The sequence below is a fragment of the Quercus lobata genome, chromosome 5 (genome assembly GCF_001633185.2).
Source record: "Quercus lobata isolate SW786 chromosome 5, ValleyOak3.0 Primary Assembly, whole genome shotgun sequence".
Lineage (NCBI taxonomy): Eukaryota > Viridiplantae > Streptophyta > Magnoliopsida > Fagales > Fagaceae > Quercus > Quercus lobata.
In genome coordinates, this window is record NC_044908.1 from 78,371,976 (window position 1) to 78,497,626 (window position 125,651).

General features: G+C 35.0%; 4 protein-coding genes, 1 long non-coding RNA gene and 2 pseudogenes across 5 annotated transcripts; 6 read left to right on the top strand and 1 right to left on the bottom strand.

Annotated features, from left to right (window-relative positions):
- Nucleotides 1-17,761: 17,761 nt before the first annotated feature.
- On the top strand, nt 17,762-21,035 carry LOC115989800. The gene is made up of 3 exons (XR_004092125.1): nt 17,762-18,036; nt 20,799-20,910; nt 21,015-21,035. It is a non-coding gene; the product is annotated as an uncharacterized LOC115989800 (long non-coding RNA).
- A 531-nt stretch (nt 21,036-21,566) lies between these two features.
- LOC115991206 (serine/threonine-protein phosphatase 7 long form homolog) lies at nt 21,567-25,774 on the top strand. Its single transcript, XM_031114949.1, has 5 exons — nt 21,567-21,778; nt 24,310-24,400; nt 24,514-24,906; nt 25,119-25,683; nt 25,770-25,774. The coding sequence occupies exons 2-5, from the start codon at nt 24,386-24,388 to the stop codon at nt 25,772-25,774; spliced, it is 978 nt and encodes a 325-aa protein (XP_030970809.1). The 5' UTR covers nt 21,567-21,778; nt 24,310-24,385.
- Nucleotides 25,775-26,967: 1,193 nt separating this feature from the next.
- On the top strand, nt 26,968-30,541 carry LOC115991207 (cell division cycle protein 48 homolog). Its single transcript, XM_031114950.1, has 8 exons — nt 26,968-27,128; nt 27,221-27,449; nt 27,562-28,328; nt 28,427-28,648; nt 28,764-28,835; nt 28,959-29,130; nt 29,338-29,461; nt 30,484-30,541. Exons 1-8 carry the CDS (start codon nt 27,069-27,071, stop codon nt 30,539-30,541), a joined length of 1,704 nt encoding a protein of 567 aa, XP_030970810.1. The 5' UTR covers nt 26,968-27,068.
- A 260-nt stretch (nt 30,542-30,801) lies between these two features.
- On the top strand, nt 30,802-31,810 carry LOC115989799 (serine hydroxymethyltransferase 3, chloroplastic-like). Its single transcript, XM_031113677.1, has 3 exons — nt 30,802-30,872; nt 31,252-31,324; nt 31,436-31,810. Exons 1-3 carry the CDS (start codon nt 30,810-30,812, stop codon nt 31,711-31,713), a joined length of 414 nt encoding a protein of 137 aa, XP_030969537.1. The 5' UTR covers nt 30,802-30,809; the 3' UTR covers nt 31,714-31,810.
- A 10,754-nt stretch (nt 31,811-42,564) lies between these two features.
- Nucleotides 42,565-86,605, bottom strand: LOC115991208 (annotated as a pseudogene).
- Nucleotides 66,300-71,686, top strand: LOC115991788 (annotated as a pseudogene).
- Nucleotides 72,128-72,653, top strand: LOC115989798 (G-type lectin S-receptor-like serine/threonine-protein kinase RKS1). Its single transcript, XM_031113676.1, has 2 exons — nt 72,128-72,272; nt 72,351-72,653. The coding sequence occupies exons 1-2, from the start codon at nt 72,129-72,131 to the stop codon at nt 72,651-72,653; spliced, it is 447 nt and encodes a 148-aa protein (XP_030969536.1). The 5' UTR covers nt 72,128.
- Nucleotides 86,606-125,651: the final 39,046 nt, after the last annotated feature.

Genomic DNA, 125,651 nt, shown 5'->3' on the forward strand with positions numbered 1-125,651 from the left:
AAAGTGAAGCTTCAATGATCAATTCAATCAAGTTATACACAACTGATACGAAATCAAGTAGTCAATCTCAATTATAGAAATGAATATATATGACCTCCCATAAGAGAATGATTACAAAACTTAGAAGCGTTTCATTTGGCTTCTACATAAATCATAACAATTGATCCTTTTTGGATTATACGTCTCTTTTTGAGATCAGTGCTTGAAATTTTTGATATTTCAACATGTAGAGTTAGCCTTTGGCTTTTTGAGCACCATACATTTTAATACAAAAATCGCTTTCCCTTTTTCCTAGTCAAATACTAGTATGTGCGACAAGCTTTTGTAGGTCAATATCTCTTTTCATTTGGAGATTTACATTCGGAGAGCTTTATAGCAAAAACATAAAAATAAAGTGGGAAGAGATATAGGCATAAGTCTATGCAAGTATCAAGACCATCAAGACTATTGACCAATCATTCATGACAAGTTTGAAGATCTATTTACAACAGTCACACATAGATTTCAAGATTTCTCCCAAAAAGATAAATGTGCATACAGAATAAGCTAGGCTCGTAAATGCACAATGCCATTAGTACGAAGGTACTAGGCCAAACTCACCTGTGATACAAACAAAAAAAAGTGATCAAACTTTTTGGAGATTTTTCAATTTTTATGGGTTTTTGAATTTTTTGAACACACTTAAAAACATAACAAGAAAATTAAGATCAACAACAACAAGGAAAAGCAAAACTGGTAAAAGAAACATGCGGTAAACAGAAAGCAATGCATGATATGATGCATGAACTTATGATCCTAAGCATTGGAAGTATTGATGCATGGACATAGGAGATAATCATGCTTGAGTACCCCTCTTCACTCATACATCACGTGCATTTGGGGTGATATCCCTATAGGATTGAGTATGTGAATTGTGACCTTCAAACCTGCTGTTGAAGTTTGCCAAACATGTGGTGAAGGCCTCAATCATCTTCATTACATCCATCACACCAAAATCTCCATTTTGACTTCTTGATTGCCCAACGGCCCAATTTCTCTTGTCATCTCTTGGTCCTCTTAACCTTTGATCCCTAGAATTATTCAATGCTCTCAGCTTATGACAATTAGGTCTGGTGTGTCCTTAAAGTCCATAATGGTGGCATACGTGGTTCATTCTCGGACCTCTTTGTGATTTTGGAGGTGATCTCCCTTTGGCTTCAAACTTGACTGTTGATTGGTTGCGAGGCTTACTCAACACTCGTTGGTCGGCCATATTCTTCTTCTTCTCCACATTTGTTTTCTCAACAGTAGGGACAACTTCTTTTGGTTCTTTAGCCTTCACAAAATTTACTTCCTTGGTTACCTTGACATCCGAACTACTTTCTCCAGTATATCCCAACCCAATTTTGTCGAAGAAAGTTTTTTGAGAAGAGATGACATCATCAAGCTTCTTGGTAGAGACTCGGTCTACTTTGGCATTTGCTTGTATCACCTCAAGTTCAAAAAATTTCACCTTTGAGTAAGCCTCGATTAACTCACCATTCAACGTCTCAATTTCACACTTGGCCTCCTTATATCTTACTAGGAGACTTCTATAGTCCTCCTCTGCTTTCTTCATCTTCTTTACAGCCGCCTTGGCCACCCTTGCATACTCTCCTAACTTCTCAAGGAGAGAGCTGTAGTTCTCTCGAAGACCGGCTGTATCTTCATCTACTTCAGCATCCGATTCTTCTACAATTCCCATGGATTCGTCATCACTATGCTCCCCAAGTTCTTGCACAAGAAAATTCAAGTCCTCTAAAGATTCAACATGAGCAATAGTCATAAATGCTAAAAAATTCCCTTCTTCATCACAGCTATCCTCTGAATCTAAATTGGAAGAATCCAAATCACTGAGAGTTGTGACATATGCCTTGCCCTTCATTCTCAAATAATTAGGACATTCTTTCTTGACATGCCCATGTCCATTACACTCGAAGCAAGTGATTCCTTGATTAGATTGAGGCTCCTTCTCATCTTTCTTCCTGAATTCCTTCTTATCACCCTTGTAAGATGAAAACTTCCCTTTATAAAGGCTTCCTATCACCCTTGTAAGATGAAAACTTCCCTTTGTTACTACGCTCCCATTGCACCACATCAGCAGCCACATCTCTCTTCTTCTTCTTTTTTAACTCTTTGTTTTTTTCTCTTATTAATTTCTCAACTTAATGTTATACTTTCACCAGCTTTTCCCCTCCTTTTATCTTTTCATCTCTCTACTACTATCTATCTTAATATCACTTTTCCTCAATCCTTTTATCTTCCTTTATTTTTGGCTTTTATTATTCCCGCTCTTACTATAAATTTACGATTCTCAATTTCATTCTATAAATTTCCTACACACATAAGGTTATTTCTCTCTCTCTCTCTCTCTCTCTCAAATGTTTTTTTGGTGGATTTTTTCTATTATTTTTCTTGCATCTCTACTTTAAGTTGATAAGATTTTGTATTATTTGAAACTCTACTTTAGATTGATGTGATTAAATTATGTTTTTACATTGTTATTTTTTTTTCTTCTCTTTGATTTCATAAATATTATCATATTGCATTATATATAAAGGTAGTATATAAGAATATAATGTTATTTTATTACATAATATAACATGATTTGGATAATTTGGTGTTTATTACAATATTTTTTATTTTTACTTTTTTTTTCTCATATTATTTTCTATATATTTCTTATTCTCTTTCTCTCTCTCTCTCTCTTCATTTTTTTTTCTTTCTTACAACTCTTCTTTATATTGATGAATCATTGTAATTTTTTAAACTTTATTTTGGTTTCATATGTTTTGGTGTTGTATTTTTAGTTTCCCATTAAAAGTAGAATATTTTTCTCTCTTATAGTTTTGGTTTGATTTTATTTTGAGTTAATACTTGATTATTTTGGAAGTAAAACTTCAAATTTATATCAAAACACAATCTTAGCTATGCTAATAATAGATCGGCATTCAGTCCACTTCATCAATTTGGTCTACTTTAGTCCACTTTGGTCAATTTTGGTCCAATTCGGTCTACTTCAATCCACTTCAACTCAATTAGGTCCATTCAGTCTACTTCAGTCAATTCAGTCCAGTTCGGTTCATTCAATCCCATTTGGTCCATTTGGTCTACTTTGGTCAATTTGGTCTTATTCGGTCCAATGCAATCCATACGGTCCATTCAATCCACTTCGATCTACTTGGTCCAATTTGGTCCATACGGTCAACCTAGGTCAATTCAATCTAATTTGGCCAATTTGGTCCAGTTAGGTCTATTAGGTCCAATTATATCTATACGGTCCACTAAGCTCTAATCGGTACAATTTGGTCCATTCCATCTATTTAGGTCTATTCGGTCCATTCAGTCCACCTAGGTCTATTCAGTCTAGTTTGGCCAATTCAATTCAATTAGGTCTATTCCATCCAATTTGGTCCATACGGTCCACTTGGCCAATTTGGTCCAATTAGGTCTATTTGGTCCAATCTGTACCATTCTGTCCATTTCGACCTATTCAATCCAATTTGGTCCATACGATCCACCTAGGTCTATTCAGTCTAATTTGGCTAATTCGGTCCAATTAGGTCTATTCAGTCCAATTTGGTCCATACAGTCCACTTAGGTCTATTCGGTCCAATTTGGTCCATACAGTCCACTTGGCCAATTCGGTCCTGTTAGGTCTATTCGGTCCATTTAGTCCAATTTGGTCCATTTGGTCTACTTTTGGATAAATTAGTCCTATTTGATCCTTTAGATCCAATCTGGTCCTTACGATCCATTTAGTCCACTTCGATCGATTCAGTCCAATTTGGTCAATTCGATCTAGTTAGGTTTATTCGATCCTATTTGGTCCATACGGTCAATTTGGTTCGATTACACACACACACACACATTTGTTTATTTATTTATTTTATAATTTTTTGCTTGAATGTATAATCAACTACATGCAATTCATTTAAAGTAATGATGCTAAAATAAATGAGTAACTGCCATAAATATTAGATTTGTATATTTAAAGTAATCAACCTCATGCAATTCATTTAGAAAGACTTTCACTTAAATTTAGTCAAACTAAAGTGGACTGAAATGCTATGTTAATGTGGCTCAACAAAAGTGTAGCAACAATAAATGCTATGCTTAAGATTTTAGAAATTATGAGTTTGAGATACACACACACACACACACACATATATATATATATAATAAATTTGGATTTAGAATAGGTACTATCAACCTAAACATGTTTTTTCCCTGTATGAAAGTGTACAAAAATGGACCGAAGTGAACACAAATGGACCAAATGGAACAAAGTGGACCAAATGAACAAAAATATAGGATAGAATGGGAACAAGGAGGACCGAATTGGACCAAAGTGAACTGAATAGAACAGAGTGGACCAATGTGGACCGAGTAGGAACAGATAGGACCGAATAGTACCATAGTGGACCGAATAGGACAAATGTCGACTAAACAGGACCAAGTGGACAAATAGGACCGAATAGGACCAATGTAGACCGAATAGAACCAAAGTGGGCAAAATGGACCAATGTGGACTGAATAGGAATAATGTGGACCAAATAATAATTTTGAATATTTATCATTTTTATTGCATTTTAAGAGATCATATTTCTAATTTCTAATGTTTATTTTGTTTGTATTTTTTAATTCAAAACTAAAGAGTTTAGTCTAGATAAAATAAAACCTCATACTTTTCAACTAAAAAATTAAGAGAAAAATGAATTTTTGAGCAAAACTTGAAAAGGAAACCTATAAAAAGAATCAATTTAAGTCTCAATTTGTCCAAAATGGATCGAAAATTACCGGAATTGATAGAGTGGACCAAATTGGACCAGATGGGACCAAAGTAGATTGAAGTAGACCTAAAGCAATTGTTTAATTTTTAGGGAGAAAAATTATACATTATATTACAATTACAAAATAAGTATTATTCCCACACATCGCGTAGGTCTGCGACTGGTGTTGTTATAAAAGTGATGTTGCGAAAACCTTAAGAAAGCACACACAATGCTCTCTTGATGGGGCAGAAACCAAACTGTTAGTTTTTCGTAGTAAACCTTAAATCCACGAGGGGTTTTCCTGAATCCACAAAGAGATAAAAACTAGAATCCACCAGAAGAGAATTTGACAAAATGTCTATGTTTATGGATGATAGTTAAATCTACCTCTAACGGCTACAAAATATATAAATACTGGAAAAAAAAAATGTCTAAAACCCTAATTCACACTAATTAAGCGATTAGTTGACAAAATACCGAAATTTACCAAAAATGGCAAGATTGAGTTAATTACAAAATCATAAACTACTGACCCTAAGGGTTGGCCCAAAATAGATGAGGTCTCATTCTGACTTTTAAACTAAAAGTTATTGAGGAAAAACAAATATTAATACAAATAGAAAAAACACTGTTTTCGGGGCCTTAACGATGGAATTCGCCTAAATTTTGGCGATGCTCATGTTTTAATAAGCCTAGATCAAAACGTCGTTTCCCTTCAACCTGCCAAATTTCATGTAATTCTGACATTGTCACTCCAATGGCCTCTACTTGCACCCCCGTTTGAGCTTGTGTTGTGACTTCCTACACCCCTGCTGGTCCATAAAGGCATGTGCTATCTGTTCAACATCAAAATTTTATGCACTTAATTGTCCAAGTATTGTTGCATATCTAATATGACAATGTTTTTTGGGTGGAGTAATATGTGCAATATAATTGATTGGTTGTGTCATAGGCTATGTGTAGGTCTTCTTGTGCCTAGATGCTTAGTGAATATACTACAACTTATTAATTGTGTGGCAATTATTCATGACTACGTGCATACTAAAGTTTTCAAATTTAATGTTGATAGTTTCTATGGATTAAGGGGGCCAAAATGGGGTTTTACTCCTTTCTCACAAACTTTCCAGCAAAATGCCTCCTGTTTGAAACTATTTAAGGATATGCCCTTGTTTTGAAACCTGATTTTTAGAAAATCGAGTTTCAATGTAAAACTCGATTTTTGGACAATCGAGTTGTATCAAAATTAAACTTATAAAAAAAAAAAAAAAAATTTGTGGAACTTGAGTTCCATTCAAAGAACTCAAGTTCATGGAACTCGAGTTCCACTTGAATATTTTCAAGGAACTTGAGTTCCACAAATTTTTTTTTTTTTTTTTTGTAAAATTTAATTCCGCTATAACTCAATTTTCTATAAATCGAGTTTTACATTGAAACTCGAATTTTAGAAAATCGAGTTTCAAAATAGGGGCATATCCTTAAATAGTTTCAAACATGGGGCATTTTCCTAAAAGGTTTGGTTGAAATGGGTATTTTGTCATTTTGGCCAGATTAAGGGTGTAAGTAATAATTATAGTTAGGAAACAACCAGTGGCGAAGATGGGGGGGGGGGGGGCCATGGCCCCTGACTTTTTCAAAATTTTTGAACATTACCATAAATTTATTTACCAAATTATAGATAATCTTAAATTTAACCTACCATCCCCCTCGTCCAACACCCCCCCCCTCGATTTGTGTAAGAAAAAAAAAAAAAAAAAAAAAAAACCCTATCTTAATCCCTCCTAAGACTGAATTTGACTGCCCTTAAAATTGAAAAATGGCTCAAAAATAACCCCCCAATTTTTTTTTTTTTAATACAAATACCAAATCAGAAATAACAAACCTGGACTACTCTTCAATTACGGGAAAAAAGTTTTCTTTAAGGAAAGATGGAAAAAATTAAGGTTTTGAGTTCAAATTAATGTATCAAAATTTTTTCATTAATTCTTTTGTACATGGCGAAAACACCATTTTGGTCCCTACATTTTGGGGTTACAGTCAATTTGGTCCCTACATTTTGAGAGTAATCAATTTGGTCCCTGCTATTTTCAAGTCACAATTAATTTGGTCCCTACCATTAAATGACTAACGAAATCTGCTTAGGTGGCAAACGGAATACACACATGACATAAATTAAATTAGAATATAAATAATGCTTCCACGTCAGCCTTCCACATCAGCTTTCTCTAATGTTAAAATCGCACGTGAGTCCCACATGTTCTGCCCATTGATTGGCTCTATCATTGGCTCATAGCATGCCTTATATGCATTGACTTTGTAGCAGTCATTTACATATTTTTCGGCATCTTTTCTGTTGAAAAAAATACATGAAATGGCATGGCAGCAAGGTATTCTAGTGATCTCCCATTTCCTACAACTGCATTTGTATTCAGCCAAGTCCACAATGAAGCTATTAACCCCATTTTTGACCTCAAACTTGGTATGACCAGCCCAACAAGCTAGCCACTTGCCACTTCCAAGCTTCTCCTTATACAACCTCTTCTTAACCTTAGTACACAACTTGGACTCAAATTTCAAGATTGTTTCCTTGTTTAGTTGAAATCGTCCCATTAAATACAATCTAATGTCCTCAAGCTGAATACACAAACAAATGGAGAAATGAATTATCACACAATTAAATTACAATTAAAGTGAAAATTTACAAAAAAGAATGTAGATAAATTACCATGCTAATTATGGGCTTCCCTCTAAATTTCAAGATCCTGCTATTGAAACTCTCACACATATTGTTCAATATCGTATCACTCATTGCATCCCCACGAAACATATGTCTAGACCAGATTATTGTTGAATGGTCTTGCAACCAGTTGTATGCCCCTTCATCAATTTCTTTTAGTTCATTCATGACCCTCTCATATTCTTGGAGATATGTTGCTTTTGCAGCTTTCCAGAAAAACTCCCTAATAAGAACACCAGGGTGATTCTTCCTCAAGTTATTGTACAAATGTCTACAACAAATCCTATGTTCATATTGTGGCCAATTGTCAGCAAATGTTTGCACCAAGCCCTACCAAGACAAGGGTAAAGTCAGTAACTCTAACAGAATAATGTAGCTTGCTTTAAAACTCTCAAACATTAACCATGAAAAATAAAGTTGTAATACATACCTTTTGCTGGTTTGATATGAATGTCCACCTCCTGGCTTCACCTATGTCTGCGCAAGCAACAAATTTAGAAACCAAGTCCATGAATCCTTGGTTTCGGCTTCTACAACTGCAATTGCTAGAGGGAAATATTCTTCATTGGGATCTCTAGCAACTGCAGCAATCAAGTGTCCACCTAACTTGGTCTTCAAATGGCAAGCATCCAAACCAATAATTGGCCTGCATGCAGCCAAGAATCCCCTTTTACAAGCTTCTAGACACATATACAACCTTTGGAAATAAGGCATCCCAGGCAGCAAATCCATCTCAGCTGCTAAATCACCTTCATTGAAGGTTTGTACCTTCATAAGTATTGTACTACCAGGACTAGACCTCCTTAACTCTGCACAATAGTCCCATAGCTTGTTATATTGTTCCGTGTAAGACCCATCAACAAATTCATGAGCTTGACCCCTAGCCCTACTTGCTTTGCTGGCACTTATCTGGACCATATATTTTTCATACACAACATCTTGAATTTCTACAACCTTAAGCTCAGGATGATACCTCACTTTTTTCACCAACTTCTTGGCAAGGAATTTAGCAGTACACCTAGGATTTTTATAACTCCTGCTACATGTATGTTCCAAGTTTAGTGTTTTGAGTTGGTAGCTCATCTCCCTTGAAATCTTTGCCAGGTAAGCTACAAACTTGCACCCTTCTTGGCAAATAGCTCTAACCCTTTTCTTATCATTTTTTTTAAACCTGATCCCCCATCCTCCATGAACTGCATACTCAGTGATAGCATCCTTGAATTGCTTAGGTGAGATAAAAAGCATATCCTTCTCAAACCTAATATTTTCAACTTTCAATACTGGCTTAAAAACTGGATAATTGCTTAACCTAATAGAATTATCAACACAATCATCATCATCATCATCATCATCATCATCATTTGATGAAGATGATTCATCAAGACTTAATAACTCTTCAGTCTCATAATCAGAGTTCATTATCTCAGCACTCATTTGCTCCACTTGTTCAACCACATCATCATCACTATCCCAACTGTCACCACCATCAGAATTTTGATTGAGGTGCATTAATGCTGCATCTTCCTCTTCCCTATCACTTTCACCACTATCGGTGACAATAACAGGTTCTTTACCTAGCTCTAAACTCCTAGAATGGATCTCTTCAACTTCTACCTCGATAGGCTCATCAATTGGATGCTCTACAAATAAATCAATCTCTCCATAACCTGCAACCAAGTCTGCCATGACCATTGCATCATTATTATTCACAATCATGTGGAACGATGCATTCTCAAGGTTCACACTAGGCATCCTATACCACAACTTGCTAAGAGAAGTATACCCAAACTGCTTACATATAGACTCAATCTCACATTTCGAACACATCTCAGCATTACAATTATCCACTATTCCCACTGCACCTCCCATGTACTGACGAGGATTAACAGTGAAATAACCACCATGATGCACATTCATGGTAAAATATTGGGCGTCCATTCTGCATGCAAAAATACACACAAGATTAAACAATAAAAAAAACCAAATAGTATAAATTCTACACTGTTACAAAAAACAATAATAAAAAACAAACAATAATTTCATTTTCCATTTAATTTTCAATCTTAAGATTAAATAGCAGCCAACTCTAGAATAGTTACATTATTCTTTATGCAGTTGATTGCAAAGTAATTTAGAGATTGGTATCTTTATTGAGTACATGTAAAAGCCATTGACTGTGCCTACCCATGTGACAAAACCTGCCACGGTCTAGTTTTCAAGTGATTGCAAATTTATTCAATGTCACCTCATGTGGCTTCCTTATTTGTCATGTTGCTATTGCCAATTAGTGGAGAAAACAAATACTATTAATTCTATATTTTTTCACAAACAAAAATATATATATATATAATGGAATTATGCAATGAATTTTTTTTATTTTTTTATTTTTTTTGGGATAAGGATGCAAGAAATTTTTTAATGACTGACACTTTCACATGCTAACAAGCTTACACATTGACTACCTTGACCCAAGAAGATAAAATAGAAAAGCACCAACAAACAGTCAATGACAAAGCTAAATAACAGTCAAACAATAGTTATAAAAATAGCAAAAGTGTAAAAGCATAACCAAAGACACGACAAAAAAAGGTGTCAATGTTGAGGTTTTGTGGTCCCCAAAAGGTGTAAAACACAAACCCATTATAAGTGGAATAACATTCTAAAATACTTATTATTAAAATTCTCAAAGAAAGTACACATAACAACTCACCTCTGTTTGGGTTCTCTGTTTCTTCGTTTCTTTGAGGGTCGAGAGCTCAATTGGGAATCGGCAATGGAATCAACGATATGAGAGTGGGATAAGGATGCAAGAAATTTTTTAATGACTGACACTTTCACATGCTAACAAGCTTACACATTGACTACCTTGACCCAAGAAGATAAAATAGAAAAGCACCAACAAACAGTCAATGACAAAGCTAAATAACAGTCAAACAATAGTTATAAAAATAGCAAAAGTGTAAAAGCATAACCAAAGACACGACAAAAAAAGGTGTCAATGTTGAGGTTTTGTGGTCCCCAAAAGGTGTAAAACACAAACCCATTATAAGTGGAATAACATTCTAAAATACTTATTATTAAAATTCTCAAAGAAAGTACACATAACAACTCACCTCTGTTTGGGTTCTCTGTTTCTTCGTTTCTTTGAGGGTCGAGAGCTCAATTGGGAATCGGCAATGGAATCAACGATATGAGAGTGGAATCGGCGAGATGAGAGGAGCTTTGATCTTGGGGATTAGGTGAGAAGAGATGTGGCTATGAAGAAGAAGGAGTTCATGTTCATTGAGGAGCTTTGTTCATCATGGCTGTGAGACTGTGATAATGGCTGTGAAGAAGAAGGGGTTAGGGTTCAAAATTTCATTTTGGGATTAAGTATTCAATCATGTTTGTGTTGTTGCCCAGTGAAGATGATGTTGCTGATAAGTGAGTCATGTGGGACTCACGTGCGATTTTAACAGTAGAGAAAGCTAACGTGGAAGGCTAACATTGAAGCATTATTTATATTTTAATTTAATTTATGCCATGTGTGTATTCCGTTTGTCACCTAAGTAGATTCCGTTAGTCATTTAACGGTAGGGACCAAATTAATTGTGACTTGAAAATAGCAGAGACCAAATTGATTGCTCTCAAAATGTAGGGACCAAAATGGTGTTTTCGCCTTTGTACATTGGCAGAGTTATTAGCTTGTATATAAGCTCTATTCTTTTTTGACAATTTGATTATATATTTTTCTATATGCATATGAGGACCCTAGTAATGAATGATAAAAACTGTATCCACATTTTGATAAAATTTTCTGGCTAAACAAGAGGAGCTACAACAATGTCCAAGGTAGTCATTCTGTTTAGTCACATGCCTGCACTGGGTAGTCATTTCCTACAACAGTGTCTTGAGCCACGTATTATAACAATGAATAATAGGGCATGAAGAGATGGTTAGTTCTCTTAGTTCTTAAACAAATAATAATTGTGTCAAGAATTTGTCCACATACCACATCCAATTGAGTGCTCTGGTGTTGATCTTGATGGAGACTTGTTCTTTATAAGCTGAGATAGAGATCTCATCCCCCATTAAATTGATGCCCCAATTGACCATACAGGGAGAAGACCTCGTATAATTGATCATGATGTGACCTTGGAGGTATATTTTGGTAATTTTTTAGGTTTAATGAGTATTTTGGTATTTTTAGTGGTTTTGGGGTATTTTACAGTTGGGTGATTTGTAGAAATGATACTTAAGTTATAATTGGGTTTGATTGGGTACCTAGTTAAAACCCAATAAACATTAATGATAATTGGGTTAATACCCATTTAACCCAATTAATCATTGAGTGGGTTTTGATCTTATTTAAGTGGATGGGTTTAGGTGGGCAAATGAGTTTGTGTTGATTTTGTCACCTCTAGCTGAGACTAAGGATGATATGCTGATAGGTAATTTGCGGAAACTGCATGTTTGCTGCTTGATAATAGGAAATTTGGTGATTTTAGGGATCAAATTTTGCTAACAATGAAGAGGCTACAAAATGTAGCCAAAGAATGGTTGGTTTGAAATGAGCTGCCAACTGCATGAATGTTAGCAGATGACCTCTGCATGGTATCATGTTACTTATCACCCTACTTATTATCGAGAAGACTTTAATTGGGCCAAAATTGGCTTTTACCCCTTTCTCACAAACTTTCCAGCAAATTGCCCTATGTCTGAAACTAATTAGGGAAATACCCCTATTTTGAAACTCGATTTTCTAAAAATCGAGTTTCAAATGTAAAACTCGATTTTTGGAATATCGACTTATAGCGAACGTGGACTTCGGAATTTTTTTTTTTGGAACTCGAGTTCCATGAATTTGAGTTCCATGTAAAGTACTTGAGTTCATGGAACTCGAGTTCCACTTGAATTTTTTCAAGGAACTCGAGTTCCATAAATTTTTTTTTTTTTTTTTAAATTTTCAGTTCGTTATAACTTGATTGTCCAAAAATTGAGTTTTAAATTGAAACTTGATTTCTAGAAAATCTAGTTTCAAAACAGGAGCATTTTCCTAAATATTTCAAATATGGAGCATTTTGCTGCAAAATTTTGGTGAAAGGTGCAAATGCCCATTTTCTCCCTTTAATTGCTTGAACTTTCCATGGATTGAAGGTGATATTTGTTGAACATTATAGAATTGAATAGAGGAAAAGTTCGCATAAAAACAAATCACAAGTAGCCAATTTGTGTTCAGGAAGAATTTAAGTTTATTACATTCGGGGCCTTATCATTGACAGGAATTTCGTTTGGTTCACTTTTTATTAAGTTCTAACTAGTAAAAAAGCACTATTCTAAGATATAAGTAGTGATGGGACTACCTTTTTTTTTTTTTCTTATAAAAAAAAATAGTGATGGGACTAGAGAAAAATCATAAATGTTCGGAATTTGACTAAGTACCCTTTTGTTTCAACTTTTTCAGTCCAAAAGTCATATTTGGAAAAAAGCCAGCCCAAAAATAGCGTTTGGTTAGTATAAAACGCAACTTTTTGGAAAAAGTTGCGTTTTATACTTGTGAAGAGAACGCGCATCCTTGATTTGGAGATCTTCAGGTCCATTTTGCCAAAAGTTCATGCGCGTTTTGATATATCCATTGGGGTGAGTTGGGCAATTACCAAATTGTCCTTCAATAAAGGATGCTCATCAGTGCCTTATTTCTCTCAAACATCTCTAAACTCAAGCATAATCAAAATACAAACTCAAAAACATAATCTTAAAATTAATCAAACCACAACAATAAAAGCAAAAAATTCTTGTCTCATAAAACTGATATAATTTAAACAACAAATCTAAAATCAAAACAACAACAACAACAGATCAAGAACAGAAAAAAAAATTAGAACAACAATAAATGATCAAGAAAAAAAAAAGCCGATCTTACAAATCTAAAATTAGAAACAACAACTAATCAAGAACAAGGAAAAAAAAATAGAAGCTGATATGACCCCTGGTTGCATGCACTCCGTAGTGGTGGGGCAAAGGCAATTTCTCCTTTCTCTCCATGCGTGTCTATGTGTGTCTGAAGATAATGAAACCAAAAGGCAAGCAAGATTATGTGAGACATATCACAGAGAGAGCTAGAGAACTTATGGAATCAAGTAGAAGAAGAAAAAAAAAAAAGAGTAGAAAATGAGAGAGCTGGAGAAATAAAGAGAGAGGGAGGTTCTGGAATAAGTGGAAAGTAAAGAAAAAAAAAAAAGGAGAGGATGGAATCCTATGGGTATACGTGTGTGGTGGACAAAATGCAAGAATTAAAAAAAAAAAAACAAAACAAAACAAACGTATGGATGAAAGAAAGGCAAAGAATAAGAAATCACAATTTAAAAATACTACCACAATATTTTCACAATAAATTTTAATTAATTAACTAATATTGGTGAGTAAAAATATAATTTCAGTGGTGGGTTCAAATTAGAACTAGTAACAACTTTCCATATAAGATTTTGTTATGATTCTTGTGAAAGTATTGCAAAAAATATTGTGGATGTAACACTTTTTTTTGAAAGTATAATTGTTGAGAATGAATAGAAAAAGAAAAAATAAAGATTAAAAAAGAATAAATTTGATTAAAAAATAAAGATTAAAAAAATGGGTAGGTAAAAGGTAAATGTCACTGTTGATTGTCCAAATAGTACAAAAATTTGCCTAACTTACTGGAGATGCTCTTATATATACATTGTCCTTTTTGGTAATTTATAACTCAAACTGCAACTTTTATAAGTTCTAGCCAAACACTTAGCTTTTTCAAAAAGTATTTTTTAACAGTTTTTACCAAACACTCAGTTTTTTGAAAAAACACTTTTTCATACTGCACTTTTTGAAAACTCCACTTTTTCAAAAGGCCCAACTTCAAAAAGTTGAACCAAACTCACCCTAAGTCATTCATCAAGTTTTTAGTTGATAGGGGTAAAAAATATTCCTGTAGGTGTTTGATCCCCAATTTTGGCAATAGGGTGAGGCATGATACTGCAAGTTCTGTGTTTGTAAAATTAAGTTTTTAGAAAAAAAGGGTAGTGGCCTTGAAAACCTATTGGATTAAGAGCATTCTCATCAAGTGTGTCAAATGCCAAATATGCCAATTTGGCATTTGACACACCAAACACTACTATTTAGGCCTCATCAGGTGTTCTAAATGTTTCAAAATTTTGAAACATGCTACAGTACCATCTCAAATATGAGACGGTACGGACAGCAATGCCAAATTTTTTTATTATTTGTTTATTCACTCCGACTTTCTCTCTCTCTCTCTCTCTCTTTTATCTCATCTTTTCTCTCTGCATCTGAGCTCGCTCTTTTCTCTCTGCATCTGAGTTCTTCTCTCTTGTCGATCTCGCCGAAGCTGCCAATCTCGCCGCTGATCTCGCCGAAGCCACTGATCTCGCTGGAGCCATAGTCGTCCTCCACAGCTCCCTCTTCACTCTCATTCTCTTCTTCTCTCATCCTCAAGCCGCCTAAAGCCGATCTCGCCTAAAGCCACCTCAAGCCGCTGAAACTGATCTTACCTGAAGTTGCTTGAAGCCAATCTCGCCACTGACGTCTCCCGCCTAAAGCCGATCTCGCCGCCTGAGCTGTGGGTTTGTTTAATTTAGGATGGGTTTTGAGGTTTATGAATGTGGTGGGTTGTGGGTTAGTTGTGGCAGTGGTACTGTGGTTGTGGCGGCAATTTGGTGGTTGTGGTGGTGATTATTGGGTAGTTGTAGTGGTTTTTTTGGGTTGTGGTTTTTTTTTTTTTTTTTTTTTTTTTTTTAAGGTGCCGTTGGTGGATGTGGGTTTGTGCAGGTGGTGGCTGTTGGTGTTGTTGCGGCAGTGGTTGTTGGTGGCCATTGGTTGCCGTTTTTGCTGCAGTGGTAGAGGAGTTGTTGTTATTATTGTTGTTGGAGGAGTTTAATATATTATTTTAATGTGGTGTAAATATTATTTTAATGTATAGAAGGGAAGAATAAAACATCTGATGAATGGGATATTGTAAAATGATGTGTTAAAATGATAAAGTAGGTTTTTGGTGTGTCAAAATGACATTTTTTATGAGAGAGCTGATGAGAATGCTCTTAGAAGATTGTTGAGGACACTTTTGCACATCTATGGGCCATGAAAATAATTATCTTTGATTCAGGGGAAAAAAAAAATACCATAACCTATTACTCCATCCATAAAATTGAGCTAGTCAGCCCACAACCCATAAATGTTGCCCATGTGCTTGGCAAAATCAATAGAGCCCAGTAGCTTGCCAGAGAACAAATGGGGTTTTGGTTTAGGCTTCAAGCCTACTCAGAAAGATCGAGCCGAAGCAAAGGAGACCATGAAAGAAAGGAGGATAGCAGACTAAGTGGTATTGAGATAAGTTCAAGCAAGATGATCTGCTGCACAGCCAAGTCACTTTTCCAGCAAAATCCAAGCTAGAGTCTTTGAAGGTATCAGACACCGAGGAGCGAAAATGCTCAAAGCCCTCTAAGAACTGCACTTGTAGCTCGTTGAAGTATTTAGAGGATGTCTAGAACCCAAAAATAGCCTCAACCCTGAACACTTCTGTTTCTCACATGGTTTTAAAAAATGAACTGGACTGGCCGGTTCGACTAATTCAACCGTGAACCAGCCATTAATCTGGTTTGGTTATGACAAATAATTGAAAAAGAGATAAAAATCAGAAATAGTTGGAAATTGTTCGGTTCAACCGTAAAACCGAAAACCGGTATGATTGAACCGGTTTTATAAAATTGCTGAAAGGGATCTGTAATCGAATTTTTTTTTGCAATAAAAATCTTCTTTTTTCTCGTATCTGTTGATGGTGATGACAGATTGTTGCAATAAAGTCTTTTTTTCTTAAGATTGGCTATGCTTGAGAGAGAGAAAATGACCGAGTATTTATGCTTGGCGTTGAAATTAGCATTTTGGAGTGGTATCTACAAATCTTCAGTGAGAAAGAGAGAAATAAGAGGAACCGATGATGGTATTGCAGAGATAGATAATAGATCTAACTTCCTGAGATAAAGAGGAAGATATAGATTCTGTGGAGGACGAAAGACTGGAAAAATAAAGTCTTTGATGGTAAGTAAAGTGGAGAGTGCCGGAGTAGAGTGCTAGATTTACGAGGTGTATTAGAAAAATAAATAAATAAAGAATAAACTTGTGGCTAAGAGCGGCGGAGTGGGAAAGTAGATTGGTAAAGGAGTCATTACTCGTAAGTCAGTGACTTGTCTAGTCATCTGACTTTGGTTTTTTTTTTTTTTTTTTTTTTTTTTTTTTTTTTTTATATACATTATACTATTATTTATATAAACTAAAAGATGAAACTTAAATACTAAATAGTTTATTCTTTGTCAACCTTTACTGACAAGAAAAGAAAGGTGGTATGGAAAAAAAAAACACTTTTAACATACATATATATTTTCTTAATATAAGTTATTAAAATTCAAATTTTAAACAAAAATTATTTTAATATTTTAATTATATTAATTATAACATCATCAGTTTGACCATCAGTTTGACCCTGGTCAGATCATAAAATCAATAATCAGTCACTTTTTCGATTCTTTGTCCGTTCCGGTTTTTAAAACTATGGTTTCTCATCTCTATTGAAATTACATGGTATTTATATATCACAATTTGGGATTTATTTACTAGAAATGATATATCTACAATATTTTTACAATAAATTTTAAATAGTAGGTTGTTACTAGTTGTTATTGTTGAGGCAAAAATATAATCTTAGTATTAAATTCAAATTTGAACCAATAACCACCTATAATTTCTCGTAAAAATGTTATAAAAATATTATGGACGTAGCACCTCTCTTTATTCACTCCTAGATTTTTGTGCCCACATAATTAGTTCAATTTTTGAAAGGAAAATGCATATTATATTTTAGATCTCTCTTGTTGATGGGTTTAAGGCGAAAATGGGTAATTACCCATAAAACCCGAACTATTTAGTTAGTAGGGTCAGTTTGGAAACATATTGGCAAACTAGCAACTCGAGCCTCAGAGGCTCGATTTTGGGCCCCTAAATCGAGCCTCTGAGGCTCGGTTTACGTGCTTTGACATGGCGTTGATGTGGCAGGAGTGTACGTGGAACTCGAGTTTTTAAGTCTCGAGTTCCACGTAGGTGCCACCTAAACTCGAGTCTTTGAGACTCGGTTTACGTAAAAAGGTAAACCGAGTCTCAAAGACTCGAGTTTCAAATAATACATTTCAAAAATAACGCCTCTCACCTCACACAAATCACTCTCCACTGTCACTCACCCTCACCCTCACCCTCACCCTCTCTCTCACACAGAGCAAACGCTTAAGGTGACGCTCTCACTCACTGTCTCACCCTCTCAGATCAGCACTGACTTTCTCCACTCACGCTCTCACTCACCGGCTTCTCCATCTCATTGTTCTCACTCTCAGTCAATCTCACTCTCAGTCTCAGTCAGCCTTCGCCAAAAGCTTCGATCAAGCGACAGCAACCTTTTTCTTTCTACGCGGTCTCTCAAAACTAAAGAAAAAGGTGAGTTGCTTTGTACCCACCGTTTACTGTTTGGTTGCCGAGAAACATGCATGAAAAATTAAAGAAAGTCATCAGTCACGAATTTGTTTTCTATTTTGGGTTCTGTATTGAATTTGTAATAAAACTGTTAAACCTGCTAAAAAAGAGCGAAAGTTTATTGTGTTTTGAGATTGAATTGGTTTGTGGGTTTGATTTTTTTTTTTTTTGTTTTGTTTTGTGCTTTGTTCTGTTCGTGGGTTGATGTGTTGATATGAGGGAAATTTCATACTCATTTGCTAATACTATGCATTGTTTTGCAGTGATGATGTTAGGGTTAGTTAACTGGGTCTTTGTTAAATTAAATTGTTGATGTTAGGGTTTGTTAAAGTTGATGATAGGGTTTGTTAAAGTTGATGATAGGGTTTGTTAAAGTTGATGATTTAGTGTTTAATTTGATCCATGTTACTGAAAGTTTGATGACTTTCTTCTTGGTAAATTTGATAATGTCTTAAACCCCTTTTTATTTTTCTAATTTTGTGAATTCTGCATCTGTGCTCCTTTAAATTTTATTTACATTTAAATATTTCAATTGGGTTGTCGTTTTAAATTTTTTTTGCATTTAGTAATTTTAAATTTTCCATATGAAGCGTATGCTTAGTGTAATTGTAATTGGATAATGATCAAAATATACTTATAATAGATTGATTGAAAGATTTAGGAGATATTGGAATGGGCTTGGTTGCTTCTCTTAGGATTATTTATGTTCCTTCTTTTTTAAAACAGAGGAGCCCTGTGGCTAATAGCTTCTGTTGAGCTTGTATTAGTTATGGGTTGAGAGCAGGAATTTAACTCTATGAGATATAATCTTTTGTTGTTCCTGTTTTTGGTGATCGTAGCCCCCATACCTATATTTTCTTGATTCAAAATTCTAAGCTAGAGTGTATTATTCACCTGCTAAAGGCCAGCTATGATCTTTGACGATATTTCTGGGATATAAAAACAATGAAACCATATATTTTACACTGATAAAAAGATGTCTGCAACCTAGCCAGTGAATTTTGTTGGAGTCGTGTGCAAGTTTCGAAGTTAGGATGCAATCTTTCTTTTCTTCTTTCTTTCTTTCTTTTTAAGTAAGTTTTGGCCCTAAGGTGAGGGAGAAGGAGAGATTCAAACTAGTGGCCTCCAGTTTTCATGAGGCGTGGTCCCCAACATAGATCATAGCTGGCCTTTAGAAACTGTATAATAATTAATACATTCTAGCTTAAACAGTGTCCAATCTTTAACTTCTATAAACATTAGCTTTAAACAGAATGTTGAGATGTTTAGAAACAATTGCAAAACTTAAATAGAGAACAAGTGCCATATAATTAGCAAGTTAAACCATATGAGCAGCTATACATGCATGCATACACATGCTCGAGAACAACTAAAGAGACAAATTGACATAGAAGATGCCCAACAACATTAAATCAACAAAATATTGCCTGTTCGATAGACCATTTTCCTTCAAATAGTTGAAAGTCTCCTTCAATCATCTTAAACTCAATATCACGCTTTTGACCAAAAGGAAGGCTTTCAAGTTCTCTTTCATAACAATCAACAATTCCTTTCGCATTAAATTTCAGCCCAAATGCCAAGTTTTGCTGTCCAATCTGTTTTAAAGGTTGTAATTGCACAGTAAGTAGGATCAAAGGCAAAAGGTCAGAACTAAACTTAGTGGAAAACTTGTTTCAAGATGAGGTCTGCAGTCTATGTCACATAACAATATCAATGTGTGGTAAAACAAGAGGCATAGGGTGATTTAGGAAAAAACATCGAGTGCATTGCACTTGAAATAACCCATGCTGACACAAAGAGGTAAACAATGGAAAACTTGTTTCAAGATAAGGTCTTCAGTCTATGTCACATAACAATATCAATGTGTGGTAAAAAATGAGACAGAGGGTGAATTAGGAGAAAATAATGAGTGCATTGCACTCAAAATAACCCATGCGAACACAAGGAGCTAGCACACCAATGTGTTTAACATTGACTTGAGAATGAGAGCTACAATCAAGGACCTCAATCCTGAAACTTCAAATTTCAAACTCTTGGTTGGATCTAAAATTGCATACAGCCCCAAACATTCTCATTCCTCAGTAACCAATCATATGTGTCATAACTCAATAGTATCATCTTGCATACATTTAAACATTCATTAGATGAACTTATTGAAACAATTACATAATAGGCATCTATGTATTAAACTTCCCCAATATCGGAGCCCGAACAAACTTTCATACTTGCTGACAACCTTATGGCCAATGGTCAAAGTGCTTTATGATGTAGATTGTTCCCCCAAACCTTCATGCGTTCCATTGAAGACTAGTACTTTATTTAGTTGTTGATATGAAATCAATCAATAGTATTTAATACATTAGTTTCTTTTTTCTTTTTCTTTTTTTATGTTCCTCAATTACCCTTTAATCTCATGTTTGATAGTAAGTTTATCAAAGCCCTTCATTGTCTTGTGGTATTTGTAACTAAGCATTATTCTGTGTGTGATCTTCTTTTAAAAAATAAAAATAAATACAAAAACTGTGTGTGTTCAAAACTGTAACCTTAAAAATAAAATCCTAAGTCTAAAAAGCTTTGTGTTCATATTGGCCTCTTTTGGTTTAGTCTTTCATCTTTTACTGAATTCTCATTGTACAAAGTGGCTTTAGTTGCTCTAACTCATACCTATATATTTAAGCATATTGTGTGTTCAATTTTGAAATTAACTGCTTATCATTCTTCTTCAGTATGGCTGCTGCAAATGCTGGACGCATTGACTATACACAGCCTGGACCCATTGACGACTCAGTGTTGACACAGCAGGCGACGCATCGGTCTGAAGCTATTTGGAATGGGCGGGTAAAACACTCAACTCTAACAGTAACTTGTGCACATGCATTTAATCCATACAATGTACACATATTTGCATATACTATATTAATCCATGATTTTGTTATGTGCAGGATCCAGGGTCCATTACCTGCCATAGTCGTAGTTCAGAGTTCTCCAAGCAACCTCCAATGGTGGACAACCGAGTGAGGAACATCATCACCACAGTTGGTTTGGAGGGACTCCTGTGGGTCCCGGGTAGAGAGATTGACAATGGCCTGATAACGGCCTTAGTGGAGCGATGGCGGCCCGAGACTCACACCTTTCACATGCCATATGGTGAGGTGACCATCACATTGCAGGATGTGGAGGTTCTTCTCGGGCTTCCTGTTGATGGTGACGCTATAACAGGGAGCACACAAAAAACTTGGGTGAATGTGTGCCGGGACTTCCTTGGTTTTCAACCTGTAACTCAAAATAACCATAAGCAACTTGATGGGCAGAGGATTCTCATCAACCGCCTTTTGGAGGAAGTTGCTAACCCATTGCCGCCTGATGCTGAAGAGGATCAGCTGCATAAGTACGCACAATGCTACATCCTAGCGCTATTGGGGGACACAATATTCATGGACAAATCCGGCGATAGGGTGCATCTAATGTGGGTGCAGTAGTTGGAAGACCTTCACAATCCACGGAGGTACAGTTGGGGAAGTGCTTGCCTTGCATGGTTGTATCGAGAGCTATGCAGGGCAAGCGAGGACACCAGTCAGATTGGTGGGTGCTTGCTGTTGCTCCAGTACTGGGCATGGGCCAGGTTCCCCTATTTGTGCCCGACAGTTGAGCGAGGCCCGCCAGTGGGTGCTTACGGTCCTCCAGTACGTGGTCCACTATCCCTGAAGTAAGTCTCTACCTCATACTGCTATAACATACTGTCTTCACCAAAGCACGAGTCTTATATTATGTTTTGAGTTCTTTTTCTATTTGGTTCTAACTTCTTCTTGAGGAATTTTATTTGCTATTTGAAGTCGTAGTCTCTTTAGGTTTTTTATAAAGGCTTTATTGTAATCAGTAACACTCATAGAGAGAGTCTCTTTAGGTTATTTATAAAGAATGTAAAAGACACTACATATAATGAGTAAGAGGTGAATCAGCATAAATGCTTTAATTTTATTATATATGTATAATTATTATATGAATTATAGTATTATATAAATTTTCAAAATGTCTGCACATTATGATGCACAATACCAAAAAAAGAATATAATAATAATAATTGATTCCCAATATGATTCTATATTTGACAACTACAATGCATTACACACACACACACACAAATGCATCTATATGTGGAAATTTGTTTTACCATCTTTATTTGCATATTTCCACTAGGATTGAGCCTGTCAACAATGCAGCCACAATCCCACCAATGATTTGTCTATTCAAGATGAAAGCCATTTCAAACAATATAAATCTAAATATTCCTTTTCAGTTTGGAACTTGGGGATTGTGCCTATAAGAAGCAAGAGAAGATATCGAAAAAACGTAATGATTAAAAGAAGTAGAGAAAACTCAGTTGGAAGGCCAATCAAAAAGGAATATAATATGTTACTTATATAGTTGGATGTTTTCATGTAAAGAGAGTTAGCATTATGACTGAGAATATAAAGTTCAACAGAAACCCCTAGAACAAAGAAATATATAATTGAGAATATATGTGGCCCATCCTGATTCATTAGGACTCTATTTAAGAAAGATCAAAATAAAACACTAGTGTGAAAGCTATTAGCAATATGAGCTTTTCAGTCAAGTTGTGTGGAACAATTTAATGGATGGGACTATAAAACATTCAATGCCCTTCACGTTCAGCACCAAACCTTATCTCTTTGTTAAAGTTTCAAAGTGAATTATATTGAAGTAAGAAGCAAATTTAAACAGCTATGTATTCCAGCTCACACCATGCTATTGGGGCTTTGGAGTATACAGTAAACATTTATAAATGTTCACAGCTGCCAATTAAGCTAGAAGATGGTTTGGGTTTCAAACCAATGTGATGACGTACCTTGGAAATTAACTGCAATTGTTAGGTTCTCTTAAAATGGTTACTCTGACTAGGAAAAAAAGAAAAAAAAGAAAACTACGAAGCACACACATTGACATAGATATCATTTTTGTTTGCGTGCCTCACAAGGAAGAAGACACTATTACTGGATAGCGAACCAACCAGAATTTATGGCTTTTACAACACATGCTTATGGGTTTGGTAAGTTGGTTCATAATTTGTTGCCTCTAAATTAGGGACGGACCCAAGTGAGGGCCTAAGGGAGCCTGGGCCCCCTTGGGCCCCAAAAAACAAAAACAAAAAAAAAATTAATTAGTAGCTTAAATTTTTTTTTTTAAAAAAAAAAAAAAAGCTTGCCCCACCTTAGTTTTTAGCTTAGGCCCCCCTCGTGAATTCCTAGCCCAGCCAGCCCCCCTTATGAAGTACATTTACAGCCCATATATTTACACATATGTTGAAAAATTAAGCCCATGACCCATGTAAATCAAGAAGAAGAAGAAGAAAACTCAGAAAAACCTAACAGAGAAAGTGAAAGTCTGAAAGATGAAGGAAAAAAGAAAAAAAGAAAAAAGTAAGGAAATTTAGGAGAGGCGAGACAGTCACAGAGAGATAGAGAGGCTGAGGCGAGGCAGTTGCTATTGCTACTTCATCTTCTTTTTCTTCTTTCTTCTTTTTCTTCTTCTTCTTCTTTCTCTTCGTTCGCTAGTCCTTCTTCAATTCTATTTTGAATTTTCATTGCCTTGTTTTGTGTTTTCTTTCTTGTTTTGTGAACCTAGCATGTGACTAGTTGTTGGAAATGAGAAAGAGACTTGAAAAAAAAAGTTTTAGGCTTTGTTTATGTGGGTCCACACGTAATATATAAGTAATAAAACTAGTACTGCAATATTTAACTTGAGCTTTTATATTTCTGTTTTTTAATTGTAATTTTTTTAGAATATTTTAATAGAAAAATTGTTTTAATAGTTTTGTTTTTTTTTTTTTTTGAGAATCAATAGTATTATTATAATTATTGGGTAGAGTTTTAGACTTGAAATTGATATATTAGTTGAAATATGGACTTATAGTTTTAAGACTCAATAAATTATATGGATTTTGACTCATAATATATAAAGAAATATAAGCATATAAAATTATAAATAAATAAAAAGTATAAAAAAGCTAACTTTGAATTAATTACTATTGCAATTCACATGACCTCACCCTCCACCTTACTTTCAATTTCCTTTTATTTCTTCATTTCTTCATCTTAAGTGATTACATTATTTCTTCAAATTTCAATTTCCTTTTATTTCCTTTTATTTCATATATGTGATTACATTATAGTTTTAACATTATCTCAGTACTTATTGATCCATTCTTCTTGATTGTAGGTGGTTGTGGGTCCCAAACAAGAAAAATAGGCCCGCCCACATCTTCAGGGACAGGTATCGCGAGCAACTAGCTTCCATGTTGCCAGACCAGGTATGAAAATGCCTTATTTTACGCTTTTACGAACGTCCATATAGGTTTCGTGAACTTTGAAATATAAACATTGTTCCCTAATGTGTTGTGTACTTCTTTTTTGGCTATTGTAGGTGGTGTGGCAGCCATATGAAGCTCATTTTGACGACCTCCCGCCCTGGTGTGTTGCAGGGAGGGCCGTATGGACGGCAACGGTGCCGCTTGTATGTTTCCACCTAGTAGAGAAACATACACCGGATCGTGTTGTTCGTCAATTCGGGATGATCCAAGAAATTCCCCGCGCTGTTAACACTGACAGAGTGCTTCATGGCATTGATTTGAGGGGGAAGATCGGTGTTAATTGGATGCAGAAGCATGCTGCGCATATCCTTGAGTGGGGTTATCGCTTTGATCGGCGTTGTGAAGCTGTGCTTGGTGATATGCCTCCAGAGCACGAGTACCATGACTGGTTCAAAAGGGTGACTCGGAGGTTCATCGATAGGCCTGGTGCTGTAGTGACTCTGCTGGTAACTTCTCAATCTCTTCTACATGTTACCGTGTTTCTTACCATGAAACCACTGTTTAGAGAGCATGATGTTTGTTACTACATTTTTTGCTTACCACTTCATCTCCCTTTAATTTGCAATTATTAGTAGCAGAACCAACATTTATTTTATTATCAATTGGCATTGTTGATTTCGTATTGCAGGTCTAATATGTGTGGTTTTTCCATGTGCAGATTGAAGGATACGTCCGTTTATTGAGGCGTCATCCAGTGGGCACGGAGGACCACAACGACATTACTGAGGTGTTGACGGCAGTACAGGCGATGACACGTGTCCAACCTCCTATCCCTGAGGCCCTGATTGAGGAGGCAGCTATGCCTACCGGCCCAAGCACGAGCACAGCTCCGGCCGGATGTCAATCCCGTCCGCCTGTTGCTACCCCTCAGCTTCTTCCTACCCCCGATCCCTCTGCATCCACCCCACATGCATCCGCCAACCCCACCATCCCTTCATCCACCCCACATCCATCCCCTACCGTCACCATCCCTTCACCCAACCCATATTCAGCTCCTACTGCCACCATCCCTTCACCTAGCCCACATCCAGCCCCTACGCCCACCATCCCTTCACCTAACCCACATCTAGCCCCTACGCCCACCATCCCTTCACCCGCCCACCATCCGTCTCCTTGCCCCACCATCCCTCCACCCACCCCACTTCCTTGTTCTGGGTGTGACGTCCGTCCACCCACCCCACAGTCATTTCTTCAGCTGTCACCGATTCCATCCTTTGACCTGGGTACCCCACCTGACATGCAGCAGGAGCCACCCTCCCATAGTTCGTTTAGTACCCCTTCTTCAGCCATTGACCCACCCCATGTTCAGGCTGAGCAGCCGGTTGGGTTACCTACAGCGGCTGAAGGTCGGCCTAAACGCATATCAAAGGCACCACCGTGTGGGACAGGGGGGCACAAACATGGACACAATGTTGGGCCCGAGGCATCTGACGAAGGACATGCAAGACCTCTTCCGCATTATACGAGACGGCGTAAGATTCAAAAAAGGTATCTGAAAGCTTAATGTGAAACAACACACTGTATTCCATTATTAATTCTCTTTTCACATTTCCATAAGATTATTTTTGTTTTCAATATGGTTTGAACCTACATTATTGGAACTAGATGAATGCCTCAAATAAGGATATTTGTTGCAATTTTATTCCTTGCATCATTTGTTATTTTAATCTAGATATATTTTTATGATACCACAGTCTATTAATAGAACTTCTATTAATTTGACAGGTGATTGGTGTACCTGTTACACTGAATGGAGATCTGAAGAACCAGTTCGTGGAGACCAATGTTGGTTTTGATACAATATGTAAGGTATTAGTCATCGTAACTTGCCTTGTTTCCCTGTTCATTGCTACTTTTATTTGGACCATGTAGTTCTGCCAAAGGGTATCATTTGATTGTCTTTTTGATTGATGGTTTCAGATGCTTGTTGATGATAAAGATCATAAAATTATGTAGTATTACATGCTCTGCTTAGGGGGGGGGGGGGGGAACTCTTTTTGTGTTAAGTAATAGATATTTTAGAAAAGAAAAAAAATACAAAGTACACGAAGGAGATCAACGTCATCAAAAGTGTGATTACAATAATGTGTTTGAAAGGATAAAACTTAAATTTGTGGGAGTATTTATTACCCACAAACTTACACACGCAACTCCTTTAATCATTTTCCTAATTAATTTATGACAATAATGTGTTTGAACTTAATTGATAGCCCAATATACATAAGCTCCATCCTTAAAAAATGATGCATATGTAGCATGTACCCCTTTATTAGATACTAAGATTTTTGCACGTACTATATGAAGGGCAGCCAGGAATATGTTGCTTTGAAAACTTCTGTTCATTGTGTATATTTCATGTATCTCATAACTATTCAATGTCCTCTCTCTCTCCTGTGCATGTTCACCTTGTCACTTTCCCCAAAGTTACTGGAATTCTTTATTAATTAGTTCATACTCCTTTAACCTTTCTGCCAGTATAATTGATTTGTATGTTCAAAACAGGAAAAGTAATAAGAAGGATTATTCCACTGCAATTCTGGAACGCAAGAAGTCTCCTAATCGTCTTGTTGTTGATGAAGCTGTAACTGATGATAACTCTGTGGTTTCCATGCACCCTAATACAATGGAAAAGCTTCAGTTTTTCCGTGGGGACACTGTTTTACTTAAGGTGATTTTACATTCTATATAGGTACTTAAGAGGTGAATTTGATTTTGAGAATGTGATTCATTTCCTTTTTTTCCTTTCTTGGTGGTGTACAGGGAAAGAAGCGAAGAGACACAGTCTGTATTGTTCTTGCTGATGAACAATGTGAAGAACCAAAAATCAGAATGAACAAAGTTGTTCGATCAAATCTTAGAGTTCGTCTTGGAGATGTTATATCCATCCATCAGTGCCCTGATGTGAAGTATGGGAAACGAGTTCATATCCTTCCGATTGATGATACAATTGAGGGTGTCAGTGGCAACTTGTTTGATGTATTTTTGAAGCGTGAGTTTTCTATTTTAACTTCATCTTGGCTCATTTATTGCTTATTTTAATTAGTAATTAAGTAGTTATATAGTTTTGTGATTTTGTCTGATTCTTTTTCCTGGTTCAACAGCATATTTCTTGGAATCTTACCGACCTGTTAGGAAGGGTGACCTTTTTCTAGTCAGGGGTGGAATGAGAAGTGTTGAATTCAAGGTTATAGAGACAGACCCTGGTGAGTATTGTGTTGTTGCACCAGATACTGAAATCTTCTGTGAGGGAGATCCTATCAAACGTGAAGATGAGGAGCGATTGAATGAAGTGGGATATGATGATGTTGGTGGTGTTAGGAAGCAAATGGCTCAGATCCGGGAGCTAGTAGAACTTCCTCTTAGACACCCACAGCTCTTCAAATCAATTGGTGTGAAACCCCCAAAAGGTATCTTGCTTTATGGGCCACCTGGGTCTGGAAAAACTCTGATTGCAAGAGCTATAGCTAATGAGACAGGTGCATTCTTCTTTTTGATTAATGGACCTGAAATAATGTCAAAACTAGCTGGTGAGTCTGAAAGCAACTTGAGAAAGGCATTTGAGGAAGCGGAAAAGAATGCCCCGTCTATTATATTTATTGATGAGATAGATTCAATTGCCCCAAAGAGGGAAAAGACGAATGGTGAAGTGGAGAGGCGTATTGTTTCCCAACTCCTGACATTAATGGATGGCCTCAAGTCCCGAGCACATGTGATTGTCATGGGAGCTACCAATAGGCCTAATAGTATTGATCCTGCACTGAGGAGATTTGGGAGATTTGATCGTGAAATTGACATTGGTGTACCAGATGAGGTTGGAAGATTGGAAGTTCTTAGAATCCACACAAAGAATATGAAACTTGCAGATGATGTGAGATTCTGTCTACTGTTTTCTCTAATGTTATTTAAAACATCATTTTCTTTATGGTGATAACATTATCTTATGTTTTAATTGGTATTATGTTTCAGGTTGATCTTGAAAGAGTTTCAAAAGATACCCATGGTTATGTTGGTGCGGATCTTGCTGCTCTTTGCACAGAGGCTGCTCTTCAGTGTATTCGGGAGAAAATGGATGTCATTGACTTAGAGGATGAAACTATTGATGCTGAGGTGTTAAATTCAATGGCTGTGACTAATGAACACTTCCAATCTGCATTGGGGACTTCAAATCCGTCAGCACTACGTGAAACAGTGAGTTTTGAAAAGAAGTCTTGTTTTACTTCATATGGAAATTGTTTCTCTATGGCCTATTTTAGATGCCATATGCATTTACAGGAGATAACAATCATGATTTCTTGTTTGGTAGGTTGTGGAGGTTCCTAATGTTTCCTGGGAAGATGTGGGAGGTTTGGACAACGTTAAAAGAGAGCTTCAGGAGGTTTGTACTTTGTTCCATCTTGATTTTTCCCTTCTGAAAAATGCGTTTTAAAGCATTCTCCTGTCTCTGTTAGATTTCATTTATGTACACTAAATTTCATATCAATTTTTTGGCATCTTGCAGACTGTCCAATACCCAGTGGAGCATCCTGAGAAGTTTGAGAAATTTGGCATGTCACCTTCTAAAGGTGTTCTCTTTTATGGGCCTCCTGGCTGTGGTAAAACACTACTTGCAAAGGTAATTGCCAATGAATGCCAGGCAGTTGCTTCTGCTGTAAATGCTAAACCAAATTCATGTAATTTCAAATCCCCCTTCTGTAGATAGAAAACCAAATACTAGTGGTGTTATTAGGCCTAAACAGCAAGAGTTGGGACTGAACATGTCAATTGTACATTTCTGTCATTTACCATAATCCCAATGTATTGTTACACAATGCAGCAATATGCTTGATAAGTTGCACGAAGACCTTGATTATACAATTAACTAATGCATATTTATGTAGGTGGTACCCTTTCCACAGGTGCTGCTCCCAGTAATCTTGAGATTCAAGAAAGAAATTCACCAATGATTATGTCAAACTATTGGAAATATCCTCCAAATGGACCTTCTTTAGAAATTGTTTGGAAGTGAGTATCTATTCCCTCATGCTGTGATATCCTTATCTTTTTTTCTAAAATATTTTTGTTTATTTATATCTATTAAATGAATACTGAGAATAAGGGGATAGTTGTTTCTTCATCATAATTGACTAGTATCAAATTAGAAGAGTCTACAAAATTAATGCTCCTTTTACATTGGCTAGTGGTGCTATATATCGTAGTTTAATCATCACTCAATCATTCATTCTTTTTTTTTTAATCTGATAAATCACAGTCCATAGTTCTTGTCCTTAAAGTTCTCAGAAGGATGGAATCCATTCGATACTGTTCACTGAAGCCTTGACAATATGGAGTCATCAGAGTGAATTTCTATCTTGTCTCACACACACTTTTACTTAGAATGCATTTATTTATGTCTGTGTTGTGCAGCAGCAACCCATTTTGCCACTTTGTAGTTGAAAGGAAGCTAAACCATTTTATGGCCTGGAGACATACACTACCACACACTTTTTTTGTCTTTAGAATTTATTTTGATTCTTATTTAGAATCTATTTATTGAGACTGCCTCGATTATCTTGTTGCTAGCAAATGCCACTATTTTTGGTTTTGGATCTGAGTTGAAAAAAAGGATATGTTTGAATGCAGTGATTCTCTCCATGTAATCAATATACTCAACTTTGTGCTGTGGTGCATAATTTATAAGATGAGTTGAATGTAGAACATCTTGGAAATTGATAGGATTTGGACCTTAAAATTTATGGATTAATTCAAATTATCTACATTTTTACACTCTCAGTTAGTGCTGGGAAGTGTGGCTGATGTTATATACCTTTGCTCAACCAAAAAAGAAAAAGCTTGTTTGACTGATAGTTTATAGACTTAAAATAAGAATAAAAAGACGGATACTGGAAACAACAACAACATAATGCCTTTTTCTGCAATTATTTATTTGAATGGGTATGAACTCTCAGTTGAAAGCAGCCCCCACTTAGCTTCTGCAATTCAGGATCTTTTTCTAGATTCACAGACTACTGTCTGACTCTTTGTAGGTGGGGATTCAATCAGATGCAGTGGATATTAGTGCAGCAACTTGAACGTGAGAGGTAGGGTCCAAGGAAATTGATGAAAAGGCTGATGAGGTCCTAAAGTGGGATATTTTGGATTGTTGGACGCCAGAAAATCACTACGGATGGACTGAATCTGAGTGTTAAACATGTTGGGTTTAGACCATCGGTAATGATTTTCTGGAGTCCAACAATCCAGAATATCCCACTTTTGAACCTCATCAGCCTTTTCATCAGTTTCCTTGGATCCTACCAATCATGGTGTACCTGATGCTTATCCCATTACTTTCCTTAAAGTATTTTCAAAGTTCATGATTATTTATGAAGCATCTGATGTGATGGAAGTATCTAAAGAAATTCCATATCATTGCCTGGTAAGAAACATTTAGAAGTATTGACGCGATGTAGTTGTTAACTAATCATGGAAATCTGACTGAAGTGGGTGCTATGCTGATTTGCTAGTACTGCAATGATTGTTGTGATGATTATTTGGGATGGGGGTATTTTGCCTATCAGGGTGGTGTGGTTTTTTCTTTTTTTGGTGTGTGTGTTATCTTTGAAAGGGAGAAAGGTATCGACACGTCAATATTATTATATGTGAAAATTTGTTCTGCATTGCTAGGCATTGAATCGAAAGACAACCTGTTGAATTTCCTAGTACTACAACGATTGTTGTGATGATTATTTGGGATGGGGGTGTTTTGCCTACCATTTACCTTTACTAACAGCAGTTAACATTGCTTCCCTTAACAGGGTATTGATGGAGCTCGGGTGGAGAAAATTCTTGACTTCGCCTCTATTACCCTCAACAAAAAGTCAGTTCCGGGTGAGTCCTTTCTTTGGCAGGTTTATCCCATTTTAATTGATTTCATCTGTTTTTTTGTTTGTTTCTCCCTTTCTTCTCAAAACTTACACACAATAATATTCCCTTGTAAAGGTGACAAGAGTGCCTTAGTGCCTGGAGGTATCCGCATTGGATCACCTGCTATGACAACTAGAGGATTCACAGAGAAAGAATTTGTACCAATTGCAGACTTTATTCATGAGGGCGTACAGATAACCCTTGAAGCTAAGCGGCTAGTCTCAGGATCCAAGCTTCAAGATTTTTTGAAGTTTGTAGCAGCCGCTGATTTTCCTTTACTGGATAACATGTTGAACATGTTGAACTTGTTCTCGATTAATAACATTTTTCTTTTTGGTAGAATGCATGATTGAATTTGTTAGAACATATTACAAATTTTGTAACCATCCAAATAACTAGATAAAAGAAAAAGGTATAAAAATAGATGAACAAGTTATTTAGTTCATTACAAAATTTGTAATCTAGCAGCTAAAGCTCTTACATTGTCCTTCGTGTCTACCCTCACTTTTTTATATTAACATTGTTTTTGGGGGGTTTGACAGAAGTTGAGGCTCAACAAAGTAGCAAAAATCAAAATATAAATTGATTTCTTTTTGTCATAAAATAGGAATAGATCAAGAAATTAAAGTAAAAAATAACATGCTTCAAAACGCAAAAAAATTCAAAGTTTTGTACTACCATAACAAAGAATACCATTAGTTGCATTGATATCTAAGTAACAAAAACATTGAAAGTCACCCGAGAGTGAATTTCAAATTGCTTAAGAGCATTAGCATTGACAAATGCTAATGTCATATCTAAAGGAAATTTAGCATTTGCAACCTTAAAATCATCTATTTCTATCAATTTAATCACTTAACTTTCAAAATCTAGCCAATGTCATCATTAGGTGTGAATTTTTTTAGTAAATTTAATAAAATGGCGACCCTCCACAAAAAAAAAAATAATAATAATACTAAAATGGCCAAACTACAATTTTTTGGTTTTTATAAATTTGTCGCAGTTTTACTTTTAGTTAGGTCTTGTTAACAGATGCCCTTAGATTATTTGTTACCAAATCATTTTGAATGCCTCAAAAGTATCTCCCATTTTTTTTATCAAATGCTTTTAAAAATAGTTCCTAAACCTTAGCTATTTAGAGCATCGTTATCTACACACACACATATTATAGTATCAATTTTGTCCCTCGACTTTCAAATCAATTTCCCCAACTATTAGTTGTATCAATTTTGTTCATACACTTTTAAAACCAATTTCTAAGAATAAAATTAACTTCATTTAAATGTTGAAAGTCGAAATTAGCACATTTATATTAACATTGACGCCATTTTAGCAAGGGAATAGACTATTACATGCACAAGGAGTGCGTTAGGAGTGCCTTTTTGTTAATAAGAGATGGTTTGAAAACAGTTTGAATACATTTTTATCTAAACAATCTCATCTTGTTTCCCAGGTTCATCTTGAACGGAAATATGTTGTTGACATTGATAAAAATATCGATATCACCAAGATAACTCCATCAACAAGAGTTGCTCTCCGTAATGACAGTTATGTGCTTCATTTAATCTTGCAAAGCAAAGTTGATCCATTGGTTCATGGCATTGAAAGTTGAAAAGGTTCCAGATTCCACATATGACATGATTGGCGGTCTTGACCAGCAAATTAAAGAGATAAAGGAGGTTTGCCTCGTGTACCCTTTTACTTTCTGCATTTAAACTGGTACTGGCAGTGGTGACAGTGAAGTGCAGCGGACTATGCTGGAGCTTCTCAACCAGCTAGATGGATTTGAAGCATCAAATAAAATAAATGTATCGTGTGTGTTTTCATTATGCAGCTTGGGTTGTTTAGTTTTTGGTACTTTTCTTTATTGTGACCTCAACTATTTAAACATATTCATCTCTTATTGTAAGTATTTGGCAAGCATGTCAAAATAGGCTTCATTCTTGTAAAGATTGCCAGTATTTTATTCAATTTAAACAATCTCAACTCTTTTGGATGGATTTGGATAGAATGATAAGTATAGTCTTGTTAAGTCCATAACGACCTATTGCACTAGGCTATTAAAGTCTTCAGAAGTGAAAGATTGTGTGTTTTCTCTGTGCATAATCATATTGTCACAGATTTTTTTCGTTTTTTTTTGGTTGCAGGCTGTGTGCACAGAATCTGGGATGTTTGCTCTGTGGGAGAGGAGGGTTGATGTAACACAAAAAGATTTTGAGATGGTAGTGGCAAAGGTAATGAAGAAGGAGACTGAGAAAAACATGTCATTGCGAAAGCTATGGAAGTAGTGTGTCTCCATGTTAATGTTTTGTTTCAATCCACCACCCTGAATATAATTGATCCGTGGCTTTGTTCTTCACACACAGCCAACAGCTCTGTTCTTTGTATGGATTATGAAGCACATGGGGGTGCCTACACTTTGTTGAAGTTTTTTAAATACCACTGGCATCTCTGTTTATTTTGTTAAATATTCTTTTGTGATACATTTTTATGTAATATGTGTTTAATTATTGTAAATTTGCAGCTGTGCCTTAATTATTTATTTTTTTGAAACGTAATGATATTTTAGCAAGAGAATAGACTATTACATGCACAAGGAGTGCCTTAGGAGTGCCTTTTTGTTAATAAGAGATGGTTTGAAAACAGTTTGAATACATTTTTATCTAAACAATCTCATCTTGTTTCCCAGGTTCATCTTGAACGGAAATATGTTGTTGACATTGATAAAAATATCGATATCTCCAAGATAACTCCATCAACAAGAGTTGCTCTCCGTAATGACAGTTATGTGCTTCATTTAATCTTGCAAAGCAAAGTTGATCCATTGGTCAACCTCATGAAAGTTGAAAAGGTTCCAGATTCCACATATGACATGATTGGTGGTCTTGACCAGCAAATTAAAGAGATAAAGGAGGTTTGCCTCGTGTACCCTTTTACTTTCTGCATTTAAACTGGTAGTGGCAATGGTGACAGTGAAGTGCAGCGGACTATGCTGGAGCTTCTCAACCAGCTCGATGGATTTGAAGCATCAAATAAAATAAAGGTATCGTGTGTGTTTTCATTATGCAGCTTGGGTTGTTTAGTTTTTGGTACTTTTCTTTATTGTGACCTCAACTATTTAAACAGATTCATCTCTTATTGTAAGTATTTGGCAAGCATGTCAAAATAGGCTTCATTCTTGTAAAGATTGCCAGTATTTTATTCAATTTAAACAATCTCAACTCTTTTGGATGGATTTGGATAGAATGATAAGTATAGTCTTGTTAATTCCATAACGAGATGTTGATTTTCTTTTCTTTTTCTTTTTTTTCTTTTTTTTTTGGATTTACAGGGTTGGGTTACTTAGATGTTGGCAGTTGAAAACTAAAAAACCAGATTGTATAATTTTATTTTGTTCATTTCAGTTATATTTTTGGATTTACAAGGTATTTACTCTTCGATGTTGGTGGTTTAGTAAAAAATTACCTGAAATTAGTTCTCAATGGTAATAAAAAAAAATTGAAAAAAAAATCCCAGTAGAACTCTAGTTTAATGGGTTACCATAAATGGAAATCGAGTCTTAGAGACTAGGTTTCTATTTATAGAAATCGAGTCTTAGAGACTCGATTTCCATAAATAGAAATCGAGTCTCTAAGACTCGATTTCCATTTATGGAAACCGAGTATAAGATACTCGAGTTCCACTGGGAATTTTTTTTTCTTTTTTGGCCGCAGGTCACTAGAATTATTTATCACATTGAATTACGTTTTTTAGTTCTCAAATTGGGGTAAAAAAAAAAAAAGGAAAAAAAATCCCAGTAGAACTCGAGTATCTTATACTCGGTTTCCATAAATGGAAATCGAGTCTTAGATACACGAGTTCCATTTATGGAAACCGAGTATAAGATACTCGAGTTCCACTGGGAATTTTTTTCCCCTTTTTCCACCAGAATGGAAAAAAAGGGGAAAAAATCCCAGTAGAACTCGAGTATTTTATACTCGGTTTCCATAAATGGAAATCGAGTCTTAGAGACTCGATTTCCATTTATGGAAACCGAGTATAAGATACTCGAGTTCCACTGGGAATTTTTTTTTTCTTTTTTGGCCGCAGGTCACCAGAATTATTTATCACATTAATTACGTTTTTTAGTTCTCAAATTGGGGTAAAAAAAAAAAGGAAAAAAAAATCCCAGTAGAACTCGAGTATTTTAGACTCGATTTCCATTTATGGAAACCGAGTATAAGATACTCGAGTTCCACTGGGAATTTTTTTTTCTTTTTTGGCCGCAGGTCACTAGAATTATTTATCACATTGAATTACGTTTTTTAGTTCTCAAATTGGGGTAAAAAAAAAAAAAGGAAAAAAAATCCCAGTAGAACTCGAGTATCTTATACTCGGTTTCCATAAATGGAAATCGAGTCTTAGATACACGAGTTCCACTGGGAATTTTTTTTTTTCTTTTTTGGCCGCAGGTGCATGGACCAGAATTAGTTTTCTCCCCTGCAGCAAATTTTCCAGGGTCCAGAACACATCAAACAACTACATACCAGCATATGATAGGCGAAGGGAGCATACATTAAAGTTCTACAACCAGATTAAAACAGTAACTATTCAATAAAATTATTGTTGGACAAAAGTCTTAGCACACAATGGCAGTTCAATACTAGAAGGGCCTTGTGGTTGAACTTGCCAAAGTAATATCATTGTTCGTATTATAGGAAAAAGCTGCATCACGCAACTAATGTAACGAGTAAAATGGATAGCAAAGAGTTCAATTATTCGTAATTTACAACAATAAACAAAATAACAACTAAGTTAATACAACATAGTCTACATATTCGCCTAGCGGATATAACATATTATACATAGTCACCTAACACTTGTCCATACTGATACAACATACTCTACATAATCACCTAGCTTGTCCATACAGAAGATAACGACAAGTCCCACGTACAATGTCACTTACGAAAATAAAGTCTCCGCTTGCCTGACAAACATGAAATACGGTTATTAGTTTCCAAATGCAAAGAACAAAAACCAAATGACATTCTGAGTATATTATATAAAAACAGTGACGGCACTTGCCTAGTTCATAGCACTACCACTTGTCGAAGCCCCATGGGAATTGGGACAACATCTACGGTTATGCCCCTCTTGATGACACACTGTACATCGTTGCCTCGGTTGAATCTCCCTCAACTCCGGATCTTCCCTCCGGCTTCCCCGTTCTCGCCGTACCCCATCCATTTCATTCCTTATTCTTGACATCGTAGGACGACCTTTGGCCCGCAACAATCGTGGGTCAGGCACCCACCATGGTCCGCGAACGTCTCTCCATAATGACTCTGACTTTGGCACCACAAAATTATGTGAATATGTGAGAATGGCGTTGTTCAGACTGTAACATGGGTCAATATAGCTGGGCGCATCAAGATGCAGAGCTTTAAGAACTTTAATTGCATGCGAACAAGGGATCTTCAAGTTTTGCCACTTTCCACAACCACAGGTTCTATCAAATATGCGCACATCATGACTGTGATTTCCCCCTCCAGCTCTATGGTCGTTATACGGGGTAACCACTTGATATATACCCTCTGCATGATTATAATTCCTCAGAGTGTGTCCTGCAATTTTCTGCTCATTTTTGTTATAGATCTCCATTGCATAATCACTCCACACCTTACCTCGAGAGAGATCAGAAGTAATTTGTTTATGTCGATCGTGGAAATATGCAACAAGTTTAAAATAAGTGAACTCAACCATTGCAGCAATGGGCAAACCGCGGGCACCTTTAAGAACCCCATTAAAGCACTCAGAGATATTGGTTGTCATTGCCCCGTAACGTCTTCCACCATCATGTGACTGGGTCCATTTGTCTACATCCTCACTCATTAGATATGTGTATGGCATATAACGTATAATCCGGCGATCAGTAGGGTCTACACCCCTCAGTAAATTAATCTCGGCCTCCTTAATGGTTTGCATTATGGACACAAATTTAGCATCATGAGTCGCATATCCAGCTTTCAAGGCCAATGCCTTTAGAGTCGGGTTATTAAAATGTGTGTTGAAGTTGCTAGCAACATGTCGAAGGCAATATCGATGATATACCCGTTCTCTTCTGTCTTGCCCTCTAGGCCACTCTCGAATGGCGCATTTGATACCTTTATGTCGGTCAGAAATAATGCAAATGTCCTTATTTTCAATAACACGCTCTATCGAAGTCCTGAAACACTCTAAAAACCACCCCCAACTAGCCCCTGACTCCTTGTCCACAACAGCAAAGGCGATAGGCAAAACCTTTTGATTAGCATCGGTTGCCATTGCAATCATCAATACCCCTTTGTATTTACCATATAAATGAGTTCCATCAATACTGATCACTGGCCTGCAATACTGGAATGCAGCAATGCATGGAGCGAATGCCCAATATACATAGCGCAGTAACGTAGTACCTTCTAATGGCTTAGGTATGGTGTGATAGCTATACTGGGTACCCGAATCCTGATCCAAGTATGCCAACAACAACTTTCGCAACCTTTGGTAAGACTCCTCCCAATCCCCAAAAATCTTAGCAATTGCCTTTTGTTTTGCGTCCCATACTTTATAGTAAGAAAGCTCATGATCATACTTAATACGGATGATCTCCCAAAGCTCATCAACAGTAGCAGTGTGCTTTTTTCGCAATCTTCCCACAATTTCTGATGCAACAAAATTAGAATCCATCATTCTACCATCTCTTCGCAGCCCAAAGGGTATACAACTGTGTGGACCCACATAAGACGTGACCATCCACAGACCATTGAATTTAGGCTTCATGTATGCCCCAACGTACCACTTGCAATTGTCGTCAATGCATGCGGCGCACAATTCAGTTGTGCTCGACCTTTGGATGGAGAAATTTCTATTATCCTTTGCTGCGTATATTATCAATGCACGCTTCACCGCAGCTTTATTTGCAAAAGTCAACCCTTTACAAAAATGCATCCCATCTTGCCAAGTACAAAGATATGGTATCTGAAGACGTGAAGGATCAACCATATTTTCCCAAGTATTTGCGTAGAATGAGTCCGCAGGAGGTCTGTAGCCAGTGGTCGTATCTGTATCATGCTGGACACCAATATCATCATCATCTGCATCACCTTCATCATGGTACTCCATATTTTCCTCTTCAAAATTAGGAACGACTTCATGCTCATCCACATCGTTCTCAAAGTCACCTCGCTCAATCCTCTCTTCGTACTGATCCATATCATCATTATTTTCACCATCATTCACAGCATGATCTTCGTCTTCGTCTTCGTCTTCGTCTTCCTCCTCTAAATGTGTCTCTTGAGAGTAGAGGGTTCCACCAGTATTCGCAACATAATCTTGAGATGAGAGCGTATAACCTCCCATTGTAGTGCATCCATCATCTAGGGTTGTAAATTGTAAAGCCGTAGATGTTTCTTGCACCACCTCAGTACTGTTGTCTACACTCGCCTCCAAACTTACATACAACTCAGCAGCATTTACTTGGGGCATTTTCTGGATCCTACTAAACATCATCTTTACATGTTTATCTTCTTTAATCGCCATATACCCATAATTTATCCGTTCATGAAGAACTTCTTGTGGGCAACGATAAATAATCTTGATGTCATACCAAGCAGGGTTCAATTTCAATTCGTCCATTATTTTCCTCTTCAAATCAGTCAACGTCTTCAACTTACGACGTAACATCATGTAGTAGCATTCGATACCCTCCCCTCTAAATGGGAATCCGTCAATCCCTTCAGGATTGTAAAGGTGTCCACCGAAGTATACATTTATGTCAATATTCTTCAAAGATTGTGCACCTATTAGAGAGCCAACTAAATTTATGTTAGTGACATATTTGATCTCTTTCATTTCACATCAATTACAAAAACTTTTCTATCTACTCAAAGTACAAGAATCACAACTTCTAAAAGTGTAACAATTGCATATACTCACCCCACATCACATACAAACACACTCAATCATTATAATTTCATACTCAAACAAATAAAAAAACTGAAGACAAAACTCACCCCCATTACAAAATTGAAACTCAGCTCTAACAAAAATATAAATAAAAATATCAAACCAAACAACAAAAGTCATGAGGATGTGCAAATGAATGAGTGCAATTATGTAACATCATCATTCAAGTCATTTTAAATTAATGCCATACCCTATTACACTACTATTGATGAAATAACATAGAGCAGGGTTCATCAGACAAAAAAAGAAAAAAAAAAAACACTAATGTGAATATAATCATGATCAATCAAATTAGACATATCATCTAATTTAATATATAAATATAAATATATTTATATATTTAGCCTATTTATACAACTATATAATTAAATATTTATATATTTATATAAATATATTTATATAAGTATTTATATATATAGTTGTATAAATATAAAAATATAATTATATTTATATAAATATTTAATTATTTAATTATATAGTTTTATAAATATATAAATAAAAATATGTATATATAAATATTTAATTATATAGTTGTATAAATATAAATATAAATATATATACGTATTTTTTATAAGGAAACAAATATACATATTTTAATACAAACAAATATCTTATCAGGAAACAAATATATTTGCCTAATACAAACAAATATTTTATTAGGAAATGGCATATACACTAAAACAATGCAAGCAACACTTTTTAAAGCAGCTATATACACTAAACAACTAATTAGAGAGTGAGGAGACCCTTACTTGACATAATGATGTGCAAATGTACTGCTGAGATTGTATGAGAGTGAGAGGAGCAATGTTTTGCTGCTAAATATGTATGAGAGTTTGAGTCTCTGTGAGAGTTCTTAAGAGAGGTTCTGTGATTGAAGTTGCTGAAGGTGAGAGTTGTTGAGGCAAGTTGTTCTTCATGTGAGAGAGTTGTGTTTAGTCAAAATATTCTCTGCATCTGAGAGTAGTGTGAGAGTTTTTTTAGGTTCAACATACTGAGAGAAGTTTTTGGTGCTTGTGCTAGTTTAACATATTTTTTGAATATGTCTCAAAACAGACAAATTATATTCACATGTCCTTCAGCAACGTACTCATCTTACCTGCTGGAGGAAGCAACAAAGACTGTTGACTAGCAAAAGCACCAAAATAGACTAATAGACTAGCACAAGCAACAGACAAAACATGTCATTCAACACAAGCTTTAATAGTAGCACAGAGCACGTATTCAGCTAATAGACTAGCACAGAGCACGTATTCCTAGCACAGAGGACAGCAAAGACACTTGATAAGACTAGACAGGAGGGGAAATAATGGTTTGAAACTCGAGTCTCTAAGACTCGGTTTCAAAATTAAAACCGAGTCTCAAAGACTCGAGTTCAACACGCGTATCTTTTTGGTTAAAACTCGAGTCTTTGAGACTCGGTTTACCTTTTTACGTAAACCGAGTTTCAAAGACTCGAGTTTAGGTGGCACCTACGTGGAACTCGAGACTTAAAAACTCGAGTTCCACGTACACTCCTGCCACATCAACGCCATGTCAAAGCACATAAACCGAGCCTCAGAGGCTCGATTTAGGGGCCCAAAATCGAGCCTCTAAGGCTCGAGTTGCTAGTTTGCCAATATGTTTCCAAACTGACCCTACTAACTAAATAGTTCGGGTTTTATGGGTAATTACCCATTTTCGCCATGGGTTTAATGTTCCTATAGATTTTAGCCCCACCTCAGGTGATCTGTGCACTACTAGTGCAATAAGATGTACCGCTGATATCAACGGCCAGTGCCCAAATGAGTTGAGAGCTCAAGGAAGGGTGTGAAGTCGTCTAAATTTGGCCCACAAAGTCAGCCCAAAACCATTATTATAGTCTATAAAAATCATAAAGCTAGCCTATGAAATTGACCAACACGAGCCCACCGAAAAAAAAAAAAGACCTAGGTGGAGTTTGGATCCACGTTTCTGCATCCATGTTTGCGCGATTGTGCATTTTCTCCTTTTTTTTTTTTTTTTCCTTTTTTTTTTCCTTTTTTTTTTTTTTTTTTTTTTTTTTAAGATCAACGCCTAGTGCATTGTTTATGGGACATGAATAGTGCACCAAGACATATGAACAATAAAAAAAAAAAGTGAACAGTAATTTTTCACACATTTAAAAATTATTTTGCTACAGTGTTTTTAGTTTTCAGTTTTTAGTAAAATAAGTTGTATCCAAACGGACCCCTAGTGTTGGACAACTAAAGGCCCATGGTTGGGCTTAAATTAAGTTCTTATTGTTTATGATATTGACCAAGCCCATGTGTGTGATAGAAAAGACGGGCAAAAGGTAAAATAAGAAGATGTGTACAGAAGAGAAAAAAAGAATTTTCACGCCTATTTGAGCTTAATTAGATAAAATGAAAAAAAAAATAATAATAAAATAATATAAAAAAAAAAAAAAAAAAAAAAAAAAAAAACTCTCAAACATCATTATAAGACCAATAGGGACCCAAGTCCCCAACTCTAGCCCTTGGCCGAAGTGGATCAAAATGAATCAAATTCTATGAGGGAGAGGGAGGTGGGTTTTGAACATAGGTAGATAGTGGAACTGCAACTGAAGTTCTAAAATATCATAGGTTGCCAAGGTGGTGGAGCTATAGAGACCGGCAATTGTTGGATCTGACTTGTGTTGGAGATTTGTAATTGTTGGGTTACAGAGAGTTGGTATGGGAAAATGATTAAATGCAGACCCGATAACCCAACCTAGCCTTAAAATAAATAAATAAATATTAAAAAAAAGTTATAGGAATAACTTGTTTTAGTCCAATAAATTTATGATTTGAATCCGGTTGATCAAACTTATATTTGTACCTAGTTTGACGCGCTGATCAAACATTTATTTTTAAAATTTGACTATATAATTTGGACATCTTATTTGGAAAACGGATGAAGTTATCCACACAAAATTTAACTCTTGGTGTATTAATTTTTAGAAAGCACTTGATTGGAAATTAAGTAGTTAAAGGAGATGGAAGTGGCCAAGATCCTTGTTGTTAAAGCTAAACTAGTTAGCAACTCTTGATGTTTTCAAGACATTCAGGGTTTAAATCTTTCTCTCACCTATTGTAACTTCTTTTTTGTCATAATTTACATTATACATATTAGGTTTCTACAATAAAATAATAGTGTAGAATGTTGACTAGATGCAGAGGAAGTCAATCCTATGATACAATGGCATACTAGTACATTTCTCCAAATAGTGAGGAGCTTTAGCTTTAGCAACCATCCATTTTAGTAATTGTTATTTCATTTATAGAATTAGCTCCTTCATTAGTTGTTTGGTCTTTGGTATTGCTAGTGCTCTTGAAAATGAATGCAGGTTGCTTTGGTGAAGGAAGGGGTGTGACATTACTCAACATGAAAACAACTGCTGACATGATTGGTCGATCTATTGCATGTTCTTGCACGCACAAAAGTCCAATTTGAATACATCTCGATACTTCATTAGCTGAGTATGTATCACCTAGTGATGGATCAACTATTTCCATAGCTTTGCCTTCTATCCATTGGTCCCAAATCTATAAACAACGTATTCATATTAGGCCAAATACAACACAACAAGGCTAGTATTGCAAGTCATTGTTTCCACATGTACTTACATGTTCAATCAAATTTGAGGATGGACCATTATGATAATAGTCGGTGTTTCTTTTGCCAGTAATGATCTCCAATAGCAACACCCCAAAACTAAATACATCGGACTTTATTGAAAATAATCCTTGCATTGTATACTCGGGTGACATAAAACCGCTATTGTAATACAATGAAAATAAAACTATTAAACATTGCATATTATTAAACAAAAATTAAAGAAAACTATTGGGCATAGTTCATGAGTAAACAAAAATTATTCAAAAAAATCCTTTGTTCAATAACATTACACATAACATTTGAACTAATAAAAGATAAAAGTAGTTTTCCAAGAGTCTAGTGATTTAACTAGAGCCTCTTGATTTTTTCAAAGAAGGCATTCAAGTTCAAATCCCCCCTCTACAAGCTATTTAAGTTATCAAAAAAAAAAATAATAATAATAATAATAATAATTTCAAAGAAGTCCATCATTTTTTGCAAAAAGGGGCAGCAATTTGTACACATATGAAATGTAATAATGTTAGTCAAGTAATCAGGTGAAAACTATATATTTTTTTTTCTTTAGTCCACTTACAACTTTCCAACAATACAATTTGAATTGGCTTCAATTTGGTCCCCTCTAAAGATTCTAGCCATACCAAAATCTGAAATTTTTGGATTCAATGCAATGTCAAGTAAAACATTGCTAGCCTTTAAATCTCTATGGATAATTCTTAATCTTGAGTCTTGATGAAGATATAAGATCCCTCGAGCAATTCCACAAATAATCTCAAATCTTTTTCCCCAATCTAACCATGACCTTTTTGTTTCATCTGAATGAAGATATTTGAACTCAGATTAGACTACATTCGTGATTACATATATAATCTTATGCTAGGAATTAAGATGTTTGAATTTGGATTAGACTTCATTCGTGATTACATATATAATCTTGTGCAAGGAATTAAGATGTTTGAATTTGGAGGACCATTTTCATGGTCATGATGATTGAAGTTTATGTGAAAAGAATACGTACCAAAAATAAAAGAGTCCAAACTTTTGTTTGGCAAATACTCATAAATTAATATCTTCTCTTCTCCTTGAACACAATAAGCCAAAATTCTCACCAAGTTTTTGTGTTGGAGTTTAGCAATTAGCACTACTTCATTTTCGAACTGTTCTATTCCTTGTTTTGAGTATTTTGATAGTCTTTTCACAGCTATTTTCATTCCATTTTGTAACAAACCCTGAAATAAAAATCCATAGGTCATTTCATCGTAGTACACAATTGTTGACAGAAATTTAACTCAATTATTTGGGCAAGCCAAATTTCACCTAATGAAGTCTTACACTTAAAACTATGAATGCACCTAAACGTTCATGACGAATTTTCCGATGCATTAACACACATGAACTAAGATAAAGTTATTTATTTGGGTGTTGCCACCTGTGTAAGGAGAATACCTTATAAACCGAGCCAAAGCCACCTTTACCAAGCGTGTTAGCAACAGAGAAATTATCTGTGGCTGCAATAATGTTTTTTAGATCAAATACTGGCAAATTTGAATCTCTTCTAATTCCATCGAGGTACCTTCTAATTGAAGAGTCTTCTAAGTTTGGTAAACTACAGGCACCATATGAATTTGTGCTTTTCCACTTCCCTAATATAAAACAACTAACGAATAATTAGTTAATACGTTCATATTTGATAGATAAATAGAATGTGCAAATGGAAGGAGCCAATGTGTCGGGATATACATAGGCTGAGAGACAAGAAATTAAAGGACAAGCATTTGCGAAATTGTCTGGGTTGTTTCAATTTACCACTATGCAATGAAAATCACTCATTCGAAAGTAAATAATAATAAAAGAAGCCCATTGCATCTCTCTATTAAATTCATTTTTTAGTTTCTAGGCAATTTTTAGTTTATATACCGGTACCTTGGTCGGTACAGAAACAAGGCTGTTTTGTGCCGGAAAATATACCGGCCCATATCGGGTCATTTTGGCCACACCGGAGAAGATTTCGGATTTCGGCCGGTATATGCATACTGGACCGGAATTTAAAAAAAAAAAAAGAAAAAAAAAGAAAGTGTTTCTTTCTCAATGTTATGAATTCCATTACAATCCGATCAGAACAGAGTCAACAGACAGAAAATCTCGTACCAGTCTACAAACTGACATACCCCTTGTTCCACTTCGGAGAAAATTTCGTTCCGGTGCATTTCGGGCATTTCAATCGATTTCGGCAAATTCCTTGATTCGGTTGGTACGCATTTTGCGGTTTTTTTCCCTGTTAATAGAAAAATCACTGCCACTGGATCTTCTATATAGGAGATGAAAAAAAATAAGAACGAGATGAAGGCATGAAGCAAAGCCAGTGTGAGAGAGAAAATACAAAAGAAGAAGAAAAAAAAGATGAGAAAAGAGACTGAAGAGAGCCCCTGTGAGCCATTGAACATTGAAGATATGTTGGAACTTTGGAAATGAAAAGAAGAAGAAAGTGTGGGTAGGTGAGATGAGAAGTAAATATTATAGGCCATGTGAGTAGTTGGAAAATGGGAAAAGTTAGTAAGAGGAAACTTCTTGGAAGTTCCTTCTATATGATTGCCTAAATTGTTTGTTTTATTTACAAAAAGACCATTACTAATGATTTTTTAATAACAATTATAATCATCTACTTACTTTATTTGAGATTTTTTTTTTTATATATAAAATATGTGTGTGTATGTATATATATCAAAACACCTCAATATGGGGTCAAAATGGACATTTGTCCTTTTCATCCAAAAAATATAAATAAATATCTCTATTTTGAAACTATCTAGCAAAATGTCTTTATTTTGAAACTCGATTTAATGAAAATCGAGTTATTTGGAAAAATTCACATGGAACTCGAGTTCCATGTGACCGAAATATTTTGTTTCGTTCGATAAATCGAAACAGTTTTCGGTACGAAATTGACTTCCTATTAAAAATGCTTCTTGTATTTTTTGTCTTGTTTGTTAACTCTATTTTGTAGTAAATTTTAAAAATACATTTTCCTTTAACTTCTATACATTTGAAAATCATCTAAGTTGAGGATTTTTTCTTCTTTTTTCTTTCATCTTTCTCTCATGTCTCCCATGCGAATCAGAGATGCACATTCCGTTTATTTTCTAATAAACATTCTTCCTCATTCCTTTGATGAAATGGAGGTAAATATTGATTTCATCCCTATCTTTAAGAAAGGAAAAATAAAGTGAAATGGTATATTAACACATTTTTATATTTCTTTACTTTCCATTCATTCTTTTATAAACTCCTAAATGCAGTAGAGAAATGAAATCATATTTTATTTCATGTAATTCCATTCTTTTAAAAACTCTTATATTCTAACTTATTAAAAACTATATCTTTTAATAAATGCTATGCAAGCAATTTACCAGAAATAAATAAATATAAAATTATATCTTTGGATAAATACTATGCACATAATCTACCATAAATAAATAAAAGTCAAATGCATTCTTGAGTCACCTTACTATAATTTTTTCACTAGACTTAGCGGCAAAAAATAAATGAAAAAGAAACTGCTTCCATTCAAACAAAAGATTGAGCAAAGACTTGCTTACCCATTTTCTTCCTCATTACTAGCCAATACACAATGGAGACCACAAGAACCATTACAGTAATAGAAACTCCCAGAATTGCTAATATCATTGTTTTCCGAGTAAGACCATTTTTCTTGGCATATTGTGCTAAAGTAAAAAAAGAAAAAAAAAATTATTTATTATTCATAGTAACCTCGTAAATTTGGGAAGGTAATTAAACATAAATAGTTAATATTGATGCAATTTTATAGGGAAAAGAGAGTAAGGAGGAAACAGTGAGCTTAAGGACTAAGGAGAATGTGCGATTCCCTAATTGAGGTCAAAATTCAATTGTTAAAAAAATGCGCAAACTGGTTTCTCAACATCAAACTCAGATAGAACAAGTGTTACATATATAGCCCTGGGACAATAGTGATGAATATAATTGTAGAAATTCTTATGATGTCAGGCGTTTTTTTTTTTTTTTTTAAGATTGCAATAACAAAATTTAAACAATTCCAACTTGTCAAACTGTTTCTTAAAAGTTCGGAAAATTTTAAGGCAAAGAGAAGATAGAAATGCGAAGATTATGATGATGTTTTTGGACGGTTTAACAAAACTGTGTGTACATCTGTTGCAATATGCATAAAATCTGGATGCTCTATATGTGCCATGTGTTAGGAAATGTGAAATGACTATATTATTTCATGTTAGAATAAGAAGATACTAGAAAGAAGTAAAAAGAATATGAGAAGAGAGAAACAAGCAATTAATGTGGTTTAACAAAAGCACCCTACCATTTTCTTCTATTGGTGTTTTTTATTTTTTTTATTTTTTTTTTATTTTTTATGCAAGATAGAATTTCTACTCTAGTATAATCTAAGTGTATATGTGTGTGAAGTTCCCTCTTGGAAACTTAAACTCTGGCTCTTGCCCCCACACCCCACAAGCATTTATACTTGTGGAGTGTCCACTGTACCAAGGATGCACGATGGTTATTGGGTTTATAGTACTATTTTACTAGAGGTAACCTAAGCAATTAATGTGGAAGCAATAATTAAAAAGAAATTTGCAAGTATTAATTAAAGTATTACCTAGTACAACCGCATCCACACGTATGTATAAATCTTGTCCTTCATCAGAAAATGTTCTTACGTCGACCAAGTCCCCGTGCCATGTCAAGCATCCAATCCCTCCCTCACTCTCATCTGGAGTTGTGTAAGCCGTAGAAGAACAATTCCTTAAGCACTCTTGCTCACACTCTTTCAAACTTAAACTCATGTCTACATGTGCTATTAAAGAATCAAGCACCTTCACATGTGCCAACTTGATGAACCCTTCTCCGCTTTTACAAGTAGACACCACTCGGATCCTTACACACCCACTTGATCCATCTCTAATACACCAATCAAGAGATGACTTGGGTTCGAACCCAGGTAAGCATGTGCAATCAAACTCATCCCCATTGTATGGGTCACAATAACTATTTGGACCACACTTTAAATATATATCGCATGACTCTTTTGAGTCAAACCAAAATGCGACCCATTTACTATCTTCCCAAGTACTTCCTCAATGTTCCTGATTCACCTAACACAAACCTAGTTTTAGAGTAAACATTGGGCTCAGCTATACTATACATCATGGTGATTTCATCTTGATTATTCGTAAAACTAACATTCAAGTGGGAAGTATATAACTTAGATTTCATTTCTGGTGCACCGGTCAATCCTTTGCCAATCCAGGATCTAGCCCGCCACAATGGAGTCTGACCCTTGTAAAACAACAACTGGGCGTACCCAATTGGATCAATTTTAAATGTGCACTTGCCTATTTTCGGATCATCTTTGGACTTCTAAGATGTTAAGTATTGACTCAACCCAGTCTGTTGATCCAGCCCAACTTTCATAAAAGGAAGCATAGTATTGGTGGGATAATCAAAGCTTTGCCATAAGACCCTTTGGCTGTGTTGTTGAACCAAAACAAGATTTCCAACATCTAAGAGCTGTGCCATAGAGATAGAATAGTTTGTGGATGAGACTGAAGCAATATTCGTGGACCAAATAGGATACTTTTGGTTTTGGCTGTGGAGGACAAGGTTTCCCTGATTGCTGATGGATAGGATTCCTGAGCTATCACTGAGTGGATTGTCTCTATTTGCAACCCACACAATGGTTTGTTCGGTAATTTGGTAATACAAAATTCCAACGTAGCGGCAGTTGGAATTGTTAGGACTAAAAAATCTAAGTGCAAAAGTTTTTTGGTTTGAGACTAGAGTTTGACCATCCTTGATGGGCTGGTTTGGAGTTATGGTATCAAGGGAAACGCAAATTGGAAAAAAATGGGAGAGAAGTAATAGCAATGCCGATTTCAATAAGGATTTAGCAGGATTCATGGTTTTTCCAATGAAGATTGTAGGACATGAGAGTGCGTAAGAAGAGCATCTGAATGCATGTGTGTTACTTAATACATATTAATACCTCCAGCCGAAGCTCACCATTCACATATTCCCATGTATCCGCATTTATTTTTAGCGTGTTGACCGTCCAAGTTCTTGCATCATTGCTTATTTGCTTTATTGACCTTTATAGAATGAAGCAGATTGAGATATGGTGCATGAAAGCCAGACTGCCGACAGGGTGTACAGTCCAGGTGTTTAAAAGAAGGGTTTAGCTTACCTCTTTTTTAACTTAAATTTTTTTTTTTTTAAAATGAGAAACTGCAATATCATTAATTAATTAAATAAAATGTAGAGATTAAAATTTACTATTATTTGTTATTGTGTATTTAAAACAAAAAGAGATCTTCAGTTAAAAAAGTACTGGAAGTAAGCCAAACTCTAAAAAAAAACCCCTGAGCTAGCAATATATATATATATATATAATATTTTTTTTATTTGAACCCTTAATATAAAAATTTGAACACCATGCTTTTTTTTTTTTTTTTTTTTTTTTTTTTTTAAGTCCAGTTGAAATAAGCTTTGAATATAATCATTTTAATGATATCTAGGCCCTCTAAAAAAAAATAGTAAACCCAAGAACAGAATTAGAAATTTGTTAATCTTAAACCTTAAAAAAAAAAAAAAGATTTTAACAAATTTGAAATAAACTAAGAGATGAAATTATTCAATGCAGTGATGATTAAAGTTTACTTAACATTAATAAATAGCATGTTTATTGTATTTAGAAACAATATATAGATGACTTCCAAGATTTAATCTTAATAACAATAATTAGTATGTTTATTGTATTAAGAAATAATATTTTTAAATGAACTTATAATTTATCTTTTATTCTCTTACTACTACTATGAGAAAATTTGTAACAAGATTCATCTATTACTTAAGATTCATCTTTTTACTGGCTACCCTAGAAAAATCCTGAATCTACCATTTGCAGACGTTTCATTATTTACGTACTTCTACTAGCTTTCTTAACAAAAAAGAGGTTAAACTTGTTGCACACAAGGTTTTTTTTTTTTTTTTTTTTTTTTTTTTTTTTTTTTACACACCCAAAAAGCAACTCTCTTTTAGGGTTTGTGTAAAATTGTGTAAAAATATATATATATATATATATATATATATTTGTGTGTAATAAAAAATACTGCTAAAAAGCTATTTTAGAAAAATTTTGATACTACTTTTATAGAAATATAAAAAATTGCAAAAAAAAAGTTTTTTTTTTTTTTTTTTCCTTTCTTATAAAAAATTTCTAAAATAAATGGCTTAAGGGCATCCATAAAAAAAAATAATAATAAAAGAAAAAGAAGAAGATGAAGAGAACAATAAAAGGTAGAAGAAATAAGAAAGAAGAAGGCATTTCCACTAAGTGCAACTTATGTGGACCAAACCACGTTTTCATATTTAAGTTTCACAAGTATGAACTAAACACTTTTTAATATTCAAGAATTAAAAAATATATATATCTGAAATTGATTGTTTATCATCTACAAAATTTAATAAAAATATATATTTGTCAAGAGTTTTATAATTCAACTAGTAAGCACATTCTGGTTTCAACAAAGATATCTAAAATTCAAATCTTCACTCCCCTAATTACCAAATTATTAAAAAAAAACCTATATATGATTTATTTACTGAAATTATGGATTTATTCTTAAGTCACCTAGTTATTAAGTAAGTACCAAACCTTAAAAGCAGTAAATACGAAAGCAGGAAATACGATATTCAAGATTTGTTAACAAATTAAGTTGAAAACCAAAAATGAACATCTTTGATGGCCACTTTGGAACCTATTCGTGTAAATACAAAGTTTTTTTTATGTGATAATGTAAAGAGAAATGCAATTTCTGAAAAAAAAGGAGAGTATATAATGTATTCCTACCATGATTGGAAGACTAGTGCGTTTGGGAAGTGATGAAAGCTTAAGTATTTATTAGAGTTTTTAGCTTAGTTTTGCTATTATTTATGAGTCTCATTGCATTTTTTTAGTACAATTCATGGATCTTACTATACTATTCAACTAGTTTTTAGCTTTTCTCTACAGTACTTTGAGCAAAAAAATTTTAATTCTTAAATGGAAATATTAGGGCACCTCTCACAGAATTAGTTTTACTTTTATTTATTTTTTATTTTTTACTGCCTTGAATTAACCAAATGGGCACTACGTTATATAGATTATTGCACGTCCCACACGGCTAACAAAGCTGGTGTGAATGAATTTTTGACGAGAGTTGACATAGATTTTGACTTTGCTTCCATATCTGTCAATGGTTACGTAAAATGTAATCATGTAAGGTAAGACCACTGTTAGCCGAATAATAATATCTGAATCCTAAACCCGAGTTATTCTAGAACCACAACATTTGTCACACTCTTCATCACCACTATATATCCTATGTATATATGACATTATTGACCATAATTAATTATTTGTTATTTTTACATAAACTCATCATTTTCATTTTTAATTACTTATAGTTTGCTATGTCAGAGTTAGTAGCGGCTTTAGGATTTGTTTTAGAGGAGTTGGCAAGAAAATGCATTTTAGATAAGAGATTAATCTTGCAGTCAACATGGTTTCCTTATTAAAAATTTGTCTATATATAGTACGTACTAGCAATTAAACTATAAGTTCATTTAACATTTTTTTTTTTAATAAAATGAGCATATTAAATTTTGTTGTTAAGTTAATTTTAATTATTACTGCTTAAAATAATTTTATCTGTTAGTTTAGGACAATTATATATTTACATTATACTATCAATGTAAGATTTATATTATAGGCAATTATATTATACACATTTGTTTAGAATCAATGTAAGATTTACATTGTAAATAATTCTATTGTACACATTTGCAAAAAAATATACAATATTGTACACATTTGTTTAAAAAATAATTATATTATACATGTTTGTTTAAAAGCAATGTAAATCTTACATTGATAGTACAATGTAAACTATGAATTTTCTATTAGTTTATTTCAAATTCGTTAAGATCTAAACCATCCCCCTACCCAGATTTTAGATTAAATTGGTTTGTTGTTAGCTCTTTTGTTGTTGTTGTTGTTGTGTGTGTGCGTGCTTAAAAAGACCAAAAATATTGTTTAGATGATTATATTTAAACTTATTTCAAGTGGGTTTAAAAAAAATTTAGAGTTAAGGTGTTCAAATTTTTATTTTAAGAGTGTCAAATAAAACTATATATATATATATATATATATATATATATAGGGCCGACTCAAGATATTGTGAGACCTAAGGCGACTACTTTATGTAGGGTCTATTCTTATACTTTGAATATTAATAGAATATTTATTTAACTTTTGGTTTTTTTTTTTCATTTAAAATCTATTTTTTTAGAAAAAATTACAAATTAAAACAAACCCATCGCATTACTCAATGACTATACAACTAAAATAAATACTATTTATTGAATGAAGTAACCAAATACTAAAATATTATGATTGAAAATTTTAATAAAGTTATATATTTGATATGTCTAAATAAAATTTGAGTATAATTTATTTACTAGTGTAAGATTAATGAGTTCTTTTAAAATTTATGTGTGAGAGATTAAATGATTGACCCATCCAATGAAAACATTTTTCTTTAACTAGTTTTTCTTTGATAAAAAACAACAATTTTTTATTTATGGATGAATATTTAGGACTTAATTAATACTTCCATTGATACAAGAATATCTCCATTGATAAAAATTTAGGGGTTTTTTTTCATTGGGAGCCTTAGGCAGTTATCTATTTAGCTTACCAATTGAACCAGTACTATATATATATATATATATAAATTACCAGCTCGGGGGTTCACTTGAACCCCTGAACTGTACATGGCGGCGCTACCCATATAAAACAGTGGCCTCAGTATCTTTAAAACTTAGCACGAGTCAGGAAAGTTGTTATTTTTTGAATTTTATTCCAGGTGGAAGTTAAAAAAACAAATATATTTTATATATATAATTTGCCAATTCAGTGGGTTCATTGAACCCCTTGAACCGTACATAGGATATATAAACCTTAATTTCTAGATTGCAATTTTTATTGACTATCATGAGGTTTTAGTGATGAATTTGTGTAAGAACACCGAAGATTGAGAAACACGTGGTTTATTATACTAATAAAACGTGAGAAACAAGTGCTTTAAATAACTATAATATACTATCTATTAAGACTATAATATATATATATATATATATTGCCAGCTCAGGTGGTCCATTTGAACCCCTGAACTGTACATGGCACCGCCCATGGGCATATATAATTGCGGTCCCAGTATCTTGGAAACTCATCACGAGCTAGCTGGAAAGTTGTTGTTTTTCGGATTTTCTACGGGTGGAAGTTTTAAAAATCTAAACCTTTCTAGATTGCAATCTTTATTGACTATCATATCATGAGGTTTTTATGATGAATTTGTGTAAGAGCACCGAAGCTTGCATTATCTTGCACTAAGAACAAATTATTGACAACCATAAAGGTCGCGTGATTGGTGACCTTTATTTAATATTTATGATCATGAGAGTAAAGTCTATGGATGAATCATGAATGAGAGTAAAATCTCAAGAGATAGAAGTGCATAAAGAAGATTGGGAAACACGTGGTTTGTATAATATACTATCTATTAAGACTAAAAGCGACACGGTTTGAAACACAAAACTGATCGTCAAGAGGTAACATATAGAGACAACATTGTTCACGTTACAGGGAACACTTGCTTCAGTGGAAACGACACTATTTGGCGCAACTGAGGTTTTCCATACGACAGCGTTTAAATCAGCAAAATTCAATTCAAGCATCACAAGGGGACAAACCATAGACCAAGTCAAATTTCAATTGAAGGAGGTTGATAACATCATGTTATTTGTTCTTTGTTGAGGGTGGTTTTTTTGACTTCTTGTATCTTAGACATATGTCTTAATGTTATTAGACAAAATTTTGTCTAGGCTTTTTTCTAGAAAGGAAGTTGGGTATGACACTCTCGTGGAATGGACTCTAAGGTCCCGTTATGCCGCTGTCAGTTTGTACACAAATATTGAGTCCAAAGTATAGAGGATGATGCTGCAAACTAGGCTTATTCTCCATTTCTACTGCAGAAGGAACATTTCTCCAGTTTCTGTCGCGGAATTGACTTTTCTTAAGTTTTTGTTATGCAGTAAAGTTTTCTGCACTTTTCTGTAACGTGAGTGACTATTCTCCATTTTCTGCTGCATAAATATTTCTCCACTTTCCGCACATAAACTCCAAAACCCAAAGAAAACCCATCAAGCAAATGTTAATTTACAAGGGTTAGCATACATATTCTTATACATATATATATATATATACACACACACACATATATTCGTATATATACTTATGTGTATTCACATATAAATATATAAAATATGCTCTATAGAATATGAACTACAATGTATGTGTGTGTAAATATATATATATATACACACACGTGTGGCAGAATAATGATTAGTTTGTATTAAAAGTAATGCACGTAATAACAAAGAAATAATAAAAGTTTCAACAAAAATAATCATGGTAAAGAGTATTCATAGTAGGATGTTGACTAAAAAGATCTCAATCCCAATTCACACAACCTTATTACCAAATAAGGCTATAAAGTTATGTGGTTTGAAACATGAGTTAGAGTAGTTATCTTTTGGAGATTGCAAAGAGTCTAATTTAGTGTTTTCAACGGGAGGAAAAGGATTCCTAGTGATGCATGCTAATTCTACCATGTTTTCTCTACTCTCTCTTCTCTCCAATATCACTTTCTTTCTCTTCTCTCTTCTTTTACTTTCAACTCACTATTCAGATTTCCTTCATATAATATTCCTTGATTTATGTGTTCTTGTTCCTCATTCCATATTCATGGGTACTGTTCCTATTTATACCATAACTCAACCCATGCTCTTTTCCATTTTTACCTTTTTTACCAACCATTTTGTCTATTGCAGGCATTCAGTCAACACCCACAGCGTACTGGCCACTACCTTCTGATTGTGTACAAGTGGATTCAATGCCACTAAGGAGTTTCAGCCTATTCCTTATGACAAATAACCTCCCCATTTCAGGTAAAGACTAGTTTGCCATGGAGCCACCTCTCATCTCTTTCCCTAAAACAGTAAAGGCCTCCATTAATTCTCTGTCTTCATCCTCTAGCACGCATCAGATAGTTCCTACTTACCTTCTTCCTATTTTTGGTAAAGATACTTTCCCAGCAAAGCATATTCCCAAAAATGGTCTCAACAGGATACCAAATCTAGGTCATTTCCCCTTCCACCAAACCACACCCTTAGCACCTCATCGGCCTGAGGCCCTACTTCCTTGCCTGACTGGGATGCAAAAGGGCAGAGCCTAGACCTTACCTTACCCACCTACCTTGCTACTTTTGTCTTTTCTCTTGATTTTGGTTTCTTTCTCCTTCACGCATTTTCTGTTGCTGCTACTATTTTTATCATATCTCTTACTAGAGATAAGTTTGGCTTCTTTTCTTCTTTTATAAGGATGTTATGAGCTTTATGGGCTTGCTGCCCTTTGTTAGGTCAAAAAGGCCTTGACCCAATTTGCTTTAATCTACCAAAGTCATTCTACAGAAAATCTGTATTATATAGAAGATCTGTATTTTTTTGCAGGTCACTTTCCTTTGCATTTCTCTCTCAGTCCAAACATAAGTCTAGGCTTTTATTTATTTTTGTTCCTTTGGTCTTCTTAGTGGGTGGGGCCTCGTTTTTTTATTGGGCTTTCCTCCTAATGAGCTTTTAGGTAAGAAGTTGCAAAAATGGGCATCAACATTCTTCAAATGTAATCTAATTTGGACATACCAAAAGTTAACTGCATATACATGTTCCGTGGAGATAATTTCATTGATTTTCTAAACAATATACTAAGTTTAACCATGGAGATTGTTAGGTTCTAAAGTTTAGGATTTTATGTATTTAGAACTCTAATTTGTATTGTTGGCAAACCATGATCAAAACAATGTGTTTAGAAGTGTTTAAGTCTAGCTCAAAGTTGTGTGTCTATGTAAAGTTGGAATCAAGTTTAAAGCAAGAAAGGATTGTGCCTTTCGGCTTGGCTTGATCGATCGAAAGACAGGCTCGATCGATCGAAGCTCGGACAGAATGTTTTTCTACAGATTCGTCCAACTCAGCCCTAAGTGTTTTAAAACATTTTTAGGGTTTCTTATTTATCCTAAGTATAAAAGGCAAATCCTAGCCACATTTTAGTGTTGCTCATATTTGCGGTTTGTGTAAATCTCTTGTGAGATCTAGAGGAGCTTTCCTTTACACAAACTTAGGGTTTTCAAGGAGAAGATTTATCTACGCCTTGATGATCAATTCAGTTGCTGCCATTGAAGGTAAAGAAAACACAAGCGGGTGTGCTTGTAGCTGGTGGTGAATCCAAGAAAGAAGGAGTCCGTGGATTCGGAGCTTGCACGTGGTCGTGTCAGTAAGTTCTACTGGTTGGTAGCAATAAGAAGTCGAGCGTGGGGGCTTGTAAGTCTTATTGTATGAATTTCGATTCTTTCAAGATAGTGGATTCAAGTTTACCTTGAGGATAGCTAGGTCAAATCCTCCCTAGGTTTTTACCGGTTTGGTTTCCTGGGTGATCATATCTTATGTTATTTATTTTCCGCTGTTTTGCATGATATGATCTTTGTTATTGTGATAACCTAGACTTGTTAAATTGGACTAAGTAACAACTTAGCTAATTAACTAGGTTAAATCAATTGTTTTTAAGGGGTCTAAAAACTATCAAAGATTTAAAAGAGGAACGCTAAATGCATTATTATTATTATTATTATTATACTACTGATTAATTTGGATATCAAGGTGTTTTAATCAAAACGGAACAATTTATGCCCATGGAAAGCACACAAGTGAAGCAAGTTCTTAAGACTTCAGCTATAGAATTAATCAAATAATAACTTGACACTTCTGAATCATCCGAAGTTCAACTGTTTGAGTGCCACCTTAATTCAAAAATACATAAACTCTGTATCGATAGTTTCACTTGTCTTGACTCTTGAGGAAATTGAAAAGCGGCACTAGAGAAAGTAGACATTTTGCGGGCAAAGTTTTGAAGGATTAATGAAACCCAATTCATAGGAAGCAATGGTGGAATACTTTGATTCAGGGGGCAACATCAATTTAGTATATGATATAATTAATTTAAAACAAGAGTAATGAATTTTAAAAAGACAACGTATATAAAAAAAAAAATTAAATAAAATGTATTGCTTAGTATTTTTTTTTTTTTTTTTTTTTTATTGTTTATATCAACTTTACAATGTTTGGTTTCAAAATCAGAATTTTTTTTTTTTTTAAGAAAGAAAATCAAAAAAAAAGTTGAAGAACTGCAAAATTGCAGTTTTGCAAATATTCGTTCACTTTGAATTTGATTCAATACATACTTATTTATTTTTTTTGGTAAAAAGCAAGAACTAAATATACAATGCTTTCTTAATGATTTTTTTAAGACATTGTTTTAAACATAGTTATCAATACTGTATCAGAAGTTGACCCAATTCAAGAATTAGTTCATTGGTTCGACTAGTGGTTCATTGGTTGAATTGTAGGTTTAGTAATTAATTAAATTATAAATTATAATTATAAAAAGCAACTAAAATAAGATAAAAAATACTCCATTTAGGTAAATTAATAAATTATAACATTAAAAAAAAATTACATCATATGACATAAAGTTAAAGAATATAAAAAACTAAACACATCATTCACATAAATCATCCAATAATCAAGTTATATAGTCCAAAAATCTTAAAACAACATATCTCATAGAAATTCAAAAAAAAAAATGATAATGGGTCATCACAACAAGATGGGTTGAGAGATCGGTGGGATGGGGAGAGCAGGGACGGCTCAAGGCCTAGGCAAGTTAGGCCTAGGCCTAAGGCCCCACCAAAAAACAAAAAAACTCTTAGGAAAAAAGGCCCCACTTTCCATAGTTAAAGGCCTAAATTTTTATAAAACTATATATATATTTTCTAAAGGTTGTACATTTTTTTTATTAGTGATGTTAAGAATACTACAAATTTTACTATTGGCTTACAAATTGTTATGTTATTAATCACAAAAAAATGATATAAACATTCATTAGTTAAATTGATGAAGTTCATCAATGAGAGACAATGTCACATTATATTTTGAACATTTTATAGTGCTTTTAATTAGCGCATTTTTCTTTTTCATTTCTATTAAGACTCTCAAATTATGAGACCAATAGAGTCTTAACTCAATTGAAACCCTAAAATATTTCAAAAAGATGTTGCAAATGTGTTAAATCATCAATTATAGATTAATCTCCCCTGATAGTTTGAGACTTTGATTTTTTGTAAACTAATATCCTACAAAATCACACACCAAATAATTTATATCTCTCTCTCTTAAAATCAAAATATAAAATTAAAAATTAGATTACAGCTTTATTTAACTATGCATCGTCTTATATCCAAAATAAAGTATCTCTTTCAATCGCAATTTATTTTTATTTTTTTTATTAATATTTATAATTCAACTATGATATTCAATTCTCTATATGAAATTAAAATTAGTCTAGTTGGTATTATTTATGTATTTAATGTATCAAATTAACCTTAATTTGATTAGTATTAAATAATTTTGTTTAATTAATATTTACATATTAAAGGTCCCGCATAAATTTTTCGCCTTAGGCCTCAAATTATGTTGGGCCGCCCCTGGGGGAGAGGAAGAGAGACCAGCGGTACATGGAGAGGCAGAGGGACCGATTGTTTGCTAAATATTTTTAGCAATAGCAACCTAGGTAAACTAGGTTTTTTATGCTTTCGGATCTAAAATTTAATGCTCTAATACTACACAAAATGGCATTGTCCAGACCTTGTGATGAAACAACTACCATCTCCTTTTAGCTTTTTCCATAAAGTGCTTTCTAAATGGTAAATACCAAAAGTTCGTTGCGAAATATATGTTCCATGGGGATTGGGGATAACTTGAAAGTTGAAACTTCATTGGTATTCCAAACTAGATATCCAAATTGACAAAGTTCTTTATTTATTGAGAGAAAATTTACAAAGTTTAACCATAAGGATTTAAAAGAGGAACACTAAATGCATTATACTACTATTTAATTTGGATTTCAGGGTGTTACTATCAAAAGGAAACCATTAATTTTATGAATTGTGCAAAGCCTATTGCTATTTTCTGGTATGGTTGATATATAACTTTTTTAATTTAATAATTTGGGTGAAGAAATTCAAACCTTGGATGTCTCCATTGCAATTGGAAAATACATAAACTCTTTGTCAGTGTTTTCTCGTCTTGACTTTTGAGGAGAAACACAAGCAACAAAAAAGAAAAAACAATTGTCCTGACTCTTGAGGAGGAAAAAAACAAAAGGTTATCAGTTATGGGCTTAGATACCAAGCTCATCACCCAAATACAAATGTAGCCTGCATCCCAAGCTCATCACCAAGAAATGGGCTTAGACACCAAAAATGGCCTTTTTAATCTTTTAAGTTTGACATTATTTTCATTATATTCGTTCCGTCTATTTCCATTTGAAAAACATTGTTCACTTTCTTAAAACAACACCATTTCACTTTTTTTATTATTAAAAAATGGTTTAGAAATTAATTTATTCGTTTATTTAAATCAAAATTTGAAAAACAAAAGTGATTTTTTTTTTTCTCAAGCACTGAAAAACTTCTATTCTATACTCTAAGCCACAAGCTAAGATATTTTTTTTTGGAGCAATTGTTTGAAAATATAAAAACAATTAAAAACCATAATAATTATTTTTTATCGTTTATTTCTTTCTTCTCTCCCTCATAACAAACGAACAAAAATGTTTTGGTGGAAAAAATTGGCTTTTGCCCCTTTCAAAAAAACAATCTAGCATTTTGCCCTCTTTTCCAAATTAATTAGGAAAATGCCCCTCTTTTGAAACTCGATTTACTCAAAATCGAGTTAAGCCCTATAGTGATGTTTTTAAGAATCCTATAGTGACGTTTTAGGGACCTATAGTGGCGTTTTGTAATCCGATTTCCATGAAGTGGAGTTATAGGTAAAAAAAAAAGAAAAAAATTGCATGTAACTCGACTTCATGGAGATCGGATTACAAAATGCCACTATAGGTCCTTAAAACGTCACTATAGGCTCCTTAAAATGCCACTATAGGGCTCCAGAGTTTTTTTTTTTATAACTCGATTTTGAGAAAATCGAGTTTCAAAAAAGGGGCATTTTCCTAATTAGTTTGGCAAATGGGGCAAAATGCTAGATTTTTTTTTTGAAGGGGCATTTGCCCATTTTCTCCCTGTTTTGGTTTCACAAACACACAAATTTAGTTTCATAGAAAATTTTCAAGTTCCAACTTTCATAGACATACAAATCTGAAAACGGGAAAAGCACAAAAAAAAATATATATATGGGTCTATTTGTTTTATGGGGAGGAAAAAAAAAAAAAAAAAGGAGCAAGAAAAGGCAACTGGGATGTGTTCGATACTTAGGAGGAGAAGCTACATGAACTCCACTTGATTTATATTTTTTGAGAATTAGTTGAAGTATGCTCTTATCTATTAATAGGTTTTTAATTCACACGACTTATTGCTAGGAATGCTTGTCAAAAAAATAGATGGCTTTTTCTGGATGAAACAAAAATTGGATTCATATAACAAGAGAAAGGTTTACCATTCCTTAGCTGGAAAGATATGTGGCCATGAAATAGGAATTAAGCAGAACACAATTGACTTGGTGGTAGAGTCGTGGAAATACCTATTTCTTCCATAAATCCAATAGTAGGTAGATCTTATTAGATACCAGAGTCAAGGATATGGTATCTGTGGGGATCATTCGGTTGATAGGCCCATAGGATTCAGAATTGGTTGAGGATCGTTGGGCTAGTGGCCCATACGAGGTCGTGCACTCGTCCGAGGACGCCATGCTCCTCGGCAGTATTCGTCCGAGGACGATCGCGTCCGAAGACGATCAGGACGTGGTCTCACCACGATCAGATCTCAGAAGTAGGTCATCTCAAGGGGTAGAGTAGCCGACTAAAGATGAAAGAGATAAGGCAAACAAATATCTGAAACTATAGCTGCCTCCGCATTAATGACCTCTCAACCAACTCTCTGGCCGCATTAATGTGGAGGTGATACCTGAGCAGTAGGGAAGCAGCCTTACAGCTGCCCGTAGGAAGTTCTAGGAGGCGCCAGATGGGACAGAAAGAAATCCCCCGGACACAATCTACAAGTGTTCGGTGAAGATGGATCGCGAAGGGGAGTATATAAACTAAAAGAGGAACATGAAGAAGGGGATCGAAAAAAAAAGAACACACATAAAACTGAAGAGAAAGAAGTAAGAAGGAGGAGGGAGAGAGTAACATTAGGGACTTAAGAAAAGACGTTGATTATACCAACAAAAAAGAAGGAAAACATGGTATGGGCTTGAGAGAAAATCTTGGAGGTAGATACCACAGTTAGCCTAGCTCTTTACACCCACGCTCTACAAATCATATTGTCTGGGCCTTTTACGTACGAACCCAATACTGTTTAGGTTCGTCACCAAATCGTGTCCTTACAGTATCTAATAAGTCTTTCTACTCATCTTCTTTTATTGATTTTGTATCTTTTCCATCCTACTTTATTTCTCTCTCTCTCTTTTTTAATTTATTTATTTATTGAAATTGGTTTGTTGTTGCATTAGAATTCAATTACACTTGATTATATTTGTTTCTATCCAATTGGCATAATAACCAAAACAAACTAGTTACGAAATCATATGATTGTAAGTTGTGAAGCAATAACAAAAAGAATGTAAATAAATGGAAGGGTGAGAAAGAAGAGAAAAAGAATACCAATATGTAAAGTCTATGAGCAATCTTATAAAGGACGTCATAATAAAGCATTAATACTAATTTGATTGATCTAGAATTAGATGAATTTGTTCATAGAACCAAAAAAAACAAAAAAAAGTCAAGAGCCCTAGGTCCATAAAGACTGAGAAAATTGGCTTAACAATACATTTCATTTTCATTAGGAGCTCTGCTATAGAATTCAAGTCTAACCATTAATCATAAAGCGATGGGCACGACGAAACCCATGGATGCAGAAGAGTCTATTGAAAATGAATCATAATAATTCATTAGGTAGGATGGCAAAACAAACTGGGGACCAATCCACTTTTATATTGAGAGGTCATGTCATAGGATAACCCTACAACTGAAATAGATATGGAAAGAAAAAATTGCTAGGAATGCTTCTCAAAATGCATTTTGTCACCAATTGTGTAGGAGATTTTGGTTTATTATTAGGAATTTTAGGTTTTTATTGGATAACGGGCAGCTATTTACTCGATTTTGAACCTATTTATCCTATAAATCAAAATAAATAATATAGGCTCAATCCTTTTTATTTATGGCCATAAAGGAGCCATATGAAGTGAAAACTATTGGAATTTTTTTTTAAGGAGTTTTAGCCCCAATTCACAAAGGGCCAAAAAAAACTTTCTAGTATGTTTTTTGTCCAACGAAATATGTGGCCTTTATTTATTTTATCTATGGGAGAGACGTGTGGGCCGATGTGGCCTTAAATGATAAAATTTTCTTTTATTAAAATTAATGATAAGTTTTACTAAAGGAGACTAACGCTCTGTTTGTTTTGATATCAACATTTTCAAGAAAATGATAATGTTTTTTAATTAAAAAAATAGAAAGGGATAATGATAAATTAATGAATATTAATAATTAATAATTATTAATTAAAAGATAAAAACTAATGAATTTTTTAGGAAAGAATTAATAAATAAAATCATTCCTAAAATATACATAAATTTGACCAATTTTAAATTACATAAAAATTTTCAAAGGATTTGCACAAGATTAACAAAAATATGATAAAGACAAGCAAATAAATTTGCGTGAAAATTAAAATTACACCGTTAAAAATATAAATTGTTCAAATACAACAATATAGATTGTAGGAACTTGGAGAATTTGAAAATTATAGAGTTGGAAGATTTAAAAAAATATAGCAATTTGGAATTTGGAAAGAATAAAGAATGAATGAAAAACAAATATTAAATAGAATAGAGAGATGATAAAGAGTCTATTGAAAAGTATATTTGAAGAAGTAAATAGATAATATGTAAAAATAACTGTTTACTCTCCAAACAGTACAAAAATTTGAAAAGGCTACTAGTGATGCTCTAAGCAACATTAATTCCGTCTAATTTTAAATCATATCACAACCCATTACTTTCCCTGCATCAAGTTCCTTATCACAAGAGGTTCCAATTTCTTTCAAGATGTTCTTTGTTTAGTTCTATAGAAAATACAAAAAATTGTCTTCTTAATTAAAGCATTGAATCATTTTTTAAATTTTCAATTGTTTTGAGAAAATAAAAATGAACTTAATTCAATTATTGCTACCAAAAAAATGAATAGATTCTTCAAATTCCGCTTGGTAGCATAATACAATTATTATGAAAGTGTTGGTGGATTGATGTTGCTAGTTTTTCGTTTGGATGTCAAGAGAATATAAAAAATAATTGGATTATTTTATTTATACGTTTAACTTAGGGATTTCAATGAGTAGTTTTTTTTTTTTTGGTAAGTTGTTCAGAGTCTACACTCTACAGACTATTTCTTTGACTTGGCACAAAAATTGACATCAAATATTTTGATTAAAACAACTAGCACACCCCTAAAACCAAAAACAAAAGAACAAAAAATCAACTAGCTAGTACACGTGAAAGACTTTTTTTTAAAAAAATGAATGCAAATGATAGACTTAGAAGGCATATCATTAATGTACCAATTTTTTTGGTTAATAAACTGAAATACGAGATCCAAAGTGGTCATCCATAGTTACGTATTAAATAAATTTAAATGGGTGGAAATACCTTTTTCTTTTCTATATTTTGACCCTATTTTCGTTTTGGTCCCAACTTTTTAATTTTATCGCTGTTAGTTCCTAAATGAAAAAAGCGTTCCATTTTGGTCCTTACCATTACTCACTTAATAGAAATATCTTATGTGACAAACGGAGTGTGCTGTTGGCATAGTAAATACTAACCTGCCCATTAAAATAATATTAAAAAAATGTCACGAAGCATCCACATCAATCTCTAACTAAAAAAAAAAAAATTATCAATTAAAAAAACATAATTAAAAACAAAAAAATGGTGGAATTTAGATTCGTGTGTGTTTTTATTTGTACTTGTTTCTTCTTTTTCTTCGTTCGTTCTTTCTTTCTATTCCCAAATCACTATTTCTCCAACCTCCTTTTTTTTTCTTCTTCCAAATTTGGTGTGACATGAGTCCTCGGCTAGTGACGGACCAATGTCAGATTAGTGGTGTTTGCAGGCGGTGGGTCAATATTTTGGCTATGTACGTAGTGTGTGGTGTGAGTTTCTAGGTAGATCTGAAGCCCAACTGAGATTGAATGTGAATCCTCTCCCTCCTCACTTTCTCATCTCACTCTCTCTATCTTGGGGTTGAATCTGAAGCCGATCTTGGGTTTGCTATATTTGTTTTGGATTTTTGACAAATTTGAGAAGGGATATCATGAGTTTGTGAAATGAAATTTTTTGGGTTTGTGAAAGGAAATTTTTTGGGTTTGTGATAGAGAATTTGTTTGGTTTGTGTATAAGGGGATTTGTTGGGTTTGTGAAAAATGTTTAGATCTTAGGATTGACATCAAAAATTTGGTTGTTGTTGATCTGGATTTTTTTTTTTTTTTAGTGAAACTTAAAAAAATTGTTTGGTTGCCAAGAAAATGGATGATAAAATGTTATTTTCTTTTAAATGTTAATGAGTTTAGATGTGTTTAGTTATAAAGAAAGTATAAGAAAGAAAAAGTAAAAAATAAATAAGGATTAATTTACTGAGAATACGAAGAACATGAACATGATTAGTTATACTCTGGGGAAGAACACAAAGAAGATGAACATGTTCTTCCCATAAATAATGGAAGGAATTAAAAAAATCATTTATTATATTTATTTTACTTTAAAAAAAATTGAAATTCAAAATTTTATTTTAATTGTTTTATCTTTTTTTATTATTTTTTTATGAGAAGGTATTGTTTTGTCTAAGTGGCTTTTTTAAAAATTAAGCTGCTGACGCGGCATTTTTAAAAAGCCAAATAATTTTTTTAATATTATTCTAATGGATAGGTTAACATTTACTGTGCCAACAGTGTACTCCATTTGCCATGTAGGATAGTTATGTTAAATGAGCAACGGTAGGGACCAAAATGTAATGCTTTTTTTTTTTTTTTTTTCATTTAGGGAATAAAAGTGATAAAATAAAAAAGTAAGGGCCAAAACAGGAATAGAGTCAAAATATAGGGATGAAAAAGGTATTTCCGCCATTTAAATTTTGAATATATTCATTGAAAAATTTATAATGTATCAATTAAATTACATGACTCTTTTTCTCAAAAAAAAAATAAAATAAAAATATGACTCTTGACCATGCTAATTGAGTTGAACATGTTAATTAAGATGCGCGTTGTGCGTCTTTTTCTTGGCTTTCATCTCTTGAGTTGGACGTGTTAATTATGAAGCGCGTTGTATGACTTTGTCTTGGCTTTCATCTCTTGAGTTGAACTTATCAATTAAAGTTGTGCATTGTGTCTTTGTCATGGCATCATCTCCAATTCTCCTGTGGGACTTTTTAATAATGATGTGCTAAGTGGCACAATTTGTACCCAACTCGCTCATATGGCAAGTTGTGGCACAAAGTTGTATCACATAATGTGGTAAATTGTATATGGTAAAAGGGTGTCCCTATATAGATCCACCATCACCTCTCTATCACTCAACTCACCATGTGGGTGAGTTGTGGTACAAATTGTGCCACATTATGTGACACTAGGTTAACTCTTTAATAACTATAGCTACCTGCCTCGGGAAAATAAAGGACATTCATGGTTATAAATAGTGAAAGTCAATGGAGGAATGATATTCAAAGTCCCTCTGTCAGACCTTACTAAAATCTATAGTTACGTAAGTGTGATCCCTGCTAATGCAATTACGTAAGTTTTTGGTTGTCTTATACTAAAATTCAATAAATAATGCTATGGTACCTTTAGGCTTTAACATTCTCCGAGATGAATTGATATCTTAGACTTGATTATAAAAAAATAATTATAAAGTCCAACTAATAAGTTGAAGTTTTATTATTTATATAAAAAAATTTATAAAATTAAAAAGCATAATAAATAAATAAAAGGAAGCTACCTCCAAGACTTCAGTATATATGGCTATATATCAAGTTCAATACCAGCCACAACCTATACTCTTCATAAGAAAAATCATGAATCCCGCTAAAGAGTTATTGAATACATTATTTCTTCTCTCCCTTGTTTTCCAAAATTGCGTTTCCCTTGACATCATAACACCCAACCAACCCATCAAGGATGGTCAAATTCTAGTCTCAAACAAAAAAACCTTTGCACTTGGGTTTTTCAAACTTGGCAATTCCTACCGCCGCTACGTTGGAATTTGGTATTACCAAATTACCGAACAAACCATTGTGTGGGTTGCAAACAGAGATCATCCTCTCAATGATACCTCTGGGGTCCTCTCCATCAATGGTCAGGGAAATCTTGTACTCCACACCCAAAACCAAACCATTCCCACTTGGTCCACCAATGTTTCTTTTTCTGTCTCATCCACAAATAATTCTATGGCTAAGCTTTTAGATGTAGGAAATCTTGTTTTAATTCAACAAGATAGGCAACATGTTGCATGGCAAAGTTTTGATTATCCCGCCGATACTATGCTTCCGTTTATGAAACTTGGGTTGGATCGGCGAACCGGGTTGAATCGGTTCCTAACATCTTGGAAGTCCAAAGATGACCCAGGAACTGGCAATTGCTCATGTCAAATTATTCCAATTGGGTACCCTCAGATGCACATATATAGGAGTCGAACTCTATTATGGCGTATTGGATCTTGGACTGGCTTAAGATGGAGTGGAATACCAAGAATGTCAGCAGATATAACCTTCAACAATAGCTTTGTGAATAATCAGGATGAAATCACCGTTATGTCCAATCCAATTAACCTTGAGTTTCTCTCTAAAACAGTGCTAGATGAATCAGGAATACTACAGTGGTCCTCCTGGCACGACACTAGATGGGTCGAATACTGGTCTGCCCCGCAAGAGTTTTGCGATAAGTATTTGAGTTGCGGTCCAAATAGTTATTGTAACCCATACAATGGGGTCAAGTTCGAGTGCACATGTTTTCCTGGGTTTGAACCCAAGTCATCTCGTGATTGGTACTTAAGAGATGGGTCGGGTGGTTGCCTAAGGAAGAAGCAAGGAGTGTCCATATGCAATGACGGAGAAGGGTTTGTGAAAGTGGAACGTCTGAAGGTGCCAGATACTTCAATAGCACATGTGAACATAAGTTTGAGTTTGAAAGAGTGTGAGCAGGAGTGTCTTAAGAATTGTTCTTGTACTGCTTATGCAAGTACAGATGAGAGAGAGGAAAAGATTGGATGCTTGACATGGCATGGGGACTTGGTGGATGCAAGAATATATTTGGATGCAGGACAAGATTTATACATACGTGTAGATGCGGTTATACGAGGTACTCTTTCGTCCTTTATAGTGTTTAATCTACTAGTATTTTTTTAACTCAATGTTGATTCTCAAATATATATATTCATGTTATATTTTTTAATTTCCTTTAAAATTAATGCCTAATGCTAGTGATGTAAAATTTTGTGCTCTGGAGTTTTATTCTTTTTTATTTAATGAGGTAAATAGAATATAGATGCTTCCCTTTTTGCCCACCACCTAACAGGAGCAATGAAAGCATTGAAAAGTCCATTCAACCCAAATTGTAAGTTGTCATATGTACTATAAATATAGTTCAAGTCCAAACCTTTTGTGTTATTTAGTCAAAGTTCATGTCTATTTTGTTATTTTAGTCGAAATTGTATTAGGAATAATTCAACATGTATTTTTCACTCTACTACTGTCATGTCAAGGCTGTCAACCATCTGTTTGGACTAATGTAACAGCCGTTCAACCTGAACTTCAACCAATTCAATTACCATGGTGGTCGATGGTGGTTCTGGGAGATGAAGATCTAACAAAGTTGATTTGAGTTCTTCAGCCAATCTGACCAAAACCCCTCTCTTCCACCCTTTTCCGAAGAGTTCTTCATCTAGATCAGGTGGAGATCACGAGATCTCCAATGAAGATCCGCTGGAATCTCGATTTTTACCCCTTATCTTAGTTTCAACTGAAACTGATTTGGCCTGTTGAAAATCCAACTTGATCTGATCCCTTGATGCTTTTGGTTGATGACAGGATCTCTATTCTACAACCAATGGGTATCAAGTCAAGTCAGGTTGAACCCAAACCCAACTCGACCCAACTTGTGTATACCCCTAAGTCATATTGTTGAAAATGATTATTTCTATTTGAAATAGATCCATTTTCTAACTCAAATTAACTATTAAAAACTTAAAGGAGTATTTTGTTTCATATCATTTAAATTATGTGACACTTTGTATCCTATGACTATCGGATGCTAGAAATAAAATTTTATTTGTGAAATAGATTTTGTACCCTTTAATAAATAGGTTCAATGTTGTGTACCCCTAATATTATCTTATTGCTTCTAACATGGTGCCAAGTTTATGTCACAGTACCTTTCCTAACATGGTATGAAAGTTGTGTCTCTACGGCCTTTACTAATCCCTAGCATTCGATGTCAATGCGTTGAGAATTTCAACTAAATCTCCATCGTCAAAATTCATAATAAAAATTTAACAGGATAATTAATGGAGAATTAAATTACAAATATTATTATTTTTATTAAAATACCCCCACACTTAGTTACATTAATAAAGGAGGCATATTGGAAGATTAAGGGTCCATTTGGTAATATTGTTTTAAGTATTGTGGAAATTAGTTTACCATTGTTTAAACAAAAAAAACTGTTATTTAAACAACAATACCAACAGACCATAGTTTTTCTTATAAAGGAGAGCTCTTGCCATTTGACATTGTTTTTTTTTTTGGGGGGGGGGGGGGGGGAGGCTTGTGGTTTGGTTTGGTTCGGTGTTTTTTTTTTTTCAATAGGAGAATCACATATGGCACTCAACATTGTTGTTGTGAAGATAGGTTTGCGGTTTCTTTTTAGTTTTTCTTTTTTATAAGCTTTCTTCTTCAAAAGAGAATCAGATATTTTCCCTTCATCTCTACTTTCCTTTTCTTGTAAAACTGCATCAATGGTGACTATTTATGTTCAATTAACTTCTCAAATTTATGATGCCATTATGAATAACATTTCTTTTTCTTTTTTCCCCCTCAGCTGAATATGCCAAGAAAAATGATCTTACCAGAAAAAAGAGGATGTTGGCAATTCTAGGAGTTTCCATTGTTGTATTGTTTCTTCTTGTGGTCTCGGTTGTGTATTGGTTGGTAATGAGGAAGAAAATAAGTAAGAAAAGTTTTTACTCTTGTTTGTTTATTGTAGTTTCTTCTTCCCCTATTGCTTTATTTCTAAGGCTAGTGAACAAATGCTCGCAAGATTACTCTAACAATATGTCTAAGAGTTTTTAAAAGAATGGGTGGAATATATAAATCACGAAAGAATTAAATAAAATGGAATTAAAAAATGGTATGCCTCAATAAGTGTAAGTAGGATGCAGAATGTATATCCTAAATTCCTCATTTTTTTGAAAGTTCTCTGATTTTCAAAATATGAAGGGCTTGTTGTGAAAAAAATTTCTTAGATTTGTATAGTTAACAAGAAGACAAATAGGGGATTAATCTTTTTATTTATATAAATATAATGAATGAGTGTTTCTCCACAAAAAAAAAAAAAAAAAAAAAAAAAAAAAAAAAAACCGCACGCATGAGATCACCATTGCAACCTGTCTTTCACTTACGCACTGCCAACCAAAATACTTGTTGGGAAAAGCTGCTTTATACATGGAAATGCCCACAACTATAAGCTACAATGACTCAACTACCCAACCTATTAGGGCTCCTAACGACTGAAAACAAACTCTAACGTTGCAATAAGTAAAAGATAACAATAAGTCAATAACAAACCAAATACCAAATTCTAACTTTAATATAACAATAGTGTATTAGTAGATAAACTCAAATACTAATGGCAACTATTATTTCACACACAACTTAGTTGTTGGCTCCTATTATTTCTCATCATCGCACTTCGATCTTCTAGTCTACCTGTATGGACACCAACTACACACATACACAACCCCTTCATAGAAACCAACATGCTATGCACTCCTACAATTAGTCTAATGGGCCCACAATCACAAATACATGTATGTATCACCACCTTGTGGACAAAATTAGGGATCAAAAACACCTTCAGGATGTCAATTATCACATGGATATTTTTTCACCCTTTCCATGAATGGCCCAGTCAATTCCTGACATTAAGGATTTTGTCCAGCCCTATCAGCAGGCCTGGGGAATTTTCATCACCCATAAGCACTTGCCTCTTAGAAAAGTGCATTTTAACCAAGTGGGATTTCCTATCAATCATAAACAGAAAATTATAAACTTTAATTTTTCCTCTATTTCATTCTTTTATTTTAGTGTGTTTCTCAACTTTATTAAATTAGGCTTTTGTGTGAGAATTTATAATTGGGAAAATATGGTTACTAGCATTATCATTTACCTTTTTTATGACAGGGAAGAGGAATAGCTTATATTCATATAACTCTGAGTCCACTTTACCATACTTTGAAGACTCTCCAAGTAGAAGGGACCTCGATGGAACTAGAAGAAATTCAAATTTGCCATTATTTGATCTAAGAATCATTATTGCAGCTACAGATAACTTCTCTATTACTAACAAGCTTGGCCAAGGTGGTTTTGGCCCAGTTTACAAGGTAGTCTCATTGAACAAGTCTCAGAATTTACATAATCTTATTCAAGTGTGTTAATGCATTAGAAATCCCATCATAAATGTTTACGGTTATTCATTGGGTATGAATTTGTTATATAAAATTGGGCTTGCCCAAATAATTCACCAAGTTGAGTTTCTTTCAACAATTGTGCACTATGACAAAATGATATTTGGACTTTAATTACAGGGTTTGCTTCAAAATGGAATGGAAATTGCAGTAAAAAGACTATCAAAATGCTCTGGATAAGGAATAGAACAATTCAAAACTGAAGTTGCACTAATTGCTAAACTCCAACATAGGAACCTTGTAAGAATTTTAGGATGTTGCATTCACAAAGATGAGAAGATGTTGATCTATGAGTACTTGCCAAATAAAAGCTTGGATTCTTTCATTTTTGGTATGCCTTCTATTTCACATTAACTTATCTCATCGTCACTAGAAATGATCCTCCCATTAGAAACATGTCAGTTCCTAGTAGGAAGATTATATATGTAAGCAAGTAATCACAAATGCAATGCAATCTAATCCAAGTTCTCATTTCTTGATTTAGATGAAACAAAAAGGTCAAGTTTAGATTGGGGAAAGCGATTTGAGATTATTTGTGGAATTGCTCGAGGGATCTTATATCTTCACCAAGACTCAAGATTAAGAGTTATCCATAGAAATTTAAAGGCCAGCAATGTTCTACTTGACAATGCATTGAATCCAAAAATTTCAGATTTTGGTATGGCTAGAATTGTTGGAGGGGACCAAATTGAAGTTAATACAAACTGCATTGTTGGAACATAGTGAGTGCACTAAAAAACAAAGATATACTTTGTGTGCGTCTTGCTCAACTTAAAAAGCCAGCTTATTTCTATTCAGCTTATTTTTGCTACTATTCATGAGACCCACTGCATTTTTTAGTACTATTTATAGGTCATACTTTACTATTTTAGCTATCTTTTACCTTTATCTATAATACTTTCAACAAAAAGTTTTCAATTTCAGTAAAATAAGCGGATCCCAAACAAACCATTTTTTAACAATTACTTGACTACTATTTTTATATCTAAGGAGAGTACAAACTACATGCCTTTGTAAGAAAAAATATTAAGAATATATTTGTAATTTGTTTTCATATTGTGTTACTTCAAATGTCACATGTATTTTAGTGCCCAAAGGGCTATCTTTGATTATTTTATGTTGAGCCTCAATATCAACCTTTTTATTATGCTATCGTAGTGGTTATATGTCACCTGAATATGCAATGCAAGGACTATTTTCAATAAAGTCTGATGTATATAGCTTCGGGGTATTGCTACTAGAGATCATTACTGGTAAAAGGAACAGTACTTATGATCATGATGGTCCTTCCTCAAATTTGATTGGACATGTAAGTACATATGCGAACAATAACTACAAAATTAAGCCTATATTGTTGAGCTTAACATGAAAAATATCTTGTCTTCAGGTTTGGTACCTATGGAGAGAAGACAATGCCATTAAAATGGTCGACCGATCACTAGATGAGACATACCCTGGTAATGAAGTTTTGAGATGCATTCAAATTGGGCTTTTGTGCGTGCAAGACCATGCAATAGACCGACCAACCATGTCAACAGTTGTTTTTATGTTGGGTAATGACACATCTCTTCCTTCTCCAAAACAACCTGCATTTATTGTGAAAGGTACTTACAATGGTACTAACAAATCAACTAGTGAAGCATCTAATTCTGTAAATGAAATTACACTTTCTAGAATTGACGGTCGTTAAAACCCCATACTAATTGTAACAGTGTACTAATACATCGTTATAAATTTCCAACAAATGATTGAGTTCCTCTAAGTCTACTCTACATTACAATTTTTTTTGTATGATCAATTGAACATAATGTATATATTGTAAAATCATTACCAAAAAAAAAAAGATAATATATAATATTATACAATATGGTATTGTCTAGAACTTGGATAAAATCCATCGTTTTAAAATTCAGACCGGCCAGTTCAACCAAAAATTGGACACTAATCAGGTCAATAACTAGTAAAAGCTTAGTCAAAACCGGGAAACTAGACCTAATATTTCTAGTTCTTTGACCATTCCCATTTTTTAAATCATGATAAAATCACTACATCTCCTTTAGCTTTTTCTATTATGTGCTTTCCGGAAGTAATATACCAAAAGTTAACTGCATATATATGTTCCGTGGAGAAAATTTCATTGCTTTTTCAAACAATATACTAAGTTTAACCATGGATATTTAAAAGAGGAATGCTAAATGCATTATTTCTATTATTATACTACTGATTAATTTGGATTTCAGAGTGTTTTAACCAAAACGGAACAATTTATGCCCATGGAAAGCACACAAGTGAAGCAAGTTCTTAGATTCCAGATATAGAATTAATCAAATAATAACTTGACACTTCTGAATTATCCGAAGTTCAACTGTTTGAGTGCCACCTTCAGAAATACATAAATTCTGTATGGATATTTTCTCTTGTCTTGACTCTTGAGGAAATTGAAAAGCGGTGCTAGAGGGAGTAGACATTTCGTGGGTAAAGTTTTGAAGGAGTAATGAAACCCAATTCATAGGAAGCAATGGTGAAATACTTTTTTTTTTTTTTTTTTTGAGAGGAATACTTTGATTCAGGGGGCAACATCAAATTAGTATATGATATAATTAATTTTAAAAAGACAACGTTTTCAAAAATAAATAAATAAATAAAAAGACAATGTATAAAAAAAATTAAATAAAATATATTGCTTAGTATTTGTTGTTCCTTTGAACAATAATTGATAAATAAATTGAATTTCATTACATTCAATATATCATATAAATTATTAAAATTCACATAAATAAGGTTTTTAAAATTAGAAAATAGTGGAGAGATGTTACCTTGGTGATACTTTACGGTAATCTCATAACAAGAAGTAATTTACCATCAATTCATATACATTTTTCGATGGTGGGGTTGAGGTGTGGACCAAATCACTGTCTTGAAACGATATACGTGTCTACAAGATTTTCGGTATAGTAGACTAAACATTGTGCGTGTCGCCCCCGAAATACAACAACCCAGCTACCTTTACTGATTATCCTTCAAACCTATACCACTTGTAAGATAGGAAGTTCTCAATAGTACTTTTCTTTTACTCAAAAACATATTGTGTACTTTTCTTTTACCTAGAAATATATTGTATAGAATGTATGGTTGTATACATAAAAAAAGGTATAAAAGAAAGTTTTGATCATTAGATTTATGTAATATATATTAGGCAAGCTCTCAAATAAAGTTGGCTGACCAAGTGAGATGGCTAGAGAGAAAATTATATACTATTTATATTTCACCTCGGCTGACCATGACCAAAAAAAAAAAAAAAAAAAAAAAAAATAGTTAAGTGGGAAACTTTATAGCATTGCTTTGTGGTCCGAATAAGTTCGATGACATTAATGCCACAGCTTCTTTTCATATATCATATGACTAAACGTATATGGCAAATTGACATTTGAAAGGAAACGTTTTAATGTATTTGGTAAGGAAATATTGCCATATACATTAAGTCACTATCATTATCACTGCACACCTTTAGTGCAATGGTCATTTCACAAGTATAAGTACTTGTGGGGTGTGGGAGACAAGGGCTTGGATTCAAGTCTCTGGAAGGAATTTCACACACATATACACTTAGGGTACGTTCGGTATGTTGTAATAGCTCCTATAATGGAATAGTTATTCATGTGTAATAACAATTCGGTCATTTGGTTGCATATTTATTACATGAATTAATTATTACATTGGAATAACTATTCTTTAAATTGAAGAATAACTATTCCTCTTTAAAATGGATATGATAGTTATTCTTTAGTGCATATAATAGGTTTTAAAATTAATATATTTCCAAAAATATAATATTTTCTTATACATCATCTTTTACAAGTTTTCCATATGTAAGAACCAAACTTATGAATAGTAATAGTTATTCCATTACAATGTCTTCCATTTCCAGTAATAAAGATTACTATTCTCAATACAATCTACATTCAGTGTACCAAATATACCCTTAGGCCTCGTTTAGGAGGAGGAAATAGAATGGAATGAAAAAGAATGAAAAGAATAATTTTAAAATATTCTTCCCTTCCCTTGTTTGGGAGTATTAATGGAGGGAATGAAAAGCTCATTCCTTTGTTTGGAAGTTTAAGTGGGAGGGAATGAAATGGGTTGGAGGGAACACTCATTCCTCTCTATTCCCTTAAAACCTTAAATTTTCATTCCCCCCAAAATTGGGAGGAATTTGAGAAAATGAAATTAGATTTAATGATTTTTTTTTACTAACGCTCCCAAAATACCCCTATATTTTCAACCCTTTATTTTAAAATAGGGGTCTAATAATAATATTGTCATAAAATGATTCTATTACATTGCCTTCATGTTGCTCCCAAACAAGATTACTTATATTCCATTCATTTTCATTCCTTTCCATTCCTTTATTTTAAAACATTCAATCAAGATTACTTAATTTCATTCCATTCATTTCCCTTACTTAAATACATTTCATTATATTCCATTTCACTCCATTCCCTTATGACCATTCCATTTCATTATGAACTCCCAAACAAAGTCTTAGATTAGGTTAGAGTAGAATTCTATTTTGTGTAAAAAAAAAAAAAAAAAAGTCACTAACATTCATTTAGTCAATAGTATTTATATCAGCCAACTCATAACAGAAGGTTTTTATTTTCAAAAATAAAGTTTGTCATAAAGAGAATAAAACTGACAATTATTTGAATTTATTAGCATTATATTAAAATTTTTTTTTTTGAAAAATAATTACAATATGCTACTAACCCAACAGCTTGAACCCTTTCCCTCCTAGACTCCCAAGCACTTTGTGCATGGAGAGGTGCCAATTGTGTAACAAAGAAACTCATGATATAGCCATCAATGTAACAATTATGGTAAAAGAAAATTTAATAAAATTTAATATTTTTATCAAAATAATCCAACAGTATTTGTTTGTGATTGTTTATATCAACCATTCAATGTTTGGTTTCAAAATCAGAGAAAGTTGAACTGCAAAATCACAGTTTTGCAAAATATTCGTTCACTTTGAATTTGATTCAATACATACTTATTTTTTGGTAAAAAGGTTTTTTTTTTTTTTTTTTTTTTTTTTAGAGACGTTGTTTTATACATAGTTATCAAAACTGTATTGGAAGTTGACCTGATTAAAAAATTAGTTCATTGGTTGAAGTGTAGTAGGTTTAGTAATTAATTAAATTATAAATTATAATTATAAAAAGCAACTTAAATAAAATAAAATACTCGTAAATTAATAAATTATAACCAAAAAAATTACATCATATGACATAAAGTTAGAGAGTATAAAAAAATAAACACATCATTCACATAAACCATCCAATAATCAAGTTATATAGTCTAAAAGTCTTAAAAGAACACATCATTCATAAAAATTCAAAATAAATTTTGATAATGGGTCATCACAACAAAATGGGTTCAAAGATCGGTGGCATGGGGAGAGGAAGAGAGACCAGTAGCATGTTGAGAGGTAGAGAGACCGATTTTTTGCTGAAAATTTTTAGCAATAGCAACCTAAGTAAACTAGGTTTTTTATGCTTTCGGATCTAAAATTTAATGCTCTAATACTACACAAAATGGCATTGTCTAGACCTTGTGATGAAATAACTACCATCTCCTTTTTGGTTTTTCCATCAAGCGCTTTCTAGATAGTAAATACCAAAAGTTCGTTGTGAAATATATGTACCATGGGGATAACTTGAAAGTTGAAACTTGATTGGCATTCCAAACTAGATATCGAAATTGACGAGAATCGGGATTGAAAGCCCATCAGAACATCAGAACATCTTAATCCATTGGTGAAAGGAGTGATTTGTTGATAAATGGAAAGCAAGAAGGATAAATAGATGGTTGTGGCCTCTACTGTATCTCTCAAAGGTAATAAATACTGCTCTTTGATTTTGATTTGTTGTGTTAAATAGTCAAGTATGATCATTTCTACCTACATATAAGAGAAGCTAGATCATTCTTCAGGTCGTCTAGAAAATTTAGTTGTTTTATCATCTTGCCAACGTTGTTATGAAACTTATGCAGTTAATTGTCCTAGTAGTCTTGCATATCTAAATATGACAATTTTTTTTTGGTGGAGGAATATAGTTGATTGGTTGTGTCATATGCTGTGAGTGGGTCTTATTGTGCCTAGATGCTTAGTGAATATACTATTGCATATTAATTGTGTGGTAGTTATTCATGACTGCATGCATACTAGAGTTTTCAAATTTAATGCTGATAGTTTCTTTCGATTAAGGGTGTAAGTACTAATTATAATTAGGAAACAACTATCAGCCTTCAGGTTACCATCTTTTTGGAAATGAGTTTGTAGTTGATGCCTTGAGATTTATGACTGGTTTGCTTTCTTAAAATCCTCTGTATCTGTTTTCTAAATTGGGGAAGTGAATGACTTTTAGTCAAAAGAGAAACATCTCAGGTCTCAATCCTGTACACAGGCAGTGTACATGGGTTGTTTTAAATATTGAGAATTGAACTTTCAAAGACATGTGGGAGATTGGGAGTTGGATTCTTTGTTGTCTTTTATGGAATTAATTTATTCTATCCCAAGAATGGGAGAAGTGGGTGATGTCATTGTTTTGAGTCCATATGCGTATGAGTTGCTTACCAAATAAAATCAATTAAAGGTGGCATCTTATTGGATTTCTTCCTAGCTTGTCTTTCTCCATTAAAGGTGGTGTCATAATTTTCAACTTTGATTTTGTTGTCTCTAAGTTGATAAGAACACAATTGTGGTTTGGTGTTCTTAAGGGATTTCAAGTTATTATTATTATTATTATTATTTTGGGGATGAGTAGGATTTGAAGTTAATCTTGATAAGGGAAGATGGGAAAATTAAGGCTTTGAGTTCAATTCAATGCATTCAAAAAATTTTCATTAGTTCTTTTGTATATTTATTTTCAGAGTTATTAGCTTGTATATATCCTCTGTTCTTTTCTGACAATTTTATTATATATTTTTCTGTATGCATATGAGGACCCTAGCAATGAATGATAAAAATTGTATCCACATTTTCATAAAAATTTTAGGCTAAACAAGTAAGAGAAGCTATTAATGTCTTTGGTTGCATTTTTTCACCATTTTTCTTGAAATACCTTCTTATTGCGGCATGGTTCTTATGCTTCTATGGATGGATGTTCATTAATTTTCTAAATTTTGGCTGGCATTTCACTCTCCTACCCTCTCATATTTTTACAGCATGCTGGATAAAAGCTTTGGTTTTATAAAGAACTTGCTAGAGGGTATGCTGGTGGAGGAATGAGAATGGCTATCAATTGTATTCCTATATTATGGCTTGTATCTGCAAGTCTTTATTGTCTTTGTTTTATTTGATGGAGTTTTTTGTTCCCTGTCACCAAATCTGACTTTTGATCATCTAGTGGAGTTCTTAGTGTACAACTGCAAGGTAAGGGCTTTCGGTTGGTATTGGAATTATAGCTAGTTAAGATCAATTTTAATGTTTTTGCAACTTTTTGGTTTCCCCATCTATAGAATGGATCAAAATCGATTTCAATGCTGCTTGATATAAAGGAGGATTATTTTGTTATTTAACGATAGACATCATTTGGATGGAACTTAGAAAATAGGTCTTTGCATAGAGGCTCAAGTTGTTGGTGTCAAAGTTGCCATATTTACAACTTTAACATCTTAGTACAATGTGTGAGCAGGCAATCACTAATATTTTACGGAAGATTTTCATTAAGTTAATTGGCACCTTCTCATGCACAAAGTGTTTTGGGTCTAAGGAGAAAAAGTTTGAGCTGCGACATTTGTAGCATATTGTAACTATCTCAAAAAAAAAAAATTATTATCCAAACAAAACATACACATTTAATTCTTGGTGTGTTAATTTTCAAAAAGCACTTAATAGAAAATTAAGTATCTAAAGGAGATGGTAGTGATTTCATTATAAGTTATAGAAACTACCATTGTGTGTTATATTATACTTGTAATAATTTTACATTATACATATATTATGTTTCAACAAGAAAATAATACAATAACTTTACATCATACATTTTAAGTTTCAACAAGAAAATAATAGTGTAGACTATAAAGTATATTCAATGGATGTCAATCTTATGCTGTAATGGCATATTAGTACATAGCTCCAAACAATGTGGGGGTATTAGCGCCCATCAATTTTAGTAATTGTTATTTCATTTATAGAATTAGCTCCTTCACTAGTTGATATGTCTTTACGATTGCAAGCACTCTTCAAAATAAATGCAGGTTGTTTTGGAGACAGAAGAAGTGTGTCATTACTCAACATGAAAACAACTACTGACATAGTTGGCCGATCAATTGCATGTTCTTGCACACACAAAAGTCCAATTTGAACACATCTCGAAACTTCATTAGCAGGGTATGTCTCAGCTAGTAATGGATCAACTATTTCCATGACTTTGCCTTCTTTCCACAGGTCCCAAACCTACCAAAAATATATTCATCATATTAGGCTAAATAAAACAATGCTAGTATTGCAAGCCATTGTTTGCACATCTACTTACATGCCCAATCAAATTAGGGGACAAATCATCATGATAATACGTATTGTTCTTTTTTGCAGTAATGATCTCTAGCAGCAACACCCCGAAACTAAATACATCAGACTTTATTGAAAATAGTCCTTGCATTGCATACTCTGGTGACATATAACCACTGTCATAGAACAATGAAAAAATGAAACTATTAAGCCTTGCTCATTATTCAATAAAAATGATCAAAGATGGCCCTTTTTGCACTAACATAACATATAACATTTAAAGTAGCACAAGATGTAAAAGTATTACAAAGATATTCTTAGTATTTTGCTTTAAAAGACCTATAGTTTATACCATCCTAGATATAATAATGATTGTCTAGTAATCCATTGGAAACAGTAAATATATTTTTTAGGGCACACTTACTATGTTCCAATGACACAATTTGTATTTTCTTCAATTTGGTCCCCTCTAAAGATTTTAGCTATACCAAAATCTGAAATTTTTGGATTCAATGCGGTGTCAAGTAGAACATTGCTGGCCTTTAAATCTCTATGTATAATTCTTAATCTTGAATCTTGATGAAGATATAAGATCCCTCGAGCAATTCTACAAATAATCTCAAATCGCTTTACCCAATCTAACCATAACCTTTTGGTTTCATCTAAAACAAGAAAAGTGAATTTGGATTAGATTACATTTGTGACTATATATGTGTGTGTGTGTATATATATATATATATATATATTTATAATATCAATACTAAGAGTTGATACTTTTGTAATTTGGAGGACCATTTTGTAGTGATGATGCCAAAGTTTATGTGAAAAGAAGATGTACCAAAAATGAAAGAGTCCAAACTTTTGTTTGGCAGGTACTCATAAATTAACATCTTCTCTTCTCCTTGAATGCAACAACCTAAAATTTTTACTAGGTTCCTATGTTGTAGTTTAGCAATTAGTGCAACTTCATTTTTGAACTGCTCTATTCCTTGTTCTGAGTATTTTGATAATCTTTTGACTGCTATTTCCATTCCATTTTGTAGCAAACCCTGAAATTAAAATTAAAATTTTATTATGTCAGAGAATGCCAACTTGGTGAATTACCTGGGAAAGCCCAATTTCACATAATGAAGTCCTGCTCTTTGAAATATGAAGTCCTGCTCTAATACATTAACGCACATGAAATGAGATTAAGCAGTTTTTGGGACTTTCTCAAAGAGCCTACCTTATAAATTGAGCCAAAACCACCTTTACCAAGCTTGTTAGCATTAGAGAAGTTATATGTGGCTGCAATAATGGTTTCAAGATCAAAGAAGGGAAAATTTGAATTTCTAGTTCCATCAAGTTCCTTTCTACTTGGAGAGTCTTCAAAGTATGGTAAACTGGAGGCAATAGTATATGAATATGTGCTTTGCCTCTTCCCTGTCATAAAATAAGTAACAACTCATGTGGCCCTTATTCTTGGTAAGACTTTTTTTTTTTTTTTTTTCCCCAAAACAAACACACACAAATGAGAGGAAGAAATTTTTTTTTCTAACACAGACACACCACGAACTCTACTTGATAAGAAATGTTTAATTAGTTTTAACTTTCAAACATGATTAATATAATTTTAATTAAGTGTGATGCGAGAGAAAAATTTTAGTTTTTTGTAAACTTCGGAATCTTTAAATTGTGATAGTTGAGATATCCCCAAATTTTCAAATTCTCACAATATTAGTAAGTGATCAGCCATAATTTGAATAAATCTCCAGAATTTCTACTAATCATACACCACCTTAATGAAAATGAGGAAATATACTAAAAGAAAAAAACGAGACAAAGGAAAATAAGAGGAAGAATTTAAGTTTATTATTTTCAGTTTATCACTGACTAGAAGTCCATTTGGTTCACTTTTATTAACCTCTAACTAGTTAAAAAACACTTTTCTAAAAGATAAGTGCTTCTAGGCTATGAAAATGCCTCGAGGCAGTTGATGGGACTAGAGAAAAATCATAAATGTTAGAGAATTGACACAGTCATTCGTCAAGTTTTTAGTTGAAACTCGACAGAGGTAAAAAAAATTATTCCTGTAGAATAATAAATGACGTCCTGAAGGTGTTTTGAATCTTTTGTTCCCCAAATTTGGCAATAGAGTGGTGCATGACACTGCAAGTTCTGTGTTTGTGAAATTCAAGTATTTAGAAAGAAGGGCAGTGGCATTCGAAATCTATTGGATTAGAAGATTGTTGAGGATACTTTTGCACATCTATGGGTCTGTGAAAACTCATATAAATATATATATATATATATATATATATAATAAAAATTAAAAGCAAACAAATCCCAAAATGGTGCAGGGTATTTCAAAAGCTGTTTACATTTGCTACTTGTCACAAAACTAGTCTGGATCAAGGAATTGTGGAGCCTAATTAAAGCGACTACTAAGTGGTGCCTATTCTTATATTTTGAATATTAATAAAATATTTTTTTAACTTTAGGTTTTTTTTTTTCTCATTTAAAATCTATTTTTTAAATGCAAAATTACAAATTATAACAAATCTATTATATAGTTGAACTACTATACAACAAAAATAAATACTATATATTGAGTGAAGAACCAAATACTAAAAAATTGTGATTGAAAATTTTAATAAAATTATATAATTGATATCTCTAAATAAAATTTGAGTATAAATTTATTTACTAGTGGGAGATTAATGAGTTATTTCAACATTTCTATGAGGGAGATTAAATGAGTTTTACACTCTAAAACTGAGAAAAACGAATAGTCATTGCCACATCCAATGAAAAGATTTTTCTTTAACTAATTTCTCTTTCATAAAATAAAATAAAATAAAAGGATAAATTGCAAATCACACCTCTAAAGTTTGGGGGTAATTGAATTTTACACCTTGAAGTTTTAGAATTTGGATTTTATCCCCTAATGTTTGGGGGTATTTGAATATTACACCTTGACATTTTAGAATTTGGATTTTACCCCCTATATTTTAGGTGTGATTGGATTTTACTTCCTAAAATATGGGAGTGTTTGGCTTTTATATTCTAAAGTTTTAGAATTTGGGGGTATAAAATCCAAACACCCCCTAACTTTAAGGGGCAAAATCCAAATTTTGAAATCTTAAAGAGTGTAAAATCCAAACACCCCCTAACTTTAAGGGGCAAAATCCAAATTTTGAAACCTTAAAGAGTGTAAAATTCAAACACCCAAACTTTAGAGGGTAAAATTCAAAATTTGAAATTTCAAAGTATAAAATCCAAATACCCCCAAATTTTAGGGGTGCAATTTGTAATTTACCCAAAAAAACTACTTTGGGATATCTCTATTAGTAAAAATTTAGCAAGGCCTTTTTTCATTAGGGGCCTTAAAGCATCTCCAATAGATTAGCTAAATCTAATTTTTGGATAACAAACCCCAAAAATCAGCTCCAACAGATTCTCCCAATACAAAACTTTTCCAAAATTTTTTTGAAGTTGCTACAGTGCTTCTCTAGATATAGAAAATACTGTAGCAACTCCAAATGAAATTTTCTACTTAAAAAAATCATACAACTCAATGAAAAAAAAAATTCTTTCTCTCTTCTCTTACAACGGCTACAAACATTCACAATGGCTACAAACACAACAATTTTTTCTCATAAACATCTCTAAACTTAAGCATAATCAAAATACAAACTCAAAAACACAATTTTAAAATTAATCAAATCATAACAAAAAAAGAAAAAAAAAGAAAAAAAGACAGATGCCATCCAGTTGGGGAGGAAAATAAGCAGTGGTGGAGTGGAAGGTGCGGCTTGGCACAATGAACGCCAATTCTGCACCTACCTGTGTCCTTTGATCAATGGTGGAGCAAGCAAGATATCTCTTGCTTGTTCTTTCTCTGTTTCTTATCACATAGAGAGTTAGAGAGTGTTCTAGAATCGAGAGAGAGAAAGAGAGAGAGAGAGAGAGAGAGAGAGAAAGAGTGGGTATACATGTGTGGTGGAGAGAAAAACAAAAAACAAAAAACAAAAAAAAAAAAAAAACAAAAAAACAAAACGTATGGATGAAATTGAAAGGAAAAATAATATAAAGAATAAGAAATGACAATTAAGAAATACTACCACAATATTTTCACAATAATTCTTAAGTAACAGATTGTTATTAGCTAATATTGGTAAGTAAAAAAATAATTTCAGTGGTGGGTTTAAATTAGAACTAGTAAAAACTCTCCACATAAGATTTTATTGTGATTCTTGTGAAAGTATTATGAAAAATGTTGTGCCTATAACACTTTTGATTGAAAAACATAGTTGTTGGGAATGAACATAGGAAAAATAAATGATGATTAAGAAAAGAATAAGGAATGAATAAAGAAATAATATTTAAATGAGACAGAGAAAATGATGGAGAATCTGTTGGAAAATGTACTTGAAAAAGTAAGTATGTAAAAGCTAAATGTCACTGTTCACTGTCCAAACAGTACAAAAATTTAGATAAATTGCTGGAAATGCTCTTAGACTATTACTCCCTCCGTCTCACTTTGTTTGTCCTATTTGAAAAGTCAAACTTTTTAAGGAAACATCATTTATTGTCTTGTCTACCATTTAAAAATGTATAAATTTCTAAAACTATCCTTAAATAAATTTATCAAAAAATTGAATTAGTAAATTAATAGGGGTATAATAGGAACATTAGTAAATTAATGACTTTTGTTTTTAGAAACAGGGTAATATTTTGGGACATCCCAAAATGAAATAGATGACTAACAAAGTGAGATAGAGGGAGTACTTTTTTTTTTTTTGGTAAACTCTTAGACTATTACCTATTTGCCTCACTCATAAAGCCACTACACAAAACCAAATAGCATTAGTAGCTAAGTCAGCAACCACCCTTGTCTTCTTCTAACTAATTAGTTAGTTAGTTAGATAGATGATTGTTTAAGCATTGACCAATAGTATTTAGACACTTGTCAATCCTCTAGAAAACTAACAATGCGAAACAACTATTATAAGTAACAAGGACCTACTACTTTAATCATTAAAATTGACTAAGTCAGCCCACAATCAATAAATATGGCCCATGCACTTGGCAAAATCAATATCTAAAGTTTACTTAATTTGGGCCCACAAAATCAGCCCAAAACCATTATTATAGTCCATAGAAATCACAAAGCTAGCTTATGGACTTGGCTTATAAAAAACAAATCTAGTGTTGGACAAACAAAGGGCCACAGCTGGGCTGAAATTCAGGTTACTCAAGTTCTAATTGTTCCTGATAATGGACCAAGCCCACGTGTGAAAGAGAAGGCGAGCAAAAGAAAAAATAAGAAGCTGTGGATTGAGGGGCAAAAAAGATAGGTGAGAATTATTAGCTTACATGAAACTTGCTTACCTCTTTTGGTCCTTATTATTAACCAATACACAATGGAGACCACAAGAAGCAACATTACAGCAACAGAAACTCCAATAATTGCCCATGTCCTCTTTTTCCAAGTAAGACCATTTTTCTTAGCATATTTGAGCTGAGTTTAAAAAAAAAAAAAAAAAAAAAATATTATTCATAATGTCGTTATAAATCAAAGAAGGTGATTGAAAATAAATAGTTAATATTGATGCGGTTTTACAGGGAAAAGACAGTAGGGAGGAATCGTCGAAGTTACTTGGACTCCATCAGATGTCCCAACTACAATGGAGGTGGGGTCTCCTTATTCTATGTTTTCCTCCTTCTCAAGATTACGGTGAAAATCGGCGGTGCTATACTTAGAGAAAGAGATATTTTAAAAACCCGATTTGTCGAAATGGTGCAGCGAGGTCTTTCCTTTTGTTGTTTGACTTTGATTTGCCATTGCCATTACGGTGAAAATCGGCGGTGCTATACTTAGAGAAAGAGATATTTTAAAAACCCGATTTGTCGAAATGGTGCAGCGAGGTCTTTCCTTTTGTTGTTTGACTTTGATTTGCCATTGCCATAGACGCACCATTTTCCAAAGACTCTTCCTCTGTATCCAAATCCATGCTAGGTGCAGGTTCCTTGATTCTTGTTTCTTCAATATCCATAACCGTAGCACCCTTAATTTTGAGTCAATTTTGTCCTTTGTGCATGGCTCAGCTGCTCTACTGCCTTCCCTTGATTTTCGGAAGATTTTTCTTCTCTTATAATATGCGTGGCAGACACTTTAACGTGCTTAGTGCTTTGCACTTCACTTACCCTACCTGAGGAAACTGAGGAAACTTTTTGGTAGAGTCAGAGGGTCAATTGCCCTCTCTTGACACCCTCAACTTTGCCTACTAATATCTATATTCTATTGACTATGATAAAGCGAAACAAATCAAAACTCTAGACTCCATAGGACAAAATTTTCATCACTAGCATTAGGCATTACTACTGGGTAGGTATTTGGTAGTGTCACATATTTATTAAATTCAAAAACACTATATGAAGTTATAAAGACCAATAGATGAAGCTTTGTAAAAGAATAAACAATACCTAGTACAATAGCATCCACACGTATATATAAATCTTGTCCTACATTGGAAAATGTTCTTGTATCCACCAACTCCCCATGCCATCTCGAGCATCCAATCCCTTCACTCTCATGTGTGCTTGAGTAAGCCGTACAGGAACAATTCCTCAAGCACTCCTGCTCACACTCTTCCAAACTTAAATTCATGTCTACAAGTGCTTTTGAAGTGTTGGGCACCTTCATAAGTGCCAGCTTCACGAATCCTTCACCAGTATTGCACACGGACACTCCCTGCTTCCTCACGCACCCACGTGACCCATCTCTTAAGTACCAATCATGGGGCGACTTGGGTTCAAACCCAGACAAGCACATGCACTCAAACTTATCCACATTGTATGGGTCACAGTAACCATTTGGATCGCAAAACAAATACTTATTGCATAACTCGATATGGGACAGGATCCCCACCCATCTACTCTCAGACCAGGTGAGGAACTGCAATGTTCCTAATTCATGCAACACCAATCTCGTTTTACGGAGAGCTTTGAGATCAGTTATATTATACACGATGGTGATCTCATTTTGATTATTCACAAAGCTACTATAGAAGGTGAAATTAAAAAATTTCAGTGTCAATTCAGGTATACCGCTCAATCCTTGGCCGCTTCAAGATCCGATTCGCCATAATGGAACCCGATCCATATAGAAGAAAAAATGGAGGTACCCACTTGGGTCCAACCCAAATGAGTAATTGCCAGTTCCCATGTCATCTTTGGATTTCCATGATGTTAGGTATTGGTTTAGCCCGGTCCTTCGGTTCAGCCCAAATTTCATAAGTGGAAGCATATTGCTGGTGGGATAATCGAAGCTTTGCCATAATTTGACCCTTTGGTTGTCTTGTTGAACCAAAACATGGTTTCCCGAATCTAAGAGCTGAGCCATAGAATTGCTTGTGGGTGAGACTGAAATAGAAACATTGGCAAATCAAATGGGAATGGTTCGGTTTTGGGAGTGGAGTATGAGGTTTCCCTGATCATTGATGGAGAGAACTCCAAGGGTATCATTGAGAGGATTGTCTCTATTTGCAACCCACACAATGGTTTGTTCAGTAATTTGGTAATACCAAATTCCAACGTAGTGACAGTTGGAATTGCCGGGGCTAAAAATTCCAAGTGCAAAGGTTTTGTGGTTTGAGACTAGAGTGTGACCATCCTTGATGGGCTGGTCAGGTGTTATGGTATCAAGACAAAAGCAAATTGGGAAAACAATAGAGAGAAGTAATACTACATTCAATGACGGTTTAGTAGGGTTCATGGTTTTAGAAAAGAGGTTTGGGTTCCAATCTTGATGAAACCAAGTATGGATTACGAAAAGGTATAATCGGTGATCAAAATTGAAAAGAAATTGTATTAAATTAATGAGTCAATGATACAATGAATTTTTTATCCAAAGTTAAGTAAGGAATACTTTATCTTTCACTAAGCACAATTGATTAACAAAGCTACATGTGATCAGGGACCTTTTATGACCGTGATTGAAGGAAGACCTTGACGAGTTGACCATTACCTTAAACTTACAAGGAAATGAGATACACTTATTAATAGTGGATAAATTCAAGGAATGGAGCACTTAATTAGAGATCACTGACACCTCGTGGAATATCCCCCACTCCGCCCAGTCCATACTCCAGCTTCACAGTGAAGACCTTGTTTGATAAGTTGGGTAGAGTTAAAAATCAATAGTTTTTAATGTTTACATATAGAAAATTGTGAGTCCTCAAAAAAAACAAAAACATGTTTAGTAGGAAAGTTTAACAAAAAGTGTTTGACTAATGGTTCTCAATTTAGAGTTTAATAGTTTAATGGCATTGTTGTAATTATATTAAAAATCTTGGGACCTATATGATGTTGACAACAAATAAAGCACACATCTTTTTAAAATCACATGCTCACATCAAACATTCAATTATGTATTATCACTTTTGAAAATATGTTAAACACATTTATTGTATTTTAAACACGTGTTTTCACAACACTTTTTAATCTGTAATTTTCAAATCATTTTGAAAGCCAATACTCAAACTCTTGGACAAAAGTGGGAATAGCACCTAAGAGCATCCACGTTAGTGGAGCTATTTTTTTAATTATTTGGCATCACAAAAAGTTACTTTATTTATTTTATCTACTTACTTTACAAAACATCAAGTATCAGTGGATCGGTTTTAGTTTTCAACATAATAAAATAATATATTTACTACAATAGTAGTGTGAACGCACAAATAAAAAAACAATATATAAGAAAAGAAAAAAATAAAAGAATAAAAGAACAATAGAAGTGTGAATGTACAAATAATATATAGAAGTGTGAACGCTATATAAAAAAATAAAAATAAAAAAGTAAAAGAAGTGTGAACGCATCAACAATAGTAGTGTGAATGCAGAAGAAGAGAAATAAGAATAAAAGAAAGAATAAAAATGAGTAAAATAATCAAAAGCAATGTGAACGCACAAATCAAAATTTTTTTTTTTTTTAACTGTGCATAGTTAAAAGTAGCCATGTATTGTAGTTGTGGAGCCAAAAAATATAGCTTTGGCTCCACCATTGTAGGGCACATTTTTGTATTTAGTGGTGCCAAAAATAGCAATTTAGCTACTTAGCACCACCAATGTGGATGCTCTAAGAGTTTAACAAAAAGTGTTTGACTAATGGTTCTCAGTTTAGAGTTTAATGGAATTGTTGTAATTATATTAAAAATCGTGGGACTTATATGGTGTTGACAACAAATGAACCACACATTTTTTTTTTTTTTTAAATCACATACTCACATCAAACATTCAATTATGTCTTATCACTTTTCAAAATATGTTAAACACATTTTTTGTACTTTAAACGCATATTTTCACAATACTTTTTAAACTATAATTTTCAAATCATTTTGAAAGCCAATACTCAAACTCTTGGACAAAAGTGGGAATAGCATATAAGAGCATCCACATTGGTGGAGCTATTTTTTTAACTATTTAGTACTACAGAAAGTTACTTTATCTATTTTACCTACTCACTTAACAAAACATCCAGTATCAGTGGATCTATTTTAGTTTTCAATACAATAAAATAATATGTCTACTACAATAGTAATGTGAACACCCAAATAAAAAAAATATAAGAAAAGAAAAATAAAAGAATAAAAGAACAATAGAAGTGTGAACGTACAAATAATATATAGCAGTATGAACGCTATATATATATATATATATATATATATATATAAAAGAGCAGAAGAAGTGTGAATGTAGAAGAAGAGAAATAAGAATAAAAGAAAGAATAAAAATGAGTAAAATAATCAAAAGCAGTGTGAGCGCACAAATCAATTTTTTTTTTTTTTTTTTAACCTTTCAGCTAACGTGTACAATTAAAAGTAGCTATGCATTGTAGCTGTGGAACCAAAAAATATAGATTTGACTCCACCATTGTAGGGCACATTTTGGTATTTGGTGGTGCTAAAAATAGCAATAGAGCTATTTAGCACCACCAATGTGGATGCTCTAAGAGTTTAACAAAAAGTGTTTGACTAATGGTTCTCAATTTAGAGTTTAATGGCATTGTTGTAATTATATTAAAAATCATGGGACTTATATGATGTTGACAACAAATAAAGCACACATTTTTTTAAAATCACATACTCACATCAAACATTCAATTATATCTTATCACTTTTCAAAATATGTAAAACACATTTTTTGTAATTTAAACACATGTTTTCACAACACTTTTTAAACTATAATTTTCAAATCATTTTGAAAGCCCATACTCAAACTCTTGGACAAAAGTGGGAATAGCACATAAGAGCATCCACATTAGTGGAGCTATTTTTTTAACTATTTGGCACTACAAAAAGTTACTTTATCTATTTTACCTACTCACTTTACAAAACATCCAGTATTAGTGAATCTATTTTAGTTTACAACACAATAAAATAATATAAACATCACAATAAAATAATATATCAACTATAATAGCAGTGTAAACTCACAAATAAAATATATATATATATATGAAAAGAAAAATAAAAGAACAATAGTAGTGTGATTGTACAAACAATATATAGCAGTGTGAACGCTATATAAAAAAAAGAAAAAAAAAGAGTAAAAGAAGTGTGAACACACCAACAATAATAGTGTGAATGCAGAAGAAGAGAAATAAAAAGAAAAGAAAGAAAAAAAATGAGTAAAATAATCAAAAGCAGTGTGAACGCACAAATAATTTTTTGTTTTTTCTATTTACCTTTCAGCTACAGTGCACAGCCAAAAGTAACTGTGCATTGTAGCTGTGAAGCCAAAAAATTTAGCTTTGGCACCACCATTTTAGGGCACATTTAAGTATTTGGTGGTACTAAATACAGCAATATAGCTATTTAGCACCACCAATGTGGATGCTCTAAGAAACGTGCAAGGACCTTTGTTAATAGGACAAAATCTTCTACTTCAAGGTATTGTAAACTGAACAATACTACAAATTACACAACCTTTACCACAATTTACCACATGGCAATTTTGAGTGGTAGAGGTGTAGAACCACATGGACTCTCAACTTTTTCTCCACCACTCAGAACTTATCACATGGCAAGTTATAACAAAAGTTGTGTAATTTGTTGTGATCCTAGCATTTTTTTTTTTAATTTTATAAATTTGTAACTTTTTATTGCATTAGTGGGATGGCATAGATTTTGATCAATCCTATATCTTGAGAAAAAAAAAATAGGGCTGTTTTTGTTATGTGGCCTTCAATTTCGAGCCCTAATTGAAAAAAAGAAATATGCATTTTGCCTCCCAAATCACCATTTTATTTATTTTACATTCTCACTTAACAATACAATATACATTCCATTTTTTATTTTACAATCTATCCCATTAAAATTTAAAACAATTTTAAAAATTCTACTTCTATAATGGGCCCCACTCTCAATTCATCTAAAACAAAAATGCCACCTCCACCCTACCCATTGTTAGATCAGCCTACTTAATGTCACCCACAGCTAGTGTTATTAAACCTAGCCTAGCCTGGCATGTTGGACTAGTAAACTAGTGACCCAGCACATAGACAAGTCCAAGTCATCAATTGTATCGAATGTGCACAAGATCTGATCAAAACCAGTAAAATTCAGTAGGTTTTAAGCAAACCGTGTGACCCGGCTAGGTTTTAATAACTTAGCTAGCTTTGTGAATTGTGTAAAATTATATTAAAAGGTCTATCTCATTGACTTCTTTACTATTTAATATGTGATAATATGGTAATTTAGATAAGAAAAAACCTAAAGAAATGTATATATATTTTTTTAAATTCTATTCTCTCACTTCTCTATGAATTCACACTACTCTGCCTATCACCTTTCACTATTTTGATTCCCTATACTTGCGACTGTGCCTCAATTTTATGCTCTAAACAAATCACTTTTCAGTTTCACGTAGCCAATTAGCATGTAGATATGAATATATCAGTTTATGTGATATAGTTTATTATTTAAACATTCTTTTCTTTTCTTTTGTTTACATTTTTTGTTCTTTCTTTGTTTATTACTTTAAGTTTAAGCCTTTAACCTTTTTTTTCTCTTCTTTTGTTTTTGAAGTTTGAGATTTGCCTTTTTAATATATATATATATATATATATATATATATATAATATTTTAAGACATGTAACAAGATTTTATTTAGCCGAAACTTTGTTGCAAATCTTTTGACATTCGTTTAGTTTGCTTGTAATTTTATAGAATTTCTAAAGTTATTGCTTCTAAAACTTTTATTTGTTTGATAAAATTGCTTGTAAAACCTTGATTTTGAATTATAATGGCGAGTTTAATTTAGGCATATGCTTTCTCTCTTCTTTTTTTTAAAAATTTTTTTTTATACATATTCATGTTATGATTTCTTAACCTTATTCTTTTATATATATGTATGAGATGGGTTCAAGTTACACATTTTTTTAACCATTGATTTCAATTAGATCTAATGGCTAAAAAACTCTATTGTCCACGTCAACTTGTCTAATTAAGAATATATTCTCTCTCTTTCGTCATTAAATTCCAAACTATTTTTAGTGCAGTGAGAGAAAATTAATTTTCTTGGTTTTTTCAGTCTCTCTCTCTCTCTCTCCCTCTCCAACTTACGACTTCTCTCTTCCCTGATCTCCATAGCTAGCCAATATCCACATTTTTTTTTTGTTTGTTTATTCTTTTGCGTAGTTTCCAATATTGGTTTTTAATTAAGAACTATTTCTAATGGTTTTCATTATTATTTAATAGTGAGCTTTAATCCTTGTGATTACATGAGATTTTATTAGTTTTAGTCCTTTTCTATTAATGCTCTGAGGGAGCGTTTTTTTTTTTTTTTTTTGGCAGCAATTATAAGATCTACAAATAATTGATACAAAGGCAAAGTTAATTTGCTTCCCGTTAATTTCTTTTGGGATGTATTTTATATATGCACAGATTTACATGAGATCCAAATATGATGATTACAGTTGTTTTGAAAGTTCGGATTACACAAGTGTATCAATTCCGTGAGATAATATTTGGCTTGGCTATAGTTATATGAAGTTTGAACTGATTTGTAGTTTTTCACAGTTTAAGACATATTCTCACTTAAAAGAAACCAAATAAAAGGACATTTTAGTGATAAGATTCTAGAAATATAGATTATTATTATTAATTTTTTTTTGAATTACTAAATTGACATTTAGATCAGAACTATCTCACTTCATTGCCAAGTGACCAGTAAAATATTTAAATTTTTGGCCTCAATTGGTTTTACATTGATATCTTAAACTAAATTATACTTCTAGATTTAACAAACTAAATTCTACATACAGCTCCAATGAGTTGTGTGGGTCAGTGGAGGAGAAAGACATGAGTGGTCTAGAGAGAAAAGAAGAAGAAGATGTGAGAGGTGGAAGGAGTTAATGATTTTTTTAAAGAGAATTAATGACTTTTAATGCATTAGATTAATTATTTTTAGAAGTTGATGGCATGGCTGCTTGTGTGTTATTAACCATTAGATCTAATTGAAATTAATGGTTAAAAAAAGATGTAACTCTTCCAGAGTTACACTAGGCATAACTTGAATCCATCTATATATATAGAGAGATGGGTTCAAGTTACATCTGGTATAACTCTTATAAAGTTACACATTTTTTACATTGTAGATTCATGAGAGATCTAATGGCTAAAAAAATATCATTAAATGTTATTGGTTTTCACCTCATTCATAATTAATACTAGCATTTTCGCTCTCTCCTTATTTATTGTTTTCACTTGATTAAAGATCATATTGCCATTTTTAACAACTTGCAGAGATTTTTCCTTAAAATCTTCCAAAGCCATGAGGTATTTCTCAAGAATTTATAAGGTATTCGAGCACCAGTCATAGCACATTCTAGCTGTCCCATTTGGGAAGCCTGGGCAAATAATTGTCTTGCCATCTCTTTGAGGCCACTCACATAATCATCCTCCACCACTCCCATCAATTGAAGGAAAGACAATTAATTTGTCCAGGCTTCCCAAATGGGACAGCTAGAACATGCTGTGACTGGTGCTCGAATACCTTATAAACTATTGAGAAATACCTCATGGCTTTGGAAGATTTTAAGGAAAAATCTCTACTAGTTGTTAAAAATGGCAATATGCTCTTTAATCAAGTGAAAAACAATAAATAAGGAGAGAGAGAAAATGCAAGTATTAATTATGAAAGAGGTAGAAACCAATAGTATTTAATGATATTTTTTTAGCCATTAGATCTCTTATGAATTTACAGTGTAAAAAAGGTGTAACTTTATAAGAGTTACACTAGGTGTAACTTGAACCCATCTCATATATATATATATATATATATATTCTTTAAAAAAAATTATTTGCAATTCAACTAATGACCCATTGGTTGAGCTAGTGACTTGATTCATAGACTGGGTCAACGTCCAATTTGGGTTTAATACAATAGATGAAACCCACAAACCAACCCACGACTTATGAAGAGAAAGAGAGTGCTGGGTGAGAGAAGAGTGATTAAAAATTTTGAAAACAGAAATATCTTTATATAGATCTTAGTGTAGAAAGTTGTAGAAATTTGTACATTTTGCATTCGCGGATATGGGGTAATTTTAGGTGTTTTTTTGTATTTGGAAATGCATTTTGCATTTAGTTGGGTTTTGCATTCCTGAATGGGAATGCTCTTTTAGTCTTGGAGGTAGCCACGGTTTTTCAATTAGTAAGGTCAAACCAGGGACTTGTAAACAAAAATCTTGACAAACACTTTTAACTTAAGGACAAAGTTTAGCTATAAAATTGAGGTGAATTTTGATAATTTACCATTGGGTTACATCTTCTTCTTCTTATATTCTTAAATTTTACAAAATTTTTAGAAAATTAAAGACTAATAGCTATGACATCAATAATTTTTTAAATTGCAAGTTTTTATAGTTTAAAACTATGCATAAAATATAAACTTATAGATTATAGAGTAAATGATATTCGAATGATATAAAATTTTACATGCGTATTAAGAGTGTAAAGATCATGCAATTTAACAATTAAATTTTCAAAATATGTAGTAATATTTATTTTATTGAGTAAGGTTGCAATCTTAGGTTACAACCAATTTTGTAACTGATTTTAGTAATTAGCTAGTATATACAATTTTAGTTACTTGTTTGAATGAGTGATTTGGAGGAGCATTGGCTGAATTTTTCTCTCTTAACTTTTTGCCGTTGGTTTGAAGTTAATTGTTGAAATGCAGAAAGTAGCACATTACCAAAATTTAGAAATTTTTTTAATTATTATTTTACTTAAAGAAATGTGAATATTCCTAAAAAGAAAAATGAAATTTGAAAAGTGAGCTTTTGAACAGTTTTTATCCGCCAAATTCCCATATAGAGTTTTGAGTTTTCTTTGGAGACGGATTTTTATATCATTATTTTTAATTCTCTTTCTTCTTCAATTGTTCCGATCATGGATGGTTTCTATTGGCTCACATTATATTCAGGAACAATTGTAAAATTTCCCCTCCATATCATTCTTGTTCACATCTGGTTTGTAAAAAAGTATTTATTTTATAACTAAAAGGTTAGTTTATCTATTTTATCAACTTATTTTACAAAATTCCAAATTTTATTTTTACATATAACTCATTAAAATAATATAAATTACCCTATCAACTCATTCTGTCTCTTCTCTCCCACCTCTCTCTTCACTTTTCTATGTACTTTTATATACTTTTATGTTTAGCAATCATGAATAGTAGTTTGTATACAAACTATTTGTTAATGGTTGCTAAAAAATGTTAGCAATACACACCCGGGTAATGTTAGAATTGTATGATTAAATGATTAAATTTATCATATCCAAATAGCTTAAGTTTCATTATCATCATAGCTTAATGGCATCAATTTGAGCAAAGTTAATCTTGATAGAAGCTTCATTATAAAAATGAACCAATGATAAGGAAATTGGTGTCTTGGATGAGGTGAAAAATGCTGCCCAGATGATATGCAAGTCATTAGAGTTATGTGTCTCTTCTCTTTTCTTTAATTTTTGAAAAAGAAGAAAAGATACCAAATGGTGAGCAAGTATCTAGTAAAGCATATACAAGTTTAATTTTTTTTTTTGCAATGCTAAATATGAGGGATGTCTTCATTGGGTCTTACATTAAACACATTTGAGAAACAAACTATTTTTTTTTAGTGCTTGCTTTAAGAGCTTGTCTATTCATGCAGCGGTCTTTGACACTTTTATACCTTGATTTAATTGGGAGAATTTCTTAATCACAGGATCAACAAAGTAGGGAGCTTTCTCAATGTCATGTATCTAAGCTAGCCAAGAAACTGAGGGTGAAGGTATGAGTGATGAGTTGGTACTTTTCACCCTTATTTATGATATTACTAAGTTCATTTGTATTATTGCTTCTGCTGTATTTCTTTTGCAAGTTTAGTGTGAAGTTTTTTTAACCCTTAACTACAATCTTGTTTTAGTCATTCAGTTTTACCAATTATTTAGTTTTTATTTGTTGATTATTTTTCAGGAAGAAGAGGTAAAATTGAAGCCTGTTATTGCATTCGATTGTGGTAAGGTCTTCTTATAAGAGTTCTTTCAATGATTTTTAGTTACATCTTGATGTAATTGAGATGTGAAAAGGCTAATGCATTCAGTACTAATAACTGAAAGGTTTTCTGATTTTGGTCCTTTCATTTCATGGCCTAAAATGTGGCCGTTTCTTTTATTAGTAGGTTTTTTGGTTATGGGTCAAATGTCCTTGTCTCACCATCCTTATTGAGTATCTAGACTTGGCTACGTTTTATATATATATATATATATATATCCCCCCCCCCTCTTTTTTGCCAATATGGTACTTTGCAGGGCATTTCTGTCAAACTAAAGGCTTTCATTCATCTATGTCAATTCATGTCTGGTTTCTTAGCCAACCATTTCATCTGAAGTGGACCCAACTCATTGAATTTTGTTTTTTGAGTGCTTAATGTAGCATTGACCAAGTATACTAGTACTAAAAATATAACTAACATTTGCAAACAGCTAGTTCCAAATAACAATTTGAATTGACCTGAATGACAATAATGTATAAATACTATTATTTAATATGTAACAAGCCTTTGCAATTTGACAATGAAATTATTTCTACCATTTTTATTCCTTTTGAATTGATGAGTGAGTTTTGCTCTTGACTTCTTGCAATCTTTTTTTTTTTTTTTTTTAGTAAAAATACTTGCATAGTGTAAGAGAGTGCAAAATTTTAGATACATCATCTATCAATATATATCCCAAGAGAGAAAGAGAGAGAGAGCTACAACTACAACTAGAACTACAAGTCTGCTATGACACGTCTAATTTATCAATATTTCAAACATGAATCAAGCAAGCGCCTTTAACAATGCTTCTATGCATTAATCTTTCCACTCAATTTAGTTGATAATTTTATTTTACTTTGTCATTGTGTTTTTTATTAAAATAAAAAACAACTCAATTCTGACTGTTGGATTTGTTAAATTGCTAGATTAAACATTTAGTGGCTACTGCAATATCTTTGGCATCCCCCGTGGAGCAATGCAAGGTAGCAACTAGTAAGTTAACCTCTCATTCTCTGACTACGTATGATTAAATTATTAAATAGCTCATGTTTACTGTGGAACAAATGCAAACTAGCAAAATATTGGAGCTTATCTTTTGGTTTGTATATCTTTGCACACCTCTCCCTATTTTAGTTTATAGTTTGTTCTCTCAATGTACTTAGTTTAGTAGTTTCTTCTCTTTTTACATGATTTTGGACGTGAAGTCACCTAATTTACGTCTTTTAAGTGATTTTAGTAGTCTATAATTTAGACTTAGATTTTGTAAGATTAGCAGCTTGTTGTAAGTTTGAGTTCCTCTTTCTGGGAGCAAACCAATGAATTGCTAAAGGGAGAGTAAAATCTACTTCAAAATACCCAATTAGTATATAATTATATGTCAAATTTTTTGTTGCGGTGAGTTGTTGATTTGGAGCAAGCGGGTGGCTTGCATGGTGATATAAGGTGGTTTACTTTTCATTATTGGGAGTGTTGATTGTCTTGTGAATATTGTGATATTATTGTTCAACTATGTGTGAATTTATTTTATCTCCTCTTAGTAAATTCAAATATTCTACTGTGGTGGGTTGTTGATTTGGAGCAAGCGGGTTGTTTGTACGGAGATATAAGACAATGTATTTTATTTTGGGAGTGTTGATTGTGTTGTTCCTATTGTGCTATAATTATTGATAATGAACTTAGTCATTCTCGCTGGAATTTCCTTAATAATTCTACCTTTTATGTGATCATCTAAGTTTACTTTTTATCTATTGCTGCTTGAGTAATACTCATGCATTGGTGTGTTCAGTGATTAGCCCTAGGCAGACCAAGTATGGATCTAACTTGACTTAGACTTATATTTTTTAGTTTCGTGAACACTAGGTTCCTAGGTGATTGGAGTGGTCTAGCATTTTAAAGCTTTTTCAACATAAGCTATGGAGTCAAATTCAAGGCATTCTTGATTATTACCCATGATTAAGTTCAGATTTTTCATCATCGATAAGTATATGTATGGCTCCTTTGGAAGAATGGGCATGGCAATTTATGGTACAAGAACAATTACTTAATGCCCTTGATGAGAGATTGAGGGCTAGAGGTGGGTTTGATGAGGGGAAGATTGAGTTGGATGAGTTAGAAAGTGAGGACATGGATATATATTTGCTCCAAAAAATGAAATCCAAGGATATGTGGTCTGAGTTTGAACAAAATTATGGCTCTTCATTACTGCCAACATTTGAAGATATTCTTGATTATTACCCATGATTAAGTTCAGATTTTTCAACATTTGACGATTTTTCATCATTGATAAGTATTGTATTTGCTATTGTAAATAATTATAAGTAAATGTATTTAGTTTGTTGGTTTAATGTGGTATTGTATTTGCTATTGGAAAATATAAATTGTGATTCATTACAGGTGTTATAAAATAAGTATTGGAAAATATGTATTTTAGGTATATTACAGGTGCTAAATTTTTTTTTAAAAAAAAAGGACCTATACCAACGCTTTTGAAAGCACCGGCATAGGTCCTTTTAAATTATACTGATTCACAACCTATACCAGCACTTTTGTGAGCGCTGGTATAGGCCTTTTAAATTATACTGGTTTAAGACCTATACCAGCGCTTTTTAGAACGCTGGAATAGGTTCTTCCTATGCCAGCGCTTTCAAAAGCGCTAGAATAGGCCTTTTAAATTATATTCATTCAGCACCGGGATAGGTTCGGCGACCCTATACCCACATTCACTGCGTGGCGGTTTGAAGCACCAGGAAAAAAAACGCCGGGCTAGGAATTTTGACCCTATCCCAGCGCTTTCTAGGACTATCCCAGCGGTTTTGAAAACGCTAGGATAGCCCTATTTTTTTGTAGTGCCATTGTTACCTTCTAAAACTGGGAATTTTCTCTTGACCTTTCAATCTCCTTTCCCTACAATTTTGGTCTGCTGCCCTACATGCATCATCGTCTACAGGAAATGTAGTTTGAATATTTTATTTATTGGTGAAACCTCTAGCTTGGTAGTACAATATAAATTCTTGAGGCATATGTGAACCTGTCACACCGATAGAGACACTCATTCTGGAGCAAGCAAGGTTAGCACTTCCACCAAGTCAATTACGCCATTACCTAAGGTCACTAAGTGGAAAGGGGCCCCAAAATTTTGAAAAAGAAGAGGTAGCAAAAAAATAAATGTGGGGCCCGGCCCAAAAATAATGGGCCACTCCAAATCCAGGCCCATCCGAGGAGCGTCCTTTCCAAGGAGAGGCCACACATGAAGCGTTACTCAATCCCAGCAACGCCCAGGAAGCCTGTCCGAGGAGTAACTCCTCCTCGGACATCACGAAGCCCAGACCAAGAGCCATCCCCAGCCAATTCAGTTCACCCTCCAGACATATAAAATGAATAAAATCCAAAATATCCCTCGAAAAGCTACCACCACATTAATTGCGCCCCAACTAACCTCATGGCCGCATTAATGAGGAAAAGACCCCTGAACAGTACTGCCTTGGCCTCTGCAACTCACAAAGGGAGTGGTGAGGGCGGCTGATGGGACAGGCGCTCAAGTGAATGCTTAGATGATCAACAGGTGTAAGGTTGAGATGAAAGAAGGAGAGCTATATAATGTAATGCAGTCCCCCCAAAGAAGGGGACGGAAAAAACTGTATGAAAACCTAAAGAGAAAAGGAATAGAAGGAGACTTGAGAAATCCTCCCCGTGTCTTTTATCTTCTGCAACCGCCTTATCCATGCATTCGACCGAACAGGCTCACTGAAGCCAAGTTCTTTCACCCATTCTCTACGAACATTCATTGTGGGTTGCGTCTTGGGTCAAAGCCTGATCATTAGAATTTGGGCCAAGAAAATCGTGCAACTACAATTGGCGCCGTCTGTGGGAAGAACTAGGGCATCAGCAGGCACAACGGTCAAGCATGGCAGAACTAAATCCGCACCAGGGGAATCCTCACCAGGCCGACTCCCAACGGACACAACTCGTCGAGTCCTAGAGGCAGAATAACCCCGTCAACCCAGGCCACAGGGGAGATCGTGAGGGAAGTGTGCAAACTATCCGGACAAGCCAGAGTCACACTCAGATAAGAAGCCACGCTTCCCAGAGGCGAAAGAGTCACCAGGACATGCAAAGAGAGATAGATGATCTGAAGAGAAAGTTGCGACGAACCCAGCGAAAACGATCTCCTTCAGACTCAGACGGGTCCTCTAATGCGGAGGATGTGAGTTACCGACGGAGGTCAAGGACCCCCCCAAGTGAAACTTTTTCCTACGTAAAGGAACCGCGCCACGTGCGGAAGTATGAGAGCACATCCAGCAGGGGCTCGGGAAACGATGCCATGAAGAAGGCGTTGGACCAGGTCTCGAGATCCCCCTTCACGTATAGAATTGAAGAGGCTAAGCTGCCTCGACGGTTCAACCAGCCGACGTTCACCATCTATAGCGGTCGAACAGACCCGGTAGAGCATGTGAGCCAGTTTAACCAAAAGATGGCGATCTACTCGAAAGATGAGGCCCTGATGTGTAAAATCTTCCCATCCAGCCTGGGATCAATGGCGATGAGGTGGTTTAATGGCCTAAAGGCAAATTCCGTAAGCTCATACAAGCAGCTCACTCGGGATTTCTGCACCCGCTTCATCACCAGCACCAGAGTCCCCAGGCCCCTCGGTTCGCTACTGTCCTTGTCCATGCACGAGGGAGAGACTCTGAAAGCATACTCGGACAGATACTGGGAGGTGTACAACGACCTGGATGACAACCATGATGCGGTCGCTATCAGCACGTTCAAGAGCGGGCTCCCCACCGACCATGGCTTGAGAAAATCCCTCACTGGTAAACCGGTCGCCAACATCGATCAGCTGAGGGATAGGATTAACAAGTACAAAAGAGTGGAGGAAGATCAACTGCAAGGGAGGGGTAAGGATAAAGTTATCCCCCCCAAAGCAAACGACTTCAGGTCGGAACGGCACAATCCTGGTCAGCCGAGGAGAGATTTTTCGCGACAGGCGGGCCAGAGCAACCCGCAGGCAGTGAATGCCGTATTCAGGGAGCCAGTACAACAAGTGTTGGAGAAAGTACGGAATGAGCCCTACTTCAGGTGGCCAGGAAAGATGGCCGGAGACTCTTCCAGGCGTAACCAGAACTTGTACTGCCACTATCATCAGGATCATGGGCATACTACTGAGGACTGCAGGAATCTATGGAATCACCTAGATCAGTTGGTCCGAGAAGGAAAGCTACGTCACCTACTGCACCCGTCAAGTGGCCATCCCGGCCGAACAACACAAGAGCCCCGAAAGGACGTATCCTTGGGACCCCCCACCGGGACGATACATGTCATCCTTGCTGCACCAGGAAGGACGGGGCCGCCCACTCCCAGGGTGTTAGTTGTTGATCGGTTCCCCCCTGAGGGTAGGCAAGGAGAGCCCAAAAGGTCAAGAAAGGGAAGCTCTCTGGTACTGGGTTTCTCGGACGAAGATAAGAGAGGAACTATTCAACCCCACGATGATGCCTTGGTGGTCACGCTGAGGATCGGGGGCTTCGACGTGAAGAGGGTGATGGTGGATTCGGGAAGTGCGGTAGAGATAATGTACCCCGACCTATACAAGGGGCTGAACCTGAAGCCAGAAGATTTGGCCGCTTATGACTCCCCTCTTCTCAGTTTTGAGGGAAGGATGGTCACGCCAAAAGGACAGATCCGACTGCTCGTACAGACTGGAGCGGAGATAGTGGAGGTAAATTTTATTGTGGTTGACGCTTATTCGCCTTACACTGCGATAATGGCAAGGCCGTGGATCCATGCCCTGGAGGCCGTGACCTCCACACTTCACCAAAAAGTGAAATACCCCTCCCGAGGACAAGTAGAAGAGCTCCGAGGAGATCAAGCCGTGGCTAGGAAGTGTATGGTGGCCGCCGTTTTACATCAGCCCCTAATCAAGTCCTCGGTCCCGGAGAGCTTATAGCAACTAACTCCCTCGGCGAGCCAAGGCGAGGGGCTGGTCGAAGAGATAAGGTGCGAAGGTCTGGATAGGATTGCTGTCAATGACGACCCTGAGAAGTTCTTTCAGGTCGGCTCTGAATTACCTTCCCAGGAAAAAGAGGAGTTGGTCGGATTTCTCAGGGAGAATGTCGACGTGTTCGCGTGGGACGCATACGACGCCCCGGGAGTTGATCCCAGCTTTATTTGTCACCACCTGAACGTCAACCCCTCTTCAACTCCAAAGAAACAGCCGCCTCGACGTCCTTCGAAGGAACACGCCAGTGCCGTAAGGGACGAGGTGGCGAAATTAAAAAGGGCAGGGGCTATCAAAGAGGTCTTTTACCCCGAATGGTTGGCAAACACAGTGGTGGTAAGAAAGAAGACAGGGAAGTGGAGGGTCTGTGTGGACTTCACGGACCTGAACAAGGCATGCCCGAAAGACCCATTCCCCCTACCCCGAATCGACCGATTGGTGGATGCAACCGTGGGCCACCCTCGAATGAGCTTCCTGGACGCCTTTCAAGGCTATCATCAGATACCCCTTGCGCCTGACGACCAAGAAAAAACGGCTTTCATGACGCCCATCGGGAACTTTCATTATAAGGTAATGCCGTTTGGACTGAAGAACGCAGGCTCAACATATCAAAGGATGATGACTCGGATGTTCGAGCCACAGCTGGGCAAGATCATTGAGATTTATATAGACGACATGGTTGTGAAGAGCAAAAGGGTTTCCGAGCACGTGAGTGACCTCGGAGCGATCTTCGCTATCTTAAGGAAGCACCGGTTGCGGCTGAATGCTTCCAAATGCTCATTTGGGGTCGGGTCTGGGAAATTCTTAGGGTACCTGGTCACTCACAGGGGAATAGAAGTAAGTCCCGACCAGATCAAAGCCATTAACAGCCTACAGGTTCCTCGGAATCCGAAAGAAGTGCAGAAGCTCACTGGCATGATTGCGGCACTAAACCGGTTCATATCACGATCGGCGGATCGATGTCGGCCTTTTTACCTCCTGATAAACAAATGGAAAGGGTTTGAATGGTCGGAGGATTGCGCTCAGGCTTTCCAGCAGCTTAAGGACTACCTGTCTCGACCACCCATCATGTCCAGCCCTGAGGCAGATGAGGTGCTGTTTGCATATATTGCCGTAGCTCCCCATGCTGTGAGCTTGGTGCTGATACGGGATGACAATGGGGTGCAGCGGCCGGTTTACTATGTGAGCAAATCATTGCACGAAGCCGAGGTGCGGTACCTTCCTTTGGAAAAGGCAATTCTGGCGATAGTGCATGCGACCCGTAAGCTCCCTCATTACTTTCAGGCGCATACGGTCATCGTTTTAACTCAGCTTCCCCTTCGAGCAGTGCTTCGCAGCGCTGACTATACAGGCAGGATCGCCATGTGGAGTGCGCTCTTGGGAGCCTTTGACATCAAATATATGCCCAGATCCTCCGTCAAGGGACAGGTCCTCGCGGACTTGGTGGCAGAGTTTGCTGAGCCCTCTTTAGAAACAATGACTGAGAAGAAAGACATGGATGAGAAGTCGGTTGGCGTGATTTCAGCAGTCGAGACCAGGCCATGGAAGGTCTACGTGGATGGAGCGGCTAACCAAAGAGGGTCAGGAGTTGGAATAGTTATAATATCCCCGGACGGTGCTGCTATTGAAAAATCTTTGAGGCTCGGGTTCTCAGCCACGAACAATGAAGCCGAATACGAAGCCTTACTTCAAGGGATGATGATGGTTCACAGATTGGGCGGCACAGTAATAGAAGCATTCTCGGACTCCAGACTAGTGGTCGGACAAGTGATGGGTGAGCTGGAAGCTCTAGATACCAGGATGCAAGAGTATCTGGGACAAGTCAAGCGGCTACAGACGAATTTTGAACCTTTCAATCTAACGCACATCTCCAGGAGTGCAAACACCCATGCAGACTCGCTGGCCACCCTCGCCACGTCCTCAGCGCACAATCTGCCGCGAATGATCCTGGTTGAAGACTTAGCCCAGGCAAGCCCTATCAGCGGAAGCCCGGCCAGAGTCCATCAGATCAGAAAGAGCCACTGCTGGATGGATCCCATAAAGAACTTCCTTCAGAATGACGTCTTGCCGGAAGAAAAGCTGGAAGCCGATAAGATACGGAGGAATGCTCCTCGGTTTTGGCTATCCGAGGACCACCAATTATATTGGCGCTCCTATTCTGGACCGTACCTACTCTGTGTACATCCAGAGGAGTCCGAGTCTCTGCTTGAGGAGTTGCATGAAGGAATTTGTGGAAGTCACACCGGAGGAAGGTCGCTGGTGCATAGGGCACTCACCCAAGGATACTGGTGGCCGAACATGCAAAGGGAGGCCCAGGAGTACGCCAAAAAGTGCGATCAGTGCCAGAGATTTGCTCCGAATATCCACCAACCCGGAGGGGTTCTTAACCCCCTCTCTAGCCCGTGGCCGTTTGCGCAGTGGGGTCTTGATATTGTCGGACCTTTTCCTAAAGCCGCGGGGAATAAGCGATACATCATAGTCGGGACCGATTACTTCACTAAATGGGTGGAGGCTGAGCCTTTGGCCAACATTAGGGACGTGGATGCCCAGAAATTCATCTGGAAGAACATTATCACCCGCTTCGGAATCCCGCGTACACTCATTTCCGACAACGGTCTTCAATTCGACAGTAAAAGCTTTAGAGAGTACTGCCGCGAGCTTGGAATCATTAACCGATACTCCACCCCTGCCTATCCCCAGGGAAATGGACAGGTGGAGGCCGTGAACAAGGTCATAGTGAACGGACTAAAGAAAAGGCTGGATGAGGCAAAGGGAAGATGGATAGAGGAGCTCCCGCACGTTCTATGGACCTATCGGACAACGCCACGGCGGTCAACCGGTGAGACCCCCTTTTCATTGACTTATGGGGCAGAGGCTGTACTCCCAATTGAGAACAACTTTCCTACGCTGAGATCTGCTTCGTTTACTCCGGACGGCAACGATGAGTTGTTGGAAAGAAATCTAGACTTAGCCGAAGAAAGAAGGGAAAAAGCAACGATTCATATGGCCTATTATCACCAAAAGCTGAGACAGGGATACGATGCCAATGTCAAGCTACGACCCCTTGGTCCCGGCGATCTCGTGATGAGGAAGGTCCTTGGCAGCGCGAAAAACCCCTCTTGGGGCAAGTTGGGGCCCAATTGGGAAGGACCGTACCGTATAATATCCGTAGCTGGAATAGGCGCCTACTATCTAGAAGATTTGGATGAAAAAGCTGTACCTCGACCGTGGAATGTAAATAACCTCAGAAGATATTATTATTAATGAAAATGGCTTCGCCCACATTTTGTTTATTGGTTATCCACTTCTTGCTGATCTGCATGACAATCCTTATAAGTCTGAAACAGAACCTAAGTCCTGCATGGCTCCTTGGACCACAGACTTAGGGGAAATTAACACTTAAAAAGACTTCGTAAGTCTTGGACAGAACCAAGGTCTTGCATGGTCCTCGGACTCAAGCCTATGGGGAAACCAAGTACAAAAAGAAAAGTCGCGTAAGTCTTGGACAGAACCAAGGTCTTGCATGGTCCTCGGACTCAAGCCTATGGGGAAACCAAGTACAAAAAAGAAAAATCGCGTAAAGTCTTGGACAGAACCAAGGTCTTGCATGGTCCTCGGACTCAAGCCTATGGGAAAACCAAGTACAAAAAGAAAAATCGCGTAAGTCTTGGACAGAACCAAGGTCTTGCATGGTCTCGGACTCAAGCCTATGGGGAAAACCAAGTACAAAAAGAAAAATCGCGTAAGTCTGGGGAACTCAAGCCTACCAAGGAAATCGCGTAAAGCTCTTGGACAGAACCAAGGTCTTGCATGGTCCTCGGACTCAAGCCTATGGGGAAACCAAGTACAAAAAGAAAAATCGCGTAAGTCTTGGACAGAACAAGGTCTGCATGGTCCTCGACTCAAGCCTATGGGGAAACCAAGTACAAAAGAAAAATCGCGTAAGTCTTGGAAGAACCAAGGTCTTGCATGGTCCCGACTCAAGCCCTATGGGGAAACCAAGTACAAAAAAGTACACAGAACCAAGGTATTGCAACTCAAGCTATGGGAAAATACGAAAAGAAAAATCGCGTAAGTCTTTGGACAGAACCAAGGTCTTGCATGGTCCTCGGACTCAAGCCTATGGGGAAAACCAAGTACAGAAAAGAAAAACCGCGTAAGTCTTGGACAGAACCAAGGTCTTGCATGGTCTCGGACTCAAGCCTAATGGGAAACCAAGTAAAAAGAAAATGCGTAAGTTTGGACAGAACCAAGGTCTTGCATGGTCCTCGGACTCAAGCCTATGGGGAAACCAGTACAAAAAGAAAAATCGCGTAAGTCTTGACAGAACCAAGGTCTTGCATGGTCCTCTGGACCAAGCCTATGGGGAAACCAAGTACAAAAAGAAATCGCGTAAAGTCTTGGACAGACCAAGGTCTGCATGGTCCTCGGACTCAAGCCTATGGGAAAACCAAGTACAAAAAAATAAAATCGCGTTAAGTCTTGGACAGAACCAAGGTCTTGCATGGTCCTCGGACTCAAGCCTATGGGAAAACCAAGTACAAAAAGAAAAATCGCGTAAAGTCTTGGACAGAACCAAGGTCTTGCATGGTCCTCGGACTCAAGCCTATGGGGAAACCAAGTACAAAAAAGAAAAATCGCGTAAGTCTTGGACAGAACCAAGGTCTTGCATGGTCCTCGGACTCAAGCCTATGGGGAAACCAAGTACAAAAAGAAAAATCGCGTTAAGTCTTGGACAGAACCAAGGTCTTGCATGGTCCTCGGACTCAAGCCTATGGGGAAACCAAGTACAAAAAAGAAAAATCGCGTAAGTCTTGGACAGAACCAAGGTCTTGCATGGTCCTCGGACTCAAGCCTATGGGGAAACCAAGTACAAAAAGAAAAATCGCGTTAAGTCTTGGACAGAACCAAGGTCTTGCATGGTCCTCGGACTCAAGCCTATGGGGAAACCAAGTACAAAAAGAAAAATCGCGTTAAGTCTTGGACAGAACCAAGGTCTTGCATGGTCCTCGGACTCAAGCCTATGGGGAAACCAAGTACAAAAAAGCAGAATCGCATAAGTTCTAGACAGAACCTAAGTCCTGCGTGGCACTTCGGACCACAGACTTAGAGAAAACTACTACTGGTGACAGATCGGGAGATTATCGCTTAAAGGAAATCATTTCTATGCGCGGCACACATCCATCGAGAGCCATATCTGCATCATTGCAAGTATTTAAAGTAAAACGCTACTGGCATATATCCATAGAGAGCCAAACTAACATTCCAGATTAATATTTCGAGTACACTGGAAAGAGAGGTCCTTACAAAAAATGGAAAAACAGGACGGCTCTCATATAAAAAAAAAGAGAAAGAAAGAGTACAAAAAACAAAAGCCTAAAAGACTAAGCCTCAACAGGGGGATCTTCCTTCTGCTCGGGCTGAGGAGGAGGAGCCTCAACGACTAAGTCTATGGCGGGACTCTTCGTCATCTCAGGCACAAGGGCGGTATCAGGCGCCGCCAAATCCTGCTCTGAAGTCACTTGGGCACCATCAGGATTCGCTCGGATCTCCTGAGGATAGAAGATGTTCTCGGGCAGTCTTAGTGCCGAATCCGCAGGAACTCCTGCAGCATCGAGAGCATGAGCCCAGGAGATACTGCAGTAATCCCTGCACACCTCGGGGACCTCCTCTGATAGCCTGGCCTCCGTCTCCTCAGCCCCAAGCTGGCGAGCAGCATTCTTCTCGGCCTCTGTAGCCTCTCGGATCAGCTGAGCCTCCTCTTTGACCTTTCTCAGTTCATCCTCGACCTTTTGCAGGGCAGTTTTGAGATCCTGCACTGCCTGCCTCTCGGTGACAAGGTTGAGCTGCGTCGAGTATAGCTCCTTGCGCTGGTCCTCCGCCTGGGTCTCGGCGCTCTTCAGACCAGATTCTGCACTCTTGCGCCGGTGCTCCGACTCCTTAAACTCGTTCGTGAGTTTAAGGTGATCGTGCCTGAGGGACCCCAAGGTCTTCTCCACCTCCGTCCGAGCCTGGATCTCGACCTCAGTCCGATTACGTTCACTTCGGCAGAATTCCTCAGCCACGAATACCTGCTGAGTAATCTACAGACAAAACCAAAATGCTTTAAAAATATCTAACGAGATCAAAAGAGTTAATGAAACAGTAGAAGGATCACTTACCATCGCAAGATCCCTTTTAAGGGATAGGAAGATCTCGGACTGAGAGAAACGCCTGTAAGCCTCCATGTCCCGAGGAAGGAGCAGGGGCAGCTCTAAGGCCTCAGCCACGTACCCAGCTCGGCCGCGGTTGTACTCTCTGATCGAGGCATTGTAAGGGATTGCAACCCCCTCCAACTCCAATTTGGGGCTCCATACACGCGGAGTAACCCGTACATCCGCAAGGCTCTCCTCGTCCCTACTCTCCGAGGAATTGCCCCTTCTGCTCCTCGGAGCCCGAGCAGTCTTCTGCTGCTTGGTGGGCTGAGCAGCCACCTCACCCTCCTCAGGGGTGTCAACCGGTCTCTTCTTCTTCAGGTCCGGATTGACCTTGAGACCAGGTTCCAAAGTTCCTTGAGGGACCACGGGAGGAAGGGCCTTGGCTTGTGGTGAAGGAGGTCCCTTCGATGATTGGCCTTTCCCTCTGGAACCCAACAGCTCCTTCAGAGTTTTTCCCTTTCCTGCCATGGGCTCCGTCTCTTCGTCCGAAGTGTCGTCCGAGCAGATAACAAGGGAAGGAGCACCAACCGCCGAATGTCGATCCCGCTCTCCTTCGGGATCGGAAAATTCCGCTAAGGGGGATTGCTGGACTTCCTCCTCAAAATGGAACTCGTCTATCTCTTCCTCAAGAGAGAGACGAGACGACTCAGCTTCTTCTTCAACTTGAACGGCAACGCCAGGCTCGTCTGGCGGAGGTAACTGCTCTGCCAAGTAGGGATTTCTAACACCGGGCAACACAACTGGCGGTAAATCGTGGTCGGCTAGGAACCCGTCCCTGGACACGTCAATCCTGGCCAGCCTCGGACTGCCAGCCCTTATAGCGTGACCGATCGCCTGGAAAGAGCTGCTTAAAGGTTGATAGCCCAAAACTAGATGAGCCGCACGCAACTGTCCGTCCTCGGAAACGTAAATCTCCGACCTCAGAAGGTAGTTCAACGCTGGCACGTTCACAAGGCTAAGCCGAGGAGCTACGTGAGATTTATCTGCAAACAACCAAGAAGAGTGGGGTTAGTTCAAGAAATCTACCAGTTATAAGGAAAGCAGTAAAAATAAACCCTCAACACTAATTCCTCTCCTAACAAGGACCGATCCCAAAGGACGCCGCACCTGGGTTTCCTGCCCGAGTTGGACAATGAATACCGTCGAACCACTCCCCAGAAGCAATGAGGAAGTCATTCTTCACGGTCTTATTGGATACCGGGAGACAAGAGATCAACCTAACGTCCTCGTTCCGGGATTTAAGATAATACCCCTCATCCCCGAGGCGGTGACACTCGTACAGATAGGCCACATCGTGCCAAGTAAGGCCTAGGTTCATCCGCTCATCTAGGACATCTACACAGCCTAATATCTTGAACATATTTGGGGCACACTGTTGCGGCGCCAACCTATGGTTGAACAAGTATTCCCTGGTAATCCTACGCATGGGAAGTGTCATCCCTCCCTCTATGAAAGCAATCATGGGAATGACAACTTCTCCCAGACGTTTATCTGTCACTATTCCTTCAAGAGGACAGTACCGCAGCCCAACCCCCGGGGGGATGCGGTATTTAGCCCTAAAGACCTCCATAGCGGCCGGAGTATTTACTAGTTTCTCGAACCTACCCATCTGAACTGAACTGGGAAACGAAAGTAAAGACTGAGCAGAAAAGAAGGGTCCGAGGAGAGAATTGAAACGACGAGATGAGCGAAATGTACTGGTACCTTCACAAAATGCTTGATGGGATGCCTGGAAATCACTCGTGGACGAGACGTTTCGCAGAAAATGGTCACGGCGGCGTAAGGGGCGCAAGTGCTTGTATGTCTCTGGGTTTCGCTGTAGATCTCTGGAGCCCTTTGAGGTTTATGAAACGCAGATAAAGAAGGAACTGAACCCCCCCCTGACGCCTTATATAGTCAAGAGGAGAGAGAAGAAATCACTCCTGCCTAAAAATACGCGAATGAACGATGGTCGTTCGATCCGCGCCGCACCGTTGGATGAAGGGAACATAACGCCTCCGGAAATTAATGGCCACGCCTCGAAAATTGTGGCACGTCAAAGGTCACGATCTGCACACGCGCCCCAGGTCCTCCTTATCCCTATCCACTCATTAACATCAAAACCCCGCTTTTCTCCTTGGAAGGAGATAAAAACCGGAGTTTTGAGGGGCTATTGTGGGGCCCGGCCCAAAAATAATGGGCCACTCCAAATCCAGGCCCATCCGAGGAGCGTCCTTTCCAAGGAGAGGCCACACATGAAGCGTTACTCAATCCCAGCAACGCCCAGGAAGCCTGTCCGAGGAGTAACTCCTCCTCGGACATCACGAAGCCCAGACCAAGAGCCATCCCCAGCCAATTCAGTTCACCCTCCAGACATATAAAATGAATAAAATCCAAAATATCCCTCGAAAAGCTACCACCACATTAATTGCGCCCCAACTAACCTCATGGCCGCATTAATGAGGAAAAGACCCCTGAACAGTACCGCCTTGGCCTCTGCAACTCACAAAGGGAGTGGTGAGGGCGGCTGATGGGACAGACGCTCAAGTGAATGCTTAGATGATCAACAGGTGTAAGGTTGAGATGAAAGAAGGAGAGCTATATAATGTAATGCAGTCCCCCCAAAGAAGGGGACGGAAAAAACTGTATGAAAACCTAAAGAGAAAAGGAATAGAAGGAGACTTGAGAAATCCTCCCCGTGTCTTTTATCTTCTGCAACCGCCTTATCCATGCATTCGACCGAACAGGCTCACTGAAGCCAAGTTCTTTCACCCATTCTCTATGAACATTCATTGTGGGTTGCGTCTTGGGTCAAAGCCTGATCATTAGAATTTGGGCCAAGAAAATCGTGCAACTACAATAAAATAAAAAGGTTTCCAGATGAAACTCAAAAAACTGCTACATCCTTTTGACCAAGGAACAAGTAGCAAATTATTTGGTCTAAAAACAATTATTTGTCCCAAAAATAACATCATTAACCTCTAAACATACCAAAATTCAACTAGTCTAGAAATATTATACACAAAACAATCACAAATAGAAACAAACCAAAAATTGCAAATCTCTAAAATTTTAGGCATACTGTTGCTCTCATTCTTGATTCTTCGCCTCTCTCATTCTTGCACTTCATAGGTCACTACTCTTAAATCCCTTCTGTGGGTGGCTCTACTTCTCCTTCCATCTCATCACATTTGAGGACCTAAGATATAGTCTCACTCTTTCTCTCTATCAGATTTGATTTTTCATTTTTCCTCCCGATGCATTGTGAATCTGTGACTGTGATGCGTCATGCATGGTTTTAGTTCCATCGTGGTGGACTTTTGACTTGTGGGTTGTGGCCAGGGGCTTACTTTACTTATGGACCTTGTGAAGTTTTAGTGTTTTTTTTTTAATTTTTATTTTTTTTAAATCTTGCGTTTTTAACTTTTTATATTACTTTCTGTTATAGGAGCCGTTTTGTAACTTTTGCTGTGTATTAGCAGAATAGTAGTACTATGCTCTATACTATACCATCACATAAAGCAAGCAAAAAAAGACAAAAAAATTGGATCCAAAAAACAAAAACTTGTAACTTAGAAGAAATATATATAATTTTTATTAGTGTTAATTCATTGAAAAATATAACGAATATGTCTTTATTATGCAAGTTTAGATTGCTAGATACTTATTATTGTTCGGCGAAGTTACAATAGTATTTTTTATATATCAAGTTCTATCACTCTACACTTGCAAATTATTTTTTATTCCAGTTATTATAAATATATTATAGATAGTGTTCATTTTATTTATAAATATAGTTTGATTAGAAATGTTTACTAGAAAATGTGCATTTGGATATGAAAAACTTAAAAAAAGAAAAAAAAAATTAATTGAGTCTCAAAAAGTGAAGTTGATTGTTTACCAACATATGAAATTGAAAGGTTTGAGTTCTTATTGGGTATGACTATTTGGTATGACACATTATTTGTTGTCAACTTTGTTAATAAAAATTTACAATCAAAAGACATGCACATTGATGTTGCTATAGATCAATTAAAATGTCTCATTTCCTTTTAAAAAAAAATATAGAGAAAATGCATTTACATTTGCTTTGAATTCAACTAAAAGAATTGCGTTTGAAATGGTAATAGAACTTGTATTTTGTGAGAAACATATAATTTATAGAAAGAAACAATTTGATGAAAATGTTCATAATGAGACAACATGATTTGTTGAAGAATATTTTCGAATTGATTATTTCTTATATATAGTAGATAAAGCAATAATTTCAATTGAGAATAGATTTGAACAATTTCAAATATATGAAAATATATTTTGGTTTTCTATTTAACTTCATGAAATTGAAATCACTAGATGATGATAGTTTGCAAAAATACTATCTTAATCTTAAATCTTTTCTTGAACATGATGTTTATTATGATATTAACGGTTACGATTAGAATTAAAAATTTTAAAAGAAATTTTACAAATAAAGGAATATACTCCAATTGACGTACTAAATTATATAAAAGGATTAGATTCATTTCTAAATACATGCATTGCTTATAGAATTTTACTAACAATACATTTTATAGTTGCTTCTATAGAAAGAAAATTTTAAAAATTAAAATTAGTAAAATCATTATTTAAAATCGACAATGTCCTAAGAAAGATTAATTGGATTAGCTACATTATCGATTGAAAAAAAAAATGTTAGAAGAACTTGAATACAAAAATTTGATTAGTCAATTTGCATCTCAGAAGGCAAGAAAAATTTATTTTAAATGAAATATATTATAATATAAAATATTAAATAAATATTAATTTAATTAATACATAAATATAAAATAAAAAAATGTTTCGTTTTAGTTGTCATCTTAGGCCCCAAAATGTCTAGGCTCAGTCATGGGAGCAAGTCGAAAATGTTAGAAACAATGGGCTTTGCTAGATTTGTTTTGTTTGAGGTAGGGAATGAATTCAGAATTTTTTTTTTTTTTTTTGGCTTGATCTGTGGTGTGGTGATACAATATTAAAGGGTAGGTTTCCTGAGTTAATTCTAATAGCCAGGTATAGAGATGCAACAATGGCAAATTATGTGGAATAGTCTAATGGTTTTTGCTCATTGGAACCCTTTATTCCTTAGAGCATTACACAATTGGAATTTAGAATCTATAGTGCAATTCCTATATGATCAATATGCTTCTAGAGTTCATCACGAGGGAGGAAACAAGCTAGGTTTTTTTTTTTTTTTTGGCAGAAATGGAATAAAAAAGAATCCATTTCGAATAAAGAGATTATTTCCAAATTTATCACTTGCTAAATGAAAGACGTGGTCCAGGAGAAGGAGATGCCAGAGTGGCATTTTCCTTTTATAAGAATAAAAAACAACAATAACAACAACAAAAAGTTGAAATTAATCATATTATTGTATCTATAATCAACAACAAAAAGTTTAAATTAACTATATATTACAGTTGCACCAATATTTAAGGTCATCTTATAAGAATAAATTTACTCATTGAAAATTAGTAAATCATTTTTTGCTAACTACATGAGTAAGGGTATCTTGTGAAAAAAAATTTATTCACCCTTTTTGATGATCTAGAATGTGTGAGAACTGAGAGTTTATCCTGTTGAATCCTGTTGAATACAACACTTAAAAACAACATAAATATATATATATATATATATATATATTTATATAAAGATAAACATGAAAATAAATATTTTTGTTTTATTTGAACTCACAAACGTATGTTATTTTTTTATTTAATTTAAAGTATTGGAAAATATGGAAATTTTGATGTCAATATTTGAATTTCTTTAGTCTATTCATGCCTTCATCTTTGTTTTTACATACAAAACAATTTCCGATTATTTATGTAAGAGATGCTTAAGCTTTAGAGTTTCTAACTCTAAAAAAATTTTAGTATCTAAAGATAATTTGACCTTGTTTTTGTGTGACATTTTGCTTATTAGTAATTTAATTGATTATGATTTCAATTTATTCTTATTTATTCCAAGTTTTTTACTTTCAAGTGTTAAATATAAAGTTTTAATTCAAAATCTAATTATATGCTACCCAGTTGGCACGATCATTGGTGCCCTACTATTTATATGGACAAAGTTGAGAATGAAACACCTTTTTCTAACAGCATTATTTGAATATATGTTAAGTTCTTTAACTTTTGCTGGGAAAAGAGCTAGCATACAATGATAAACTAAAAAAAAAAAAAACTCTCTGTAAGCTAAAAACGGTACGATTATAGTTGCAACACACGGGCTACTATTAAAACCTTTTCAATGATAAAAATAATTTGAAATTAAATTAAAACTTTATAATAATTATAGCTTAACTAAAATTTGGTGTATAAGACATGGTAAAGAACACACTTTGACTCTTTTAACTAACACTAAATCGTGATCAACAAAATTTCTCTTCAAAAAGAGGCACACTAGAATAAAGGTGGATAATAAAATCTACATATCTATGATAGGTCTACTTAATATTGTTATTATTTTCATAAATAGTCGGATCAATGCCAACTTAGTTGTTAATAAATTTTTTATACATAATTAAAATATATATATATATATATATAAAGGGTTACTAATATCTTAATTAAGAATTATCTTTACAAATATTTAACCCTTAAACAAAAACATCATAAAAATAAACCTAAACATGAAAATAAATAGTTTTATTTTATTTTAACCACAAACATATGTTATTCTTTATTTAAATAGAAGTAGGAAGATATGGAAATTTTAATGTCAACATTTGAATTTTTTAGGCTATAAATACCCCCTTTCTCATTTTTTATCCTACAAATCAATTTTTTTACTATTTATATGAGAAAAGCTTAAGCTTCAGAGTTTCTAAACTCTAAAAAGTTTTCAATATTTAAAGATAATTTGACATTGTTTTTGTGTGACATTTTTCTAATTAGTAATTTTAATGATTATGATTTCAAAGTTACCATAATATTAAAAGTGTGTTTTGTTGGATCTCCAACATTTTTTCAAATGAAAGCTCTCATATGTAATTCTTGAAGTGTTCGAAAACCCAAATCATTATTGTCAAGTAAAACATGTGTTCCAAGAAAGAAATAACTGATTTTCAAAATGTTTATTTAATTTCAAATAACTCGGGATTTAAAGATCAAGTCTAAAAACTCATTAGAATGGGAGGATTAAAATTATTGGAGGTGTCATCCAAAAAATCAGCGTATAGTGTTGGGGCATCTTTGCTCTTATCATTTAGCCAAGGAAAACAAAGGACTCACATGTAAGGAGCATGTTGGAGCCTGGATAGAGTTTTTCAATGTAGGGTTTGGTTAGAGTAATGAAACTTTATTCAATTTATAAATGGGATGAGAATGTGTAAGTTGAAACTTTATCCAACATCATATTTTTTTCCCTACTACAAAGCTTATTCCAAGCAACAATTTTTCATTAGTTCAAGTAATTTCAACTTTGAATAGTCCAAAATCTAAATGTGTAAATGTCAAGAGTTTTATAATTTAGTGACACTTATCAATAATTTTTTATCCCATCAGCCATTTGTAAAGAAGTTTGTAATTTTAGCATTTTCTATATCTAAATATTGTTTTCATTATTTTTTTGTTACCTACATATCAAAATAAAATGACCATCACTTCATCTCTTGGACACATTTCGCCTTAAGCTATTGTTCTTTTTAATAGAAAGAATTAACAAATCACAATTCCAAATTCTACCACAAAAATACAAATTACAAACCATAAACTCACAGTTTTCTTCCACAATTCATTTCAATGTAGCTCTCTCTTGATTTTTTTTCATATCTTCCCCAATTCTTTTCTTCTCTCTCATCTCATCTCTAGCAAATTTGAAAATAATCATGCCAGATCTCACTAGATTTGTTGATGAAGGTAACGTGATCACTTAATTTCACTATCATGGCCATTGATAGCAAAATTGGTTGGTCGGATTCATTTCATCAAAGACTGACCATGCGGTTCAGCTTCTTACACTAGTGGTTCGATTTTCTCAATCCCCACTCTTTGCTACCTCTCCCTTCCATCCTTATGAGCCATTGCCAAACCTATATTGGAGAGATTCATAAAATTTGGCATAATGGTACTAGTTTGATGCAGTTTTTTTGGTTGACTTAGTTAATTTTGGATTAACTAAATCAATAAAGACCAACTCGAAGTTTTACTTGTGCATCAAAAATATTTAAACACATTATGTATGCAAAACACGTTTATGCATTCTGGGTGGTGGCTGGACTGCTGAAGACAGATATGTGCATAATCCATGACATACAATTTCCAAGTGAAGTAAATCATTACTTCACGTTACCTAAAAAAAAAAAAAAGGGAATTCAAATCTTGCCAATGATAATTGGCTAGATATTCACACATATGATATGCATTAGGCACTGCCAATGATAATTGTGTTGAAATGGCATCAAGAGTATTACTAATGAGGACAGTTGGTCAAAATTGCAAATAGCTAAGTCATTTAGAGGTATTATTATCTTCACTATTTTGATACAATCTAAGCAGATAAAGAGAGATTTCACCATTTGACCTAACTTCACATACAAGTGACAAGTAATAGTAAAATTCTATAATAAAGAGATTACAGCCATATTGGACTTTAGATCAGTGATAACAAATTGAAAAATGTAACATAAAAAATCATGGGGATATAGAGATATTGACTGAACAAGGGGCGATTCTTTGGACAATTTGGAAGACAAGAAATAGAGCTATTTTTGATAAACAAGAGCTAGACATCAATCAAGCTTTGCATACAGTCCAAAGATTAAAGGGTGAATGGATGCAAGCAATGATATTCCAAGAGCAACACCACTACACCCCACAGGAGAAAAGACATTACAAAAATTACTCAAACTGTAAGGAATAGCAGATTTTAATTATCATAGGAAACTGAAACCATTGTGGTAAAACAAATTGGGATGGAGGAACCTTTGTGGTTAAAAATCATTTAGGATGGTCCATCAAGAAAGGATGTTTCTCATGACATGTGAGGAATAAGAAGACCAGCAATCTTTTAACTATTTGTGAGGGGCGCTCTACACTACTTAGAAGGAAGGATATAGAAAAGCCATCTTACTTGTTAGCTCAGAAAACTTAGCAGAAGAGCTGGAAACTATAAATACAAACAACAAGGAAGCAGAGATTCTCCTAGAAGACATCTGAATCCAAAAAAGAATGTTTCAAAGTCTACAAATCAAAGTTGCTCCTGAACCTATATTCCAAGAAGCCCAACAATTGGCAAAGATGGCAACCCGGTCCTTTGCACACACTCTTTGGCACTAATTTTTTTCTTTTTCATTGTTACCAAAAAAAAAAAAAGCTACAAAGTCTGCTAACTAAACTATGCCGTCTATTAGAGTACTCACTGCAATGTAAAGAAAGTAAAGCACATTGTGGTGCTAAAGTAAGAGCATACGCATTCAGTTTCTTCAAAAAATTCTATTTTACCATCTCAAAAGTTACTTTATCTATTATACCATACCATTTTACAACACACCCAACATTCCAACTTTTATTTTCCTATACAACACAATAAAATAATATATATTTACACAATAAAATATACAACACACAACCATCTATCTTCTTTCTATTAATAAAAAATTGGAAACACAATAAAATAATATTATTTAAGAATACAATCTTGCTATAGTAGCCTCTTACAAGTAAGAGGACATTGTAGCACAATGGTATTTTTTTTACAATTACCACTTGCGGTAATGCTTGCTTTTAGTGTTTGGGGATAGTAAAATACAATTTTGAAGTGAGGGTAATTGTGAGGGTAGAAAATGAGGAAGTAATAACAAAATGAGAGGATAGAATAGATTTAATTTTCTTTCATATATGTTTGGCTGGAAAGATAGAAGAGTAGAGAGGTGGAAAACTTTTGAGAATAAATTTACAATTATGTCCCTATTAAGTAAAATAAAAGGTAACACTTTTTTTAATTATAAAATTGTATAAGGACATTTAAATTTTTTTTTGTTTCTTAAAGAGTACAAGCCAAAGGATTCAAAATAGACGAAGAAAAAATATGATAAGTACATAAAAAGAAAAAGACTAAAGAGAAAAACCAAAGAAAAAGAAAAAAAAAAAAACCGAAATGGATGGGTTTATTCTTTTTCTTTATATGGAGTTTCTCCTCTAGTTTTCTCTCAATTTTTGGATAAAACATTTGATGGGTCTGGAAGAAAACACTCAAGCCCTCACCAATTTTTTTTCTCTTTCCCTCCAACTAAATACCCATTAAAAATATTTTCTATCCACTTTTCTCTCATTTCTTTTACATCCTCCTTGTTCTACCTCCAATCAAACGGACTCTAAATCTGCCAGCCCAACACCCACATCAACATTTAAACCCAATCTGAAAAAGAGGACCAACCAAACTCAACTCGAGCCTTACCCATACGCAAAACAAATGCCCGTACACAATTAAATTTAAATCCAATACAAATTAAACTCAAGGGCATTATGTAAAAGTCCAACAAAGCCCAATCTTAATATACACTCCAGCCCATTCACAACCAAAACTCAACCTACATAATCCATCCAAATCCCAGCCAAACCTGAACCTCCAAACCCATAAACACCATCCCAATCCGAAACTCTTACAAATTCCAACCCTGTAAATAAAACTCACTAAATTCATTTCAAAATAAAATTACCCTTTCCGAGCCCAATTTAAAATCATGAACTCAAAACTCAAAAGCAGATCTTTCAAAATTTCCAACTTCACCCCTAAACTTTCCGTAAATTATAAATATCCCAAGACTTTCCCAAAATCACCCTTTAGCCAAAAAATCGCAGGAAAGCCCTCCGATATCACAAATATGCTACTTCAATCCTAGATAAGCGATACATGAACAATTTCTCAAGCACTCTTTGCTCACACTCTTTCAAACTCAAAACTTAAACTTGAACATCACGTTTCGGATACTAATGAAATTAATCACACAAAACAAAAGCATATAATTCTTGGTGTATTAATTTCAAAAAGCAATTGATAGTGAATTAAATAGCTAAAGGAGAAATAGTTATTTTTATTGCAAATGCTAGAGTCTAGACTATAGCATTAGTATAGTATTATACATTATCTTCTTTTCTGTAATAATTTTACATACTGTATTATGTTCATACGTGATAAGGGGAGTTTTGCAGCGGTGATAAAAAACTTGTCCACATTAGGCAAAGGCGATGGCCCTAATAAACTCGTCAACCTCATCCACACGTCCATAGCCTGAGCGATGACAAGATAAGGTTGACGGTCCTACCTTAAAGCTGATGACTGCACCTTTAGGTTATCAAACACCTAAAGGTGACGATTGGAATATGTAGACGAGGGTAAGTAGTTGATGGAAAGAAGCTGAAGGGAGTAATTGAACCCCTGACGAGTCTGACATGGCCTTACTTGGCCTCCATGGCATAAGTATGTAAGGAAATATCTTGTGCTCCACGATTACCCCTAATTAAGGGGAGTCCTATAAGGAAAAGACTCCGCAAAATACGCAAATTAAAGAGGATCTCTCCTACAAGGAAACATCTTCTAAACCAAGGCATGAATGTCAACCCCACACTACTGTAAAAACCCTGAGATCTTCACAAATCGAGGTACGCATAATTTATCCCAGCTCTAGCACTCTAGAGTTGTAAAAAGTTCTCTAACTTAACCTTTGGAGGGTCTTTGGTCGGTACCGTACCGGTACTCTCCCAAGGTTTTCTTTGTCTTTGTTTCGCAGGTCTTGTTTCAAACATGTGAGTATTGTGCGGCTTATTGACGATTTTCGGCATCATCAATATGAGATAAGTAATGGTTTATTATAGACTTAGAGGAAGTCAATACTATGTTGTAATGGCAAATTCATACACTACTCCAACCAATTTGGAGGGTCAGTTTTAAAAATTGTTATTTTATTTACGGAATTAGCTGCTGCGTTAGTTAATTCGTCTTTATTGTTGTAAGTACTCTTCAAAACAAATACAAGTTTTCAGAAAAAATAATAATAATAATAAAAAATACAAGTTGTTTTGGAATAGGAAGAGATGTGGCATTACCCAACTTCAAAACAATTGTTGACATGACCGGCTAATTTGTGACATGTTCTTGTATGCACAAAAGCTGAATTTAAATGGGTCTCGAAACTTCATTAAGAGGGTAAGTCTCACCTAGTGATGGGCTCTATTAAAGTATTGGTATAGTTTAATGAAATTGCTTTTGTTTGCTTAATTAATTGTCTGTCTTAGTATTGTGTCAGAGTTTTTGGTTGCATAAATCTCTTGAAGAGTAGTAAAATGGTGATTGCGAATATAGGGGATCAGAATTCTATGAAATTTCGTGTAGGACTTGAGATCACTGTTTCAATGGCAATATGGAATGCATTTTATTGTAGATTTTATTTGCTCTCTCTTTTCCTATATCATTCTTTAATCATGTAGTTTTTTGGGATTTTTTTTTTTTTTTTTTTTTTTTGAATAGGCAAGAATATTTTTATGAAAAAAGATATGAAGTAGCCTAAAGAATTATATCACAAAAAATATCTTTTTTGGGATAATTTTTAACTTAAAAAATAAAAATTCATGTAGCAAACTCAATTGCTAACACATGTTAGTCTTTGTCTATGCCAGGAATCAAAGTCCATCAGAGGGTCTTAATCCGTTGGTGAAAAGAAAGATTGATTAATAAATGAAAAGCAAGAACGATATAGAGGTGATTGTGTACTCTAGCTACTGCATCTTTCAAAAGGAATGCATACTATTCTTTGATTTTTCTAGACTCATCAGGTGTTAATCCTAAACTTCAACTCAAACGGAATGCTTTGAAATTGTACGGCTTAGATAAATTCTATATTATTTTTCAAAATTTTGAAAATTACTTTAGTATTGAATCACGATACCTCAGTCAGAGTTTTCAAGCTTCTTACAAATGAATATTATTTAGCCGAATTACATGTATATTTGCAAATTCGTTTTTCAAATTGTTTAGTCACTAATAAAGTGAAGGCTTGACTGCTAAAATCTTGACTTGTCGTTTGCTCGACTACTTGGTGAAGAGGGAATTCAAGGTGTCCTTACTGTGCTACTCCATCACATATTGATAGTTATTTCCTTATTTTCTTGATTATAAATTACCTCACTCAGGGATATTGTGGCCGAATATGTAAAGAGAAGCACAAGAGTATATGAAGAAATGCGACCAATGCCTAAGATTTGCCCCGAACATTCATTAACTGGAGGTGTCCTTAATCTTCTGTCCAACCCTTGGCCTTTTGCTCAATTGGGCTTGGATATTGTAGGACCTTTCCCTAAGGTAGCAGGGAATAAAAGATGGCTACTAGTTGGCACGGATTACTTCACTAAGGGGGTTGAAGCTGAACCACTAGCAAATATCAAGGACACGGATGCAAAGAGATTTGTTTGGAAAAATATTGTCACTCGGTTTGGAATCCCTCATACGCTCATCTCAGACAATGGTCTTCAGTTTGATAGCAAAACCTTCAAAAGGTATTGCTGTGACCTAGGCATTACGAATAGATATTCCACCCCGGCTTATCCACAGGAGAATGGACAAGCCAAGGTTGTTAATAAGGTTATAGTAAATGAACTCAAAAAGAGGTTGGATGATGCAAAGGGAAAAAGGGTGGAAGAGTTACCACATGTCCTTTGGACATATCGGACTACACCTCATAGGTTGACTGGGGAGACGCCTTTTTCAATGACTTATGAGGCCGAGGTTGTGATTCCTCCGGAGATAGGATTCCCAACGCTAAGGACGAGCTCTTTTACTCCGAGCAGCAATGATGAGTTATTGGAAAAGAGTTTAGATTTAATTGAAGAGCAAATAGAAAATTCTATGGTTCAGCTGGTGTACTATCAACACAAGCTTAAGTAGGAGTATGACTCAAATGTAAGGTTAAGGCCACTAGCGCTTGGAGACTTGGTATTGAGAAAAGTTTTGGGTACTGCAAAGAACTCAACATGGGGAAAGTTAGGGCTCAACTAGGAAGGGTCATATCGTATCACCTCGGTGGTTGGAATAGGTGCATATTACTTGGAAGATCTAGAAGAAAATGTTATACCCCGCTCCTAGAATGTAAATAACATGCGAAGGTATTATTATTAGTGAAAATCATTCCTTCCATATTTTTATTACATTATGCATTACATATATTATTTTTCTAAGTATTAAACAGAACCTTAGTTATTCCTGGCTCCTTAGACCACATACTTTGGGTAAATTAATACTTCATGACATCTTGCTAGGTATTAAACAGAACCTTAGTTATGCCTAGTTCCTCGGACCACCTACTTTGGGTAAATTAATACTTTGTGTAATTTTTCTAAGTATCAAACAGAACATTGGTCATGCCTAGCTCCTTAGACCACATACTTTGGATAAATTGATATTTTTAAATCATTTTTCTAAATATCAAACAGAACCTTGGTCATACCTGGCTCCTCAGACCACATATCTTGAGTAAACTGATATTTTAAATCATTTTTCTAAGTATCAAATAGAACATTGGTCATGTCTGGCTTTTCGGACCATATAGCTTGGGTAAATTGATAATTTAAATCATTTTTCTAAGTACCAAACAGAACTTTGGTCATGCCTGACTCCTCGGATCACATATCTTAGGTAAATTGATATTTTAAATTATTTTTCTAAATATTAAACAGAACCTTAATTATGCGTAGTTCCTCGGACGACCGACTTTGGGTAAATTAATACTTTGTGTAATTTTTTTAAGTATCAAACAAAACCTTGGTCATGTTTGGCTCTTCAAACCACATACCTTGGGTAAATTGATATTTTAAATAATATATATTTCTAAGTATCAAACAGAACTTTGGTTATGCATTAGCTCCTCGGACCACATATCTTGGGTAAATTGATATTTTAAATAATTTTTCTAAGTATCCAACAGAACATTAGTCATACCTTGGATAAATTGATATTTTAAATTATTTTTCTAAGTATTAAACAGAACCTTAATTATGCGTAGTTCCTCGGACGACCGACTTTGGGTAAATTAATACTTTGTGTAATTTTTTTAAGTATCAAACAAAACCTTGGTCATGTTTGGCTCTTCAGACCACATACTTTGGGTAAATTGATATTTTAAATAATATTTCTAAGTATCAAATAGAACTTTGGTTATGCCTGGCTCCTCGAACCACATATCTTGGGTAAATTGATATTTTAAATAATTTTTCTAAGTATCCAATAAAACATTAGTCATACCTTGGATAAATTGATATTTTAAATTATTTTTCTAAGTGTTAAACAAAACCCTAATTATGCTTGGTTCCTCAGACCACGTGCCTTGGACAAGTTCATACTCTCTGTTATTTATCTAAGTATCAACTAGAACTGGCCATGCTAAGTGGCAAATTTTTTTGTTATAATGACATGATCAAATGAATACTCATGAGCATCACTTAAAGCATTTGAAAGTATATCTATGATCCGTTTAAAAACTAATTATCATCCCCAGTTCCTTAGACTTACTAATAAGTGGAAAACTAGGCGGACCCTGATATGAATAGATGCTCTGCAATTATGTACATTTTTGAGATTAAGATTTCACTTTGTTAGGATTATGGACTTGGTAGGTTTAACTTGTTCTGTTGCTAATTGTGTGGGGTGCGGTAACTGTGCTACCACTTATGCAAATAACTAAATGAAGCTATATCTCATTTCCATGTTAGTTAAGAGTTAAATGAAATGGAAGCTATGCTATAAGATCCATATAAATAACACAAGTATGAAACAAAAATTTAAAACTGTCTTTAAACTGATTACAAGTCTCGAAAATAGAAACAACAGTTTTAAAAAAATAATAATAAAAGGGGAGCATAGAAGACAAGACAACTCAAGGCTTCATTTTTATCACAAGCTTGTCTTTTGAAGTCTTGCCAGGCTAAATGGTAGCTGCCATGGAGGATGCTAGACCCTTACCCTCAGGGTCCTCATTTATAGGTATTGGGAGAGTTGCTAGAACAATCTCCATATTGTGAGGGGCCTCCTTTTCCTTGGATGGGCTCTTAGGGTCAACTGGGGGCAAGATAGCATCATGGGCCATTTCCTTGGTCACCTCAGCTAGTTTCTTAGCACCCTCAAGTAGCTTTTCCTCCTTGGATGAGCTTTGGACTAAAGGAGCTTTGGCTAGGCTCTCCTTCCTGGTATTTGCCTCCTTGGAGGCAACGTCAGCCTTGGGGTTCGAGGAGCTTGAAGCTTGAATGGCTGGAGGGTAATACACACTTTCTGCTCTCCTAAGGGCAGAGGAGGCCTCAACCCCAGCTTGGTTGAGGGCCTCATTCCACACTTGGAGGCAGTAGTACCTATATACCTCTGAGACCTCAACCCTAAGGGCTTCTTTAGTCTTTGCCACTCCTACTTTATAGCCATCTTGCTCCACTTGATCCTTGGCCTTCTCAACCTCTTCCAATTTCTTTGACATAATTTTTACTTGATCTCTGGTGGCGACAAGATCGGCCTCAGTTTGGCAAAGTTGTTTGCGCTGGGTCTCAGCTTGTTTCTCTACCCCATCCAAGGTTGCCTCAGCACTTCTTATGTCCCTTTCAACCTCAGTCAGCTTGGTGATTAGCTCTTGGGACTTTTTGTCAACCACCCTAAAGGCCTCCACGGCAACTATACGTCTTGCTTCTTTGTCCTTCATCATCCTATGAGAGGAGTTTACCATTTCCTCGGCCCTGTGTGTGGATTGGACAGCCTTTCAAAAGAAAACAAAGATATATATATATATATATATATATATAAGTACAAGGATTAAAGAAAACAAGGACAAGTATGATAAAAAAAAAATATAAAAAAGAAAGAGAGAGAAAGAAAAAGAGAGTAATTAGGAAACTAACCAGGGTGAGGTCCCTCTTCAAATTGAGGAACACCTCATGTTTCCTCATCAACCTAAGGTCAATCATGTCTTCGGGTAATAACAGAACTTGCTTCACAGCATCAACTACATACCCTGCCCTCCCCTGCTGAAAGTTTCTAATTGAAGCAACAGCAAGCAAGGGCGCTCCATCCAATACTAGGGCGAAGGCCCAAGTAAAGGCCTCAACTTGGGAATCACCCCTCCTATCCACTAGGGTCTGGGTCACCTTGGCCTGCTTGGCCCCTTTCTAGAGCTCAGCCTCCTTAGGGAGGGGGCCCTTCCTTCCTTCCACCACTTCCTGGCTTCTCTGATCCATTTTCCTTTTATGATCAACAAGGTCAAGTCGGATGGGTTGAGTGGGCGGAGAAGGAGGAAGCTTGGCTTAAGAAGTCTTCTCTTGTTCTTTGCCCCTAGCTTGGGACTCCATCACATCTAGAAGATTAGCCCTAGGCTTGCGCTAAATCCCCATTACTTCAGGAACGATGGTATCTTCTTGGGTGCTACTTACTTGGAC

What these genes read in the sequence shown, in the direction of transcription:
- LOC115991206 (XM_031114949.1), top strand. An exon ending in GTGCTGTAGTGACTCTGCTG is followed by an intron (nt 24,907 to 25,118) that starts GTAACTTCTCAA and finishes TTCCATGTGCAG; the next exon opens with ATTGAAGGATACGTCCGTTT.
- LOC115991207 (XM_031114950.1), top strand. Translation starts at nt 27,069, where the DNA reads ATGCACCCTAATACAATGGAAAAGCTTCAGTTTTTCCGTGGGGACACT. An exon ending in GTTTGATGTATTTTTGAAGC is followed by an intron (nt 27,450 to 27,561) that starts GTGAGTTTTCTA and finishes CTGGTTCAACAG; the next exon opens with CATATTTCTTGGAATCTTAC. An exon ending in AAATGCTAAACCAAATTCAT is followed by an intron (nt 29,131 to 29,337) that starts GTAATTTCAAAT and finishes ATATTTATGTAG; the next exon opens with GTGGTACCCTTTCCACAGGT.
- LOC115989799 (XM_031113677.1), top strand. Translation starts at nt 30,810, where the DNA reads ATGATTATTTATGAAGCATCTGATGTGATGGAAGTATCTAAAGAAATT. An exon ending in AAATTCCATATCATTGCCTG is followed by an intron (nt 30,873 to 31,251) that starts GTAAGAAACATT and finishes TTCCCTTAACAG; the next exon opens with GGTATTGATGGAGCTCGGGT. An exon ending in CAACAAAAAGTCAGTTCCGG is followed by an intron (nt 31,325 to 31,435) that starts GTGAGTCCTTTC and finishes TCCCTTGTAAAG; the next exon opens with GTGACAAGAGTGCCTTAGTG.
- LOC115989798 (XM_031113676.1), top strand. Translation starts at nt 72,129, where the DNA reads ATGTCACCTGAATATGCAATGCAAGGACTATTTTCAATAAAGTCTGAT. An exon ending in CCTCAAATTTGATTGGACAT is followed by an intron (nt 72,273 to 72,350) that starts GTAAGTACATAT and finishes TCTTGTCTTCAG; the next exon opens with GTTTGGTACCTATGGAGAGA.